This window comes from Myxine glutinosa, chromosome 1 (genome assembly GCF_964187855.1).
Source record: "Myxine glutinosa chromosome 1, kmMyxGlut1.1, whole genome shotgun sequence".
Classification (NCBI taxonomy): domain Eukaryota; kingdom Metazoa; phylum Chordata; class Myxini; order Myxiniformes; family Myxinidae; genus Myxine; species Myxine glutinosa.
In genome coordinates this window covers 160,229,528-160,373,706 of record NC_136261.1, presented here as the reverse complement: position 1 = coordinate 160,373,706, position 144,179 = coordinate 160,229,528, and the positions used below count along the sequence as shown (strand labels likewise).

Genomic DNA, 144,179 nt, shown 5'->3' with positions numbered 1-144,179 from the left:
GTATTTGGCGAGTCGACCTCTTTGATGCACCGTGGGTGCTATATTAAAGTTTATCTGTGGGTGGACACTGATACTGACACACACGACTCGTTACAATAGCCTCTCCATTCCGGGCGAAGCTAATTATATACGTCAAAGGGTTGGAGAGTTAATGGAACAAAAAACGGCCTCACGGCCGATATTTGCAATGTTTCCCCTTGATTGCAAATGCGTAAAATACCAAGCTGCTTCCGTGGTGTAAACCTATTCCCGTAAAACTTCCTCGACACAGGAAGGATGAAGAGAAAAGAAGGTGGCTGGCTGTGCAGCAACCCATTATGTCATAATGTGTAAAACAAATGGAAAAGAAAAATGAAAATAAAAAGACAACTAAAAGTAGCATCAATGTTGAAGGTAAGAGCAAGAAATGAAATTGCAAGATGTAAAAGAGCAGCAAGTTGGAAATTAAACGATAGAGTTACAAATAACACGGTTATTTACAAAGTTATGAAATGCAAACTAAGAAGATCAAAATTTGTAAAATTGACGTCAGAGAATGAGGGTGGCAGAATAAGCACGCACATAGTTAAGAGACATGGAAGCCTGGTGTTGGCTTAACGGTTAGGGTGAGTCTTGCATTCAAGCCCCTGTCTTACTTACCGTTGAATAAACACCAGGTGATTCAGTCTGTCATACTTCTGAGGTCGGCAAAATGAGTTTGCTGGTAATGGGGGCATTGAATCAGCAGCACAGCCGTGCCCCCCACAAGATGATCCAGCCAAGCAGCCACAGGTTGCATACAAATAAATAAATAAGGGATGTGGCACAGGTGGGTGATGTTTGAGGAAGCTGCTTTGCAAAAAAGGCAACAGCGAAGAGATAATAACCACGAGCAAGCAACACGTAGCTGGTGAAAGGCAGTGTCGGCAATTTTGAACCATGGCTGACATCCACCACCACCAGATGAGATGAGATTTACAGGGAGGGCCTCAGATGGCTGCCATGGTGAAGGGCAAAAGGGCAAAAGCAGTGAAGGGCAAAAGCATCCTTTTGCCCTTCACTCCAATGCTTGGGAGTGGTTCACGAAGCAAACCCGGTTTTTGCAAACTAGAGGCATCAGGCCTGCAGAAAGTTCCAGATTAAGCTGGTAATCAAGCGTTCCACAGTGCTGTTTATTCACCTTTTCAAATCAGCAGTCATCACATGGAGATTTCTCTTCTCAACATAGACCATGGCCTTGTGATGCTGGTCAGGTAGTGATAGTGTAATGACTCTTCGTGGAAACAAGTCCACATTATTTCGCCTCTGATTTCATGGTCTTTTGCCATTGGCTTGGCAAATAGTGAAAACACTTTGGTGTTTGTGTTTGTGGTTATCTTCATATGCAGGTTTCAGAAGATGTAACGGGGCTCGAAGTATCCACCACCGTTTTGGTAAGGGGTCACAATTCATCAACCAAACTGTGAAGTTTTTCTGTTTTCAGTTTTGTTCTGAGGGATCTTTTCAGGATTGTCACCAATCTTATATTGTCACCTTGTCACCTTGTCACCTCGGGTGACACCGTCACAATTTCGGTCTTCGAGGCCGGCCGATAGGCAAAGTGTGACCGGAAGGGACGAGGTTCTCCTGACCACGTGGCCCTTGACTTGGTTTGTCCGCACAATGTGGGCGCTTTCAGGATGAACTTTAGCCGGGGAGCGTTTGGGCGCCCCGGTCTGATACTGCCGCCCACGCGCAGAACAACTTGTGAGTGCACGTGGGTCCCGGCGGTCCCACTGGCCTAGCGCTACCATGTTTAGACAGCGAACTCCGTCCCCGGGCACCACGTCTGACTCTCTTATTCAGGGAGCATGGCGACGTGGGCATGGTAGGACACCCGCAGAGCCCCGGCGGACCAGGGACGCGCGAGCCTACGCGTTAGCGTGCTACGGCGGAATCGACGGCTTCGGCCACGGCCGAGCCGATACTCGGCCCGGTCACCCGGAAATGAACTGGTTCGACGCCCGCGCTAGAGAGGTCGCGGGCGACTGAGATGTATTAACAAATTAGTTAATTCATTTGAGACGTCCGATTTCTAGTGTTTGGAAATTTGGAAGAGCTTGACCCTAGCCTTTCCCTTGCGAGGGCAAGGAGGAACTTAACACTTGACACTTAAGCTTAGTTTGAAGTACACCCTGCCAGCGCTCCCGGTGGGACGGCAGGGCAACCAGAAGGGACGAGGTTCTCCTGACCACGTGGCCCTCGATCTGGGAAGCGAGAGGCGTTCCATTAGTGGACGCGCCCCTCACGCCCGACTTTTGGGCAGCCCCGGCAGGCCGTTTGTTTTGACGTTCCGTGACAGGCCCCGCACCCCCACCTCCGGGCCGACCGGGCGACCGGAATGAATCCCGGTGTCCCGATCCGAACCTTCAGAGCGGGCCGGCTGGGGAGTGCCAAGCACCCCGTACCTGCACTTTCCGTCCCTGCGGTCCCAAATACCGGAACCACCCGAATACCACTTTATTTGACAAAATGAGGTGCGGCCTACAGCCTTAGAAAACCAACCCTATATAAGCTTGGTGACAAGTGACAAGGTGACAGCTTGGACAGCTTGGACAGCTTCTAACTGTAATTAGTTTGTAGTAATATTCCCAGGGATGGTTTGTAGGATCTTTTTAAAGGTTCTTCTATGTCATTCCTGTTGCTCCAATTATCACTGGTACAATGTTTGTGCTCTTCTGCTTCCAGGATCTTTTCACTCATTTTTGAGATCATGTACATGCTGGATGGGATCACCAGGTCGTACATGAGTGTTACATCCTTGTTCTCAACGATTGCTTTTGGTTCATGTTTCCATGAGTTTTCTGGAACTGGGATATCAAATTATTTTCTGATGTACCAGTGGATTACTCCACAAACTCTGTTGTGCCTTTGTGTTTACAGCTGTTCTGACATGAGTTTTTTTACATTCCGATAGGAGGTGACTCGTGTTTTCTGTTTCCATCTTGCATAACCTACACCTGTTGAATTGACTCAGTCGTGGCATTTTCTTAAAGCCATTGGGTTAGTGTCCTTGGTCTTGGGCATTTATTATGACTTAACACTCGACTCTTTTCTTACACCTTCCTGCTCTTTTATCGTTTTCCCAGTTGTCAGTGTATAAACTGTTGATATTTCGCTTTATATTTGTCTTTTTTGTAATAGTTGGGGCTGTATTCATGGCTGTTCGGTTTAATGTGTGGCATCTTCTATTCACACCTCTATTTAGAATCTTTTTTGCTAGGTAAGTTAAGGATACCTTCTCTGGCTTGTTGTCTTTGTGTTTGCATACAAATTTGATTTGGTAGTTTGTTGCACTTTTCACTTGCCCAGCTTAAATCCTAGTTTTTTTTGTTGTTTTTTTTTTTTTTTTTTTTTTTTGTATACTGAATCGAGGCTCGTGAAAGAGCTGACATTTACTTCACAAACAAATCGACCAGACAAACAAAATATATAAAAAGAGGGGGCAGAAGACAAGAGAATGGGAAGCACACAAACACTTGAGAGCACACAACATTTAAGAGCAGGGAGATGTGTGGGAGGGAGAGGGCTTGGGGGGAGGAGGCATGGGAAGGGGGGGGGGGGGGGGGAGGGAGAAGTATAAAAGCACAAGGACACCAAGGACTTCCAGGACAGAAGTTGGTATTTCAAAAAAGTGGAATTGGGGTGAAATTAGCGGGGGTAGAAAAGATCAAGGTTTTGGTTGGGGGAAGATAAGAGATGGTGGTGAACAGCTGTTTTAAAGACTTGGAGGGTCGAGTGGGATTGAAGAGAGTGAGGGAGTTTGTTCCAGAGGTGGGAGAAAAGAGGAATGAAGGAGTGAAGGTGAGCAGAGAGTTGATTTTGGCAGTTTAACCATAAGAGGGTTGCAGGCAGATCTTGTGCGACCTGTCGGAATATTTGCGGGACAGAGCCCAGAGAGAGCTGGGGGGGGGGGGGGGGCAAGGCCAGAGAGCCTTGTTTCCTTGTTTTGATATCTCGTTTGTTGGTTTCCGATTGTAGCCATTTTTTTCCCCGCAGCCATATTGGAACACTGCTTTTGCAAGTTGATTTATGGTTTTGATTTTGTTTCTTGGGGAGAGGTATGTTTTCAGGATCATCTTCATTCTGGTAATTGTTTGTGCATTTGTTTGTGACATTATTTGGTAGCCCTCTGCTACTCCAAGGTATTTGTATGATGCTTCTTATCAAGTTATTGTGTGGTATCTGGGTCTATTTTTTTTAACTCAACTGGACTACCGTCCAGTTGAGTTCATCACATACTGAACCCTCCGTCGTCGTCGTCTGTCGTCCGTTAACTTTTCGACGTTAACACTCCAGCAACCACAAATATCAACCGATTCTGATCAAACTTGACATGCAGCATCCTTACCCCAAGGACTAGGTTGGTATTACATTTCAGCCCGATCCGTTGAAAAATGGCGGACTTAAGCGACCATTTTGTTTTTGGTCATGAAAACGACGTGAACACTCTAGCGTCCACAAATATTAACAGATTTTGATCAAACTTAGAATGTTTAACCCTTACCACACAAGGTAGGTTGCTATTGCATTCCAACCCGATCCGTCACAAAATGGCCGCCATAAGTCGCCATATTGTTTTCAGCTCCGAAACGACGTTAAGACTTTAACGTCCACAAATATTTATGGATTTTGATCAAACTTGGTGTGTGAGACTCTTACCACACAAGGTAGGTTGCTATCTTAAGTCAAATCTAGTACAAACAACTGACCTACTTTAAAGTTGTCCAGTCAGTTCAGTTGAGTTCTGCTTCCCTGGAAGCTGTAGTTTTGTTGTTGTTTGTCTACGAATGTGCACTTGGCACACTTATCTCGGCCAAATTCCATTTGAATATCGTTGGCGTATCATTTTACTAATTTCATTTGTTCGGCCAATCTTTCGTCCAGTGTTAAGAGCTTTAAACCATGCATGTTCAGTAGATGTTTCACCTTTCTTGTCACTTTGGATGGATGCTCTTTTTGTTGGATGTTCGGGTGTATCCGTGTCCTTGCTCATTAATGAGGTTGCTTAGTGGGTCTAGGGCCAGGCAAAACAGGAAAGGAGAAAGGCTGTCTCCCTGGAAGATTGTGTGTCATATTTTCACTCCTGGTATTTCGATCTTTAATTCCATGTGCTGTAATATCAGTGTTTGTTATTCCAGTGTTCCATTGTTTTCTCGATCAGTTTGATCAGTTTTTCTCGATCAGTTTTGAGGATTGATCTTGTATAGCAGCATGCCTTTTATCATCCATGAGAGTCGAACACTATAAAAAAAGCTTTTTTTGTATTCTATCTAGGCTGTGGACAATTTTGTTTTTCTTCTCATTTTACAGTTTTTGAGTATGGCCTTGTTTAGTAGTAGGTGGTATATTGTTCCATAGTGTCTTCTTTTCCATCCCTCTGCTCTGTCTCTAGGCCTCCTCGTCATGGTCGGTGATTGTACGTAATTTCTGTAATTATTCCCATTATAAGTTTGTTTGTTATTGATAGACATGTTATTGGTCTATAATTGAGGTAGTTGGGTTTTTTTCAGATTTTGGGATTAGGAAGGTGTTACCCACTGTGAGCCACTCATCCATTACCTTTTTCCTCTTGGATGAGTTTGTTGAATGCTCGAGCGTAGTGATTTTGGAGAGAATCTCATTGCTTTAGCCAGAAGTCCAGGCCTAGGCATTTTAAATTTGGCATTTTTGCATATTGTTCCTATTTTTTTTCCTTCATCAAATCTCAGTGGAGCATTTCCTCTAGGTGTTGCTTTTTCTTTTCAAAATATTGGATTCAATCTGCCTCCTTGTGCTTTTGGGTCTTCATAAATACATTTTCAGAAGTTTTCAAGTTCATCTTTCTGGGTGGGATTTGATACATTTCATTTTATTTCTCTAATTCACGGTAGAATGTTTATCCCCACACTTTTTGAAAAATAAATGGGGGAGGGGGGGGGGGGCAAGGGGATATTGTAGTCTGCTCTGTCATTATCTCCTTAATGTTTGGGCAGAAATTCACCAAACTTGGTAGTTATGATCACCATTGTTTTTTTTATTTGACCTGAGGTCCCCAATAGGTGTCAAAACAGATTTTATTTAACCCAAAATTTTATATTGGGTAAGTCCTGGTGGAACGTTTTGCCATCTTTGTTTTGGCCAATTTTGCTTCAGGTAGGAAGTTCCTTGGTGGACAGGTTGCATTCTCAGCTTCCGGTGGGAAAACTGTTTTGTCCTTCCAATAAACTCCAATTTGAATGACACCTGACATGTTGGTTGGACGTTGTTCGATCAAAGAACCTTGGGTTTTGTGACATATGGTGCGGACAAAACCGGATAAGCTCAGTATGGACAAAACTCTTGAGGATAGCTAGACGTGGATATAACCCTGAATATTGTTTGGAACAGGCAGATCTCCAGTCTCTTTGCATTGTTCAAAGCGGATAATATCCGTTTCTCATGTTTCAGCCATTTTGATTTTGAGCCAGACTAATGTTCCGCATGTTCATGTTTGTGGCTCTGCATTCGCCTGTAGTTATGTACAGTTGATTTCTTTTTTTTCTTTTTTTTTGTGCAACCCACCCTGCTTATCTGTCCCCTACCCGGAGGGGACTATAGGTTTGCTCTCCATCTGTCTGTCTGTTCGTCCCACATGTGGTTTTCTGCACTTTTTCCCCATACACTGTAGTTTAACATATTCAACTGAAACTTGGTACATGGCTTTATTATGACAAGTTACAGAACAAATTATAGTTTCGGTGTGTTTCGCCAATTTATAACAAAAATTGTGCCCTTTTGGAAAGAAGAAAATATATTGTGCATAGGTCAGTTTTCAGCTGCCCTGACTCCACCCCACTGCTTTACGCCCATTGGCTGGACAGCTGGCCTGACTCCACCCCAATTAAAATCATGCGCCGCCATTTCATGAAGTAGCACAAATCGGCAAGCCTCAGGCCTTCAGCCAGGGTGTTAGTCCATGGCCCAGTGCAATTGCAATGATCCCAGTTATATAACTACGATGTATTATATGCACATAAGTCGGACGCATGTTTTGCTGCATTGTATGTACATTGGGTTATTTTTTATTATTTTCAGCACCGAACACTGCATTATACACCGCTCAAATAAAGGGATGTGGTTACTGATATTGAACTGAAACTTTGTAGGGGACATGTATTGCGAAGCAATTTTCATCTCTTGTTTTACTTTGTTTGTCTTGTTTTGCTCTGCTTACCATTTGCGGGTTGGTTTGACCTCACCATGTGATTATACACAATTATATGGATGGAATAGTCGTGGAGGGAGAGTATACAATTGTAGCTCTCTTGCTGTACTTTTTCCACTTTGCCTAACTGCCCTGTTCCTTGGTATCCTGCCCTGGCCATCTACAGCATTCGATGACAAAGCATCCTGCCCTGGAGCTGGACAAAGCTCTGATGGGCACTATCTCTGGCTGGCAGGTCAGATTCGCCATCCCAATGTCTGCTGTCTTTCTCAACACCTTCTCACCCGGCCCTTCCTGTCTTTAATTTATTTTTTCTTCAAACCACATCTCGTTATCACCTGCCACTGCTCACCAACTTCCAAGGGTATTTAATTAATGATCAGCTGTTGCCAACACGGCTATACCTTTTACTTACTTGTGCTTCAGTGACGGGGCTGTTAACATACTTATTGGCGTGTTGCTCACAGCAAGTGTCTCTACCTGGAGCAGCCTGCTGCTTGTTGCTGCATTGGTGCTGTGCCTTTATTTTGATAGTTGTCCATAATTGAATTCAACAAGGTTTTGTTTGTGTGTTTTTGAAGGACTCCGCACTATTGGTAGGATGGTGTTGATCCTTGCTCTGCAATTGGGGGGGGGGGGGGGGGGGGGGAAGCAGTGGCCAGCATGAGGAAGGGCAGAGACCTTCTCCACAGGCCCCCTGCCTCGCTTAGAAGTGCAGGGCACAGCATCCACTCGCTGTCCTGCTCACCGCTTTCTTTTTGGTGCATGTTCACCTCAGCAAACGCATTGCCACTGTTTTTGTCCTGATCCCCCCCACTCCCCACATACTGAACTGCGACGGACTAATTGGCATGTCGGGCAGAGCTTCACCACAATGCTTGTTGGAATGTTCCTCCTTTGTGTCCACTGTGCTTTACCATGGTCGTCGTGCTGTAAATAACTTGTTAATGCATCTCCCGGGTAAAATCTCACATATTAACCTCATGCCGTGTGATTTCCCTGCGATTAATATTAATGAAGTTTTCCTTGTACCTTTTTATAAACGGATTTAAGAATTGTTGTTTATTATTATTATTGTTGTGTATTATTGGGTTGTTTTTTTTACAATGGGTTGATTTGAAGGAACCAGACATGGTAGTGCTACATTTCTGTCCAGCAATTGGTGCTGTGAAGGCCTACAAACGTCCAAACATTGTCTCAACTTCACCGATCTCACTGCATTCTCAAGGATGTTCTTTAAAATTGTATGCTGGGTAAGGAATGTAATGTAATGGTGTTTGAAATTAGGATGCCTCAAAATTGACGTCACTTCCTGTGTAACTTCCTTTGAGTAGACAATATCGTTGCACAAAGCTTCAGCACTGAACTATTTTTGTTTTTAAAGTTCTGCAATAAAAGGCCAACGTTGACTTTGAACTGCTGCCCCATGGTAGCTCTCTGCATGACTTGCCAGTGCATCCCGAGCACGTGGCTTCAGAGAAGCAATTGTGGTGTTGTGAAGGAATCGATTTTGAGGTGGTGCCGTGTTGTGACTTGTGTTCATTGGTTTGTGCCGCAGAGGTCCGTCGTGCATAGTGCACCGGTGACCAACGATGGGCAGGGTCGCAGCGGGGCTCGATTTCTCACCACGTATGATCAGCGGTTCGTCATCAAGACCATCGTGAGTGAGGATGTGGCCGAGATGCACAGCATCCTGACAAAATATCACCAGGTGTGCAATGCAGGAATACCTTCTTTTTTGTATATTGTCGAGACTCGAGGAGCTAGACCTTCAGAGGTAACATACAATTTCGAATCCCTGGTGATGATGAGGCCTAAACTAGCATGTTTCTGTGAGTTGGAAACTTCCTCTGCAGTTTGAGGGGTCAGTGGGAATGATGCAGCTGTTAAAACTTGGAGCCTGAGAAAATGTACTTTCTTGTTCACCCACAGTATGTCGTAGAGTGTCATGGAAATACGTTGCTGCCCCAGTTCTTGGGAATGTATCGGCTTACAGTGGATGGAGTCGAGACATACATGGTGGTCACACACAATGTGTTCAGTCGGCGCTTGCCTGTTCACCAGAAGTATGACCTCAAGGTACAGGCTTCTGCTCCTTTTTCATTCTCTTTTTCAATTACCCGTCATTGACATGTCAAGAGTGGGGCATACTCACGGTTGTTACATGTATGCTATCCCTTATGAATGATGCTGTGTCCAGGGTTCCACAGTTGATCGAATGGCCAGTGACAAGGAAAAGGCAAGTTGACCTGATTTTTGTTTATCTTGACTCAAACTCAAAGGTCAAGACCGACATTAACATTGCATCGTGTCTTACTAAACATTACATTGGAAGTTTGAATGTCATCATGCTTCAAGGGCATGTTTTGTATGAATTGGTGAAATTTAAAATTGAAATGCTGGCAAATAAGTACATGAAACCACCCACAGTAGAGGTTTTTTGTTTTTTTTTTCTCCCCCAAATTATTAGAGTAGCTTGTGCACATTATGTTTTCTTGATCACATTTACCAGATGACCAGCCTCTCGGCCACAGCACAGCATCAGCTGAATGTATATATTGCAATTTTAAGTCAACTAGTCGATACCCACTCCCTTTGGGAGTGAGAGGATTTGTTTTCAGAATTGACATCGTTTCCCCACCCGCAATAGCCCCTCCTCCCGGCAGCAATCGGTGGTTCAACCACTTGCACCATTCCACGTATACAGGCAAAAAAAAAATCGCGTCATCTCCCCACACTCACAGGAACCAGGAAGGGAAGGGGAGGAGATATTTATTTGATGCCCAAGACCTGACCCCGGGTACCCCAAGCACAATGCAAAATTTGGTGGTCGGCCAAGCTGTTTTTGATTCCGTAAGGAACAGACATACAGACCCACAGACATTACTTTATTTTAATTCACTAAAGCTTGAATTGGCAAACAGGAAAAAAAATACATGCGGGAACTTGTTGCTTCAGTTTTGAATGTGCAGTTAGTGCAACACTTTCGAGTGTTGAAAGGCCAGAAACTGGTCTGCTTGAGCCTTCACCAAAATGCTTTCGGTGTCCTCAAAGAATCCTTCACCTTGGATTGCATCAATTGCTTTTTATTCCTGGCAATGCACTGCAGTGCATATGTTCAGACACGTCCTGCTCACTACAGGCTTGTCATGGTATGCACCTTGTGAGAGCCTCGGCAAAGGTAGAACGAGCCATCTATTGTAGGGACAGCCATACCAATGTCCATTAATTTTAACAGGTGTTGGTATTGTAGTGGTGAAGACACTGGATTGACTTCCTTGAGGTTGTTTGTTCAAATCTGGCTGAAAGCGGTGAAAAGGAGTTGTATTCTTATACCAGTCGTATTACACGACACTCGCCTCTAAGCTATGTAGCCTACCTGGGTTTGAGTCCTGACACAGCTACAAACTGTCATCCTGGTGTTTCACAGGTGTGTGTGCGGTCCCTCAGATGGATGCTCAACTGGAATTCCGTGTGCCGGCCTCAGTTAGTGGATGTTAAAGTTCTGTGTCCTTTGTGAAGAGTAGGCGAGCTATTTAAATGAACAAATTGTAAATTTCTGCCCTAACTACTTTGAGCGTCAAGCCTGGCCAGTCAGTTCATGAGAGACTTGGGCCAAAAACTTTTCCCTGCCAACTCCACAAGAATGTGGAAATAATTGTGGCTGTGAAAGAAGAAGAAGACCGTTTGTATTACACGCTCTTCATGATCTGTAGTGGCATTGCTGATCTGTAATGTGTGTGCCGAACTGCCAGCATGGGTGAACCTTTCTATCTCGGATATGTGATTAAGGCCCTTGGTGATAACCATTCAATAACTTGTGACAATCCTGAATGTCAGAGTTGTTAGGGTTAGCCTCAAATGCATTCAATTTTCAGAGTTTTTGGCAAAATGTGTGCCACACCTTCAGAGAGAAGCAAATGCTGAACCAGCTTACTCTGTCAGAGGTATGCTCTACTGGCTTGCCCAGGTTCTCAGATCCTGTTCTGCTACTCTTCTTTCTCCTCAATCCACTCTCTTCAGTCTGTCCTCCTTTAATTGCATACAATTGGTGTGGAAGTCTGCTCCCTACACTCCCATTTACAGATGCCAGTGCAGGCTTTGATGGGCCGAATGAGCTCCTCTCACATTAAATTTCCTTGTAAGGGAACTTGTATTATACACAAGGGTGAAAAAACAAACCCAACCGACTACTGGCCAGTGGCACTGACTGCCAAGTACAAGCAAAATCAAGGATTCCATAATTGCTGCCGATGTAGGCTTTCCTCTTTTCAAACAGCCTGATCAATGTCAATAAGTTTAGATTCCCTGGCGGTCATTCAACTATGGACATGCTGCTGCTAGTCTTGCATGAATAGTTGGAAGCCTTAAGTCTCAGAGGTCGGACCTCTCGTTTGAAATCCTTACCTCAAACGAGGTCTATCTCAGATACATCTCCATGGGCCTATCTCAAACATTCAACGCTGTGGCACCCTGCTCCGTTTGCCAAGCTCACTGCTTGTGGCATGCAATGCCACCTTCACACTTGCCTTTGATTTCTTCAACTGGTGTAGTTGTTGCTGCAATGGCATCCTTTCCGCTCCCCTCATTGTAAAGGCTGGAGTGCCCCAACACGGGGATCCTCCTTTGGTGGTGCCCTTGGCACAGATGACATGGTTGTTGACCTCTTCAGTGTATACAAAACCTCTCCAGCTCTTTTGAGCATAACTTGTATAGAGGGTCAGGAGGTGAACTTTTACTCAATTGTCAGTGATAAAATTCTCTTGTGCTTGTGCATTTTGCCTTAGCAGCTGTTAATCCATCCTGTACAACATGCCAACCATGCACAAAAGATGATCATCATAAGACTCTGTGAAAGATTTCCGCTTTTGCCACCTATAGTGGTTAAATTAGATGCGAATGGTTACATGAGAACTAGAACAGCACGCGGTAGAGTGCATACCTCTGCCAAGCTGAACTTACTTTTACACACACCTCCACCGACGAAATTTCCAGATGCATTATGTTTTTTGGTTGCCCTTGGCAACCCTTTCCATCCTTTCATGATGGGTTTTCATTACTGCGATAACTTGAGAATGGCTGAAGGAATCCAAGTCGAACTTGGTGCAGCTATGTATAATGAGGTAAAGATGAACTGGTTAGATTTTGGGGGTCAAGGTCAAAGGTCAGACATTCGGTAAAAATTCTGTTACTGAGCTAAGTTGTGAATCAGTGATGAGATTTTGACCAAATATGGTATACGTATATCAAAATGGAGAAAGTTGTCATGGGGACCGCAAGGCTAACCCCCGCTCTTGCAGGGAAAATAGCCTTAAAATGCCTGTTGTTGTTATGGTATACGTATATATTATGATGCAAAGATGAGCCAATTAGATCTCTGCATCAATAGGGCAAAGGTCAGTTTCTGAAATAGGTTTTTGTTAATGCGATAATCGAACAGCTGAAGGGAACAAAGTCAAACTTGGTACAAGTATGTATAATGATGAAAAGATATATGGATTACATTATGGGGTCAAGAGGTCGAAGGTCAGAGGTCCTGTTAGGTAAAAATTCTGTTACTGCGCTAACTTGTGACCCGGTGGTGGGATTTTGACTACTCTTGGTCGAAGTATATATATAGCTAGATATATATTATGATACATATATATATATATATATATATATATATATATATTATATATTATTTATATAGGATAATAAGCTTGTTACATACACGTGAGGTGGGTCGACGACAACCGTTGACTATCTGCTGGTGCGTAGGCGAAATAGGGGGCACCTCTGGGACACAAAGGTGATCCCGGGGGAGGAGGCTGTTTCACAGCACCACTTGGTTGTCTGCGACATAAGGGTAAAAGGTGCGAGGAGAGCTCGGCGGGTGAAGTACCAACCGAGAATGAAGGTGTGGAGGTTGAAAGAGGTGACAGTGAGGGAGGCATTAAAAAAGAGGCTGAGTATGGTAGAGGATGATGTGGTTGAGCTTGAAAGTGGTTGGATGTCAATGAAAGATAGTCTGTTGGGAGCCGTTGGTGAGGTATGTGGATGGACAAAAGGACCACCGAGGCACTCGGAAACATGGTGGATTGGTGGTGGGATGATGAAGTTGGAAAGAAGATCGACGAGAAGAGGAAGAAGTTCAAGGAGTGGCAGAAGGCAAAGGGTATGGGGGCAGAAAAGGCAGAGCATGAAAGTTATAAGGCAGCCAAGAAGGCTGCAAAGAAAGAGGTAGCAAAGGCGCAGGAGGCATGGAGGAAAATGTTCGGAGAACGCTTGGATTCGGAAGAGGGTCAGAGCGTTATTCAGGATTGCAAAGCAGATAGCGAAAGAGGTGTGATGTGATGGGGGTGAGTTGCATGAAGTTGAAGGATGAAGTGGGACAAATCGTTGTGGACACAGATGGAATTAAAGGAAGATGGAAGAGATATATGGAAATACTGTTGAATGCAGAGAATGAATGGGATGGCAACATTGAGAGTAACCCAGTTTTAGGACCGGCAGAGAAGATAACTGAGAAGGAAGTTGAGGAAGCGATAAAAGCAATGAAGAGTAGAAAAGCGGGAGGGAGATATGTTGAAGTTGTGGGAGATATGTTGAAGGCAGCGGGAAATTGGGGTGTGAAGAGAATGACAGAGATCTGCAATCTGGTGATGAAAGAAGGCCACATTCCAGTGGATTGGGAACAATGTGCGCTGAACTGAGTACCCTCGCCCCTCTATACAAGGGGAAAGTTGACCTTCTGGACTGTGGCTCGTATTGAGCGATAAAGTTATTGGAGCATGGAATGAAGGTATTGGAAAGGGTGTTGGAGAGGAGGATAAGGAAGAAAGTGAAGATTGACGAAATGCAGTTTGGATTTATGCCAGGAAGAGGAACGACAGACGCGCTTTTTATTGTGAGGCAGTTGCAGGAGAAGTACATGGAGAATAGGAAGAAGTTGTTTCTTGGGTTTGTTGATCTGGAGAAAGCATTCGATGGGGTTCCACGTGAAGTAGTGACATGGGCATTGAGGAAGTTAGGAGTGGAGGAATGGTTGATCAGAGTAGTGATGGCAATGTACAAAAGAGCACGCACAGCTGTAAGGACGAAGGACGGGAACAGTGGTGAGTTTGAGGTGAAGGTGGAAGTGCATCAGGGGTCGGTACTAAGTCCACTACTATTTGTAGCTGTGATGGAGGTGCTGGCTCGGAACGTAAAGGAGGGTTTACTGTGGGACTTGTTGTATGCAGATGATCTGGTGTTGATTGCAGAAAGTATGGATGGCCTGAAGGAGAAGATGAACAAGTGGAAGGAATGTATGGAGACAAAAGGTCTGAAGGTGAATATCGGAAAGACGAAGGTGATGGCAAGTGGGAAAGCATGTGGTGAGGTGGAAAGAACTGGGAAGTGGCCGTGTGCTGTGTGCAGGAAGGGTGTCGGAGTGAATTCCATTCAATGTACAATGTGCGCTGAGTGGGTTCATCAAAAATGTAGTGGTCTGAGAGGGTCATTAACCAGTGTGGCAGCTACATTCAAGTGTAAGGTGTGCACAGAGGGAGCTGCAGATGGAGGAAATGTTGAGTTGGATCTTGGAGACGGCGTGAAGCTGGAAGGTGTGAAAACATTTTGTTACCTAGGAGACATGCTGAATGGAGAAGGTGGATCAGACTCGGCAACGGTTGCTTGAGTGAGATGTGCATGAAAGAAGTTTCGGGAACTGAGTGGCGTGCTGACGAGGAGGGGAGTGTCGTTGAAGCTGAAGGGAAAGGTGTATGCTGCATGTGTGAGAAGTGTTATGATTTATGGAAGCGAGACATGGGTAATGAACGTAGAGCAGCAACGAAGGCTGGAAAGGGTGGAAATGCGAATGGTTCGGTGGATGTGTGAAGTATCGTTGAGAGAGAGGAAGAAAAATGATGAATTGCGAAAGATGATGGCAATAGAGCCTGTGATGGATGCTGTGAAGAGAAACAGTTTGAGATGGTTTGGTCATGTGTTGAGGAAGGATGAAAGTGACTGGTTGAGAAGAGTGATGGAAATGAATGTAGAAGGAAGAAGAGGACGGGGAAGACCGAGAAAGATTTGGCTTAAGATGGTCGAAGAAGAAATGCGGGCAAGGGGGTTAACAAGGGGAGATGCAGAAAATAGGGCAAAATGGAGAAGATTGTCATGGGGGACCGCAAGGCTCACCCCCGCTCTTGCAGGGAAAATGGCCTTAAAATGCCTGTTGTTGTATATATTTATATATATTATATATTTATATTGTTGAGGTTTTGAGAATTGTACATATAACATCATTAAAGGTTAAAGGTTTGCCCCGCATAGTTAGTCCACAAGCAACACTTAGGCCCATTAGAATTAGTTATGTCATAGTATGTGTAAGAGTAGGCCACTGTCCCTAGTAATATCTGCGTTGTGTAAAGAAATAATAAGCTTAGGTCCTTTTCATTTTGCGGCCACCCTCCAATCTCCATCATGGGCATAAATCGATCCTGCGCCCCATTTGGCATCCCTCAATTTGTTACACTTTGGGCTACCCGCGGAAGTTTGTTACGCTTTGGCCGCCAGCAGCGTTCGCTGCCCTTGGTTTCGCTCGAACGAAATGACACGAGTCCAATGACACGAGGTAGGCCTGGAAAGAGGGAGGAGCGCGCGGACGAGGTGTGGCCGCATCAAGCAGCGTGTCAGAAGGCGGTGACGGTAAGGGCAATAACCAACCAGAGCTCGGTGGGCATGGCTTGAGAGGGCGTGGCAAGAAACGTCTGGTGAGTTCCAGAGGGTTCCAAGGGCGTGATAATAAAACCCTTGGCGCGAGGCCCCCACCTCAGATGGGCTGGGAGATGAGAAGGGAGAGGCACTCGTCGAGTTGAGCTATGAGAAGGGATGCGCAGTTCTAAGTTGAGCTGAGGAGAGGAGAGGAGATGAGACGAGATGGTACGAGGAGTTGAGATCAGATGAGAACGGAGTCATGCATCGCGAGCGCATTGAGCTACGCAGTGAGATACTGAAGAGTGCATTGTTTGCGGTTATTGGAACTGTTCGTTTATTACGTATGCGGCTGAGCCACGAGTGTAACCGCCAAAGCCAGCCTACCGTTGCCCTGTGATAATCCCGCACGCGCCAAACGGCACGCGGAGAGCTCCTGCCGTCTGGTTCATCTGCTTCGCGGTGCGAGTTGGGGAACGGATAACGAGCTGCCTGGACGCCATCCCTGGACCATCGACCTGTTCGTCTGCAACCCCGTGTGAGTGTGTCTGAGTGCGACGGGCCCGTTTGTCCAGGGATAAGTTAAGACTGTATAAGGCTGCACTGTGTATTCTTCTTCTTCTTCCTGTACAAAGTGTAAATAAATTCTGTTATTCCTTTCTTCCCAAATTCGACCGTTTCAGTCATTTCCATCATTGGGTAAGCGTGGCACGATTAAGAACCGCTCGGATCGGGTTAGTCATTGCTAATGGCTTGGGTCACGGGTCGCTACCGCTCGGCGTTTTCACTAACACCCGTGATTCGGGCGGGGCTTATTTCCTCGTTTCCGGCTAGCGTTAGTACTTCGGTAATAGCGAATCCCTAGTCCTAAAACCCTACCTAACGCTGTCCGGGAAGGGCGACATAGGTCCCGGGTCCCGTCGGCTAGTAAAAGACAAGGGGACTAATCCCCCCTTGTTAAGGGGAAAGGCCGACGCTGAGATCCGCAACTATATATATATATATATATATATATATATATATATATATATATATATATATATATGTATATATATATATATATATGTATGTATGTATGTATGTATGTATGTATGTATATATATATATGTATGTATATATATGTATGTATATATATGTATGTATATATATGTATGTATATATATGTATGTATATATATGTATGTATATATATGTATGTATATATATGTATGTATATATATGTATGTATATATATGTATGTATATATATGTATGTATATATATGTATGTATATATATGTATGTATATATATGTATGTATGTATATATATGTATGTATATATATGTATGTATATATATATGTATGTATATATATGTATGTATATATATATATGTATGTATATATATGTATATGTATGTATATATATGTATATATATGTATGTATATATATATATGTATGTATATATATGTATGTATATATATGTATATATGTATGTATATATATGTATATATGTATGTATATATATATATGTATATGTATGTATATATATATATGTATATATATGTATGTATATATATGTATATATGTATGTATATATATGTATGTATATATATATGTATATATGTATATATATATATATATGTATGTATATATATTAGGATGGGCTTAAAAAAATCAAAATGCAGATTTTCTCCGGAACATGGTCTATTGTTGTTCCTTTTGGTGTCAAAGGAAACCACACCAAATTTGAATGGAATCCAATAATATTTAGGGGTGCCACATCAGTGATGAATTTTCCCCCATGCAAAAATAGGAATTCCCATTTTTTGGGCTGTATATACACAAAATAAATACATAATTATATATATACATAATTATATATTATATAAATATAATATAAAAAATAAATATATAGTAAATATACATTAAATAATAAATATACATAAATACACATTATACATTATATATATACAATATATTATACATACAGTTTTGAGACTTCCTATGATCACTATCTGGGCAATTTTCATGCATGTTTTGTACAGGTTCCCGGGGTCAGGGGTACGCTTTTTTAGTGTGTAATATGTAGGCCTAACTTATTGACTGTGGCTCTTTTGTAGAGAGTGACCCTGTGGAGTAAGAATTAACAGGATTTTACCCACATTCTTGCTTATTTTGCAGATATGGCATGTGCTAGTACCAGTGTTTCATTGAAAACTCGGGTTCAGGATAATGTGTATCTCATTGGGTCCACTTCTGGAGATGCCATCAAAGGTGCCAAGCTCCCGACTGTGCATCAATCTCTTGTCCTGTTTTTCCATCACCTGAAGAAGGAGAATCGCACTGCCCGGGAGAGTGCAACCCTCACCATTGAAGAGGTTGTGAAGTTCTGGGAAAAAGCTCACCTACCTACAACGACGAAGCAGCACTGCATCCATCGTTTGGAGAGGCTATATGAAGAATGGAGGAGCCTCCAAAAAGGTGCAAAGCGGGGTGGTGCGACCCAAGAGAAAAAGGAAGCATCCTTCAAGGCCTCCTTGGAGAAGACGTTTGATCTTAGGCATGCAGATTCGGAGGCCATAATCACCAACCCCAAGGACAGGAAGTTTCTTCACGATCAATTCTCAGAGAGGAAGGCTTCAATGGGATCTGTAGACACTGTGTTGGAAGCAAAAACGTTCTTGTGTGTTTGAAAGATCAGCAGCCACGAGATGATTATCGTGAACTCCTAGAACTGACTGTCATCTACATGGGAGGAATCCCACCTCGTGGAATCCGGATCATGGCTCCAGGAGCAATGCACAGAGCCAGATGGATGGCAAAAGCACGATATTCACTACAGGTGTTCATGTTTCGGTCAGAGTTCCACTTGACACTTCGAGAGGCGAGAGAACTCCGAGCCTTCAACATTTTTGTCTGCCTTGTGTATGTACAGGCTTGGTTTCGGGCTCCACAAGCTATTGAGGCTCCCCTGAATGACATTAACCTCTTCAAGAAGTTGGAAAAGTTTGAACAAATCAATCAGAAGATGGCTCAGGCAGCCTTGAAGGCACTTGGCCGCCACACGTGGTACATGAGCCCAGTACTAGTGGCATTTGCATTCTTTGACACCAGAATTGACAAAGAAAGCAAGATCAATATGATTGAAGCATTGAAAAATGACGGTGAAAACCCCTCTCCAAAGAGACCAGCTATCAAACGAGGAACCGCCCTGTCAATCGCTGGCCTCATAACAAAACACACCAAGCATTTCTTCAGCATCCTAGGGACCCCAACTGATTGGATGGATAAGGATCCTGGTTCATGGGAGCAAGAAACCAGCTTTCAGGAAGCAAAGAAAGCCGCCAGTGGCTTAGTCGTGGTGAACGACAGGGCAGAAAGGGGTGTCGCATTGATACAAGACTACAATAAGCTCTTTACAAAGGATGAAGAGCAAAAGCAAGCTCTGCTCCAAGTTGTTGCTGCTCACAGGAAGATGTACCCCGATGCCAAGAAGGCAACAGTGGTGAAACAGGCCCAGAAATAAGAGTTACATTTCTCATTATATTTGGGTTTTTAAATATTATGTGATATGGTGTCTCTTCATTTTATGAACTGAATATTTGGATTGTTATCATTGAATTTGAGTTTTCATAGCAATATAGTGCTATTTGTGCAGCTATTGTAACTTGTGTTTGCTAGAATACAAAGAAAGTGAGTGGAGGGTGGATTTTCATAAAACAAACTTCTGGTTTTGCTTTCGATCCATATATAGAAAAGTTTTGTAGACACCTTTAGTTTGAAGGCTGATGTGGCACCCCTAAATAAAATCAGATTGCTTTCATATTTGGTGTCTTTTCATTTTGGAACAAAAGGAACAACATAAAGCCATGTCCCAGTAAAAAAAATTTTTAAATTATTTTGAGCACCACCCTAATATATATGTATGTATATATATGTATGTATGTATGTATATATATATATATATATATATATATATATATATATATATATATATATATATATATATATATTATGATGAGGTGAACCGATTAGATTTCAGCTTCAAAGGCCAGAGGTCATGTCAGGTAAAAATGTGATACTTGCGGAGAGTTGAAGAGATCAAACAAAATCAAACTTGGTGCAGGTATGTATAATGATGTAATGTGGGCGTAGCCATATCGGCCGACATTGCGATGTCGAATAGTGCCATTCCAGTTTCTTTTGTAAACATAGTCGAGGCTCGTGGAAGAGCTTGTCCTCTTCAGGAACACTAGTATACTGAATGGATCAGGACACAACATGAGAAATGAACAGTTGAGAGAGGGGGGAGACACCAACAGCAGAGTTTGAAGGCCAAGGCCAAGGTAGAGGGAGACTTTACACACATTGGGTTTGGGAAGGAATTGGGGACCAGAGAGGATGCATGGGGTGGATAAGATTGATATAAATGGAAACTCTTCGGAGGGAAAATTGGAAATTTGGATAGAGGGGGGATTGGGTTGGGTTGGTGATCAACGAGTGTAGAAAATTTCATGGTTTTGGATGGGGAACGATACGAGATTGTGGTGAAAAGATATGAGATCTTGAAGACCTGGGGGGAAGAATGATATTGAAGAGGATGTGGAAGTCGGTTCCACAGGTGAGAAAAAAAGAGGAACGAATGAGTGGAGCTGAGCAGTGATTGTGGACCGTGTGAGCCCTGCAGAAAGCTTGGGGCAGTGGGGGAACAAAGCTTGGAAAGAGCAGAGGGTGTAAGACCAGAAAGGAGGAGGAACAAGACAGAGACCAATAACCTGTCTGCGATGGCAAAGTGATAGGCCCTGGGACTCAGCTTCATCGCAGGAGATTCCAATGATCATGAAAGCCTTGTTTTCCACGGTGTCAAGCTGAGCAAGATATCAACCAGGTGAGCCAGCCCAGAAGTGAGAGCAGTACTCCAAGCTGCAGACGAATGCCTTGTTTGTGGATAGGAGTTCAGGTGTGCCAAGGAAGGAAGACTTTGTATGACAGAGGATTCCCTGTCAGCGGCTGGCTTTTGAGGCCTAACTTTAAAATGGGATTTGCCCAAGAAAGATCATTTACTTTACGTTTTGTATCCCACTGATAGGCCAGATATGCATCCGGACCTTAATCAAAATCTAATCGGCATGTTCTTGTCACCTACCCAACTCGTTCACTAAGTTTTGTCACAACTTGTTTGGTATATCAAAAACGACAACTGTGCAACATGTCGTTTTTCTCACTATCTTTCAATGGTGAAGAATCGCTTAAGGGGGCATTATACCATTGAAGGCAAAAAAAAAAACATTTTTTTACAAATATACAAATGCATCAATTAAAATGTTTGTTTCCTAGTATTGTATATATGTACCAAGTTTGAACGTAAATGGACTTGTCATAGAGAAGATATAAGCTCCCCATTACACTGAACACAGTAAAAACAACACTGAATCACAGTAATGCACTTTTTGATAAAATGTCTTGATTGAAAATATGCAAAACTATATATGTACATGTTGCTTGATATATGAACATTACATTGGTATACATTACATAGCATTATATTATGCATGGTTACCATGGTAACCAGATGCATACAAATGATGAATTACCACTTTACAGCTTATATCTTCTCTATGACAAGTCCATTTACGTTCAAACTTGGTACATATATACAATACTAGGAAACAAACATTTTAATTGATGCATTTGTATATTTGTAAAAAAATGTTTTTTTTTTGCCTTCAATGGTATAATGCCCCCTTAAATTATCATATCGGGATCTGGATCTTGACCAAAATCTATTCAATTTGTCTTTATCACACACCCAACCTGTCCACCAAGGTTCGTCTGAATCTGTCAATACCTTTGAGATATGCTGCTCACAGACATAAACAAACAGGGGTATAAACATAACATAACCTTCAGTGGCAGAGGTAACTAACTAACTGTGCTCGAGGTCAATTGACGGCCCAATATTAAAGTAGGCCGCTCGTGGGTGTTATGTTAAAGTTGGTCTGCATGCGGACTCATTGACACACACCAATTCCTATCCCCTCTTCCGTCCCATCAGGACCAGGCAATGTGGAAAATGTATTTGCTGATAACCTCAACTAAGCATATATATATATATATATATATATATATATATATATATATATATATATATATATATATATATATATATATATATACACAAAGAATTAAGTTAAGCACCCCCCCCGTTTTTTTACAACCTCGCACATTACAAGTTTGTTGTCGTCAAAACAGTGTAATATACCCATGATATTGCTATATTTTCTGGAGAAGTGATATTATGGTCACATAAAAACATAACAATCATGCCGTTTTCAATATTTTATTCTGAATAATTTAAGGTGAAATTTTTTGGGAATTTTAGGCATATTTGCACCTCAATTTAAGTATGGAGCTATAGGTCCATCACGGACAGTGTGGATGACGTTTATGTTTTCTAACGTACAGTCATTGTTCTGAGAAGACCTCTAGCGATCTTTGCGTCAATAACGTGTGTAGGACCCACGTGATCGGATCACTGACTCAACCCTACGTCTCATAGACCCTGTGTATCTGCATTTCATCAATGGATAATTGCTAATGTCATACCAATCATTATTTGATCTCACATACCTTAGAATATATGCCAATGTATACATATACACAAAGAATATATATTAGGGGGTGCTTACCTTAATTCGTTGTGTAGGGGTGCTTAACTTAATTCTTTGTGTATATATATATATATATATATATATATATATATATATATATATATATATATATATATATATATATATATATATATATATATCGGTTCTGTTTTGCATGCACAGCACAGTCGTTGCAGAGGTCGGACCTACAAAAAAAAATTCTTTTTATCGCCGCCTTGTTTTTTGAAGACGTTTTCTCAAACACGTATTGGTGCTGTTTCATGTTTATAGTTACGTATTGGTGGCTGCTTCATTAGCCATTGCTATTACGTTAGTTTGACTTGAATCAAAAATTCATGCCTTTCAAATAGAGACTGAAGGAAATATGAAATAAACAGTTGGCCAGTGTGCAGATCGAGCAAGATAAGCACTGTATTATAATAATAATAAGAGCAATCAGAGATGGCAGACCCTTTTCCGGATGTGTTTTTTGTGGTTTTTATGGCTTTTGTGTTAAAACAAAACAAATATGGTGGCCGAACCACGTGACAAATGACTTTTTTTCCCCCCCCCACCAATTTATCCCTAGATAATGCTCAAGAAATTTCATCTTGATCGGATGAAGTTTTGTACTTGTCGAATTATGAAGTCATAATGGAGGCACCTATGACATCATCATTAACATACGTAGTGTGTTCAAAAAGTATCCGACCTTTATTTTTCGTGCGTAAAAAAAAAAGAAGCTAGGGAGGCGTTGATTGGTGCACGTATGTAGGCGATCCTAATGCACACGCGTGAATTTTTTCACACCTGCAGAAGCTGTCATTCGATGGCAGACCACCGATGAGTGAGGAAATGTAAGTGAGCGCTGTCGGATTTTCGTTTTTGACAAAATGACGGAAAAACTTGAACAATGCTACTGCATAAAATTTTGTGTAAAGCTTGGCGATTCCCAAGTGGAAACGATCCGCAAGATTCAACACCGTTCATTCCATTATGAAGGAGGATTTGGGCTTCAGGAGAATCTCAGCGAAGTTTGTACCAAAGCTGCTAACAATTGAGCTGAAGCAACTCCGTTTGGAGATCGCACAGGACATGCTGGAGACTGTGAACAGCAATCCCAGCTTCCTCAACACAGTGATCACTGGCGATGAGTCCTGGGTTTATGGGTACGACCCAGAAACCAAGTTGCAGTTTTGATGCAAGTTTGATGAAACACAAAATTTGATGCAGTAGCGTTGTTCGTTTTTCCGTCATTTTGTCAAAAACGAAAATCCGACGGCGCTCACTTACATTTCCTCACTCATCGGCGGCCGTCGAATGACAGCTTCTGCAGGTGTGAAAAAATTCACGCGTGTGCATTAGGATCACCTACATACGTGCACCAATCAACGCCTCCCTAGCTTCTTTTTTTTTTACGCACGAAAAATAAAGGTCGGATACTTTTTGAACACAGTAGTACACTACATGACAAAGTATGTGGACACCTGAACATCGAACATCTCATTCCAAAATCGTGGGCATTAATATGGAGTTGGTTCCTCCCTTTGCTGCTAAAACAGCCTCAACTCTTCTGGGAAGGCTTTCCACTCGATTTGGAACATTGCTGTGGGGATTTGCTTCCATTTAGCCACAAGAGCATTAGTGAGGTCAGGCACTAATGTTGAGCGATTAGGCCTGGCTCGCAGTCGGCGTTCCAATTCATCCCAAAGGTGTTTGATGGGGTTGAGGCCAGGGCTCGGTGCAGGCCAATCAAGTTCTTCCACACTGATCTCAAAGAACCATTTCTGTATGGACCTCGCTTTTTGCACTTGATTACATGATTATATTATCTTGACTTGATTATCTGTCCTCATTGTCATGCTGAAACAGGAAAGGGCCTTCCCCAAACTGTTGCCACAAAGTTGAAAGCACACAATCGTCGAGAATGTCATTGTATGCTGTAGCGTGAAGATTTCCCTTCACTGGAACTAAGGGGCCGAGCCCAAACCATGAAAAACAGCTCCAGACCATTATTCCTCCTCAACCAAACTTTACAGTTGGCACTACGCATTCGGGCAGGTCGCGTTCTCCTGGCATCTGCCAAACCCAGATTCGTCCGTCGGACTGCCAGATAGTGAAGCTCTGCTTCAGATAGTGAAGCTCTGAACCCAGAAACTCTGCTCCAGAGTCAAATGGCGGCGATCTTTACACCACTCCAGCAGACGCTTGGCATTGCGCATGGTGATCGTAGGCTTATGTGTGGCTGCTCGGCCATGTAACCCCATTTCATGAAGCTCCCGACGAACAGTTGTGCTGACGTTGCTTCCAGGGGCGGTTTGGAACTCGGTAATGAGTGTTGCAACCAAGGACAGACTATTTTTTACGCGCTTCAGCACTCGGCGGTCCTGTTCTGAGAGCTTGTATGGCCTACCACTTCGTGGCTGAGCTGTTGTTGCTCCTAGACATTTCCACTTCACAATAACACCTGTTTACCGGGGCAGCTCTAGCAGGGCAGAAATTTGATGAACTGACTTGTTGGAAAGGTGGCATCCTATGACGGTGTGACATTGAAAGTTACTGACCTCTTCAGTGCGGCCCATTCTACTGCCAATATTTTTCTATGGAGATTGCATGGCTGTGTGATTGATTATATGTACCTGTCAGCAATGGGTGTGGCTGAAACAGCCGAATCTACTAATTATAAGGGGTTGTCCGCATACTTTTGGTCATGTAGTGTACGTTATTCCCCATGGAGAGTTCTTTGCAATGAGCCATGTCTGTTTTTTTTTCTTCTATGCAGCGCTTTCAGAGATAGAGGTGCAAAGTTTGTTCCCCCCCCCCCCCCCCCCCCCCAATATGGTGCACATACCACGTGACCTATGACGTCAGTTATCATTAAAATATTCTTCAGGAGTTGCACTAATGGTGAAAATTTCCTGTCGATCAGACCGACGGTTGCAGAGAAAATCATATTTGTTCTGTGCGTTCAAACAGACAGACAAATGGACTCAAATGCAAGACCCTCTTCTCTGGCGAGGGTAATAATCTATATAATAATAGCGTAAGGACTCGACTTTGTTATCCCTTTTACGCCGCACCCAGTGACCCGATGCCCACGGCACTAATGGATTTACGATCTACGAACCGCGCTCTTTGTTTATCACGTACAGACATACACGAAAAATCTGAATTAGCCGACGTTGGGGCCCAAAAGCATCCGATTAACTGCCGATACGACGCCATCATACGACGCCATCGTATTGGCGTCTGCTGGGCGAAGGCAAAGCAAGCTGTCCACTGATTGGACAGGCGAAGGCGAAAGCAAGCCGTCCACTGAGTGGACAATCCAGAGCATGCATTTGTGCCGGTGTCGGCGATCGTTGTTCATATACGCACTCTTCATTCTCATCTTTCTTCCTAACTCTTACTCGGACAAGCAAATCCCCTATGCCATCCATAATGGTACACTCTATCCATACACCACATCCTCCCTTCCGTGGATGTTCCACGGGTTTCGGCTAGTACAATAATAATAGGCACACATTTCCTATAATGCTTCTTTAAAAAATGTTATTTCAATTTTTTTTTAATGTATACATCTTTACTCTTTCTCAGTAAGTTATTCTTTATTCTCTAATGGATTAATTCGTCAATCAAAGCTTCAAAACAAATGGAACGTAATTACTACATTTACCTATTGTTTTTTTGTCTTAATGTAATGTAATTACTCTTGGATAAATATTTAACTTGTGTTTGTCTAAATGTGTTTTGTCGTGACTATTTTTAACATTTTACGTTGGATTTCAACGTTTACACAATCAACGAATGAAACATATAACGTTTAGCAAAATACATGGTTATGCACAGGCCTGAAATACATCATAACCTTGAATAAAGAGCACAATTCTCAGATTGTGGTAATTATGACAAAATATTTTCTTCTTTTTCCAGGCTTTCCTGTCAAATTTTGTATATATTTCAGAGACCACTACACCGACAAACTTGAAAGATGAGATATTTTGAGATAACTAAAATGGGAAGCAAACATCATGGGTGAAGACAATGGCAGCGGTCTATATTTTGAAAAACGGGATGGAGAAGAAACCGCTTGATTAACGAGGTGTTTGGTCTTTAGAAAAAGTTTCTCTTTGGATCCTTCAGTTAGGCACAGGTTTTTAAAACAAAGTTTTGCTTTACATCTCGACTGATGAGGGATGAGCCTGGGGAGGTTTTTGCAGGAGATCGTGCACGTTAATGAGTCGTATTGTTTTGCAAGCACACCCACACAGAGGTGACATTAATGATGGCTGAAACATTTGGATCACACAAACTCTCCACAGTGGGCAAAAAATGTTTGCTCTATCTATATATGCTTGTAATTTCAGACAAAGGAGCTTCCTACGTTGAAGGACAACGACTTCCTCAACGATGGACGGAAGATAGCAATTGGGGATGTGAGCAAGAAGCTCTTTCTGGACAAGCTCGCTCGGGATGTAGAGGTTGGTCTTGACATTTTGCTGTTGTGCTTTCTGGAATGTTTGCAAGAGATGCTCGTATGGGCACATTTTCTTGGTTTTCTGGCCTACCTTATTGAAATGCCTCTAAATGCCATTGTTTAATGATTGATCTTAATGCTCAAAACAATTTTGCCACACATCTTCTTTATGCACCCAAAATCCAACTTTTACTGGATGCAACATGGGAAGCGACTTCAGAATCTATAATGTAGTAATTCAGAGTAGGCCTGGAGTTGGAAACTGGGCAAAGGTTGCCCATCAGTTGTCAAGTTTTGTGGGAAGTTTTTAATTTATTGCCTTTCTGTACACCTTACTCAATCTTAAATTACAGCTCTGTCATCCTAAACTTATTCAACAGTTGACTTAGCGAGGCAAAGTATATTATAGTTTTGCATATCTTCTATGCTCATGAACAGAGCTGATTATCCCTCCAAGAGAATCTTATCCTTTTCCTGAGGCTGACAAGATAGCCTAGAGGTACGCACATTCCCCTAAGCTGTCTCGGGGGGGGGGGGGGGGGGGGGGAGGGAGAAGTATAAAACACAAGGACACCAAGGACTTCCTGGACAGAAGTTGGTATTTCAAAAAAGTAGAATTGGGGTGAAATTAGCTTTGGTAGAAAAGATCAAGGTTTTGGATGGGGGAAGATAAGAGATGGTGGTGAACAGCTGTTTTAAAGACTTGGAGGGTGGAGTGGGATTGAAGAGAGTGAGGGAGTTTGTTCCAGAGGCGGGAGAAAAGAGGAATGAAGGAGTGAAGGTAAGCAGAGTCTTGATTTTGGCAGTTTAACCATAAGAGGGTTGCAGGCAGATCTTGTGCGACCTGTAGGAATATTTGCGGGACAGAGCCCAGAGAGAGCTGGGGGGGGCAAGGCCAGAGAGGAGTCGGTAGAAGACGGAAAGACCACCAACCTGCCTGCGGTGAGTGAGTGAGAGGCCCTTGGAGTTAGCTTCATCGCGGGAGATTCCAATGATTCTGAATGCTTTGGTTTCAACAGCGTGAAGGCGAGCTAGGTGTGAGGCAGGAGCACCAGCCCAGAGGGGAGAGCAGTATTCCATTGAGCTGCGGATGAAAGCCTTGTATGTGGTGAGGAGCTCAAATGTGCCAAGGAAGGACTTCGGACGACGGAGGATGCCCAGTCGGCGACTGGCTTTGGAGGCCAGATTTGAAATGTGGTTTTCCCAGGAAAGATCATGGCAGATAGTGAGACCCAAAAGCTTGAGTGACATAACTTCTTGGAGAGGATTATTCAGAAAGTGGATGGGAGGGTTGTCCAGTCGGTCTTTTCGGAGAGGCATCCTAAGAGTGTGAGATTTGTCAGGATTGAAAGACATGTTCCACTTGTTTGCCCAGTCTGTGATTTTGTCAAGGTCTGCAGAGAGTGAGGAGGCTGCAGACTGCCGATCTGAGGGATGAAGAATGGAGCGACAGAGAGTAGAGTCGTCAGCAAAGAGATAGAGAGGATTTTCAAGAGAGTCAGAGAGATCATTGATGAAGACCAGAAAAAGCACAGGGCCCAGAACACTGCCTTGGGGAACTCCAGCCTGAACAGGAAGAGGAGATGAGAGAAACCCATTCAGGGCCACACGTTGACTACGACTAGAGAGGAAGTCCGCCAGCCATGCGTGGAGATTTCCATGGATACCAAAAGAGGAGAGTTTGGTGAGCAGAGCGGGGTGCCAGACCGTATCGAAGGCACGTGATATGTCAAGGGAGACTGCTCTAATTTCCTGTTTGGCATTGAGGACCTCCATCCATTGTTGAGAAAGCAGATGCAGCATGTCCAGAGTGGAGTGTCCAGGTCTGAAACCAAATTGATGATCAGAGATCAAGCCATTGGAGAAGAGGAAAGATTTCATATCTGAAGCAATGATGGATTCCATGACTTTGCTGATAATTGGGAGAAGGCTGATTGGTCTGTAGTTGCTGGGATCTGTTTTTGCACCTTTTTTGTCAAAGCGGTGATGTTGGCAGATTTCCAAGCAGATGGAAGATGACCTTTAGCAAAAGAGAGGGTGAAGAGAACAGAGAGAGAGGGAGTGAAAGAGCAGAAGAACATGATTTTAGGACCCATGGGCTGATGCCGTCAGGTCCAGTTGCAGAATCAGAGTCGAGAGTTGACAGAAACTTTTCCACCTTGTCAGGAGGAAAGGACACAGAGTCCAGGAGCAGCTGGGTACGGTGGGTACAGAGAGGGATGGGTTTGGGACACAAGATTTAGAGGCAAACGCAGAGTTGAGGCATTCAGCTTTTTCACGTGCGGAGTCAGCCGTGTGGCCATTTGAGGTGAGGGAGGGGATGGAGGGGGAACAAACACCAGAAACAGATTTGACCAGACGCCACCAGCATTTGGAAGAGGGAGACAGATAAGAGAGTTCGGTCCTGAGAACGGAGAGATATTGTTTCCTGGCTCTCCTGAGGGTGGACACACACTTGTTTCGGGCTTTGTGAAAGGAAATGAGATTTCCTTCCGTTGGATTTGCTTTCCAGGAGACGAAAGCAAGTTGTTTCTGGGCAATAGCCTCACCACAAGATTCCGTGTACCATGGACGGGAGGAAGGGTATGACAACTGAAGACGAGATGGGATAAATCTGTGCATGAGATAGAGCAATTTACTTTGGAAGAATTCCCAGGATGAGTTGATGTCAGAGGCGGAAGAGATGGGAGACCAGTCCAGATGATTGATGGCTGCTTGAAGACTATGCCAGTTGGCCTGAGTGAAATGCCAGACTCATCGACGCTGAGGAGGCTCTCTGAGAATGGTCAGAGAGATGTCCACTTTAACAAGCACATGATCAGAAGAGCCGATTGGAGCAGAAGAAGAGCAGCAGACATTTTCAGGGAAGTTAGTCATAACCAAGTCCAGAAGAGAAGATGCTCCGTTGACTGAGATCCGGGTTGGGACATTGACAGATTGTGTCAGTCCCAGTGAGTCACAGAATTCCTTTGCTGAAGAGCCATGGCTGGTGAGAGAGGTACCCACCCCCAGCCAACTGGCATGGTGACAGTTGAAATCACCACATATGAAGAGAGAGTTGGGATGGGTAGATAGAAGTTGGTCCATATTATCAGACTGCGAGATGTCGATGGAGTCATCACTGTTTGGTGGATGGTACAACACACATATGAACAAAAGGTGGGAGCAAAGGGGAAGCCGTAGCCAAAGGTATTCCTGGGGGTGAGGTGGAGAGAGGGCAGTGCAGGGCGAGTGAGGAAGAGAGTTTTTTAATAAAGATAGCAACCCCACCTCCAGGACGAGGCTCAGGTCTATCATACCGGAGGAGGGAGTAACCTGGGCAAGATACCAAGGAATCAGAGACATCATGAAGGAGGAAAGTTTCTGTTAAGCAGATCACGTCTGGTTTGTCAGAAGCAACCTATATGGAGAGATTAGTTAAGTTTGAGCGAAGGCCCCGGATGTTTGAGGTCCATACTGTTAAGGAAGAGGAAGGGGGAGCATCGGATACAGAACGGGGGGGTGGGGGGGGGGGAGCGGTAGGGTAAGATGTGGAAGAGGAGGAAGAGGTAGGGAGAGCTGTTGAAGGTGTGTCAGAGATTACAGAATAGCTTGGAGAAAGGGAAGAATGGGGTGGACAAGAGGTTTGATGGTGATTGGGTGAGGCACAGTGAGGTGTTATTTGAGGAGGGGGAAGAGTGAGGCAGAAGGTTGAGGGAGAAGAAGGTGAAAGTTGGAAGGGGGAAGAAGCGGGGAGGACGCTTTGAGGAGGAGGGGTGAGAGGGGAGTCTAGGAGGGGAGGAGTGAGGGAGAGTCTCGGAGGGGAGGGGTGTGGGGGGAGTTTAGGAGGGAAGGGGCAGGGGGGGAGATTTGAAAGGGATGGGTGATGGGGAAGATTTTGGGGGGAGGGGCAAGGGGGAAGATTTGAAAGAGATGGGTGATGGGGAAGATTTGGAGGGAAGGGGTGAGATTGGATTTTGAAAAGTACGATTAATGGGAAACGAACATTTATTGCAAAATGAGTTTCTTGAGACATTCGAGTCAAAAATACATTTGAGGACGCTGAAGGATGGGCGGAGTTCTGGAGAGTTTAGGGAATGAATGAAAGATGCACTGTAAGAGATGGAATTTTTTTTTTGGAATGAATAGATTTGGTGAGCAAGTCGAAAGCATTCTTTTATAGAAGAAGAAGAAAAAGGTGTTATAGAATATGACAAAATAAAGTTCTTCAGGGGACAGATGAAACATTTTTTGATCACGTGATCACGAACAACGTGGTCGAAGAACGAACGAACAAATAAGAACGAACAAACGGATAAGAACAGAGAAGGAAAAAAATTTTTTTTTTTTTTTTTGAGATTTTAAAACAAGGAAGTATGGGTGAAAGGACCGTGAAAAACAGAGACCGAAAGTAATTGCAGTGCGATCGAAGAACCGCTGAGACAAAAACAAAAGCCTCAAGCCAAGGGCTGACACGGTAGCCTACTCGTACTACACTAGGCCTCAGAATACACGATACGAAAAAACCGACGATTCTGTACACAGGTATGAAAAACCAACACCGAGAAACCTATTAAAGTCACCCCAATAGGAACATACACCGAAAGAAAGATACAGATTCGACAAAAACACAATTGTGAAAAATTACTTAACTTCGAAAGCGTGCGCGCGGGGACAGCTTTGAAGAGACGTGACGACCAATCTTGCGCATGCGCAGAGACCAAGGTGTTTTTGTGTGAGGATAATAGAAGATAATAAGCATGTGTGAATAGAAGGGCATATGAAAAAGAAGCACACATGGGCATTCCTATTTTATTTCTCCATTAAAAATAAGCGCATATAAAAACGTCATAGTAAGGCTTTGAAAACTGAAAATATTATCAACTCAAACACTATAGTATTTCGTGTTTTATTGGCACATAAACTTTAAGTCCGAATTTTTTTAACATCGGTTACTGGTACTTACAAGAGTTGTACATTCAAAAGGTTTTTTTTTCTTAATAAAAGCGTCATAAACGGGTGTTTTACAAGCCTTTATGATAAAGGGTTGTGAAACAACGTTTTTCATCATGATCAAAATGGACATGCCAGTGAGGTGTCGTTCATACACCCGTGAAAAAATTGAGATTATTGCGTTTTACAACTATTGTAAGAACCAGTACCAGATATGTAAGAAATTCGGACTTGGCACAAGGTCTTTGCGAATAGTGAAGAATGAGGAAATAATTGTTCAGAGTGCGAAAGGTTCGAACATATGGAGCTGAAGACGGGCCTTTTACCCGGACATGGAAAATGAACTTGTTGCGGAGTTTAAACAGACGTGTGCTCGAGGACTGAAAGTGAAGCATTGGTGGTTCAAAGACATGAGCCAACCAACTGTGTAGTTAGAAGTACCCCAACGTTGACTCTGAAGATACATAGGATGGAGAAATTGGACAGTTTCGTTATGGTGACATTATCAATATTGACAGTTACCACTGCTGTTTGTCTTCATTACTGGGAAAACGTATGCCAATAAGGGAGATGAGGTTGTGTGGGTGAAAGGGGCAGGTTCCGGACTGGATACGTGACAGTGTTATCCCGCATCAAGCCGTTGATAGTGTTTCGAGGGAAGGGAGTCCGGATACCTCAGAAAGTGAGGGATGCCATACCTATGACCGTCGAGTCATCGTTCATTTCCAGAAAAACACATGGATGGATGAGACAGAAACTCTGTTTTGGATTAACCACCTGTACAAGCCAAAATGCCACGATGATCGCCACAAGCTGCTTGCTGCCGACGTTCATCGTGCTCAGAAGACTGACATGAGAAGGCCTTCAAGGCAGTGAACATCACTAAGGCTTTGATCTCCCCCCCCCCCCCCCCCCACCCTCCCTCCCTGGATGTACCTCACTGCTGCAGCCTCTGGATATGCGCATATGTGCTTCACTAAATCTAAAAATAAGCGGATATGCTTATTCAGATTCTCCTGTATGATTTAACCTACTTTTTTTGGATTGTGACCCAATTAACAAAAACACCTTTTTATCATAACTTGAATAATTTTCCTCCGATGTTCATGATACTGAGTTTTATGGATAGATTGTACATGGGGCCACATTTTCTTAATTTACACTATATCTCTAAATACGAATGGTCAAGGTCAAATGTTGGTCAGAACAAAATATGCCAACATTAGATTGTGGGCCAAAGTTAAGTTGCGGGCGATTTCCAACGGTGAGCCAGGGGAAGTTTACCTTGGTGATTGCAGATATCTGGTTGTACATGGCAGGATAATGTTTGTGTTTCCTTTGCTCCAATCCTTCCCTTGCAATCTCAAAATTTCAGTTCCTTACAAACCTCAAGATCATGGACTACAGTTTGCTGGTTGGAATCCATGATGTGGACCATGCTGCAGAAAAGGAGGAAGAGAAAGGGGCAAGGGCGGATGTGGACAAGGAAGAAACAGACGACAGGATGGGAGACTTGACCGACGACCTGAAACAGCCAAAGGAGGACGAGGAAGAATACAGGGAGTTTAATGCTGTGAGAATTTCCACGGATGAAACACCGGATGAGGATGGCTCCGATGGAGAGTTTGTCATTGGTTCTCTTGGCACGTCCCCTGACACGACAGCCTTTTCGCTCTTCCACATGAAGCCGATGGAGCCTGGTGAATTTGATCCAAATTACGACGTTTACGCCATCAAATCACACCCAGGTAAGTCGCCCTTTCAGTGGCTTTTCATATTTAGCCACTCCATATGAAGAACAGCTTGGACAGCATGGCCAACACTATTGATTGCTCATAATACTATCCCCATCATCTGTACATCACTCCCCCTTCCCCTTCCTCTCAGGTGCCCAGTGTCGGGAAGTGTATTTCATGGCAATTATAGACATCCTCACTCACTATGACACAAGGAAGAAAGCTGCTCATGCTGCAAAAACCGTCAAACATGGGGTAAGTTTACAAGTGAGGTACGCACAGTGAGAGCACGTGGTCGTGAAGTTGATAGCACTAATTTTCGCACGAGCTCACTTTTTCTTTTGATCAGTTGTCTTGCCTCGTCTCGTGTCACCGATATTTGCCACTCCCACAAATATACCAAGGATTGGTGACAAGAATATAATATAATAATACAACCAGTATTAATGTACGGGGTATTTCAAAAGTCCTGAATGGTAGAAAATGTTTGTAATTATTGTACACCGCTCCTTTCCTATTCCATCTCCAGGCGCTGCATGACGTCATTGCCGGGCCCGGCAATGATACGCGCTGAAAGGGAGTACTCAGTTTTCACTTCGGTTGTTTGTTTTATTGTTTGTCCGGGTGATATCTCAGCCATCCTTTGAGCTAGGCAGCTGAAATGTCGGCGCAATAGTGAGTAAGTGCTTTGACAAAAACGATCTTTTTTGTTTTTTGATGAATCGATTAATTGATGAGTTAATTATTATCGATTAAAAAAGTACCGTTTTTTTTTTTTTCTCATCTGGGAAATATCCCAGGTACCTTTTGAGCTAGGAAGCTGATATTTGGACATGACAATAACTAAGTGATTTGGCTGTAAAGGCTATTTTTGATTTGTTGATAAATCAATTAATCGATTATTTAATTATTCGATTAATGGCAAAAAAAATTTTTAAATTTAAGGCACAGATTCGGATGAAATGGTGGTGGTTTAGGTATTCTATTAGCCAATTGATTATTTATGATTATTATTTATTTATTTTCATTAATCATTTATTTATTTTCTCTCTCATCTGGGACCTTTTCTCAGTATCTCAGGCACCTTTTGAGTGAGGAAGCTAATATTTTGACATGACAGTGACCGAGTGATGCGGCTATAAAGGATACTTTTGATTTATTGATTAATCAATTAATTATTTAATTTTAGATTAATTGATTTAATTAATTTTCAAAAAGTTATGGCTTCGGATGAAACTGGTGGGTTAGGTACCATACCCCAATTGGCCAATTAAGAAATTATTTTACGATTACTATTTATCGATTTTAATTACGCAATGAATCAATTATTGTCCACCTCTCCTTCCCAATACCGTCTCTCTGTGCTGCACAGCGGTATCGCCGGGCGCCCCGGCAATACCTCGCTGGAGGATATTTATTTATTTGGTATGGGAGTGGTGTACTTTGAATGTATGTACTTGTTTTTACTTTTTTTATGCCTCCGCTGACAAAGTCGCCGGAGCCATTATTAGGTCAGTGCCCTTACAATGTGCTAACTTGTCAATCGGTGATGGGATTTTCACCAAACTTAAATTTCACAATTACACAAATAAATTTCACAAATTTATTTATTTTTTGAGACAATGGATTTGCTGTGGCGACGACATCATGGACCGATTATAATGACCCTCACGCAGTTCAGATTTAACGCCAGTTGACACTTTTCTTTGAAACCTGAAATCAGTGGTTTATACCATGAGACCACATTCATTTGTCCAATAAGAAAGGAATCAAACTAATATGTTAAGTGAGAATGCAATTGGTACTCAATAAGTGAAGTATGCAATAAAAACTGAAAGGAATCAAACTAATATGTTAAAATCGATGCCAATGTTAACAAATGTTCAAAGAAACCTAAATTGAAGAATTGATAAAAGTATGCATGTCAGTAGTTCACAATGAGCAATTATTATAATAAAATTAATATCCCTATGAATCCGGACTTTTGCAACGTCCTGTACTGTATTATGACATCTCGCAATCCATTTTGATTATTATCCCCCAAAATAAAATACACAAGGGGCTAACATGGTGAAACACTGCAGTCTGATATTTCAAACAGTTTGTTTAAAACTATTGTCTTCATTTATATGAAGCATTTTAATTGATTATATACTGAAAACCATTATTATCCATGATTAACCATCCTCATTGTAATCTTTCCTGTGAATTGATGACTGTGCAGTCTAAGATGCAATTTAAAAACAAGTTCCAATGTGGTTTATAGTTATCAAAAACAACCATTTCCCTCCCTTCCTCCATCTTCAGGCTGGTGCTGAGATCTCAACAGTGAATCCTGAGCAGTATGGGAAACGGTTTCTGGACTTTGTAAATGAAATTGTGATGTAAGCAGGCCTCTCCCATGCAATGCAAGGATGTTTGGGCCTTTAACTAAGGATGTTTGGGTGAGGGGAGCAAGGTGTGGGGGTTGATGTTTGTGAAGGGAGGAAAAGAAAATCCATGTATGTCTACCCTGCAAGGCATGGCATTTCACCGGTTTGTGGCTGTTTTTATTTTTTTTATTTTGGCATTATATATATATATATTGAAAATGGTACCTACGTTTTGGAAGAAACAATTTCTTTTTTTTAATGGCCAAGTTTCTTCGTTTGGTTTACAATGTGGCACTGCTGCAACACCAGTGTTTGTTTATGCCATGCATGTAAAGTCTGTTGTTATAGGCATGTTAGTGAATGGGATGAAGGCCTTGACAGTTAAATCCCAAAGCAGTACAGTTTTTGGCCTTGTAGTTCAAGCGCAAGTATGAAATTATCCATATTGTCATTTTGTCTCCGTTCAAATTACTGTATTCCATGCATATGCAGCAGTGCTGGTGTCATGTATTTAACTTGTACTTCATTGTTAAAAAAGAAAAAGAAAAAAAAGTTTGTCTTGTCAACTTGCTGGGTTTTGATTTCTTCTTCTTCTTCTTCCCACCATCCTATGGTTACATTTGATATTTTGAAGCTCCATTAAATTGTATATAGATTAAATACTTGACTGCTTAAAAGTTGATTATTTTTATGGTAGAACATGCATAAATTTCGGCACAGTTATCATGTACCCCACCCGATCCCTCCTCCCGACAGGCAAACCTGCATTATTATGACAAACATCATGTGGATAAATGCCTTTTATTCTCCAACCGCTACCCTCGTAACTTGGTAACAAATGTTGAGTTATCGCAAAAGGCTTGAACATCACCCCAGGTATGGTGAATTAATAAAAGCCACACCCCCCCCCCCCCCCCCCCATGTTACCACTCGCTTTATCTCACCACGATGAAGCATTGAGACAGTTCTGTACAAAAAAAAGAGGTTTAACCATTGAGTGGAGCTTGCAGAGATCTTCACCATTTTTCATACTGCCTAAGGACAAAAACGACTTGTAAGAAAATAAAAATGCTCCACATTTTATCAATATGCAAAACATTCATTTTGTGTGCAGCCTATTATGGCTGCATCATTGCTGGGAATGCGGCTGTGCTGCTGATGCAGTGCCCCCCTTAGTAGGTTAGGGCAGGACTTTAATTTGGAAATGGTGCCGGCGATGGCTCGCCTTCTCTTCACGAAGGACACCATGGTATCCTTAACGTCCACCAACTAATGCCATCAGACGGGTCGCCTGTTTAACATCCATCCGAGGAAGAACCCCCAGGATGACGGTTTATAGCTAGGTCAGGAATCGGACCCAGGCTGGACAGCGTGGAGGCGAGAGTGCGTACCTCGAGGCCATCCTGCCAGCCCACAAACAAAAGGGTTCATTCAGCCGGTGGCTTTTGAAACGGCTCTGAAAGCAGCCTTTTGTATGTGCTCGATTTTCAAATACGAACATGCAAACAAAATCGATATGAAATGCACGTGAGATTGTACCACACGTTTACACTCACCTTTTGGTTGTGAAATGCATGCTAATCCAGTCTGGTTTTCAAGACTCTGGTGGTGACCTTGTCCTTCTCTCTGTAACGAGATATTTCAAAAAGTGGTTAAAACAATGCAATCTGTTGCTATAGTGCACAGACATGTCTGTGAGCAGTATGGTTAAATAGCAGGCAAGAGCCATTGCCCTCTCAAACTCCCACGTGGTTGCATCATTGCTGTGAGCAGGACTGTGCTGCTGATGCAGTGCCCCCTACAGGTTCGAAATTTGGATTTTTTTTCTTTCCTGTGTCCTGGCTCTTTACGAAGGACACAGATCCAACATCAACCAAATAATGCCAGCAGATGGGGACACCCATTTTGATGTCCATTTGAGGGATGGCACACTCAATGTGGAACATGCCTTCGGAACACCAGGATGACTGTATATAGATGGGTGAGATTCAAACCCAGGCTCGACAGTCGAGACGTGTGCACGTACTATCCTCGCCGAGATCGTGTAATAATGCAGCAACACCATCCAATCCACACATTTCACATCAATAATGCTTGCATGGGAAAATGTGTCGTAGAATCGGCCAAACCCACCACGAGGAAGTGCTCGGTGTTGGCCTTACCATAGTGTTCAAGGGGGGGGTTTCACATCAATTGTTGTACCACACTCATCTTACAAACAAACACTTACATAATGTGAATCACAGCTCCACTTCCAGATAGGGCATCCCTGTTTACAGAACTCAGCAGGGCCTGTGAGATGGCTTCAAACAGATCTTCTGGTTCCTGGATGAAAGGACAAATTATTTTTGTGCACTTAAAGTTTACTCAAGTAATGATAGCAATATTAACAGCAAAGTTTTGATTTGTTTCACATTCATTGCAAAAATGAAATTCACTGAATAATGATATTAAACAGCGAAACAAACGAAGCCCAAAACTGCACACGTATTGGACATCAGGAAAAGCAAGGAGTTTCACAAACGTCTCATGGTATGGATAAAGCCCCGTTAACTCTATTAGCCCCGTTAACCTTTCCTAATCCTACCATCTCACTTCCTAGTTTCAGTGTTTCCTTCTAACCCTCTCTCCTCTCTTCTGTTCCCATTCATTCATTCCCTTGATGTTTGTCCCACTGTCAATTCTACCTTGCTCTCCCATGAGCCTCAATTTTGCAAAGACGAAGAAGACATATCCCTTAAATTAGTATGCATTACACAACCACGCTCACCAGATCAGGTTCCCACAGCGTTTCACACATTCCAAACATCTGCTCCGCACATGTCCCAGAAACCACAAAGTCTTCCGTCACCATTGGGCAGCCAATGAGGTCCAAGGAGCAGATGAAAGGTTTAAAGGTTATCGGGTCCAGCCCCGCTATAACAGGATCAATGTAATATGGTCCGAACCTGTTGAAGACACTTATTATAACTTGATACAAGGAGACAGGAAGAGGGTTGTATTCATATTGGAGGAGACACGCATGTTTCACCACAAAAAAGTCCAATATGCAAACGTAATATCGTGACAAAATTGGCTCAAAAACATTCACCCTCCATAATTATCACAGGACTTTTATACAAGACACAGCACAACATACTTTGTACTTAGCAGCACAACAAAATGATATGTTTACATCTAGTTGTGTCCTACATCTGGTGACATTTAGGATCAGATTTCTTAAAATGTACAATACCACATCTTGAGTAAATAACGATGTAATTCGACGTCACGACGTTGACCAATATGCTTCTGCCCACATTAAATCTTCGCTTATTCCAAGTTTCACCTAAAACCTGAAGACCATTTGACCTCAATATCTAATCTGTACATATGTATCATGACCAGTGCATGTTCTTGTTTAAGTTCAAATCCTTACCTCGATAATATCATTTTTACCTGACATTACCTCTGACCTTTGTCTTGCTGCTAAAATCTTATCAGTTCATCTTTGCATCAGAATATATATGTATCAATTTTTGTCAAAATCCCATCAGATTCACAAATTAGCGCAGTAACAGTTTCTACCCAACGGGACCTTTGGCCTCTTGACCACATAATCTAATCAGTTTAGCTTTTACATCATGATACATAGTTGTACCAAGTTTGACATCAATCCCTTCAGCCATTTTAACGTTATCGCGATAACGAAAATCTATCACAGAAGGACAGCCAGACAACCCGAAAACACGAGTCAGGTGACTTGGTCAGCGTAGGCATAAAAAAAAAAGAACATTAAAAAAATATATCGCACCCATGTCCGAAGGAAGTGGTTCAGGTTGGCCTTTTTAATACAAAATAGGCAAAGCCTAGAAACGAACAAAAATGAATGAATGATCGTTTTAAGGCCATTTTCCCCGCTAGAGTGGGGGTTAGCCTTGCGGGCCCCATGACAATCATGGTTCCCTGTTTGAGGCAATGTTTTTATGGCCGGATGCCCTTCCTGACGCCAACCCTTGGACGCCTCTTCGATGCGCAGGGATACGGTGTACCTATTCTAAATCGGGGTACACACCGTGATCATTCATCCCAGCAAGCTGGTACTCAATTTGCCGACCTCGGAAAGATGACAGGCTGAGTCAACCTCCCTGGCGTTAATTCAGCGATCGACCGAGATTCGAACCCAGGATCCTAGGATCCCAAGCCGGCACCCTAACCGCTAAGCCAACACCAGGCTAAGCCAAAGCCTAGAAACGAACGAAACCCAATATAATTACCCTTTGGAACCCATCAGAATTAAACACTGTGCTAAAGAAAGGTTCTACATTTTTTGACGGATGGAAGAAAGGACATAGCCAAATGATAAAGCGGCTTTTCTGCTGAAGAAGAGCAGAGCAGACTGATGCTAATTAACAACAAATAATCCAGAATAATTCCCATGTTTTAAACGCATGCCATGTTAAGGTGTATATAACAGCTTAATAGGTCCTTCCACCACATGGCATTCCATTTACAAAAGAAATAACAAAAAGAATAACATTGTAACAAATCATATATTAATAACAACAATCATAGCATTGTTGGGCACTAATAATAACGAACGTTTAATCCCCACCCTGGCCCAAGCACAACTGGGTTTGGTGAAAGGTGGAAACTAATGCTCACGCAGTAAATACAGCTGGAAGGTATGCGACAAGGCCATGAAGATCAATGAAAATTTGGTCCAGTGGACCAACAGGCCCACTAGTTACACAAATACATGATTACCTTCGCTCATACAGCAAGTTCGACACCATACTCATGAAGGTGTTGGGTTTTATGGAGCGTCCCTCCCGGAGTTCGTACAGGTTCAGTCGGAATTTCAATCGTTCGTAGCTGGTGGAGAAAACGAAGGGGTGCCGTGAAAAAAACATCTAAATAATATACTGCCCCTTTTATATCCAGAACTTCTTTATAATTTGTTCAAAACCACCACCTCACAACTTCACCAAAACCATATAACGGAAGCTCACACAGTCTGCACGTCAGAGGCAAGGCCTGCCATGCCTATGTAGAGGTGGTCACCCATAGGAAAGACCTTCTCGAAAGAGGACGAGACCATCTGAGCCTGGATCCCAAAGCGTAGATCACCACCGATGGCAACACAGTTTTTCCCCCGCATTGCGAGAACTGCGCCGCCATTGTATGACATAATAGACTGCGGGGACAGTGAAAAATAATTTCAGCAGGTTAATTGCATTAATGCTTGTAAAGACGAGACTTTTAGCCTGCAAAGTGAAACCATAAAAAGAACCAAAAGTATCTATCATACAAGCTCAAGCAGGCAATATGAATCAAAGGTGTCAATGGATGCCATGTTATTTATTACCTCCACCACCAAAGTTGGATGGAGGTTATGCTTTCACCCCTGTCTGTCTGTGAACAGGATATCTCAAAAAGTTGTGGAAGTCTCAATTCTACAATTCACAGGCCGGTGTGCGATTGTCGTGCTACTCCTCTTACAGTTTAGGGACGATTACATCCAGACTTGCCACATAGTCTCAGCATGACCCCAATTGGTGTATAGGAGTGTTTTTATCTTTGCCGACAGTCTTGCGGGTGGAGGGAGAGGAGGGAACGCAAATTCTCTATGTAAATGTGTGTCGTCGAGCGCTGCATCCAGGTGGGAAGAGGTATTACTAAAAGTCCCCACTTTACAGTACGTACTGCATTCCTGTCCTGCCGTTTTTCAGTGCAGTGTCGTGTTTTGAATTACAAGCAGAGGGGCATGTTTTTGCTTCCTGCACGTAACCCGGGTTATTTTTTGGGGGAGCAATTGAGGCAGCTGTCAGTGTCTTATACACCATCAAAATAAAAATATGCGTCAGAAGAACATGTTGCAAGCTTGGAACTAGAACGGCACTCAGTGGAGAGCATACCTCCGCCTGGTTGGCAAAATCACAATGGTGAAGAATCACTTTAAAAAAAAATCTACTAGCCGGATCCAGATCTTCACCAAAATTGAATCAATTCTTCCTTGTCACATATACAACCTGTCGAACAAGTTTCATCCAAATCCATCCATAACTTTTTGAGATATCCTGCTATGTATTGTTTTTAGACATCTCCCAATGGTGAAGGATCACTTCAAATTAAATAATTCACATATCCGAATCCATATTCAGATCTTCATCAAAATCGAATCAATTTGTCCTAGTCAGATACCCAATCGGTCCACAAAGTTTCGTCCAAATCTGTCCACAACTTTTTGAGATTTTTTAATTTTTACTCTCGCCAGTGGAAAGGGTATTGCATTTGAGCCCGTTTGTTTGTTTGTTTGTCTGTCCACACAGGATAAATATGATTTTGTCTGCAACCATTGGTCTGATTGACAGGAAATTTTCACCATAGGTGCAACTCCACCTGTATAATTTTTTAATGATAATTATGACGTCATAGGTCACGTGGTTTGGCCGCAATCTTGGAAAAACCGAAAAACTTTGCACCTCTATATCTCCGAAAGTGCTGAATAGAAAAAAATTGAGACATGGCTCATTGTGAAGAACTCTCCATGGGGAATAAAAGATGTTAATGATGATGTCATATGTGCCTCCATTATGACGTCATAATTCGACAAGTACAAAACTTCATCCGATCAAGATGAAATTTCTTGAGCATAATCTAGGAATAAATTAGTTTAGAAAAAAAATAATGATGAGGTCATCGGTCACGTGGTTCGGCCGCCATATTTGGTTTAACACAAAAGCCTTAAAAACCACTGAAAATACATCCTGGTGAGGGTTTGTAATCTCCGATTGCTCTTTTTCTTGTTATTTTTGTATTCAAGATCGAGGCTCGTGTAAGAGCTAACATTGATCACAAAAAGACAAAGATAAAGGGACCGGGAGACAAGATGGTGAGAGAGAGGGAAGCACACAAGTACAACATTTGAGAGCAGGGAGATCTGTGGGAGGGAGAGGGTTTCGGGGGAGGAGGCATGGGAAGGGGTTGGGGGGGGGTGGGATAGGTATAAAACACATGGACACTGCTAGGACTTCCAGGAAAGAAGTCGGTATTTCAAAAAAGTGGATCTGGGGTGAATTAACGGGAGTAGAAAAGATCAAGGTTTTGGATGGGGGAAGATAAGAGATGGTGGTGAACAGTTGTTTTAAACTTAAAGACTTGGAGGGAGGAGTGGGATTGAAGAGAGTGAGGGAGTTTGTTCCAGAGGCGGGAGAAAAGGGGAATGAAAGAGTGAAGGCGAATAGAGTCTTGATTTTGGCAGTCCATAAGAGGGTTGCAGGCAGATCTTGTGCGACCTGTAGGAATATTTGGGGGACAGAGCACAGACAGAGGGGGGGGGAGAAATTTTAAAGAAATTAACTTTTTAAGTTTTTACTTTGATAATTAACTTTTTGAGATATCCTGCTGTATGTCGTTTTTGGCCCTGTCTCCCAATGGTGAAGAATCACTTTAAAAATTTAACTAGCCGGATCCGAATCCAGATCTTCACCAAAATCGAATTATTTCGTCCTTGTCACATACGCTACATCTCTGCCAAATTTCGTCCAAATCCGTCCACAACTTTTTGAGATATTGACAGACATTTCCGATTTTACAAACGGACAGACAGGGGTGAAAACATAACCTCCACCCACCTTTGGTGATGGAGGTGACAAGATCGCACGAAGGGGAAGGTACTCTGCTAGCCTCAAAAAAATATGGACGGACTTGGACAATATATGGGTGTCTGCCAAGTACCTAATGATTATATTTAATTTTTAAAGTGATTCTTCACCATTGAGAGATAGAGCCAAAAACTATATACACACTACCGGTCAAAAGTTTTACAACACCTCAATTTTTCTAGTTTTTATTGAAATTTACGCAGTTTAATGTCTCAATGTACTCTGAAATTAAGTATAGAACAAATAAACAATTGGAGATAAAAATAAATCAGAGAATCATGTTTGACGAAATTTAATTTAAATTTTTGACTCAGCAAAGTAGCCACCTTTTGCAGATATAACCGCCGAACACACTCGTGCCATTCTTTCTACAATGGAAATCAAATATTGTTCGGGAAGTTCTTCCCAACACTGTTGCAGAAGTTCCCACAAATGTGATGCACTTGTATGTTGCTTTGCTTTCACCCTTCTGTCCAGTTCATCCCAAACCAGCTCGATGGGGTTTAAGTCTGGAGACAGTGCTGGCCATTCCATGATTTGAAGCCTAACGTATTATTCTTTTCCTCGAAGGTAGTTTTGACAAAGCTTGGAGGTGTGTTTAGGGTCATTATCTTGCTGTAGGATGAACCCCTGACCAGGGAGGTGTAAATCAGAGGGTATTGCATGGCGCTGCAAAATGCTGTGGTTGCCCTTTTGGTTCAGGGTGCCAGTCACTCTGTGCAAGTCGCCAACTCTGGATCCAGCAAAAGAGCCCCAATCTATCACGCTTCCTCCTCCAGCTTTGACAGTTGGTGTCACACACTGAGGAACCATCGTTTCGCCAACTCGACGGTGTACAAAACCCTGCGTGATGAACCAAAGATTTCAAATTTTGATTCATCGGTCCATAAGACCTTCTTCCAGTCTTCAGTAGTCCACTGGCGGTGCTTCATGGCCCAGGCAAGCCTCTTTCTTATTTTGCCATCTTAGCAATGGCTTTCTTACTGCCACTCGACCTGTCAAACCTGCAGATCAAAGTCGTCTCTTCACAGTTGAAACTGAGACTTGCTTACTTCGACCAGTGTTAAGATGTGCTTGAAGCTGTTGTCCTGTGAGCCGCCTTACACGCAAGCTGTTGTCTCTCAGAAACTTGTCTTCTGATTCTGTTGTGGCTTTGGGTCTGCCAGACCTCTTCCTTTCAGAGTTTCCTCCAGTTTCCAATGTACTACTTCCTGCAGTGCAATATTGTCCAAATAATGCTTCAGAGGGTGTAATAACAGTCTGTTCCAATACTGCTTTTATACAGATAGGGGGTTTGTAATCAAGTAATCAGCAGAGGTTGGGACACCTGTAGGAATTGTTTGCATCAACCTTCAAGGCTTAATTTACTTGCATTGCTGCAGAAGAACTGTAAGTAGTTAACCCATTACTTGTTCCCTGAAGAAGGCCTTTTTTACAATATAACTGCAATTTGCATCATTTTCCCGTTTTTGTTAACCTAAACTTTTTTTAAACCTCGAGCAGTTTACTGTTTACCTTTGTACCATTTCAGGTTATTCACTGGACATTAAACTGCGTAAATTTCAATAAAAACTGGAAAAATTGAGGCGTTCTAAAACTTCTGACCGGTAGTGTGTGTGTATGTATATAACAGGATTTCTTAAAAAGTTATGGATGGATTCGGACGAAACTTGATGGATACTGGACAGGGGCATACAACTACAAGACGTACACTGTTCATCCTGGTGGAGGTTTACGGTCTACCTAGTGCCGTTTTAGTCACGTGTGCAAATTTACTTTGACGTCCTCAGATTATATCTCCCTGTGCCATCCCTAAATGAGCCTACACCCTATCTTAACCTACTCTTTACACCTCAACACAAAGGAAAAGGCCGAATTCATAATGGAAACCCCCACCATCACAAATTGTGCTCTCAAATATTTCCTTGTGGGGCAAGAAAGAACCGATCGAAACAAGACAGATACAAACATAGGAATCGCCGACAAAATGCTCCATGATACTCACCATGGCGGCGGTTTGAGGTTGAACGACGGCTCCCTACGATGAACGAGTGCAAATGGGAAGCGAGGAATGCAAAATGAAATGAACGACAAAGCTTGAAAATGTGACAAAGAATTACAAAGACGTTGACTGGACACGTGAAGGCCTAAACCCGCTGCGTCATTCACTCCTACTGACTTCCTTCTATTTCTAATTCATTCCTTGCTGCCGACTCGTATTTTCGCCATTGAATGTGAATTGGATGTTAGCGTAATGCTAACATCATCATAATTTGAAGTAATATTACCCTCTATGTGCCGATACATTGTTTTGAAGCCGAAGTTTCACAATTTGCGTTGCGCGATTATTCAATCTTTACTCATTCTATAATTTAAAAAAAAATCGTTTCTCTCCTCTCCTCTTATTGGACAGTATGTAAGTCGTATTGACTAATAATTACTGATATTAACACATTTATTAGAACTGAATCATTAGTCCTGTCAATATTCCCACTTCCGTTAAAAATGATTGCCTTGCGCGTACTTGCCGACATGGCGTGTGTGTGTGTGTGTGTGTGTGTGTGTGTGTGTGTGTGTGTGTGTGTGTGTGTGTGTGTGTGTGTGTGTGTGTGTGTGCGTGCGTGCGTGCGTGCGTGTGTGTGTCAGTCACTGATCTCTATACTAACTGGATTGGGTGCTGTGCACTATTTGTACAATCTGGAGTGAAGCCGCCGATGCGAAGCGGCGGCCATCTTGGGACCCTCAAAAAGCTAATAAAACGCAACGGCAGTATAATGTGTATCACGATGTAATTACGAATTTTACTTCATTTGTTCAGCTGAAGTGAAGGTATCTTCATTCCAGCTTTTTTGTACTATTTTGATTTGCCAGGATAATGGCCGCCGCTGCGTAGCATGTGGCTGCATGAATCGGGATGAGAGAAAACTTCGGAGAACAGGTGTAACATGCCACAGGTGAGTGTCTGTGTCAAAAAGTGTTTGGTTGTTCTTGGTCCCACATGTGTTTTTCTATGTTGCGTCAAGTTTACTATAGTATAGATATCGAACTCAATAGCCGATATAGGTTGCCACTACACTCATGTCATGGAAGTGGCAACTAAAATAGAGACTCAGACTAACGCTAACTTACTACTTACCTTTACTTAGTTTAACTTACTTAGTTTAACTCATAAATGGAGCTACAAAATACAGTCAGACTAATTAATTGCAGAAAGGACTGGGCTGCCGCTGCGACTGGGCCTCATGCTTTTCGTTACTAATGAAATGACTACTAATGACTACTAACTAACTACTAATGACTACTAACGAACTACAAATGACTATTAATGACTTCTAATGAAATGACTACTGACTAACTACTAACTACAAATGACTTCTAATGAAAGTAAACTTGGCAGCACAGGTATTTAGCTCCAATGTTGCAGATGCTATTGAGTTTTGCACCGATCACCCACAACTACCACAGTTTCAGGGTTCTGCACCTAATGTCAAGTTTCTTCGCACTGTTGTTTCGATCTTTGATGTTCTCAACAGCCGAAATCCTTGCACTAAAGGTTTGAAGGCACCTATGCGGCGTTCAAACAAAGATAGGAATTTGAAAATCCTGGAAGAAGGGTGTTCATACCTCCTGAAAATAAAGGATGGATCAGGTACACGAATGCATGCTGGTCCTAGAAAAACTGGCTTCATTGGGCTCGCAGCAAGCATGACCAGTGTATTAAACGTCTTCCAGGAACTTGTTGACGTGGAAAATCCACCGATGAACTACTTGCTCACAGATAAGTTCAGTCAGGATCACATCGAGCTCTTCTTAGCTGTCAGATGCGAAGGAGGATTTGATAACAATCCGACATGTCAGCAATTGAAGCGTTTGCTCATCAGACGTAACATCAAGTGTGGCACTGGAATCTGCATAATACGCTGAAACTGAGAAATGTTTCATGAGACTGCTCAAGTCATTAGGGGATAGACGACCACAAGGTGGTGGTATTTCATCTGCCATTGCATTAGCTGTACTTGAAAACACAGCACGCGAGCGACTGTTCTCTGAGTTACCTGGTCACATGTTTGACACCTCAGCGGAAGAAAATCATCTTCACATGCTCGTAAAGACTACGTCCCAGTGCTTCACCATGTTGGGAAATGCTACACGCAAAAACTTGTAGGCACTAACATCAGAAAAGACGTCCAAATTAGTTCCCTTCAGACATCAATAATTCAAAGCATGAGGTGCAGTAAGCGTTTGTGCCCCTCGCGCATGGAACAATCTATCGATCTCAATATGAGATCTTCTGCCTCTGTCACCATTTTTAAAAAGTCTCTGAAAACTCATCTCTTTGTATAATTGTTATCATTGTTCTATTACTATGGTGGTTGCGTGCTTTCATTCAATCACATTTGTCATATAGTTTTGTACGCGCTTTGAGCCTCCTGGGCTCAAAGCCTCCGAGCACATTATGAATGCGAATGTAATGTAAAAAATATGTACACTCGATATTCCATTGCAATCAAAATGGTGAAGGTAGTGCCAATAATTGCAAAGACTTGCATGTGGAGGTTACATTCATTTATCTCAAATATTTATTTACTTTATGAGGTACAGGAACTTATAATGATGTAGTTTTGGATGGATGATGTGTCACAAGTCAGCTTTTCTTATTAAATGATTCTGCCAATGAATATAATGTTGAAATCTTTTTCAATATGTGTCACAAATTTTTTTTTAGCTGCAATGACAAACTTAGAGGGGAGAGAGAGAGTGGAGAAACAAAAAGGCAAAATAAGAGTGTACGGATCATAAGAAGAAGTACGGAAGTTGAAGATAGGTAACAGTACTGAACAAAAGTAGATAAAAGTAAACTGGAAAGCAAGGTCAAATCTCCAAAGAAGAAATTACTAATAACAAATAGTTCATATTTCAATTTAAATGCATTTAAAGAATGAGACTGTTACGTTTTCAGGTATAGAATTCTGAATTCTGGTATTAAATTACGTGGTTCTGTGAGTTAGTGAGGAGTAATCATAATCTTGGTGAGGAAAGATCAACTGAGGAGGCTCATTTAGAACTTAAAGTGTGGAATGAGTACAACATAACAACCATTCAGAATGACGTCAAGGATGTGTGATGGATCGAGAATGAGCAGCACAGCTTTTCTTTTTTTTTTTTTTTTTTGTATACAAGATCGAGGCTCGTGAAAGAGCGAACATTAATCACACAGAAAGACAAACCGATACATAAAACAAATAACATCGGGAGCAGTAGACAAGATGGGGAGAGAGGGGGAAGGACACAAACACAACATTTGAGAGCAGGGACCGAGAGACATGGAGACATCGAGAGATCTGAGAGAGGGCGAGGGCTTTGGGGGGGGGGCATGGGAAGGGGGCGGTGGGAGAGGTATAAAACATATGGACACTGCCAGGACTTCCAGGAAAGAAGTTGGAATTTCAAACAAGGTGGATCTGGGGTGAATTAGCAGGGGTAGAAAAGATCAAGGTTTTGGATGGGGGAAGATAAGAGATGGTGGTGAACAGCTGTTTTAAAGACCTGGAGGGAGGAATGGGATTGAAGGGAGTGAGGGAGTTTGTTCCAGAGGCGGGAGAAAAGAGGAATGAAAGAGTGAAGGTGAGCAGAGAGCCGAGATTTCGGCAGTTTAACCATCAGAGGGTTGCAGGCAGATCTTGTGCGACCTGTAGGAATATTTGGGGGACAGAGCACAGAGAGAGCTGGGGGTGCAAGGCCGGAGAGGAGTCGGTAGAAGACAGAAAGACCACCTACCTGCCTGCGGTGAGTGAGTGAAAGGCCCTCAGAGATAGCTTCATCGCGGGAGATTCCAATGATTCTGAAAGCTTTGGTTTCAACAGCGTGAAGCCGAGCTAGGTGTGAGGCAGGAGCACCGGCCCATAGGGGAGAACAGTATTCCATTGAGCTGCGGATGAAAGCCTTGTATGTGGTGAGGAGCTCAGGTGTGCCGAGGAAGGACTTCGCACGACGGAGGATGCCCAGTCGGTGACTGGCTTTGGAGGCCAGCTTGGAAATGTGGTTTTCCCAAGAAAGATCATGGCAGATAGTGAGACCCAAAATCTTGAGCGACAGAACTTCTTGGAGAGGATTGTTGAGAAAGTAGATGGGAGGGTTGTCCAGTCGATCTTTTCGGAGAGACATAGTAAGAGTGTGAGATTTGTCAGGATTGAAAGACATGTTCCACTTGTTTGACCAGTCTGTGATTTTGTCCAGGTCTTCAGAGAGTGAGGAGGCAGCAGACTGCCGATCTGAGGGAAGAGGAATGGAGCGGCAGAGAGTGGAGTCATCAGCAAAGAGATAGAGAGGATTTTCGAGAGAGTCAGAGAGATCATTGATGAAGACCAGAAAAAGCACGGGGCCCAGAACACTGCCTTGGGGAACTCCAGCCTGAACAGGAAGAGGAGATGAGAGAAACCCATTCAGGGCCACACGTTGACGACGACTAGAGAGGAAGTCCACCAGCCATGCGTGGAGATTTCCATGGATACCAAAGGAGGAGAGTTTGGTGAGCAGAGCGGGGTGCCAGACCGTGTCGAAGGCACGTGATATGTCGAGGGAGACAGCTCTAATTTCCTGTTTGGCATTGAGGACCTCCATCCATTGTTGAGACAGCAGAAGCAGCATGTCCAGAGTAGAGTGACCTGGTCTGAAACCAAATTGATGATCAGAGATCAAGCCATTGGAGAAGAGGAAAGATTTCATATCCGAAGCAATGATGGATTCCATGACTTTGCTGATAATTGGGAGAAGGCTGATTGGTCTGTAGTTGCTAGGATCTGTTTTTGCACCTTTTTTGTGCAAAGCGGTGATGTTGGCTGATTTCCAAGCAGATGGCAGTTGACCTTGAGCAAAAGAGAGGGTGAAGAGAACAGAGAGAGGGTGAGATAGAGCAGCAGAGCAGGATTTTAGGACCCGTGGGCTGATGCCGTCGGGTCCAGTTGCAGAATCAGAGTCGAGGGTTGACAGAAACTTTTCCACCTTGTCAGGAGGAAAGGACACGGAGTCCAGGAGCAGCAGGGTACGACTGGGTATGGTGGGTCCAGAGAGGGATGGGTTTGGGACACAAGATTTAGAGGCAAACACAGAGTTGAGGCATTCAGCTTTTTCACGTGCGGAGTCAGCTGTGTAGCCGTTTGAGGTAAGGGAGGGGATGGAGGGGGAACAAACACCAGAAACGGATTTGACCAGACGCCACCAGGATTTGGAAGAGGGAGACAGATAAGAGAGTTCGGTCTTGAGAACGGAGAGATATTGTTTCCTGGCTCTCCTGAGGGTGGACACACACTTGTTTCGGGCTTTGTGAAAGGAAATGAGATTTCCTTCCGTTGGATTTGCTTTCCAGGAGACGAAGGCAAGTTGTTTCTGGGCAACAGCCTCACCACAAGATTCCGTGTACCATGGACGGGAGGAAGGGTATGACAACTGAAGACGAGATGGGATAAATCTGTGCATGAGAGAGAGCAATTTACTTTGGAAGAATTCCCAGGATGAGTTGATGTCAGAGGTGGTAGAGATGGGAGACCAGTCCAGATGATTGATGGCTGCTTGAAGACCGTGCCAGTTGGCCTGAGTGAAATGCCAGACTCGTCGACGCTGAGCAGGCTCCCTGAGGATGGTCAGAGAGATGTCCACTTTAACAAGGACATGATCAGATGATCCGATCGGAGCAGAAGAAGAGCAGCAGATATTTTCAGGGAAGTTAGTCATAACCAAGTCCAGAAGAGAAGATGTTCCGTTGACTGAGATCCAGGTCGGGAAATTGTCAGATTGTGTCAGTCCCAGTGAGTCGCAGAAGTCCTTTGCTGAAGAGCCATGGCTGGTGAGAGAGGTACCCACACCCAGCCAACTGGCATGGTGACAATTGAAATCACCACATATGAGGAAGAGAGAGTTGGGATGAGTAGATAGAAGTTGGTCCATATCATCAGACAGCGAGATGTAGATGGAGTCATCACTGTTTGGTGGACTTTACAACACACATATGAACAAGAGGTGGGAGCGAAGGGGAAGCCGTAGCCAGAGGTATTCCTGGGGGTGAGGTGGAGAGAGTGCAGTGCAGGGCGAGTGAGGAAGAGAGTTTTTGATAAAGATAGCAACCCCGCCTCCAGGACGAGGCTCAGGTCTATCATACCGGAGGAGGGAATAGCCCGGGAGAGATACTATGGAATCAGAGACATCATAAAGGAGGAAAGTTTCTGTTGAGCAGATCACGTCTGATTTGACAGAAGCAACCTGTATGGAGAGATCAGTTAAGTTTGAACGAAGGCCCCGGATGTTTGAGGTCCATACCGTTAATGAAGAGGAAGGGGAAGCATCAGATACAGAACAGGGGGGAGGAGGGGTAGGGTAAGATGTGGAAGAGGTGGAAGAGATAGGGAGAGCTGTTGAAGGTGTGTCAGAGATTTCAGAATAGCTCGGAGAAAGGGAAGGATGGGGCGGACAAAAGGTTTGATGGTGATTGGGTGAGCCACAATGAGGTGTTATTTGAGGTGGGGGAAGAGCGAGGCAGAAGGTTGGGGGAGATGGAGGTGAAAGTTTGAAGGGGGAAGAAGCGGGGAGGATGCTTTGAGGAGGGGGAGTGAGAGGGGGGAAATTGAGAAGCAATGAGGGTGGGGAGATTTGAAGGGGAGGGGGGAGTTTGGGAGGGAAGGGACAAGGGGAGGGATTTGAAAGGGATGGGATATGGGGGAGATTTGGAGGGGAGGGGTGAGGCAGGAGTCTAGGAGGGGAGGGGCGAGGGGGCGTCTTGGCGGGGAGGGGTGAGGAGGTAGTTTAGGAGGGAGGGAGCTGTTGAATATTTACACTTAAACACCACGTGAGTTGATCTACATGTGAAAATAGGATAAATATGTCTTGTTGAGAAAGAAAAAGTAGAAAAACTGAAGATTTAACTTAACAAAAACAATCAATACTCTGATTATAACACAGCACACACGACAAAGTGATGTTTTGTTGATGGTCCCAAGATGGCGGCTCATTGACTTCGTTTACTGTTGCATGACCCCCAATCCAGTTAGTTTCGAGATCAGTGCTTCCGTTAAAAATGATTGCCTTGCGTGTACTTGCCGACATGGCTTATATATACGTGTGTGTGTGTGTGTGTGTGTGTGTGTGTGCCTGTGTGTGTGTGCCTGTGTGTGCCTGTGCATGTGTGTGTGTGTGTGTGTGTGTGTGTGTGTGTGTGTGTGTGTGTGTGTGTGTGTGTGTGTGTGTGTGTGTGTGTGTGTGTGCAGTGAGTGTCCGTGTGTGTTCACGACTCTTTGGAATGAAATTATTTTAATTCATTCAGTCTACTGTATCTTTACTATATTAAATTCACGAACCGGTGTTTGTGTGTTCGTGTGTTTGTCGTGCTACGCCTCCAGTTCTGGCCCGATTACATCCAGATTTGCTACATAGGATCAGCATGACCTCAATGAGTGTATAGGAGTGTTTTTATCTTTGCTGGTGGTCTTGGGAGTGGAAAGGGGCGATCACAATTCTCTATGTGAATGCATAACGTATAGCGCCGCCTACAGGTGGGAGCGCATACTACAAGTCCTCCCTTTGCAGTGCAGCAAGCATTCCTGTCCGCACGTTTTCCAGTGCAATGAGATGTTTTGTAATACTAGGGCATTGCCCGTACGTGGGTGCTCGTTCCTTGCCAAAAAAAAAAAAACGCTACCCGTACGCTCTACCCCGCCCGTACGCCCGTACGCCCGTAAACAAAAAAAACAACGCTCTTCGCTTCCGCCCTTCGCTCTGACTGAATTGGGAGAAATAATGCGCATAAGAAATCGAGAAATTATTATTTTCTCCGGAAGAAATCGAATTACGAACCGTAATGGCGCACGCGCTCAGCTCCGCTCGCTCTCACATCGGCCACGCCTACGCAACAAAGCGTTCTGTGATTGGCTGCCGGAAGTGAAGTCTTCACTGTCCGGAAGGTCGCAAATCGCAGTTACGAAGAATCGCAAATTAGTTTTAATTAGTTTTAAAACATAGTTTAACGGCAACATAGTTTTCCAACGTGAAATAAATGAATACGCTCTCAAATGTGCCGTCCGAGGCAGAGTCTGTTCGCCACGTTCGGCACACGTGATAGCTTGCTGCTCTCTGATTGGTTGAAGCGTTTTTTGGACATAGCTCGGTAAGTACTTCTCCGATTAATATGAAACCTTGAAAAGGCACATCCTCGGGTCCCCAGCAATATACCTGGCAAGTTTCAAGTATATCGGACCGGTAGTTGTCGAGAAACAGCGGTCACAAACACACAGACATACACACATACACACATACACACATACACACACACACACACACACACACACACACACACACACAGAGATTGCTGGAATTATAGATAGATTATAAGCAGTAGGCATTTTTTTGCTTCATGCATGTAACACGAGTTATTTTTTATTTATTTCGGCAGCGTTATAAAGCCTATACAGTACATACATTTTCGGGAGCCTATACACCGCCCAAGTAAAGGTACCGGTCAGAAGAACGTGTTGCATGCTTAGAACAAAGTCGCAATAACTCTGCTGATGTATATAATTGGAGAAGTGTTTGTCTGACTTCCGTGTACTTTTGAACCACTCGACAGAAAGTGAAAACCGATACTTGATAGTTGTACTGGGGGTATGCACGGGAAGCTTTTCGTTTCAGGCGGTAATTATTATTATTATTTTTTACTCTCGAACGCCAATCGTGTTTTTGTATTCACATCATAAAACAACACAAAACAAAGGAGACATTCTGAGGTTGACATTCCGAAAGTGGACGTGTGGTGTTGGCAGTTGTTAACACTGAACTCGACACAACACAAACCGGATGAGAAGCTCCACATTGATTGGTCGAGCTATTATGAAGCTCCACGCTGATTGGTCGATCGATTATGAAGTCGAGCGGCGGCCATCTTGTGACCCTCAGATAGCGACGGCGCTCCCTTGAAACGAGTGTCGAGAAAGCCGTGCGACTTTTTACCTGCACTTTACACTTCAGCTTGTGATTTATGTAGTATCGTGAATATAACTGTGACGAGTCAAATGCCTGCTTGCGTAGCATACGGATGTATAAATCGTGACGATGGCGATCGACGCAAAAACGGTGTGACGTTTCACAGGTGAGTGAAAATTAAACGTCGCGTGGTGTTCAATCCCTGCACCCAGGTGAATGACGTAGGGGACAGATGGTCTGTGTTTCATAGATTGAGTATGGTATTCATCACACTAAAAAAAATACGGACTCTAACCATTACATTGAACTAATACTGTGATCTCATGATATAAAACAAGATAAATAGAATACCAAGATGTGAAAACAAATTTGTGAAAATAAACCAACAAAAAAGACCAGACGAGAGCACTGTATCCTTTATTAAGGCTATGGCGGTTGTTATGCTCGAGACGGAGGCAAGAGTGATTACCTCAACATTATTACCTCAACATCATTACCTCAACAACCGGTGTAGGTGACATCTGAAGTGCATAAATAATTATTGTTTGTGTTTAGTACATCGAGCTTAAAGTTGCTTTTCTTTGCCACATGCATCTAGATTTCCACACAGCGACCCTGAGAGACTTCGCCGGTGGGTGACCAACGTGAGGAGAGATACGTGGACCCCAGTGGCCAGGTCACGTTTGTGCTCCGAACACTTCAAGGCAGAGTGCTTCGATAGGACAGGACAGACCGTCCGCCTGAAAGCAGATGCTGTTCCAACAATCTTCGCCTTCCCCGATCATCTCAAGAAAGTATGCAAAAACCAGGCTCTATTCTAATTCTTGAATCGTAATCTAGAAAATCTGTATTGCATATAATACAATGAATGATTATATTTAAAGATTCAGGGCAAGTCAAAGGTCCAGCAAGGATAGTCTGGCTTAGCATCACAAATATGCGATATCATCTACGTCACCTCTTTATATTTATAATAATATACACGTTTCTTCTTTGTGACAAACATTAAAATTGAGGTTTGATTATTTAAAAACAACAACACATCCCACTTTTGTTTACATTTGGATGGAAATATTTTGATGTACCATACTCATCAGTCATCACATAACTAACCCTGGTGTTGGCTTAGCGGTTAGGGTGCCGGCTTGGGATCCTTGGATCCTGGGTTCAAATCCCGGTCGATCGCTGAATTAACGCCAGGGGGGTTGCCTGCCATCCTTCCGAGGTCCGCAAATTGAGTTGCTCACTGGTAATTCCCTGTGTGTTGCAAGAAGAGCATCCGGCCATAAAACATTGCTTCAAAAAGGGGACACGGTGCCCAAATAAGGCCAACCCCTGCCCTGCGGGGAAAAATGGCCACTGAATGTGGTTCAATACTCTTCACAGAACGTTGGCGCCACCTAAGCAGCTACCTGAGCAAGCGGGACACTGGGTGTTTTGCCATTGCCCTCCCAGCAGTAGTTATGGCAGGAATTTGGAAATTTGTTCAGGGTGCTGGCGATACTACACTTCGTGAAGGACGCTGTGGGATCTTAAACGTCCACCAACTAATGCCGGTAGTCAGGACGCCCTTTTAACGTCCATCCGAGGGACGGCAGACACATTGATGATTCACCTACCTGTGAAACACCGGGATGACAGTTTATAGCTGGTTCGGGATTCAAACCCAGGTTCACCAACTTAAACGTGAGTGTGCGTACCTCCAGGCCATTTTCCAGCCCTGTATGTGAATAAGGCAACTAAAATTAATCAGTCTGATACTCTGTTCTTCTGGGACAATCAAAAATTGAAAGTGAATACATTTACTCTGAATATGGAAATCTACTATAATTACCCTGCGGTGCTGAAGCACAAAGCGGGGTTAAGCGATTGATTCACTCTGTCTGTCTATGTCTACAGACGTCAGTCTATGATGAGGACATACTTGATTTCAATTTAATGTTATATTTTGAACACTGTGGAACATGAATTGGAACATGAATCTGCAGTGTAGCAGTACGTTGCCTCCAAATTTGGTAAATTGTACGGACTCTCGTCCGTAGCATGCATGCACACAGATGAAGGACACAAACAAAAGAGTAAGGTAATTGATTTACTCTGTTTGTCTGGAGTTATTCCAAACAGGACACCTGCTGTTTTTAGGGATGTAATAAAGGACACAAACAAAAGACATGAATAACTAATTTATCATACAGTTAAATAATGTGGTGTAAAAGGTGTTGCATCAACGGCAGTAAACTTCTGGAAAAAAAATAAAAAATAGAACTGTCACTTTATAACTGCTGGCAATGATGACCGGTTGCCTCCGCCTTTACACAACCCCACTTTTATACACCCCACTTTGATACAACACCGCTTTCGTACAACTTCGCTTTGATACAACCCTGCTTTCGTACAACTTTGCTTTGACACAACTCCGCTTTCATTGGACACGCTTCGATACAACCCCGCTTTCATCGGACAGACTGATACAACCCCGCTTTGATGCAACCCCACTTTCATTGGACATGCTTTGATACAACCCCGCTTGAATGCACCCCACCTGGTTGCAACCCCACTTTGATACAACCCTGCTTTCATACAACCCTGCTTTCACACAACCCCGCTTTGATACAACCCCACTTTCATTGGACACGCTTTGATACAACCCCGCTTGGATTCACCCCACTTGGATGCAACCCCACTTTGATGCAACCCCACTTTCATACAACCCTGCTTTCATACAACCCCGCTTTGATTGGACACGCTTTGATACAACCCTGCTTTGCTGCAACCCCCTTTCATCGAACACACATTGATAAAACCTTGCTTTGATACAACCCCGCTTTCATCGGACAAGATTTGATACGCCTCTTTGATACACACACACACACACACACACACACACACACACACACACACACACACACACACACACACACACACACACACACACACAATAACTTTATAACAACCCCGCTTTCACATTTTTTTTTTCTCCATCAATTTACCCCCAGATGATGCTCAAAAAATTTCATCCTGATCGGATGAAGTTTTGTACTTGTCGAATTCTGATGTCATAATGGAGGCACCTATGAGTCATCATTCACATGGGTTATTCTCCATGGATGGTTCTTCACGATGAGCCATGTCAATCTCTTATACGCAGCGCTTTTGGAGATATAGAGGTGCAATTTTTTTCGGTTTTTCCGAGATAGCGCTAGTAGCACGTGACCTACGACGTCATAGTTATCATTAAAAGATTCTGCAGGCCGAGGCACTCCTTTGTTGAAAAATTTCTGACATGGGGAACATAACTGTAATTTCCATTCGATATGATCAAAAATGAGGGAGGAGCTAGGTTTTAAAGGTTTATGCTTCAAAACATCATAGCTCCTAAACCATGTGACTTGTGACGTCATGCTCGCTGAACTTTGTTTGTCATGGGTATTTCATTCTGCCTGCAAAGTTTGGCCTCGATCTGTTCATTTGTTTCGGAGAAAATGGGTTTTTAGTGGTTTTTCAGACTTTCCACTTAAAACAATATGGCGGCCGAACCACGTGACCTACACGTCATTAAAAAAAAATTCTCCATCACTTTATGATGTGAGATGATGCTCAAGAAATTTCATCCTGATCAGATGAAGTTTGTTACTTGTCGAATTATGATGTCATAATGAAGGCACCTATGACATCATCATTGGCATATGTTATTCTGCATGGAGAGTTCTTTTCGATGAGACATATCTCAATTTTTTCTGTGTGCCACTTTTGGAGATATAGAGGTGCAAAGTTTTTCCGTTTTTCCAAGATGTCGCCCGTACCATGTCACCTGTAACGTCATAATTACCATTCAAATATTACACAGACCGAGGTGCTCCGATGGTGAAAATTTCCTGTCAATCGGTCCTACTATTGCAGAAAAAAATGATTTTTAAAGGAAATAAATCCGAAAAATGGCAGTGCCACAATCCATTACAAGGCCTGAGAAGGAAAAGTGTTGTTTCTTCTTCTTCCAGAAATAACGACTTCTAGCTTCCAGACCTTACAACCAATCATGTTGAAATTTTAAAAACTTGTTCCCCTTGATGGGAACTACATTACTTTAAAGTTTCAAGTCGATCAATGCAGCGGTTCAAGAGGTAGAAGCTTTTTAAGATTTTCATTCAATTATTTATTGTGGCCAAACCATGTGACTTATCAAAACTTCTCAAGTAACGTTTTAACTTCCCCACATGGGGAACTTTTGTGTAAAGTTTCCACTCAATATCATCAAAAATTAGGGAGGAGATAGGATTTAAAGTTTATGCATAAAAACGTCATAACTCCTAAACGATGCGACGTACGCGTCGTCATGCAGGAACTTTTTGTTCGTCACGGGTATGCGATTCTGCATGCAAAGTTTGGGCTCGATCTGTTCACCTGTTGAGAAAAAGGGGGTTTTCAGTGTTTTTCACGAAAAACAATATGACATATGACATCGAAATTTTTTTCAACTATGGTCATGTAAAAAAAACATTTGTGGGAGCAAGGGATCCATTTGTCGAATTCTAACCTCGTAATGTTAGCACTTTTAATATCCTAAATAAACACATTTTTTGCATTTCATGCAGAAGAAACCTAATTAAAAACTTTCTACACCCTTTAGCCATATCTGTGCTGGGATATTTTGATCAGGGATATATCAGCAGCAGATGAACTGGGAATGGTGAATCAGCGGTGGTTTGGAAGTTTTCGCAAGCACTTTTCCCCAACCTCCCCCCCCCCCCCTCGTTCCCCCCGCCCCCACCACCCTTAGCCCAGATAGGGTTAAAACCTTCATTTTATTTAAATTGCATTATATACCTGAACATTGCAGAACACAAATCGCCTTGTTGGCATTTCATAAACCTCCCATTTAGCAGTACAGGGAGCCCCTGGTTTACGATCACTCGGTTTCCGAACATGATGCTTTATAACCATGTTTCAGTCTTTAGAATGTTCGATCCATTCACACGAACACGGCTTTTTTGAATAAACTTTGCACCAAGCGCTAAATGCAGGAAATCCAACTTTGTGTTAATTACCCATTCACACCTCAATCACATGGGCCTCACTCCATCGCTCTTCCACCATTTCACACATCATTCTCTCCACGGGGTTCTTTACCAGCACGAGAGAAAGCTGCCTGCTCACTTTGCCCTGCCCCCTCTATCTAGCTGTTATCCCTCCCTTTCCCTCTTGTATCACACAAGTTTGATGCACTCTAATTTATTTATTCTTGATTTTCAAAGTACATTTAATAACATTTTATGTAAAAATAAATAAATAGAGTTGAACAAGCTTTTTGAACATGGAAATCGTATGCTCAAATGTGGGAATACGATTATTGTGTGGCCAATGTGGCGCAGGGATTCATTCATGTTCCCATGATGCATGTGGCCTTTTTGGTGGCACCATACTGTACTGTATTTGTACACATTGACCTCCCCCAACTAGTGTCTGTCGATTGCCCAAGAATGATTTGTACGTACATGTTGTGTTCAGTGTTCTGCTTCGGCAGGCATGTTCAGGCACTTGGTGAGAATTTGACTTTTTTGGCCGTGATAACGATTAACAATGGCTGATAAGCGTGAAACATGTAGTACCAGTGACCATAGTGAAAATAGAGTGCTTTTTAGGCTTTATTATTGCTGTAATAGTAATATGTAATTGTAATAATAATATGTAATATAATATGTAATATGTAATGTCGTATGTAGTAGTAGTATGTAATAATATGTAATATGTAATAATAATAATAATATGTAATATTCTTACTGTAATATTACTGTATTGTTATGTATTTACAGCACCAATTCAATCATTAAAATTTTTTAAAATACATTTAATACCGTTTTTATGTAAAGTAAATAGGGTTTAATTTGTGTTCGGGAATCTATTAATCACTTATTACGTGTATTTAAAGGGGATTTAATGATCCGGTTTACAACCATCGAGCTTACGAACACATTATGTTCGTAAACCAGGGATTCCCTTTACTTTTTTTTTTTTTTTTTGTATACAAGATCGAGGCTCGTGTAAGAGCTAACATCAATCACAAAAAACAACAATGTACAGACACACAAAACGTACAATAAAGGGAGCGGGAGATAAGATAGGAAGAGAGAGAAGCACACAAGTACAACAGCAGAGAACAGGGACAACGGAAGATCTGTGGGATGGAGAGGGCTTGGGGGAGAGGAGGCATGGGAAGATGGGGGGCAGGGGGAACGTATAAAACACATGGACACTGCTAGAACTTCCAGGAAAGAAAAAAGTCGGTATTTAAAAAAAAAGAAGTGGATTTGGGGTGAATTAACGGGGGTAGAAGCGATCAGGGTTTTGGATGGGGGAAGATGAGAGATGGTGGTGAACAGCTGTTTAAAAGACCTGGAGGGAGGAGTGGGATTGAAGAGAGTGAGGGAGTTTGTTCCAGAGGTGGGAGTAAAGAGGAATGAAGGAGTGAAGGTGAGCAGAGAGTCTTGAGAGAGAGATTCGGGCCGCCTGTGCTGCCGACGTCATTCGGCGAACTCGCTGGAGACCCCTTTGGAGACAGATAAGGCCGGCCGGCTTTAAAAAAATATTTGTTTTTCTTTATCATTCCCCTGCTTGTATTTGTGTCAGCATGGAGGGTCCCTCAAAGTAGCGGATATTTATTTTATCTCACCTTTCATTTTTATCGTATTACATTTACTTTCATTAAATAATTGTCGTGGTTTTCATTTGTTGTATTGTTGATTTTCTTTGTCTTGTTTCTGTGTTTGTGGGTTCGAGGAATAAGTCCCGTGGTTCCGTCTGAGGTAAGCACCCTAGTTTCCTTCGCCCGCGCACGACGGACTGACCGCAAATTTTTGGCTTGACCGCCTGTACTTACATCCCTGTACTGTACTTACAGCTGTACTTACATCGTGAGTAAGACCGACCGACTATCTGTTCAAGGCTGGTTTTCATCGGCTGCGGACTTGACAAAATTGTGGCTTGTAGGAAATATCGATTGTGCTTGGAAATGCAAAGCAAGAGTTTAAGAGGCCCTTCCTTTGTCCTTTTTCTCAACACTGTAAGGTATTCTCTGAACTCTCGTTTTTTATTTAATGTATATTTTTTGACGTTTTTTTTTCAGGTGCGTCCATTTCATTTTTTACATACTGACGTGAAAAAAAAATCAATGCACAGGAAGGAATTTTGCAAAAACGTTTTTAAAATGGATAAGTTACTATTTTGCATACTTCTCGATGTGACTGGTAAACCGTCGTTTCATTTTCAGTACATTACTTTTGAGATTTTTTTTTTTCTTTCTCCCCCCTCCTTTTCCCCCCAGAAACCATGGTCCCGTAAACCACCAACTGCTAGGAGTATGCCGGATGACAACGAAAACGAACCACCCGAAGACGTGAGCAATGAGTCGTCTTATCGGCATTTACCAAGTGATGGACATCCCCTGCCTGATGCCTCTTCTGTGCAACGGGATCACCCCTATACCACAATGGAATCTTCAAAGAAACTAAAGCGAAGGCGAGATGAAACAACCGAGAGCCAGGAGAAATGCAAGAAAAAACTAAAGGTACAGCAGCAGGAATCTAGGCACCTGAAAGAAAAACTGAACAGTCTTACTGGAATTATCCATTCTTTGCAAGGCCAGAACCTCATTTCTGATAGTTGTGCAGAAATGTTAGAATCAACTTTCAGTGGTGTATCAAAAGAACTAATGAAGCAACTTGTGAACAAGCAAAATAACAAGGGAAGTGGAGCCTATCAAGAAGAACTGAGATCTTTCGCCGTGATTCTGCAATTGTACTCAGCAAAGGCATATGACTACGTCAGAAAGACCTTTGACCTGGCCCTGCCTCACACTGAACTAATTAGAGCATGGTATGCTGTCAACGATGGTGATCCTGGATTTACCAAGCCAACGTTTTTAGCACTAAAAGCCCGCGCTGAGGATGACAGGAAAAAGGGGAAAGAAACAATCTGTGCCGTAATTCTCGGTGAAATGCCAATCAGAAAACATGTGGAGTTTGTCAACAAGATGTTGCAAGGGTATGTTGACATTGGAAATGGCACCATCAACGATTCTGCTCCTTTAGCAAAAGATGCACTCGTGTTGATGGCTGTATCTGTCAACGACTCGTGGAAGATTCCCCTTGGGTATTTCTTGATTGATACTATGACAGGGCAGGAGCGAGCAAACCTTGTTTCAGAGTGTTTTCACAGGTTGCATGCAGTTGGAGTGAAAGCTGTCTCTCTCACATGTAATGGGCCATCGTGTCACTTTGCAATGATGAGAACACTTGGTGCCGATATGACAGTGGAGAACATGAGACCATCATTTCCACATCCAGCAGACTCTTCCCAGCAAGTGCATGTTATCTTAGATGTGTGTCACATGTTGAAACTGATCAGGAACTCTTTTTCTGACAGAGGAATCTTGAAAGACAAGGATGGCAACACTATACGATGGGAGCACATTGAAAAACTTAACTCTCTGCAGGAATCTGAAGGACTCAGACTAGGAAACAGATTAAGGCATGCTCACATTGAATGGAGGAAACAAAAAATGAACATAAATCTGGCAGCACAGGTGTTTAGTGCAAGTGTTGCTGACATGTTGGACTATTGCAGTGATCATCTGAAATTGCCACAGTTCCAAGGTTGCGCGGCAACAGTCACGTTTCTTCGGACGGTTGATGCTGTTTTTGATCTTCTAAACAGCAGGCATCCCCTGGGAAAGGGTTGCAATGCACCGATGAGATCAACAAACAAGGACAGAACCATGAAGATCATTGATGAAGGAGATCACTACATCTTGGGGTTGAAAGATGCAGCAGGTAAACGAATGCATGCTGGGCCAAGGCGGACAGGATTCATTGGCTTGGTAGCAAGCATGAGGAGCGTAACGAGCATTTTCCGTGAGCTTGTTGACTGTGAGAGTCCTGCAATGAAGTACCTGCTGACATACAAGTTCAGTCAGGATCACCTCGAGCTCTTCTTCTCAGCTGTAAGATGGAAAGGAGGTTTCGACAATAACCCGACGACGCAGCAGTTCAAGGCAGCATACAAGCACCTATTCATAAGGCACAACATCAATTCTGGCACAGTGGACTGCAATGCATGTGATAACACTGAAATCCTCAATGTTCTTGAAGAAGCTGCAAATGCATATCGCAATCCAGCTGGCATCTCATCCATCAGCACAGCACGAAAATATGACATGCTAGATAGAGTACCACTCCAGGATGACAAGGAATACAATGATGTGCCAAATGTCATGGAAGTACCACTGTACAAGGAAGCTGCAATTAATTACATCACTGGCTTTGTCGTAAGAATGCTGAAAAAACGCCTGAACTGCTGGAAGTGTACTGAGGCCCTAACTGATATGCATGGGAAGGGTCATCCATTTTTTGCACTGAAAGACAGAGGCCTTGAAAAACCATCTTCCAGCCTTGTAACTGTGTGCATCGAAACGGAGAAATGTTTCAAGTCACTGCTAAAAGCATCAGGAGGCAAACTTCAACAGGGTACAAGTATTCAATCTGCAGTTTCAACAGCTGTACTTCAAAATACCGCAGACAAGAAACTGTTTGCCGACCTGGAAAGTCACATGTTTGACACATCCATAGAAGAGAATCATCTGCACATCCTGGTAAAGATGGCATCCAGATGTTTTACAGAGATACGGCTCCATCATTTGGAAAGCGCTTCAAAGAATCGCTGATAGGCACTCGCATCAGGAAGCAGCGGATGTCTAAGTTGATACATTTCAAACATTAAAAATCTATCATGTGGGAGCAAGAACATGTGACTTTAGTTCATTCCTATGAAATGTAAAATTTAGTTGTGAAATTGGAATTCAACTTTAATACCTCCACCTGTCTGTCATGTTATGTTTTCACCTCTGTTTGTGTGTCTGTCTGTTTGTCGGTGACGTGAGCAGGACATGTCAAAAATCTATGGACAGATTTGGAAGAAACTTCAGGGACTGGTTGGGTGCGTGACAAGGACCAAATGATTCGATTTTGGTGAAGAGCCGGAATCAGATCCAAAATTTTAAAAGTGATTCTTAACCATTGAAAGATGCGGCCAAAAACGAGATATAGCAGGATATATCCTTCTCTCCTGACGAGGTGGAGAAGTTTTTGTCAAACCTCGACTCTGATTCTGCAACTGGACCAGACGGCATCAGCCCACGGGTCCTAAAATCATGCTCTGCCGCTCTATCTCACCCTCTCTCTGTTCTTTTCACCCTCTCTTTTGCTCAAGGTCATCTGCCAGCATCTTGGAAATCAGCAAACATTACCGCTTTACACAAAAAATGTGCAAAAAGAGATCCTTGCAACTACAGACCAATCAGCCTGCTTCCAATTATCAGCAAAGTCATGGAATCCATTATTGCTTCGGATATCAAATCCTTCCTCTTCTCCAATGGCTTGATCTCTGATCATCAATTTGGTTTCAGACCAGGTCATTCTACTCTGGACATGTTGCTTCTGCTGTCTTAATAATGGATGGAGGTCCTCAATGCCAAACAGGAAATCAGAGCTGTCTCACTTGACATATCACGTGCCTTCGATAGGGTCTGGCACCCAGCTCTGCTCACCAAACTCTCCTCCTATTGTATCCATGGAAATCTCCACTCATGGCTTGCGGACTTCCTCTCTGGTCGTAGGCAACGTGTGGCCCTGAATGGATTTCTCTCATCTCCCCTTCCTGCTCTGGCTGGAGTTCCCCAAGGTAGTGTTCTGGGCCCTGTGCTATTTCTGGTCTTCATCAATGATCTCTCCGACTCTCTGGAAAATCCTCTCTATCTCTTTGCTGATGACTCCACTATCTGCCGCTCCATCCCTCAGATCAGCAGTCTGCAGCCTCCTCACTCTCTGCAGACCTGGACAAAATCACAGACTGGTCAAACAAGTGGAACATGTCTTTCAATCCTGACAAATCTCACACTCTTACAATGTCTCTTTGAGAGGACCGACTGGAAAACCCTCCCATCTACTTTCTTAACAATCCTCACCAAGAAGTTCTGTCGCTTAAGCTTTTGGGTCTCACTATCTGCCATGATCTTTCTTGGGAAAACCACATTTCCAAGCTGGCCTCCAAAGCCAGTCGCCGACTGGGCATCCTCCGTCGTGCGAAGTCCTTCCTTGGCACACCTGAGCTCCTCACCACATACAAGGCTTTCATCCGCAGCTCAATGGAATACTGTTCCCCCCTCTGGGCTGGTGCTCCTGCCTCACACCTAGCTCAGCTTCACGCTGTTGAAACCAAAGCTTTCAGAATCATTGGAATCTCCTGCGATGAAGTTAACTCCGAGGGCCTTTCACTCACTCACCGCTGGCAGGTTGGTGGTCTTTCTGTCTTCTACCGACTCCTCTCCGGCCTTGCTCCCCCAGCTCTCTCTGTGCTCTGTCCCCCTAATATTCCTTCAGGTCACACAAGATCTGCCTGCAACCCTCTTATGGTTAAACTGCCAAAATCTAGGCTCTGCTCACCTTCACTCTTTCATTCCCCTTTTCTCCTGCCTCTGGAACAAACTCCCCCACTCCTTTCAATCCCACTCCTCCTTCCAGGTCTTTAAAACAGCTGTTCACCACCATGTCTTATCTTCCCCCATCCAAAACCTTGATCTTTTCTACCCCTGCTAATTCACCCCAGATACACTTATTATTATTATTTTTTTAAATTCCAACTTCTTTCCTGGAAGTCCTTGGTGTTCATTTGTTTTATTCCTCTCCCACCTCCCCCAAGCCCTTCCCCTCCCACATTTCTCCCGACGTCCCTGCTCTCAAATGTTGTGTTTGTGTCCTTCCCCCTCTCTCCCCATCTTGTCTACCGCTCCCCTTATTTTTTGTGTTTTTTGTGTCGGTTTGACTTTTTTTGTGATTAATGTTAGCTCTTTCACGAGCCTCGATCTTGTATACAAAAAAAATAAAATCTCAAATATGAAGGGGCGCCTGACATATATCGGTTAAAATACATTTACTTCTTCATGCAGCTGTATGAATCAAATTGGCACCCCTTAAAATGAACATTTCTAGAGCATTACTTGGTTCCTCCTAAGAACACAAGGGTAATCCAGCATGCCCACAAGATTTTTTGAATGTCCCTTATTTTCTATTGTTTGGCATTTTCTACAAGTAATGGAATGTCCTTTCTTTTCTATACATTTTTCCATACCATATAAAGGGGCCTTTTCTATGCCCCTGGCATTTTTCACAAGATACATTTTAAATACAAACAAAATGTATTTGTTCATCGTGCAAGGCTTTATTCAAGGCAACATAAAAGACTTGAAAAAGTAAGGGGAAAAATATTCAACCCAGATGGGACTCGAACCCACAATGCCCAGCTTGGGAATCTGATGCCTTATCAATTTGGCCATTGGACCGGTAGGTCAGATTTTTTGTAATAATATATTAGAGGTATAAAGTGTGTGTATATATTGTTACAGATCGCGGTTTAGATGTTATGATGACCGAGCGGTGGTGTATTACCGCGACCTAACAGGATCCCCGACTCACCCGATTCACCCAGACGTTGGCCGAATCGCGCTACAGCTAGTCAATAGGGAAAAGACAAAGGCGACACGGATGTGAAGAAGAAGAAGAAGACAAAAAGGTTGGAAATACTACTGAATTTATTTACTATTTACACACATAAGCAAAAAGGAGCAATCAAGTTTATTTACAACACATAAGACGCAGGTGACACAGTGCAAATACTAGCTTATCTACAGACTTAACTTATTCCCAGGACAGAACAAACAGAACAAACTCACGTCCACAAGAAGGGTGGAAAGGCAGGAGGTGGATGGCTGGAGGGAGAGGGAGGTCCAAGGGGGTCCTGCAGCACAACCGGCGCGTTTAGCAGCCGCCGTTCAGGCCAGGCCCCACGCTGCTGTTTTGGCTGCTGTGTACGTCGCGTGCTTTGCCAGGCCTTGTCCGACTCGTCTGGTCCAAACCCTCAACTCTTTCTTGGTTCACTCACTCCTCACCACCGACTCCTCACCGCAACCACTGACCGCCACCACCGACTCCTCACCGCAACCAACTGACCACCGACTCCACTGACTGACTCTTCACGACTCTCTCTTGACGACCAACTCCCTCTGGCAACCGACTCAGACCAACTCTTTGTGACCAACTCTTTGTGACCAACTCTTCACGGACCCTCTGCTGGCAACCGACTCAGACCAACTCACCACTCACTTCCGTTCGCGCCTTTTATAGCGCCTCCAGCGATTACGCCGCCGGCGTTTTGGACACGCCCATCGGGGTGCTCACCTCGGCCCTGGTTGGTCGCGCGACCCTCGGGCTCCCCCCTCGATGACGACGGGCGGGTACGCCCCTCCTCCCCTCTATGACGAGGTGGAGACATGCCTTTCTTCTCCGACCCTGCCTCGTGGTCAATGGCGGTTATTGGAGGGGAGGTGATTGAGAATCGAGGGCTCAGCAATGACGAGAGGGGATGTAATTGGCAATCGAGGGTTGGCAATCACGAGAGGGGATGTAAAAGGGAATGGAGATTTTGGGGATGGGAAGGAAAGGGAGATTTTGGGGATGGGAAGGAAAGGGAGATTTTGGGGATGGGAAGGAAAGGGGATCTATTCTCTTTCACTGGTGCAATGGAGTACTTCAATTAATGGGAGACACAGCCTTACCCTAAAACACAGAATAAGAGATAACTATCAACAGGGGTATTCTATTATTTGGCTGATGTGTATGCTTGTGGACTAATTATGGGATGCCCTTTCACCTTTACACAGCTCCGGAGGTAGGGGGGCGCAGAATAAACAATAATAATAATAGTACAGCACACAATCAAAAAATATACAGTCCTCATCTCCGCAACAATATATATATATATATATATATATATATATAATTTTTAAGCAAAAACTATAGCACTTAGGTGGAATTTGTTTTGAAAGCCATTAATTAGATGTATTGGCCGATGTATATTCCAAGTTTCAGCTAGTTTCAATGTATAGCCTTTGAGATATGAGCGCCAACACATTTTGGGCCTACAGACGGACTGACAGACACCAATGTGAATCCGAGGGTTTTCCAACTCAAGAATGCAGAAAAGGACGTTGCTGAAATTTGGAACATATTACCTCGATGTATTTGCAGCAAATGTTGTCAAGTAGAAGTCAAGAAACGAATTTTCAGTCCCCATGTTAAAGTTGCATAAAGAGAAACGATCCCATATAAAGGGAAGGTTTCCCTCTCCAAAAAGGTTCGCTTTGTGCCTCCCTCGGTACAAAAAACCACCATCAATTGTATTTTCATCCAAGGAGAGAATCACAAACTTTAATCAAAAATATAAGGATGTAGGATGGCCCCAATCGATAGTTTTTAGTGTTTGTACTGTATATTGCATGTGAGAAGTATATTAGAAGACAATGCTTAAGGACCGGGATTAAGACCATCCCAAGTACTGTATAACTAATTTACATTGGGTTGGTGAAAAAAACCAAAATAAAGAAACAAGCACGGTGCAATATAAAACCTCCGCTCCTACAAAACAATTACATCATGGGAGAACTTTTTTTCCACCTATCCCACAACGTTCAAGCCAGAGGGGAAAGAATACATTTTGTGCTATTGTGAGGATGTTTGCCATTACAAAGTATGAATCCCAACGATGTAAAATCAAGCTCTCTCCCCCAAAGGGTGCAATGCTGGATGCCACCACTTGACACCCCTATGTGGCCATTTTATGCTTACACAGTTGGCACTGGATGTAATGTGTGGAGGTTTCAAGTAAATTTTAGTCTGTGTGTCAAAAATCAACATTCAATACTCAAAGGTAAATCAGAGCTATGGGGAAGCTTAAACACGCCACGACATTCTTTTGATCTAACCCCAAATCATCGGATAACTTTTGGAGAGGGGAAAAAAAAAAGATCTTCAGTAATTGACAGACTGCAGTGCAGATCACAAGTGTTGCAAGCTACACATGGAGCATTTGCATCACCATACATTATTCACAATAAGTTAGGGATATTGGCAGGTTCTTTGGTGTGGTTGATTTTGTGTATTAATTATGTTGAAAAAAGTTGTTGGTCCTAATTCTCTGGTAGTGGGGCGGCTTAGCCCAAATATTCAAAAGAATTGTGCATTTTGTGATACAAGCACCAAATTTGGCACAAATGTACATTAATATGTTGCGAACATTTTCAGATATTGGGCCACTTGAAATTCCGTAATTTTTTTTTTCAAATTTCGTAATTTCAAATTTTTCGGGTGACACCGTCACAATTTCGGTCTTCGAGGCCGGCCGATAGGCAAAGTGTGACCGGAAGGGACGAGGTTCTCCTGACCACGTGGCCCTCGATCTGGGAAGCGAGAGGCGTTCCATTAGTGGACGCGCCCCTCACGCCCGACTTTTGGGCGGCCCCGGCAGGCCGTTTGTTTTGACGTTCCGTGACAGGCCCCGCACCCCCACCTCCGGGCCGACCGGAAGCTTGTGCTGAGTACATCATACCTGAACAACTCAGTGAGGCAGAACACAGCAGTGCACACCAGGGTGACCCCTTCAGTGCATAAACCAATTAACCTGTCCACTGCAGGGCATATAGAAATGAAGTTATTTTCTGCATATAATAATAATATAAGTTCAGTTCTATATAACAATTTCTGTTATCACCACTACCACTACAACTACCACTACTACAAGCTTTGTCTGGAATTTTGTGGACAAACAGACATACAGACAAGCTGGGATCAAAACATTACCTCCTTCCACCATTGAGTGTAGAGGTAAACATCATGGAAATTATATCATGCCCTAGATTTAATTCATGCTTACCCGTGTATTTGCTTCACTGGTTCACAAGGTCTTTTGCATACATGTAATTCAGACTCTCGTCTTCATTGCTGACCACACAATGTTCGCAACATATTAATGTACATTTGTGCCAAATTTGGTGCTTGTATCACAAAATGCACAATTCTTTTGAATATTTGGGCTAAGCCGCCCCACTATATCGGCCGGCCTCGAAGACCGAAATTGTGACGGTGTCACCCGAAAAATTTGAAATTACGAAATTTGAAAAAAAAAATTACGGAATTTCAAGTGGCCCAATATCTGAAAATGTTCGCAACATATTAATGTACATTTGTGCCAAATTTGGTGCTTGTATCACAAAATGCACAACAGGTTTGCTATGCTGCTACACTATGGTTATTAATGAGTGTGAAAAAACACAGCATTCTTGATTTCAATACCATAACCCTAACCCCTATAAAAAAAAAAAAAAACTCACTCCCACAATATCCCTAACTTATTGTGAGTAGTGTAGATTTGGAGGACTGTGCAATGCACTCTGCATTGAATGCAATGACTTTTGTCCGTTTCAGATTTAAAAGTGAAATGAGTTACAAGTCAATTTTACAGGAGCCAAGGTAGTTAGTAAGACAAGTCAAGTCAAATAATTCTGCAAGATACATACAACTTCCAGATGTATTCTCATACACTCACGTTCAATTTTGAATCGATTCAGTTCAATCTGAATTAAAACAGACAAATGGGACTTGAGTGACTGCAGCACCAGGAAAGCTCAGCTCAAAGGGACCACAAGGAAGACTTGGTGTCTTCCTTGCTGCACGCGAGTTTGGGTGCACCATCAAGCTTGGGTAGTTCTAGTGGCTTCTGGGGGGTGCAGGTTGCTGGATGCCACAGCGGGCCCAAAAGGTGAGCTACAGGTGGAGAAACGGGCCTTCAGATGGATGGAAAAGTTAAATACTTAGCTAGGACAGGAATGTACCACTGACATGTGAAGGTACAGGGTACACACCGTCAGGGAGGTCCCCAGATGCCAAAATAACTCAGCTTTGCCAGTTGAAGGAGTGCTGTGGCCCTCATCACAAGGCCTCATCTCCAGGTAAGAGGTTGCCCCTTGAGACCCGATTGGAATGGGTAGTCTGAATGCGGGATCCTTCATTATACTCAATGCACATCTTCTTGGTGCGTATCGACTGACTTGAGTTTCACCTCTAAACTTGTACCATTTGGAGCAGCCATGTAGTCATGGTCAACAGGCTGGGGGGTGTGAACTTTAGGCAGCAGGCAGTCGGTGATGTTAACGTCAGTAGTCGCTATGTTGCTGTTTGATTTCATCTCCAACTGATGGTGCATTTTGGGGGTTAAACTCTCACGAAAAGGATCATCTTCCTCGGCCATCGGTGTCTTCCTTGTGGGACGATTGGTTTTGAATGAAAATAGTGTTGGGCAATACGATTCCGATGCTGGATCTTTGCTTGGCTTGTCTGGAAAACAAATAGGAAATCCTAAAGTACATTATAATTTAAGATGACATGTGGTGGCAGCAGCTGCAGCGCTCCTGTCACTCACGACACAGCGAAGGCAACCATTTTATTAAAACGTAAAGTATACAAGACAAAATCGAAAACTCTTGAATACCTCTCGGGATGTTAATGTCAAACATTTTGGTTTGGTGTTTGTCAAAAATGAAGCAATTCAAAATGATACAAATACGATAGCTTTCTCAACGAACAACAAAGGAGGCTTCAGCTAAAATGCACAATACTGTACGGTTAATAAATAAATATTTAAAGGTTTGTTCATATGTCAAGAAATTCTCATCAGTTCATGATGTTTGTGTTGTGTTATGAATAACACGAATCGAATATGTAATTATACGATATCTACATTGGAATACATTTCAAAGTGACTTTAAAAAATACATGCGGATAATAACGTGCACACGCGCGCACACACACACACACACACACACACACACACACACACACACACACACACACACACACACACACACACACACACACACACACACACACACACACACACACACACACACACACACACACACACACACACACACACGCCACTAATCGTGTAATATATAGATAGCATTAGGTTAACGCTATTCAGACCATCCATTGTTCGAAAAAATGCAAAGTCAACCAACAATCTGCACTAACATCGACTCCAATGATTAAGAAACCTCACAAGCTTGAAGCTATTACTTCCTTGAGGTATGGAGGCGGTTGATGAAACTTATTGCTTGAGGCTTGAGAAGGGTGGGGATGGGTTGTGGGAGGAAGATGAGGAAGAGGTAAGCGTGTCAACGTGCAGGGAGGAGGGTGGGGATGGGGGTGTGGGAGGACGAGTGAGTGTGTCAATGTGTAGGGGCTGAGAGAGGGGAGGAGGCAGGGGATGGGAGAGGGGAGGAGGCAGGGGATGGGAGAGGGGAGGAGGTTGGGGATAGGGGAGAGGAGGATGTGGGTGTGATGGGGTAGAGAAGGAGGATGATGGGAATGGGGGGGGGAGGAGAGGATTGTGGGGAAGGGAAGGAGAGGATGGCCAGGAAGGGGAGGGAAGGAGAGGGTGGCCGAGAGAGGGAAGGAGAGGCTGGCCAGGGGAGGAGGGAAGGAGAGGGTGGCAGGGGGGGAGGGAAGGAGAGGGTGGCAGGGGGGGAGGAAAGGAGAGGGTGGCCGAGAGAGGGAAGGAGAGGCTGGCCAGGGGAGGAGGGAAGGAGAGTGTGGGGGGGGGGGGGGGGGAAGGAGAGGAGGAGGATGGTGGCCGGTGGGGAAGGGGAAATGAAAGAGAGGATGGTGGGGGAGAGGAGGAGGAGGAGAAGTAGTCGGGGTGAAGAAGGAGGGGTGGAGGAGGAGCAGGACGAGTAGTGTAAGAGGACTTGGTGTTCGGGTAAATGTTCTCGTTGCAATAGGTCTACAGTGCAGCTTGTCTGGGTCTGGGTAAGTACCCAGGACTATAGTTATAAATCTTGCAAATACTCTTAGTACTTGGATCACTGATATCTATGTAGTACATGCCCAATTTACTAAAATTCAAGGTCGAGCTTTATTCCTCGCATGACAATGAAAACGAATGACTGCAGCAGCTATCAACTCACTGTCAACAAAGTGTACACTGCAAACACGTTCCCACCGGCGTGGCACCCACCCATGTCCCCTCCTGACAGCCCCAACCCAGAGCAGGCGTCTCTCCAGACCGCGTCCCTCATCTGGGATTGGGAACCGGTGGTATGACACATGAGTCTCCGCGCTCCGAGTCTCGCTTCGCTGGTTTGCACATCCGGGGACACAACAGAAATCACCGCTTCTCTTCTTCCTTCGAAAGATTTTTGGAGACTGATCCATATTACATCGGAAGTTTAAATACAACTGCGATAAACGATCTGTGCAACCGGAACTCTGCCAAAACGCACTGCATGCTGGGATGCCAAATTATTTTCCTCGAAAGGTTCAACCCACTCCTGCAGTTTTAACCAATCAAATGCGTTGTTCACCTGGGCGGAGGTTTGCGCTCTCCCGAGTGCAGCTGTAGTTGTGAACTGCGGCCAAATATCGTTCAATGATCTGGGGATTAGTAGTACTAGTAGTACCGATGCGACACATCGTCATGAGGTGAAATCGTATGTGATTATAAGCATCTAGTCAAGTGACCTCATGAGCATCTTGAAGATTAGTCTAGTAGGAAGACTAGGTCCCCCTGCACCCCCCGGAGATATACTTCTAATCAGTGTTTCTAGATTGGAAAAAATGTGTAGAAAATGACTAGCTATGGCCCCAAGCTGAAAAAATGTCCCACATACCATTTTTATGCAAATTACTGCTGCCATTATCAAAAAAACGATTTTTGACATATCTCAGCCAATATTGCAGATAATTGAAAAATGAAGGTGTCTAGACCCATGTTTTGAAGGGCATAGATCATGATAGAACTATTCATAACATGATTACATGTGTCTATGGTATACTAGTATGCTAATTAGTGCTTTATTTACAAAATAATCACAGTTTTACGAAATAATAGACTCATATTAAGGTCCGTCTACACAGACGTTAACACAAAGTTTTATTTTTCTAAATATTACAACTGTCAAAATAGTCCTAGCACTCAATGTGACCACTCTTCTCTTGCTTGTTTTAGATAAACATCATTAGCATTAGTGATTCTACACTGAGTCAGTCATCATCATTTTCATCGAAATCGTCAGAGTCAAACTCTTCTTCTCCTTCCTCTTCCTCCTCCTCTTCGTGCTCTCCTGTGTTCAGAAGATCCACCAGTGAGGTTGGTAGGATGGGACCACTGGACCACATTGGTTTCAACAGTCCTTCATCAGTCCTTATCCATCCTTGCTCCTCATAAGGTTTTGGCTTTTCGATGATAGGTTGATCGGCTCTTTTGTACAATGCTACGCGGTGGTTCACACGCTGGATGTGCGGCTTCAGGGCAGACTGGCATGGAGGAAGGCGAGCCAGATCAACCTTGGACTTGGATGTGAGGGTCTTGTCCTCTCCCACCATTTTTCGTAGCAGCTTGGCACGGACAATGTCCACTGATGACTCGCGACTCTGGCCGTACATCACACAGGTGAATTTTTCTAACTGCCTCTCCACCTCAGGGTTGGCATCCCAGTTGTCACCCAGTTCACCGAATGCCCTGTGAAACCTGGGATTCTTCTCCAGCTTTTTCAAGGGCCCGACTTTTCCCTTCCCTTTGAAGGCACTGGTGCAGTCTTCTCCGCTGAACACATAGTACCCCAGGAGAGTGGCACAGTAGTCCTCTCCCAGGGATTCTGCCAGCTCAGAGACGTTGACAAGTTGGCGATGCTTCCCTGACCCTGTATCCAGGTACACCATCAGCTTGATGTTGTGGGCATGGTGGAGCAGGATCAGGAGGATGTCTGTGTCCGGTGTTCTGACTACAGCGTTCTTGTATCCGATGGTAGCAGCATGATGGAGGTACAGAACCACCCTGGTATCAGTCTCTTCCTGGTTGCTGTAGATCGTGGGGAGTTCACGTACCTCGACCTGAAACACAAAAAGGCACCGCATTTCAATCACCAGTCACTGCCAGTTTCAGATCTAGACAAACATCACAGGTAATCACCTTTTTTTCAGGAAAAATTACAAATTGAATCGCCATTCACGAAGGGCTTTCAATTTTACCTTGCCATTCGTTGAGGCAAGTTGGTGGGCCTTCCCCTCCACGATCAGCACAGCCATCTCTGTTCTCTCCAGCCTGGTAGCTGCCTCTTGTCCACTCCACACTTTCAGAAGAAGCTGGCACATCACAATTTGTGGTGTACGATTAGTTGAGACTTCATCCAGGACCTTGGCGAGAGCAGTTTCCAACTCCAAGGCGAAATCGTAGCTCTCAGAGTGTCCAAGCCTGTGTAGTATTGTGGTGAGCTGTTTGCTTCGGAACAGGTGCCTTACAGTCACACAGAGGAGAATGTGCTTTGGTAACTTCCATTTTGCATCTGACACTGCACGGCACAGATCTTGTCCAATGGAGAAGACCAGACGCTTCACCTTTTCTGTCTCGATGCCCTCCTTGCCAGTCATTAGCACGCTGAGAAAGCGGACAAGGTCTGGAGGTAGGATGTCTTCAGGATTGAGCTCCATGTCTTCAGCTGTTGGTGGCCATGGTTGGTCTTTACACTCTCTGAAAGCCTGTAGAATACCCTGGCGAAGTTGGAGGGCAACATTTTGGTTCTTGTTTGTGCTTCCGAGTGTGAATGCTCGTGCGAGAGCATTGGAAACTGTTATGTTTGAGCTGTGCACAAGCCAGAAAGAAATGACATCACATTTGTCATGATCAACCTTCGTGAAGTGGATATGCTCCTTGATTGGGTCATTCTGTAGGCGTTTCAGTAGTTTCTCTGACCGATAATTTGAGTTCTCATATCCATTCAGTTTCAGTTCCTCGACATAGAGCAAGCGCAAGGAAGAAAGCTGTAGAACTTTATTCTGCTGGATGACCTGGGTTTGAATGTGTTCCAGTACTGAGTTGAATGCCTTTTCATGGGCGGCTGACATGCAAGCCTGCTCCTTTGGTGCTTCGGCTCTGTGAATCGCACGCTCATAGTTGTAGAATGCTGTGCGGAAAGCTTTAAAACATGACGGATGGTGTTTGGCCTCACATGCAAAGAGGTCTTTGTTTTTCACCTTTCGATGGAGTCGATAGAGACCCATTTTCTCAGCCCGTGTTTCGATTTGCTCCCATGCATTTTCTTTGTTTTTAAAGGATGGGAAGGTTGTAGGCCTCTCAGTATTGCGATGAGCATCTTTGGTCTCAACTTTCTCACAAAATATACACTCTGGCGGGAAGATGGGTTCAGCAGAACCTCCTGGTTTACGAGGAGAGTGATGCCATGATGAGGTTGATGGCCCTGGTTCTGTATCATCTCCCAGACGATGAAAGTGGCGGACAAAGTGCTTATAACACTTGCTGTGATATCCTACTCTTTCTAGGTCATCAGGAAGAGTTGCCGGGATCTGATCACATACTGATTGCATACGACATGGGGAGTCATGCGGTTGGTTGAGACGTCTATCCCGGATCTTTTGAAGCAGTTGCAGTTTTTCTGAAGCAGATCCTTTAATTTTACGGAGGGGCGTGAAATCCCCATGATCAGACATGGATGGTACATGAAGGATGCATGTAGGAGGAGAGCTTTGGGCTGCAGGTTCTACACTCCGTTTTCTTTTGGGCATGCTTGCTGTCGATGTCTACCATCACTGTTAAATGACAAATAAGAAATCACGAATGATGTTAAAAGTGCCTGTGAAAGGAGGCTCTGAGTTTTCAGTGAGGTAACAGAGGTTCTGAGTCATGTTCTACACTAGGGTACTTTTTAGCTGACTAAACCATGTTTAGTGGCATCAAAAGTGCTAATAGCTAAAACATCTAAATTCTTCCACACTAACGTTAGCTATCTAGGCCAATGAAACATTGTGCTTAGTTACTGTAGCTAGCTCAGCTGTCGTGCCTCTTTCTGGTTCAATTCATATACAGAAGTCAACAGATATGTCTCATGTTTGGCATTAACAAAAGTTTAAGTTACACCGACATTAGGAACATACTGTACATAGATGAGGCTAGCTTTAACGTTAGCTAACATGGTGCTAGCTGGCTCAGCTGTTATTCTGCCTGTTTATGATTTCATGCAGAAACTGAAGTCAAGAGTGTGAGTAACATTATAGTTAGCATCTTACCTGGCTAGATTGGAGGATGAATACCAAGAACAACACACAGATGGAATGGAAGACTGAACTTTCAACTGAGGTATTCAATAACATCAACGTTACCAATTGATACGAGCGCGCGACATTACCAATTGATACGAGCGCGCGAGCGCGCATGTTACATGGATGGAAATGTAAAATGGCAGCTATAGCAGCACTAATTTGGATCTCTAGTCTGTCATTTCTGCACTGTGATTGGATAACATAAAAAAATATGTTTGGGAGTTAACAGCAGGAGTTGGTAGATTTTACGTGGGCTGGGTGAGAAACCTTTAAATAAGCAAGTGAAAATCTCTCGCAATACAAAGTCAATGGTGGGAAGAAAAGTTGAGTGGTACCAATGTTACTGCCAATGTCCCGCCCCTATGCAAGACTCAGGAGCATCTTGTTGACATTTAACCTTGAAAATACCTGGGTTTAGACCCCTTATGTACCATGTTAAGTTATCTGCAGTATTAACGTATCCTTATCATTTGTAAAACTGATTATTTTGTAATTACAGCATTAATATGCATACTAGTATACCATAGACACATGTAATCATGTTATGAATAGTTCTATCATGATCTATGCCCTTCAAAACATGGGTCTAGACACCTTCATTTTTCAATTATCTGCAATATTGGCTGAGATATGTCAAAAATCGTTTTTTTGATAATGGCAGCAGTAATTTGCATAAAAATGGTATGTGGGACATTTTTTCAGCTTGGGGCCATAGCTAGTCATTTTCTACACATTTTTTCCAATCTAGAAACACTGATTAGAAGTATATCTCCGGGGGGTGCAGGGGGACCTAGTCTTCCTACTAGACTAGATGTTTGGATCGACGATCCCAAGTCATGGCCACACAATCACTATGCCAATGTGTATCGATACTTAGTGGAAAACCACGATGAGTAGTTGTGTTAGTAATATCAGAATTCCTGGAATAATTCCCTTCCGTTATATTATAGAATATCAGTAGTACCATAATTGTAGTTGTTTGTTTATATTTAATATAATACTGACATATGACGTATGAGCGATATAGGACCAATTAATTGGGCATCGATTAGTACTACACGTGCAGATGTTATTGGGGAGTTATACAAGAAAAACCAACTTCGTCATGCGGTAACTGAAACACACAGCGAATACTGTAGGCTACTGTACTATGTATATATATATATTCCTGCGTCAACACTGCTCCATGGAATCGTAACCAATTCAAAATTAAATGATTTTCATGCACGCAGTAAATAAAACTTTGATTATAAATTGAAACCTTTCAAAATAGTGGCTTTGTATCTACTATAAATGGATGCATGTATGTGTGTGTGTATATGTGTGTGCGTGTGTGTGTATATGTGTGTGCGTGTGTGTATGTCTGTGTGGGTGTGGATGTATGTGTATGAATGTATGTGCGTGTGTATGTGTGTATGTATGTTTATTGGCATATGTGTGTGCGTATGTTTCGTGTGTGTGTGTGTGTGTGTGTGTGTGTGTGTGTGTGTGTGTGTATATGTGTGTGTGTGTGTGTGTGTGTGTGTGTGTGTGTGTGTGTGTGTGTGTGTGTGTGTGTGTGTGTGTGTGTGTGTGTGTGTGTGTGTGTGTGTGTGTGTGTGTGGTTGACCTCCCCAAATGCAGGTTTCAGAAGGTGGAACGGAGCCCTCCAGGGTCTCGATGTATCCATCTTTGTGTGTGTGTTTATGGTGTGTGTGTATATGTGTGCACGTGCATGCATGTGTGTGCGTATATGCGTCGTGTGTGTGCGCATGCGCACAAAATATGTACAATATGCCACACACAAGATGTGTGTATACAACATACCACTGTACAACATGTGTATATAAAATACAACATGTGCACATAAAAATAATGTGTGTGTATACAATACAGAGCATATGATGTCACGCAAAAACAAAACAAAACATGCCAAAGCAAAAACCAAAGCCAAACGTGTATAAACTATTTAATCGTGCATATGTACATTCAAATCATGACCATGCACGTGTGTGTTTGTTTGATACAAACAAAATAGAAGATTTTTCAAGAATATTGGTCGGTCGAGTTTGTTATTCTGTCTGTCTGTTTATCTGTCACTCGCCTACAGATCACAATTCTAAACCGATCGTTATGAAACTTCACCAGATGGTAGAGTTAGTAATAAGGAAAAAGTCTATTGATTTTGAGGTCAAAGGTCATCTTGAGGTCAAATTTCTAAAATTGTCATTTTTCATCTGAAAAATAATAAATTTCAATCCGATTGACCCGAGCTTTGATTAAGATCGTCAATTTTAATCTTAAATAAATGGACAATTTGATGTACCCATGGCACCTTTTTGGGGGTGGAGGGGTGGATTTTGCAAGTATCGTGCTCTACATGACATCTTCTTGTGTGTGTGTGTGTATGTGTGTGTATGTGTGTGTGTGTGTGTGTGTGTGTGTGTGTGTGTGTGTGTGTGTGTGTGTGTGTGTGTGTGTGTGTGTGTGTACACCCACTGGTCCTCATCTTTCACAGGCCTCCATTCCACTCTGGTCCGCCAAATCTCAGGCCTCCCTTCCATTCGGGACCGCCAAATCTCAGGCCTCCCTTCCATTCGGGACCGCCAAATCTCAGGCCTCCCTCCCACTCGGGTCCATCAAATCACAGGCTCTCCATGCCACTTGGATCCCCCAAATCTCAGCCCCCCCCCCCCCTCTCTGTGTGAGCATGCATGTCCTCCTTGACAGGTTAGAGTCGGCAAAACCCATCAAGCCACGGACACCTCCCCCGACCCCCACCAAAGCCCCCCATGAAGCCGTTGTATTCAGCATGCTACTGGATCTCACGGAGCTCAGCTCCCTAAAGGTAGAACATGGCTTAAATGGAGTCGCCATATCCCGGGCACTCGCTTGCAGCATGATGAGGTCGGAGAACCCAGCAAGCCGCTCGGCTTGGCACGTCCCAGACAATCCACGCGACCCCGGGCGCCACTTGCACGGCCCTCCGCACCCCCAAAGCCGCCATCCACGGCACAAATCCTTGATCTCACCTCACTGTCCCACATCCTCAACAGGGGGAGGCCCGTCAAAGCCTGGGTCTTCCTACCCAGAAGCACGGGGCCCACAAGTCCCACCAACCTCCGAACCCAGCCTACATACATTCAGAACTCCATTTTCCAATACATTCAGAACTCCGCTGCCCGTCTACTCACCCATTCCCGGACCCGTGACCACATCACCCCTGTCCTTTACAAGCTTCACTGGCTCCCCATCCCCCAGAGAATCCAGTACAAAATCCTCCTCTTGACATACAAAGCCCTCCATAACCTGGCCCCATCCTACCTGGCTGACCTCCTCTCCAGACACACTCCCACCCGCAACCTTCACTCTGCTGGTACCAACCTCCTGATCCCCTCCATCCGGACCAAATTCCGATCCTGGGGGGACAGGGCCTTCTCCATCGCTGCTCCCACCCTTTGGAACTCACTACCTCACACCATCAGAGACTCCTCCTCACTCACCACAATCAAAACATCACTAAAGACCCACCTGTTCAACACTGCATTCAACATTCAACCCACAGCATTTAACCCCTGACTATCTCTTCTCCTTCTCCCTCCTTTTGCTTTAAATATTTCCCTATTGATTCTTGTCTTTTTGCAATTGTTGTTTTCATGTATTGTTATGCATTATGTTTTCCACTCTGTCAAAGCGCCTTTGGGCTTCTTGAAAAGCGCTATACAAAATAAATGAATTATTATTATTATTACATAAACGCACGTCCAACGGCGTGACACCAACTACCATCTTGTCCCATCAAAGCTGCCGTTCTCAGCTCAGTATTTACTGACTTGAAACGGAATTAGTGTGTGTGTGTGTGGGCGTGTGTGTGTGTGTGTGTGTGTGTATATATATATATGTGTGTCATGTTCTTAATGGAGTTCTACTGTAACTTCTTGATGTGGCGTGCGATGTACCAAAATGATCGTCATGATCACCTGAGTTGATAAAATTACCTACAAATAATCTGGAATAATTCCCATGTTTCTAAACACATGCCATGTTAAGGTGTATAGAGCAGTTCAATAGGTCCTTCCATGGCACGGCATTCTAATTACAAAATAAATAACAAAAATAATGATGACATTGTAAGAAAGCATACATTAATTAATTCTAACAATAACAACAATAATAATAGTGGAATAATTTAGCAATAATAATAATAACGAACGTTTAACGTGTACAGCTGGAAGGTATGCTACAAGGCCGTGAAGACCAATCGAAAGTTGATCCAATGGGCCCACTAGTTCAATGGACCCACACCTCAATAATGCAACAACAAAAACAAGAAGACGTCATGCAGAGCACGACACTTGCAAAATCCACCCCTCTCCAAAATGTAAATGTTGCCATGGATACATCAAGTTGTCCATTTCATCATGATTAAAATTGACGATCTTAATCAAAGCTCGGGTCAATCGGATTGAAATTGACGATTCTTCAAATGAAATTTGATGATATTATTAGTTTGACGTTGAGTTCACCTTTGACCTTTTGACCTCAAAAATAGTTGGTTTACCAATTCAGTTGATGCACTATGTAATTGCTGGTTAATATCCAAGTTAATCGGATGAAAAGTGATGATTTTTCAGATGGGAATTTATGATTTTAGAAGTTTGACCTTGAGTTGACATTTGACCTTTTAACCTCAAAAATAGTTGGTTCCCCAATTTAGTGACTTAATATGCAAAAGCTGTTCAATTTTCAAGTCAATCGGATGAAAAATGGCAATTCTATAAATTTGACCTCAAAATCAACGAGAATGGCACTCGGAAGAGAGCATACCTCCGCCTGGTTGGCCATATCACTCAATGGTGAAGAATGAACCACCTTTAGAGGCCATTTTTTCCCTGCAGAGTGGGGGTTGGCCTTTTTTGGGCACCATGGTGCCCTTTTTGAGGCAATGTTTTATGGCCGGATGCTCTTCCTGCCGCCAACCCTGTTGATCACCTCTTGCGACACACAGGGAATTACCAGTGAGCTGGTACTCAATTTGCCGACCTCGGAAGGATGACAGGCTGAATCAACCCCCTGGCGTTAATTCAGCGATCGACCGGGATTCGAACCCAGGATCCTGGGATCCCAAGCCGGCACCTCCAACCGTTAAGCCAACACCAGGCTCAATGGTGAAGAATAATTTAAAAAATTCTACTAGCCGAATCCGAATCCGGATATTCACCAAAATCGAATCTGCTCTTCCTTGTCACACACACAACCTGTCCACCAGGTTTCGTCCAAATCCGTCCATAGCTTTTTGAGATATCCTGCTATATGTTGGTGTTAGCCCCGCCTCCCAATGGTGAAGAATCACTTTTAAAATTTGATACTCATATCTGAATCCATGTTCACATCTTCACCAAAATCGAATGGATTCTTCCTTGTCACACACACAACCTGGTTTCGTCTGAATCCGTCCACAACTTTTTGAGATATCTTGTGCACAATCAAACAAACTGATAAACGGACAGACAGGGGTGAAAACATAACCTCCATCCACCTTTGGTAGCTGAGTTGATGCTTCAAGCTTCATGATGTAATAAGCTTCTTCATTATGTCCAAATATAGCCAGGTGTTGGCTTAGCAGTTTGGGTGCCGGCTTGGGATCCTAGGATCCTGGGTTCAAATCCCGGTCGATCGCTGAAATAACACCAGGGTGGTTGACTCAGCCTGTCATCCTTCCGAGGTCGGCAAATTGAGTAACAGTTCACTGGTAATTCCCTGTGTTGCAAGAGGCGACCAACAGGGTTGGTGGCAGGAAGGGCATCCGGCCATAAAACATTGCTTCAAAAAGGGGACCACGGTGCCCGAAAAAGGCCAACCCCTGCTCTGCTGGGAAAAATGGCCTCTAAAGGTGGTTCTTATGTCCAAATATACCATTTGGTGAAGTTTCGTGAAGATCGGTTTAAAATTGTGACCTGTCGGCGATAGACAGACAGACAAACCAACAGACAGAATGAAAAATCACTCATAGAGTGACACTTGGCAAAACAGAACAAAGTAGCATGGCACTCAGTGGAGCATCCTTTGACCTCAAAAATAATTAGTGGTTGAATTCAGTGACCTGATATGCAAATCTTCTTCAAAGTTTAAGTTAATCGGACGAAAATTGACAATTTTAGAAATTCGGCCTATCAGTACCTTTTGGCCTATGTTGACTTCAAAAATAGTTGGTGGTTGGTTCCAGTAAGCCGATATGAAAATCCTTTTCAAATTTCAAGCCAATCGGATGAAAATTGAGGATTTTAGGAATTAGAAAAAAGTGGTTGACCTTTGGCCTATGTTGACCTTGTGACCTATGTTGACCTCAAAAATAGTTGTTGGTTGAATTCAGTTCACAGATATGTAAAGCCAATTCCAATTTCAAGTGAATGGGATGAAAATTGAGGATTTTGGAAATTTGAAATTGTTGTTGACCTTTCGCTTATGTTGACCTTTTGGCCTATGCTGATCTCAAACATAGTTGGTGGTTAAATTCAGTTAGCTGCTATGAAAGAATTACATTCGGAAAAAGTTTTTGACCTTTGGCCTTTGTTGACCTCTTGGCCTATGTCGATCTCAAAAATAGTTTGTGGTTGAATTCAGTTAGCCGATTTGTAAATCTTTTTCAAATTTCAAGTGAATGGGATGAAAATTGAGGATTTTAGAAATTTGAAATTGCTGTTGACCTTTGGCCTATGTTGATCTCAAAAATAGTTTATGGTTGAATTCAGTTAGGCGATATGTAAATCCTTTTCAAATTTCAAGTGAATGGGATGAAAATTGAGGATTTTGGAAATTTGAAATTGTTGACCTTTCACCTATGTTGACCTTTTGGCCTATGCTGATCTCAAAAATAGTTGGTGGTTAAATTCAGTTAGCTGCTATGAAAGTCCTATTCAAATTTCAAGTCAATTCTGTTACGTGGTCCCCTCGGTGACTACCTGGTCTCGGTGACCCCCGGACCGTGAGAGGAACTTCGCCAGAAAGTGGTATTATATATGCGCTTTCGCAACGCAATCCCTATGAATTCCACCCAAGAGAAAACTGATTTTCAATGATATATTTCAAGGGTAATGATACCATACAATTTCAATGATACAATCAAGGATATATTCCCCGAGCACTCCACCATCCACAATTCACACTCAACAATCAATCCCCTAGATGATTAAGATGGCCATCTTACATACGTGTGTCCCCTTTTGTACTCACGACCCCCTTTGGTCTCTGTCCCTCACAATGTCTCTGGGCCCCTCCTGACCAAGATGCTGGTCGGCTTCGCCGCACTCGGGCGGTTGAACGAACCCCGGGTGGACGTTTTTCCACCGGGCAGGTATCGTACCGGGCACCACGGCTGCAGCCCCCTCCTGGCCACGCGACGCGGGTACTGTAAAGCAGGCAAAAGCCACACGCCGCTTGCAACGCGTGTTAGGCCCCAACGTGCGACCCGTACGCGTCTTTGTAGACGGTGCCGCGAACGGTGCCAAACGCTGGGTCGGTGCACGGCCCCACGGCAGCTTGACGTGTCCACCGGGTAGGTATCGTACCCGGTAACTCCTCTCGCCAGACGGGCTTGGGAACGCCGCTTTTCCACACGGCTCAATATCGATCCCACCTCTCGTCGGAGCGGGGCGAGGAAGAAGAATCCTCGTCGCTTCTCTCGACCTCGTGTCTTTCTTCTCCCGTTTCCGGTCTCTTTTTCCAGAAGGGCTCCTGACCCTCCAACCACAACAACCCTTAATCGACTACACATTGATAAGCAAAGACCTGAATAGTAATTCACATACATTCCCATAAATATGTAACAATTGGATGAAAATTGAGGATTTTAGAAATTCTAAAAAAGTGGTTGACCTTGGCCTATGTTGACCTTTTGGCCGACGCTGATCTCAAAAATAGTTTGTGGTAGAATTCAGTTTGCCGATATGTAAATCCCATTCAAATTTCAAGTCAATCGGATGAAAATTGAGGATTTTAGAAATTCGGAAAAAGTGTTTGACCTTTGGCCTTTGTTGACCTTTTGGCCGACGCTGATCTCAAAAATAGTTTGTGGTAGAATTCAGTTTGCCGATATGTAAATCCCATTCAAATTTCAAGTCAATCGGATGAAAATTGAGGATTTCAGAAATTCGAAAAAAGTGGTTGACCTTTGGCCTAAGCAGATCGCAAAAATATTTGTTGGTTAAGTTCAGTAAGCTGATATGTATATCCTATTAAAATTTCAAGTCAATTGGATGAAAATTGAGGATTTTAGAAAGTTGAAAAAAAGTGGTTGACCTTTGGCCTAAGCAGATCGCAAAAATATTTGTTGGTTAAGTTCAGTAAGCTGATATGTATATCCTATTAAAATTTCAAGTCAATTGGATGAAAATTGAGGATTTCAGAAATTCGAAAAAAGTGGTTGACCTTTGGCCTAAGCAGATCGCAAAAATATTTGTTGGTTAAGTTCAGTAAGCTGATATGTATATCCTATTAAAATTTCAAGTCAATTGGATGAAAATTGAGGATTTTAGAAAGTTGAAAAAAAGTGGTTGACCTTTGGCCTATGTTGACCTTTTGACCTTGTAACCTCAAAAATATAGGATTTTGTCGGACCACGAACTCTACTATTTGGTGAAGTTTCGTGAAGATTGGTTAAAAATTATGACCTGTAGGCAAGTTTCAGTGAGCGGACAGACAAACACACAAACAAACAAACACACAAACCGGAGTGATCAAAATACTTGCAAAAAAAAAAAAAAAAAAAATGGCCAAGTAATAACGCACAAGACCAACCAATATACATACTTGAAAAATCTTGGATTTTGCAAGTAATGAAACAACCATGTGCATGTTGCCCGACCCCGCAGAGCAAAGTTAAACGCAGTCTTCTGACGTCACACATACAAATGCATTACAATGCAAAGCATGCAGATGTTAGTCTGAAGTCAAATGATAAATAATTAATTAATTGTACTCGTGGCTACATCAATCACGTCACTCACCAGTGACGAAGTGTTTGCAGCAGAGCACGGCATGTCGCCCCGGACTCCAGCGAGTCCCAGATTTGGTCACCTTCCGCACGGCATTCAACCACTTGTCGCGTCTTTCAGGGGATTTCTTTCTGGAAGGAAACTTGAAGAACGATAACTTTTCCCCCCTTTTGAGGTTGTGGTTGGTACAAAACACGGCTTCACAGCTTTTGGGCATGACGCAGCTTACCTCAAAAGGCTGAAGCATCGGTACGTACGAACAAATCGAACATGTGAAAGTGAAAACGAACGATCGAGCTACTTATATTGGCGGCCTGCACGTGCAGCTGACGTACCGGTAGCGATACGACAACGTGCGGAAGTGAGCGCTACGAAGCTTCTCCTTTCACCTCGCCTCGAGTCTCGGGCACCAAGTTCCCGGATGCGAAGGCGAAATCCCAGCACGATCTCAGCCGGCAGTGGCGAGCGATCCGTTGCTGTGTGTTGTTTTCACCGCGCTAAAATGGCGGCGGCCGTCGCTAACCGGAAGTAAACGAAATATTTTATGCATTCACCTCCTTTTGAAGCCGTTTATATCCGAGGATGCAATGAGCTGTCGCTTCGCCTCATCACAGGGCGAGCACACCTGGCTGCATGAATTCGTTTGGTAATTTGTTCAGGATGGATGCCGGCGATAATTCGCCTCCTATTCGTGAGACACGTCGTGGTATCTCTTTGGTGTACCAACTGCACGTGGTAGTAACTGGTCCACCCGGCTGAACGTCGATCCTGGGGATGCCTTGCCTGCAAAACACCAATCTGACAGCTATGAGAAGGGTAGGGAATCGAACCCGGGCTATCACCTCCAGTCTAAGGTAAGTGCACTCACCATTCCGTGGGAGATCAGTTTATTTATAATCATACATTATATAACTCCAGAAATGGATGTTTGTGTGTTTGTTTGAATCACTCCTGAACCGCTGGTCAACCAAACTTGACAAAAAGACTAAGCTGGGTCACATGATGCAGGTTCTCGCGACTTCATTTCCCCCCTCCCCAAAGGGGTTTTCTGCCTTGCGTGAAATCCGGGTTAAGGTGTATTTCTGTGTTAAGATAGCTAATCGTGGAATTTTCCCAAGGCCTCTTCTAATACGTAATAGGAAAAGTCATTAAAACTGCGAGCAGTGGAGGTTTTTTCATGAAATCCAATATGGCCGCCGTGTCACATGGCCTATGACGTCATCCTTAGGACATACATCACCATTTTAGAGACAAACCACTTCACCGATGATGTCTTATTCAACAAACATTGTGTACCATGGGTAGATGATCATAACCTGACAAGTATTCGATAGCATTTGCGGTTTCAGAGAAAAAGCTTTTTTATAGTTTTCGTTTAAATCCAAGCTGTTTGCAATGGTAAATGCAAAATCAAAATTTGGTTAAAAAAAAAAAAAAAAAAAAAAATAGCAATAACTCCCCTTAACGCCAACATTGCGTTGGGGTTTCTATTTAATCGGAGAAGCAGTTCCAGAGAAATTGCTTTTTTTAGGTTATATGAACATGGAAAAGTACTCCAAGATGATGTCACCTATGACGTACATGTCACCTATGAGGTACTCCAAGATGATGTCACCTATGACGTCATCAATGTAATATTTCCCGTTGCCAAACCATGTGACCGATCAAAACAAAATTCAAGGTCTTATTGATGCATAGATGGCACAAAAAAAAAGTTTCGTGTTAATCGGATAAAAAAGTTTTTTTTTACCTCGGCGTAGCTGCCAAACCGCTTCACCGATGATGTCATCTTGAACAACGTTTTTGCACCATGGGTAGTCGATCATAACCTGACAAGAATCAAATCGATAACATTTGTGGTGTCGGAGAAAGAGCTTTTCTAAGTTCTGGCTTAAATCCAAGCTAGTTGCCATGATGATTGCAAAAATCAAAATTCCGAAGAAAGGTGGCATCAACTCCCATTGGCCCCAATATTTCTGGAAAGTTTCAACTTGATTGGAACAACGGTGCCGACACTACAGCTTCCACAAAATTCAGCGGAAAGAATAGTCATTATCTAATAAAGATAGGAGACCCTGTCCTTTTCAACTAAAAAAACAACAAAAAAACAATCAGCTTTTAGCTTTTGATTGGTGAACCAATTCAGTGACTCAATATGCAAATTCTTAAAATCCCAGGTTAATTGGATGAAAATTGACGATTTTATGTGACGCTGACCTTTGACCTTTTGACCAGATTATTAATTTGTCCTCTCCATAGTCTCAAAATACAGCGTTGTTGAAAATTTGATGATTAAGCTCAAATGGTAAAAATATTCCAGCCTGGACAGACAGAGACAGACGTACATAATTGCTTGCAAAACCCTGTCTCCCATGAAGAGTTCATGGACCACGATACCCCACTCAGTGTTACTTCAATTTTACTTTTTTTTTTTACATTTCTTTTTAAATCAGAAATTATTTCACCAATTTTAAAGTTTAGTGCTATTGAAGTAGTCCAGAAGCAGGCCCGAGCACCATCTTTACATATCACACCACCAACGTTCCCATACCTCCTCCCCCCAAGCCCTCTCCCTCCCACAGATCTCCCAATGTCCCTGCTCTCCATATTGTCTCCCGCTCCCTTTATCATATGTTTTATGTTTTATGTGTTAGTTTGTCTTTGTGTGATCAATGTTTCATGTGTCTTTCACTGAGGAGAGACTTCCGTCTGGCCACTCTACCATAAAGCCCAGATCGGTGGAGTGTTGCAGTGATGGTTGTCCTTCTGGAAGTTTCTCCCATCTCCACACAGGATCTCTGGAGCTCAGCCAGAGTGACCATCGGGTTCTTGGTCACCTCTCTTACCAAGGCCCTTCTCCCCCGATTGCTCAGTTTGGCCGGGCGGCCATCTCTAGGAAGAGTCCTAGTTGTTCCAAACTTCTTCCATTTAAGAATCATGGAGGTCACTGTGCTCTTGGGAACCTTCAATGCAGCAGAGATTTGTTTGTAGGCTTCCCCAGATCTGTGCCTCGACACAATCCTGTCTCTGAGCTCTGCAGGCAGTTCCTTCGGCCTCATGGCTTGGTTTTTGCTCTGATGTGCATTGTCAGCTGTGAGACCTTATATAGACAGGTGTGTGCCTTTCCAAATCATGTCCAATCAATTGAATTTACCACAGGTGGACTCCAATCAAGGTGTAGAAACATCTCAAAGATGATCAAGAGAAATGGGAGGCACCTGAGCTAAATTTCAAGTGTCATAGCAAAGGGTCTGAATACTTATGTAAATGTGATATTTCAGTTTTTTCTTTCAAATAAATTTGCAAAACTTTCTAAAATCCTGTTTTCTCTTTGTCATTATGGGGTATTGTGTGTAGATTGATGAGGGAAAAAATGAATTTAAACCATTTCAGGATAAGGCTGCAACATAACAAAATGTGAAAAAAGTGAAGGGGTCTGAATACTTTCTGAATGCACTGTCTATTGCTTTTTGCCCGATCTCTCAATGGTGAAGAAACACTTAAGAATTAAATAATTCTCATATCCGAATCCATATTCAGATCTTCACCAAAATTGAATCGATTCTTCCTTCGTCACACACCGAACCTGTCCACCAAGTGTCGCCCAAATCCGTCTACAACTTTTTGACATATCCTGCTATGTATCGTTTTTGTCCCTATCTCCCAATGGTGAAGAATCACTTTAAAATTCTACTAGCCGGATCCGAATCCGGATCTTCACCAAAATCTAATCATTTCGACCTTGTCACATGCACTACCTCTCTACCGAATTTCGTTCGAATCAGTCCACAACGTTTTTGAGATATCTTGTTCGGTCACAGACAAATGGACAGACAGGGGTGAAAACATAACCTCCATCCACCTTCGGTGGCGGATGTAACAATGACCTTTTTATCAAAGCCTATTAGGAAGGTCAGGTATGGTAAGGGAATAGTAACGATAGAGGAGTAGGTAGGTGTTGTTGTTGTTGTTGTTGTTGTTGTTGTTGTTGTTGTTGTATAGCCGCGGACAGTTCTCTCGAACAAGCCCGCGGCACAGAGACAGCTGATCAATCTCACAGGAGCGACCCAGAGATGCCTGATATCCAGGATAGTGTACCTCCGTCTTCATGAAGTCAGAGCCACGACAGAGATGGTGAGAGGGAGGGAGGGAAAATGAGAGAGAGAGAGAGAAAGAGAAAAAGAAAAAGACAAAGAGAAAGACAAAGAGAAAGTCAAAGAGAAAGACAAAGACAAAGAGAAAGTCAAAGAGAAAGACAAAGACAAAGAGAAAGACAAAGAGAAAGTCAAAGAGAAAGACAAAGACAAAGAGAAAGACAAAGAGAAAGACAAAGAGAAAGACAAAGACAAAGAGAAAGACAAAGAGAAAGTCAAAGAGAAAGTCAAAGAGAAAGACAAAGAGAAAGACAAAGAGAAAGACAAAGAGAAAGTCAAAGAGAAAGACAAAGAAAAAGTCAAAGAGAAAGACAAAGAGAAAGACAAAGAGAAAGACAAAGAGAAAGAGAAAGACAAAGAGAAAGACAAAGAGAAAGTCAAAGAGAAAGACAAAGAGAAAGTCAAAGAGAAAGAGGAAGACAAAGACAAAGACAAAGACAAAGACAAAGTCAAAGAGAAAGACAAAGAGAAAGTCAAAGAGAAAGACAAAGAGAAAGTCAAAGAAAAAGACAAAGAGAAAGACAAAGAGAAAGAGGAAGACAAAGACAAAGACAAAGAGAAAGACAAAGAGAAAGAGGAAGACAAAGAGTAAGACAAAGAGAAAGACAAAGACAAAGAGTAAGACAAATAGAAAGACAAAGACAAAGAGAAAGACAAAGAGAAAGACAAAGACAAAGAGAAAGTCAAAGAGAAAGACAAAGACAAAGAGAAAGACAAAGAGAAAGTCAAAGAGAAAGACAAAGAGAAAGTCAAAGAGAAAGAGAAAGTCAAAGAGAAAGTCAAAGAGAAAGACAAAGAGAAAGTCAAAGAGAAAGACAAAGAGAAAGACAAAGAGAAAGTCAAAGAGAAAGTCAAAGAGAAAGACAAAGAGAAAGACAAAGAGAAAGACAAAGAGAAAGTCAAAGAGAAAGAGGAAGAGAAAGACAAAGAGAAAGACAAAGAGAAAGTCAAAGAGAAAGTCAAAGAGAAAGACAAAGAGAAAGTCAAAGAGAAAGACAAAGAGAAAGACAAAGAGAAAGTCAAAGAGAAAGTCAAAGAGAAAGTCAAAGAGAAAGTCAAAGAGAAAGACAAAGAGAAAGAGGAAGAGAAAGTCAAAGAGAAAGACAAAGAGAAAGTCAAAGAGAAAGACAAAGAGAAAGTCAAAGAGAAAGACAAAGAGAAAGTCAAAGACAAAGACAAAGAGAAAGACAAAGAGAAAGTCAAAGAGAAAGACAAAGAGAAAGTCAAAGAGAAAGTCAAAGAGAAAGTCAAAGAGAAAGTCAAAGAGAAAGACAAAGAGAAAGTCAAAGAGAAAGACAAAGAGAAAGACAAAGAGAAAGACAAAGAGAAAGTCAAAGAGAAAGACAAAGAGAAAGTCAAAGAGAAAGACAAAGAGAAAGTCAAAGACAAAGACAAAGAGAAAGACAAAGAGAAAGACAAAGAGAAAGACAAAGAGAAAGTCAAAGAGAAAGTCAAAGAGAAAGACAAAGAGAAAGTCAAAGAGAAAGACAAAGAGAAAGAGGAAGAGAAAGACAAAGACAAAGACAAAGAGAAAGACAAAGAGAAAGACAAAGAGAAAGACAAAGAGAAAGAGGAAGACAAAGAGAAAGACAAAGAGAAAGACAAAGAGAAAGACAAAGAGAAAGAGAAAGAGGAAGAGAAAGACAAAGACAAAGAGAAAGAGAAAGACAAAGAGAAAGACAAAGAGAAAGACAAAGAGAAAGTCAAAGAGAAAGACAAAGACAAAGACGAAGAGAAAGACAAGAGGGAAAGGGCCGGTCCATGTGGACTGATCGACACTGACCGTGACTGCGCTGCCCTGACGAATCCGGACAGCAGGGAAGAATGGGGAGGATTTGGCCCCCGACTTGTGTTGGGGGTACAACCACCGCAAAGAGGCGTCCCCTATAGTTGTAGAAGGTGGGTGTTGATGTTGAAGGTGTAAGGATATTGAGAAGTGTTAGTGGAGGTGCGATGTATGTTTAAAAGGGGTGCTCCATTTTATAGATGTTCATGAGGTAGCTCTAAACACAACCCTTTAGACTCGTTACTTCTGGTGTACAACCCTTTAGACTCGTTACTTCTGGTGTACAACCCTTTAGACTCGTTACTTCTGGTGTACAACCCTTTAGACTCGTTACTTCTGGTGTACAAAGTCATAGGCCTTTTCACACTGCTTGGTTTGTTTCCATGACGAGCACGTGTTGCACAATCTCAGTTAGGAAATCGAGTTTGTTTAACAAGTTCAGGCTCCACCGCTATGGACTGCAGGTGTGCTATTGTCGTGATGAGCTGTCTCACCATAATCGCAATGTCACTCTCTGACTCATTGTGTGGAGAAAGGAGGAAAATCCCATTTTCAGACATGACGGGAACATACGACTGCAACGTATTTGATGCCAACAGTGCTGAGCCTGTTTTAAAATGTGAACGAGACTTTTTTTTTTGTCATTCCTCGACCTTTTTTCCTCGATGTGAAACATTTTTCCATTTAATATTTTTTCCATTACACCTTTGTTGTTGTAATTCTACAGGTATCGTTGTAAATGCCATATTGTTACAAAATCGATGACCGCAACAACCAGGAATGAGATGTGATGTGTCCCATGGTGTGTTCTGAAAAGGGTAGTCCATTGTGTTCTTGAGCGCTGATCCAATTCCAGAAAATTTCCTGACGACTGCTGAGAAGTGGACAATGGAGGAAACATATTCCTTCTGTAATCAAACATCGACTCGACTACGCATAGACAAGCACATTGCCACAGTTGTCCTGCTTCTTCGGTCTCTGGAAATCTGTAGTTATTTGTAATACAGTTTCTAAGACTCAGGATGAGCTTGCACCTATTACCTGCGCAAAAGAGACATGAAAAGACATAGTCACAGTTCTACGTGAATTTACAATAATTGGACTTCAGGAGGAAATGGACAAATCTAGACAGTATATGCAATTTGACCTTGGTATCATGGGATCATGAGTGATCTGCTCAGATGGGAATGCCATTCATCACATCCGCCACCTCAGGTGGACGGAGGTTAAGTATTCACCCCCTGTTTGTCTGTTTGTTGGTGAGCCGGATATCTCGATAAGTTATGGACGGATTCCGACAAAACTTTGTGGACAGGGTGGGTGTGTGACATGGACGACTTAATTCTATTTTGGTGAGGATCCGGATCTGGATACTAGAATTTTGAAGTAACTTTTCACCATTGAGAGATAAGGCCAAAAACGATACATAACGCAATATCTCAAAAAGTTGTTGACGGATTATGATAAAACTGAGTGGATGAGTTGGTAAGCGACAAAAACAAACCGATTCGATTTTGGTTTATGTCCGGATCGAGATCTGGTCTATAATTGGGATACAAAACGTAAACCGTTCAGCCTGGCGGAGGTATGCGCTCTATCTAGTGCCATTCTAGTGTGTTGCGTATTTTTTTCACTTGTTTAACGATAAATGTGCTTCAAAGTACCTATGCTTGCATAAGCACATACCCCAACAAACAACAACAACAACAGGCATTTTAAGGCCATTTTCCCTACTAGAGCGGGGGTTAGCCTTGCGGTCCCCATGACAATCTTCTCCATTTTGTCCTATTTTCTGCATCTCCCCTTGTTAACCCCCTTGCCCGCATTTCTTCTTCCACCATCTTTAGCCAAGTCTTTCTCGGTCTTCCCCGTCCCCTACTTCCTTCTACATTCATTTCCATCACTCTTCTCAACCAGTCACTTTCATCCTTCCTCAACACATGACCAAACCATCTCAACCTGTTCCTCTTCACAGCATCCATCACAGGCTCTATTCCTGTCATCTTTCGCAATTCATCATTTGTCTTCCTCTCTCTCAACGATACTCCGCACATCCGTCGAACCATTCGCATTTCCACCCTTTCCAGCCTTCGTTGCTGCTCTTCGTTCATTATCATGTCTCGCTCCCATAAATCATAACACTTCTCACACATGCAGCATACACCTTTCCCTTCAGCTTCAACGACACTTCCCTCCTAGTCATAAGCACGTACCCCAAAACACTCAAATATGCTTGTCTAAAAGTTAAATGTAAATAAGAGGTTAGGTAAATATATATTACTGATTTAGTTGAGATACCTTAGGTTGTGGCATTCTCCTGTCTTTGCTGTATGGCTCTGAGTTCAACCCTCAGCTAAACAAACAGACTATAACCGCTAGTCAGACGCTGGCAGAGAGCATTGTATCATTGATTCCTGTCGTCCTCACACCTTTGGTGTTGTGTCCTGGCCTAATCTCAAAATCCACAATGTGGTGAGTGGCAATGAACAAGAAATCAATTAAGCACTACATCGATAACGTGATGTGGATGATGATGTGATGTGCCAATCATCCGCTTTATTTCATATATTCCTCCGAGACCATTGTATTGTTAGACCACAATAAGTGTCAATACATGAGACAAAAGAGACACAGGAACTGAAATAGAGGTAAAAGACCACGGTGAGATGAAACAAACAGAAGGAGATACCTGGAAATGGAAAGAAGTTGTTAGGGTTAAACACATGATGAATAGCTCGTAGAGCTGGCATCCAGTGACATCAGAAGAAGCCAAAGAAGAAATGTTTTAAAATAATAATTTTGCTAAATTATCTTTGCATGAAAACCTTTTTCTCCAAATATCATCAATTCAAACATAATCTTACTGAATGTGTTCTGGGAGCTTCTTTCTTCAATGCAATTGTCACCAACTGACTGGATTCCGGCCAACGTTCATAAAGGGTGTGGTCCGTGTTTTTCCCTGCGTTCTTTGCTACCATACCGCTGTTGGGAGGTGTCAGACAATTCAGGTCAGGCGAGGCTTTTTTATTACAGTGATCTAAGGCTTATGGAGGAGTCCTCCCCCCCGACCCGGAAAAGTATTCCAACTTTTACATGGATTACAAGGACAGCAGTACACAATGAACAAAAACACATGGTATGTGGGATTTGAACCTGGGATCTGCTGCATCTTGAGCTTCAGGTTCAGATGGCAACGCGAAGAAGCTAATCTTATAAGATATTGCTTAATAAAATCTAATAAAATATTATTTGCAGCCAAATGGTGATAAATCGTTAGAGGAATTTCAACCTATTCCAAAGGTAATGCTAGGTTGGGTGAGCAGGAAGACTTAATTGTCGACCTGATCTCTGTCGACTTGGCTGTTTTGTTCACATCATTCATGTCGACTCCATTTTTTGTTGTTGTTGCGCTTTATAATGTCCACAATGAGTAGAACACCACTGAATGTTTGGAGGATTTCCATTCCCCATTAATGTATGTTTTTTTTTTTGTTTTTTTTTTGTCCTCAAAAACACGACCTCAAATTCTTAACAACTGTCAAGTTGATGTAGTAATAAAGTATTCAATCTTGATCTTGAATCTTGAATTGAGCTATACCAAAAACGCCAAACATGAATTGCCAAACCAACTTGAACTCATAGACTCATCGAGCGCATACCTCCGCCAGGCTGAACAGTCGATGTTTTGTATCCCACTGATGGATCTGGATTCGGAAATCGAATCGGACCAAAATCGAATCGGACCAAAATCGAATCGGACCAAAATCGAATCGGCTCGTTCTTGTCTCCTCACCAACTCATCCACCAAGTTTTGTCATAATCCGTCCATAACTTTTTGAAATATCTTGCTATATATCATTTTGGCCCGATCACGCAATGGTGTGGAATCACTTAAAAAATTAAAAACTTCTTGTATCCGGATTCAGATTAGGATCTTCACCAAAATTAGATCAATTCTTCCTTATCACACACCCAACCTGTCCACTAAGTTTTGTCCGAATCCATTCACAATGTTTTGAGATATCGTGTTATATATCATTTTTTGCCTGATCTCTCAATGGTGATGAATCACTTAAGAAATTTCTGATCCGAATCCAGATTCGAATCTTCACCAAAATCTAATCAATTCTTCCTTGTCACATACCCAACCTCTCCACCAAATTACTTCCGAATACGTCCACAACTTTTTGAGATGTCCTGTTCAAAGACAGAGAAACAGACAGACAGACAAACATACAGCGGTGAACACATAACCTTTGCCCACGTTCGGTGGCGGAGGTAAAAAGTTAACTTCCTTCAAGGATCCACATGATCATGGTCTGCTTCTCACCCACCCCAGAAAAGGTATGCGGCCTCGCATCATAACTAACCTTTGTCCCACCCGAGCCTCACTAGTTGACCATACACGTACATCCAGAAACCCATTCTTTGTTTCCTTTCACAAGTCCAAACTCCATGCTAAATACACTTGTTTGCACTATGCACACATTACAACAAAATTCGTTCTCCAGTCCCTTCTCTTGTGCACAATAAATTGTTGGAATTTTGTCTCTGTCATTTATTAACACCATGTCAGAGCATTCCCAGCAAGGCCAAACATATATATTTTTCCAATAAGAGAGCTTCAGGTATGAGCAAGGTTGGTAATTGATAAATTAAATAAAATGTATCTTTCATGGAAAAAAATATAGTGTAAATAAAGAACCAAAATCTTTCATTGATGAATATATAAGCACCTCGCAAGTATTCAGAGCAGATTAGTTGTGGAGTGTTAGTCTTTGTTGTCCTTGTCCTCACTGGTTTTTTTTTTAATTAAAAAAAAAAATTTGTATACAAGATCGAGGCTCATGTAAGAGCTAACATTAATCACAAAAACATAAATAGACACATACACCATATGATCAAGGGAGCGGGAGACAAGATGGGGGGAGAGAGAGGGAAGCACACAAGTACAACAGCAAAGAACAGGGACATCGGGAGATCTGTGGGAGGGAGAGGGCTTGGGGGGAGGGGGCAGGGGAAGGGGGGGGGGGGAGGGTGGGAGAGGTATAAAATACATGGACACTGCTCGGACTTCCAGAAAAGAAGTCGGTATTTCAAAAAGGTGGATTTGGGGTGAATTAACGGGGGTAGAAAAGATCAAGGTTTTGGATTGGGGAAGATAAGAGATGGTGGTGAACAGCTGTTTTAAAGACCTGGAGGGAGGAGTGGGATTGAAGAGAGTGAGGGAGTTTGTTCCAGAGGCGGGAGAAAAGAGGAATGAAAGAGCGAAGGTGAGCAGAGAGTCTTGATTTTGGCAGTTTCACCAAAAGAGGGTTGCTGGCAGATCTTGTACGTACTGCAGGAATATTTGGGGGACAGAGTACAGACAGAGCTGGGGGAGCTAGGCCGGAGAGCAGTCGGTAGAAGACAGAAAGACCACCAACCTGTGTGCAGTGAGCGAGTGAAAGGCCCTCAAAATCAGCTTCATCGCGGGAGATTCCTGCTCCTGGACTCCGTGGACTCCCTGCTGCTCCTGGACTCCCTGTCCTTTCCTCCTGACAAGGTGGAAAGGTTTCTCTCAACCCTCGACTCTGATTCTGCAACTGGACCTGACGACATCAGCCCACGGGTCCTAAAATCCTATTCTTCCGCTCTTTCACTCCCTCTCTCTGTTCTCTTCACCCTCTCTTTTGCTCAAGGTCAACTGCCATCTGCTTAGAAATCAGCCAACATCACCGCTTTGCACAAAAAGGTGCAAAAACAGATCCTAGCAACTACAGACCAATCAGCCTTCTCCCAATTATCAGCAAAGTCATGGAATTCCATCATTGCTTCGGATATGAAATCTTTCCTCTTCTCCAATGGCTTGATCTCTGATCATCAATTTGGTTTCAGACCAGGTCACTCTACTCTGGACATGCTGCTTCTGCTGTCTCAACAATGGATGGAGGTCCTCAATGCCAAACAGGAAATTAGAGCTGTCTCCCTCGACATATCACGTGCCTTCGATACGGTCTGGCACCCCGCTCTGCTCACCAAACTCTCCTCCTTTGGTATCCATGGAAATCTCCACGCATGGCTGGCGGACTTCCTCTATCGTCGTAGTCAACGTGTGGCCCTGAATGGGTTTCTCTCATCTCCTCTTCCTGTTCAGGCTGGAGTTCCCCAAGGCAGTGTTCTGGGCCCTGTGCTTTTTCTGGTCTTCATCAATGATCTCTCTGACTCTCTTGAAAATCCTCTCTATCTCTTTGCTGATGACTCCACTCTCTGCCGCTCCATTCCTCATCCCTCAGATCGGCAGTCTGCAGCCTCCTCACTCTCTGCAGACCTGGACAAAATCACAGACTGGGCAAACAAGTGGAACATGTCTTTCAATCCTGACAAATCTCACACTCTTACGATGTCTCTCCGAAAAGACCGACTGGACAACCCTCCCATCTACTTTCTGAATAATCCTCTCCAAGAAGTTCTGTCACTCAAGCTTTTGGGTCTCACTATCTGCCATGATCTTTCCTGGGAAAACCACATTTCCAAGCTGGCCTCCAAAGATAGTCGCCGACTGGGCATCCTCCGTCGTGCGAAGTCCTTCCTTGGCACACCTGAGCTCCTCACCACATACAAGGCTTTCATCCACAGCTCAATGGAATACTGTTCTCCTCTATGGGCCGGTGCTCCTGCCTCACACCTAGTTCGTCTTCACGCTGTTGAAACCAAAGCGTTCAGAATCATTGGAATCTCCCGCGATGACGCTCTCTCCGAGGGCCTTTCACTTACTCACCGCAGGCAGGTTGGTGGTCTTTCCGTCTTCTACCGACTCCTCTCCGGCCTTGCTCCCACAGCTCTCTCTGGGCTCTGTCCCCCAAATATTCCTACAGGTCGCACAAGATCTGCCTGCAACCCTCTTATGGTTAAACTGCCAAAATCAAGACTCTCTGCTCACCTTCGCTCCTTCATTCCTCTTTTCTCCCGCCTCTGGAACAAACTCCCTCACTCTCTTCAATCCCACTCCTCCCTCCAGGTCTTCAAAACGGCTGTTCACCACCATCTCTTATCTTCCCCAATCCAAAACCTTGATCTTTTCTACCCCCGCTAATTTCACCCCAAATCCACTTTTTTGAGGTGACTTTTGACTTCTTTCCTGGAAGTGCTTGGTGTCCTTGCGATTTATACCTATCCTGCCTCCCCCCAGGCCCTCTCCCTCCCACACATCTCCCGATGTCCCTGCTCTCAAATGTTGTGTTTGTGTGCTTCCTCCCCTTCTCTCCCCATCTTGTCGACCACTCCCCTTTTTATATACTTTGTTTGCTTGTTTATTTGATTTGTTTCTTTGATAAATGTTAGCTCTTTCACGAGCCTCGACTCTGTATTTAAAAAAAATATATATATATCCTGATGTAGGTTTTATTCCAATGGCTGCAGAGTAGAAATCTGAGCAACTTGGGATGGAGTGGAAACCTGTCCAGGATAGAAACATTCATGACTCTTCATGAGTGCCCCGTTATCTGTCATGGGTATGAACCTTCATCTCATGTTAGAACTTCCAAATAGCAATGGACATTTTATATACGTGGAGTCTTAACTAGGCAGGAACCACAAACGTATCACAAGTCATAAATGTCCCCCCTCCCACATCTTTCCCACACCATCTCCACATTTAAAAAAAGATTTTTCTTTAAAAAATCCACATTATGCTCTGAAATTATTTTTGCTTTCTAAATTAAAAGTCCACATATAAATGTGAATTTGTTTGAAAGCTTTGGTCACCAGCCAATCAGTTCCACCCATGATACCTTTCACCCTCCCTCACCCGCAGAGATGCCTATCAGTGGGTGTGGCAATGATAGCGGAAAAAGAAGAAGAGATAACGATTCACTGATATTGTTGCAGTGCCGCTGAATGATCCAATGCTTAGGTTGCCACCAGTCATATCGGCATACTCTTTGTCCACACACACAATTGCCTGGCACAAAATACGTATCGTTCGATGAAACAAAAATCAACAAAGCATTTTCTCTACAAAATGTACAATCATGGAAGAACGAAATGAGAGATAGTAAAAGGGCAACCAACTGACAATGGAGGGCTGGAGCCATTGCCTGAGGACATAACAAGCAAGCGTTCACCTGTGGCTCCACTACCCCCAAAACGAATAAGAAAAGAGATATAGAGGAGGGAAGGAAACGACAGTATAGCCTGTGAGTCAGGGATTAGTTAGTTGATCTAGGTTATGGAGTTTAGTGATTATTTCAATACTAGTAAACAGTCCGTCAAAATGACGGGTTGGAACAGTTTATTCGAGGGTGCAGCCTCGTGAGCGTGCCAAAGTCTGAAGCCTCGGCCTAGTGTCAGGTGTGCTTATATCTTCTTTATTTATGAGACATCTTACGGATGTAAAAGAACACTCGTTTTACTCTGTGCGTTGCACATCACGTGCAGTGAATTTCACCTCCCTGCGCCTTGTATTTATTATTATATATTTAAAAAACGCTTCTGTACACCGCCCTTGAGGATCGGTTTGCAAGCCACCGTCCGCAATTCCAATAGAAGAGACATCATTACTCTTTTATGGAAAATGTCTTTCGAGTTTGTTTTATCCTCAAAAATAGACTGGAGTGAACACACCTTTGTGTTAATAGATTGGTCTTTAGAACCTAAACTTATGAAGGGGGACAGACATCTGTACAAACGCACATTATATTTTATACGGTAGACATGTGATTTAGAATTTGTGATTGGTCTCATAGTTCACAAACTTGATTCTGTAATATAGCCTACTCGCAGAAGTCACCTGGCACTGCCCGGGAGTGGTGGGAGAATAGGGCGAGGGGCAGTGGGATACACGCTGCTGTCCGGCTAGGTGAGCTTTTCTTGGCGATGGTTTTGGGACGTGTTGGTCCTCATGGTGTTTACTTTTTGCCTGCGAGCCGGTGGCAGTAATGCCTGACCCCACATCCAAATATACACTTTGTAGTGGCCTTTGGTGGCCTCCAAACGGCCTACAAGGTCAACAGGTATAACTTAAAACCTTGCCCAAAATCTGAAGTTACGACACCAACAATTTGGGGCCTCTAGATGCCACGGTTCAGCCTTGAAAGAATAACAAACAAACTCCACGCTCCAAATTTCGCAGGTCTCCACGCTCTCCATCGAAATCGAAGTTAAGTCATTGTTCCAATTTGTATTTTCGTTATAACTGTATTTCTTTTATGGTGTATGTACGTTTATTGTCCCGTCAAAGATTTTCGGTGCAAATCTTTCATACCTGTATTGAAAATCGCGTTAATTCGTGTCGTCTCGAGGTCTTGTACAGTGTACACTGTACAACCTTGAGGCTTTGTTTTTCTCTCAGCGCCTGTCGTTTGTGATCCAATAACTTTCGTTCTCTGTTTTCGCAGTCTTTCCACCCCAAAGCCTACTTCCTTATGTAAATCTCAACTAAAAAAAAACAAAAAAAAAAGACTACCTTCTCTGTGCTCATTCGTTTATTCATTCTTATTCGTTCGTTCGTTCTTCGACCACGTGTTTCTCCCCCATTTCCCCAGATAGATTGTCAAATTTCAATTCGTTATTTTATCGTCCATGTGATATTGTTTGATTATTGTTAGTTTTGGTTTGAATTTCCTGTAACTCGTAATTAATTAATCGTTTTCTGCCCTTGTGTGTGGCCTTGTAGTTGTACCCCCGTCGGTGTTTTGTTAACTTAAGTGTGTTTTGCTTGGCTCTTGGTTTTTTCCCTTCTACCCCGAACATAATACTGTCTAACGTTCTAATTCCCCACCCCCCCCCCCCCCCCCCAAAAAAAAAAAAAAAAAAAACCAAAAACATTTATTTTATTTTCTCCACGTGTACTGTTGTCTCATCCTGTATTTTCTGTCCAGGTGTGCTGTTCGCCCCACCCCCATTATCTCCTTGCCATCCACCGTTTGCCCTGTTCACGTGACTCGTGGTGGTCCCTCTCGGCTCTCCCCCCGTTGGTATTTTTGTGCATATAAGATTGTTCATAGTTCTGTTTAAATATTTTTAAATATGTTTAACCTTTCCCCTTCTGTTTTTTATTCAGTGGTATATTACAACACGCTGTTTTTCTTCCTATTTAAAAGGCTTTTCTCAATTTCCTCTCCAACTCATTCCACTTCAAAAAAAAGAAATTCAATATCTTATACGTCTCCCTCACTACATGGTCTAAATTCACATTCATTCCATCCCTCCTCCATCATCCTGAACCGGATTGCTAACTTGAAAATCACAACAAACCCAATTTGTTATCAATGTTCGTCTTTCATTAATCATCCACTTTCTAAACTCCCCTCTTGCCCCTCCCATCCAAATCCCCCCCCTTGCACCTACACTCCGAAACTTCCCCCTTGCCCCTCCACTCTTAAACTCCCCCCTTGCCCCTCCACTCCTGAACTCCCCCCTTGCCCTTCCCCTCCTAAACTTCCCCTTTGCCCCTCCCCTCCTAATCCCCCCCCTTGCCCCTCCACTCCTGATCTCCCCCCTTTCCCCTTCCCTCCAAAACTCCCCCCTTGCCCCTCCCCTCCTAAACTCCCCCCTCACTCCTCCCCTTCAAAACTCCCCCCCAATCCCTCCCATTCAATTCTCCCCCCATACCATTCCTCTCCAATTCTCTCTCCTCCCCCCTCCTCCTCCAAGCTGCCTCCTCCCCACTTCGTCTCCCTTCTATCTCATACCTCCACCCCCCCAAACCTTCTACTTTCCTCTGCCCCCCCTCAAACAACCCCTCACTGTGCCGCATCCCTTCACCAGCAAACCTTTCATCCTCCTCATCCTTCCCTTTCTTGGAACTCTTCTGCAACATCTGAAACACTATCAACTGCTCTCCCTACCTCCCCCTCTCATCCTTCATCTTACCCTACTCCTCCCCTCCCCTGTCCTGTACCCGATGCTCCCCCTCTCTCTTCATTAACGGTATGGACCTCAAACATCCGGGGCCTTCGCTCAAACCTGACTGATCTCTCCATACAGGTTGCTTCTGACAATCCAGACTTGATCTGCTTAACAGAGACTTTCCTCCTTCAAGATGTCTCTGATTCCTTAATATCTCTTCCTGGTTACTCCCTCCTCCGGTATGATAGACCTGAGCCTCGGCCTGGTGGTGGGGTGGCTATCTTTGTCAAAAACTCTCTTCCTCACTCTCCTTGCACTGCTCTCTTTCCTCCTCACCCGCAGGAGTACCTCTGGTTACGGCTTCCTCTCCGCTCCCACCTTTTGTTCATATGTGTTCTGTACCGTCCCCCAAACAGTGATGACTCCATCTACATTTCAATGTCTGACAACATGGACCAACTTCTATCCACTCATCCCAACTCCCTCTTCCTCATATGTGGTGACTTCAACTGTCATCATGCCACCTGGTTGGGTGTGGGTTCCTCTCTCACTAGTCATGGCACCTCAGCAAAGGACTTCTGTGACTCACTGGGATTGACACAATCTGTCAATTTCCCGACCCGGATCTCAGCCAATGGAGTATCTTCTCTTCTAGACTTGGTTATGACAAACTTCCCTGCTAATGTCTGCTGCTCTTCTTCTGCTCCAATCGGTTCTTCTGATCATGTGCTTGTCAAAGTGGACATCTCTCTGGCCATTCTCAGAGAGCCTCCTCAGCGTCGACGAGTCTGGCATTTCACTCAGGCCGACTGGGACGGTCTTCAAGCAGCCATCAATCGTCTGGATTGGTCTCCCATCTCCACTGCCTCTGACATCAATTCTTCCTGGGAATTCTTCCAAAGCAAACTGATCTCTCTCATGCACAGATTTATCCCATCTCGCCTTCAATTGTTTTACCCTTCCTCCCGTCCATGGTACACTGAATCTTGTGGTGAGGCAGTTGCCCTGAAACAACTTGCCTTTGCCTCTTGGAAGGCTAATCCAACTGAAGGAAATCTCAGTTCCTTCCACCAAGCTCGGAACAAGTGTGTGTCGACCCTCAGGAGTGCCAGGAAGCACTATCTCTCCTCACTCAAGAATGAACTCTCAAACCTGTCTCCTTCCTCCAAATCCTGGTGGCGTCTGGTCAAATCCGTTTCTGGTGTTTGTTCCCCCTCCATCCCCTCCCTTACCTCAAATGGCCACACAGTTGACATCGCACGTGACAAAGCCGAATGCCTCAACTCTGTGTTCGCCTCGAAATCCTTAGTCCCAAACCCATCTCTCTCTGTTCCCACCTTTCCCAGTCGAACCCAAATGCTCCTGGACTCTGTGTCCTTCTCTCCTGACAAGGTGGAGGAGTTTTTGTCAAACCTCGACTCTGATTCTGCAACTGGACCAGACGGCATCAGCCCATGGGTCCTAAAATCCTGCTCTGCCGCTCTATCTCACCCTCTCTCTGTTCTTTTCACCCTATCTTTTGCTCAAGGTCATCTGCCAGCATCCTGGAAATCAGCTAACATTACCGCTTTACACAAAAAAGGTGCAAAAACAGATCCTTGCAACTACAGACCAATCAGCCTGCTCCCAATTATCAGCAAAGTCATGGAATCCATCATTGCTTCGGATATGAAATCTTTCCTCTTCTCCAATGGCTTGATCTCTGATCATCAATTTGGTTTCAGACCAGGTCACTCTACTCTGGACATGCTGCTTCTGCTGTCTCAACAATGGATGGAGGTCCTCAATGCCAAACAGGAAATCAGAGCTGTCTCCCTTGACATATCAAGGGCCTTTGATACGGTCTGGCACCCAGCTCTGCTCACCAAACTCTCCTCCTATGGTATCCATGGAAATCTCCATGCATGGCTTGCGGACTTCCTCTCTGGTCGTAGTCAACGTGTGGCCCTGAATGGATTTCTCTCATCTCCCCTTCCTGTTCAGGCTGGAGTTCCCCAAGGAAGTGTGCTGGGCCCTGTGCTTTTTCTGGTCTTTATCAATGATCTCTCTGACTCTCTGGAAAATCCTCTCTATCTCTTTGCTGATGACTCCACTCTCTGCCGCTCCATTCCTCTTCCCTCAGATAGGCAGTCTGCAGCCTCCTCACTCTCTGAAGACCTGGACAAAATCACAGACTGGTCAAACAAGTGGAACATGTCTTTCAATCCTGCCAAATCTCACTCTCTTACTATGTCTCTCCGAAAAGATCGACTGGACAACCCTCCCATCTACTTTCTCAACAATCCTCTCCAAGAAGTTCTGTCACTCAAGCTTTTGGGTCTCACTATCTGCCATGATCTTTCTTGGGAAAACCACATTTCCAAGCTGGCCTCCAAAGCCAGTCGCCGACTGGGCATCCTCCGTCGTGCGAAGTCCTTCCTCGGCACACCTGAGCTCCTCACCACATACAAGGCTTTCATCCGCAGCTCAATGGAATACTGTTCTCCCCTATGGGCTGGTGCTCCTGCCTCACACCTGGCTCGGCTTCACGCTGTTGAATCCAAAGCTTTCAAAATCATTGGAATCTCCCGCGATGAAGCTATCTCTGAGGGCCTTTCACTCACTCACCGCAGGCAGGTAGGTGGTCTTTCTGTCTTCTACCGACTCCTCTCCGGCCTTGCTCCCCCAGCTCTCTCCGTGCTCTGTCCCCCAAATATTCCTACAGGTCGCACCAGATCTGCCAGCAACCCTCTGATGGTTAAACTGCCGAAATCTCGGCTCTCTGCTCACCTTCACTCTTTCATTCCTCTTTTCTCCCGCCTGTGGAACAAACTCCCACACTCCCTTCAATCCCTCTCCTCCCTCCAGGTCTTTAAAACAGCTGTTCACCACCATCTCTTATCTTCCCCCATCCATAACCTTGATCTTTTCTACCCCCACTAATTCACCCCAGATCCACCTTGTTTGAAATTCCAACTTATTTCCTGGAAATCCTGGCAGTGTCCATATGTTTATACCTCTCCCACCCCCCCCCCCTTCACATGCCTCCCCCCCTTCACATGCCTCCCCCCTTCACATGCCTCCCCCCAAAGCCCTCTCCCTCCCACAGATCTCTCGATGTCTCCATGTCTCTCGGTCCCTGCTCTCAAATGTTGTGTTTGTGTCCTTCCCCCTCTCTCCCCATCTTGTCTACCGCTCCCGATGTTATTTGTTTTATGTGTCTGTTTGTCTTTCTGTGTGATTAATTTTCGCTCTTTCACGAGCCTCGATCTTGTATACAAAAAAAAAAAAAAAAAAAAAAAAAAAAAAAAAAAAAAAAAAAAAAAAAAAAAAAAAAAAAAAAAAAAAAAAAAAAAAAAAAAAAAAACACTTGACATTATTTACAAGATTATAGGAACTGAAAGAACAAGGTAGATGTGGGGAAGGTGATGTAGTGTTAAAATTTCAGTCGTATATCTTAATTTTGAGTGGGAAGAGGAACTAGACCTTACAAGGGCAAATATACAGGGAAACAAGAGTCAGTTGGAGAATTTCTGAAGGGCAGCAATGGATTGATACGGGCATTGCCATGGAAGGTTTGCCTCCACGAACTCCATGCCAGCTGTATTTGTAACTGTGCATTTTGCAAATTCAAGACCAATATTAAACATGTCGAAAAAAACATTCTCAACCTTTCTTGCATAATCTGGAGCTTATTGTGAATCATAGCATTGCACAGGTAATAGAGGGCAGAATTCTATTTAGGAACAGATTTGAATTTAAACCAAAAGTATGCTGGCAACATGAAAGCTTAAAAAGATCAATATAACTTGTGTAGGCCTTTAACTCCTGAGATGTTTGTAAGTTGAAGTCTACTTTTTTTTTTCGAATGCTTTTGTCAACTGTGTTGATCATTTTCTGAAGAGGTGTCACTCCTTGATTATTTAGGGCAATCGCATTAAAGCGATTGGGCAAGAACTATCTCTTGAATTTAGAATGAACTAGTTTTGTTGGTGAGGGCTAGTTCTGATCTGTGTCGGCACGGACAAGTATAACAATTGAAGACATTAACAGGATGTGGATTGTGGTACGCAAACCACCGAGGAGGCAAGGAGAAGTTGACGGTTCGAGTGTTAACCCTTTGTCAGAGGAAAAGAAGGTATGAATCCTTCATTGGAGCTCCTTGCTTCCCACGGCAGCCAGTTAGTGCACCCCAATCAATCTCCTATTGATTGAATCCTTTGTTCTATCTTATTAATTTTCCATTTTCTTGTCATTTTGTTTCTTTAAGCTTGCGCACACACAAGAGCATGATCAGCTGCCAGTATCCCCCAGTGACCACCTTTAGAGGCCATTTTCCCCCGCAGAGCAGGGGTTGGCCTTTTTCGGGCACCATAGTCCCATTTTTGAGGCAATGTTTTATGGCCGGATGCTCTTCCTGCCACCAACCCTGTTAGTCGCCTCTTGCAACACACAGGGAATTACCAGTGAACTGGTACTCAATTTGCCGACCTCGGAAGGATGACAGGCTGAGTCAACCCCCCTGGTGCTAATTCAGCGATCGACCGGGATTCAGAACCCAAGATCCTAGGATCCCAAGCCGGCACCCTAACCGCTAAGCCAACACCAAGCTCCCAGTATCCCATCCCAAGCCGGCACCCGAACCGCTCAGCCAACACCAAGCTCCCAGTATCCCATCCCAAGCCGGCACCCTAACCGCTCAGCCAACACCAAGCTCCCAGTATCCCATCCCAAGCCGGCACCCTAACCGCTAAGCCAACACCAAGCTTGCAGTATCCCATCCCAAGCCGGCACCCTAACCGCTAAGCCAACACCAAGCTCGCAGTATCCCATTCCAAGCCGGCACCCGAACCGCTCAGCCAACACCAAGCTCCCAGTATCCCATCCCAAGCCGGCACCCTAACCGCTAAGCCAACACCAAGCTTGCAGTATCCCATCCCAAGCCGGCACCCTAACCGCTAAGCCAACACCAAGCTCGCAGTATCCCATTCCAAGCCGGCACCCTAACCGCTAAGCCAACACCAAGCTCCCAGTATCCCATTCCAAGCCGGCACCCTAACCGCTAAGCCAACACCAAGCTCCCAGTATCCCATCCCAAGCCGGCACCCTAACCGCTCAGCCAACACCAAGCTCCCAGTATCCCATCCCAAGCCGGCACCCTAACCGCTCAGCCAACACCAAGCTCCCAGTATCCCATCCCAAGCCGGCACCCTAACCGCTAAGCCAACACCAAGCTTGCAGTATCCCATCCCAAGCCGGCACCCTAACCGCTAAGCCAACACCAAGCTCGCAGTATCTCATTCCAAGCCGGCACCCTAACCGCTAAGCCAACACCAAGCTCCCAGTATCCCATTCGAAGCCGCACCCTAACCGCTAAGCCAACACCAAGCTCCCAGTATCCCATCCCAAGCCGGCACCCTAACCGCTAAGCCAACACCAAGCTTGCAGTATCCCATCCCAAGCCGGCACCCTAACCGCTAAGCCAACACCAAGCTCGCAGTATCCCATTCCAAGCCGGCACCCTAACCGCTAAGCCAACACCAAGCTCCCAGTATCCCATCCCAAGCCGGCACCCTAACCGCTCAGCCAACACCAAGCTCCCAGTATCCCATCCCAAGCCGGCACCCTAACCGCTCAGCCAACACCAAGCTCCCAGTATCCCATCCCAAGCCGGCACCCTAACCGCTCAGCCAACACCAAGCTCCCAGTATCCCTCAGTAGTTTACGATAACTTTTCCTTTTATTCCCGTGAACTCGTGATTTACGTTGTTTTGCTTAAGTATTTCAAATTGCCTCCATGATCACAGACATCAGACTTCATCATTCATGTTTTATTACTTTCTTACATTTCCTTTCTATATTATCACATGACATTTCTTTCATTTATAGCACCTGACTTTCTGCTTATCGTTCTCTCGTTCTCTTTATATTTTCCCCAGTCCATCATGTGCATATTACACTATTACAGTGTCTACTCTTTGTTCATTCTCTATTTCTTCCTTTCAACTTTAATCTTGGGAAACATCATGACCTCCTGATGAATTGAAGTTTTTTATTTAGAGTTCAATTAAGTTCATTTCCATTCAAGAGAGGTTGGGGAGGGAAGAAAAATACTTGTGAGTCAACTCAGCCACGTGCAATCGATCGCCAAAGGGGGCTGTGCAAATAGGAAAATAAAGCTGAACAAAGAAAAAAATGAAAGTGTAAGGTGTCGAGGGTCCTACAAAGGAACTCATCATGATCTGTTGCTTTATTTTTCAAAATTGTAAATCTGCAATTATGAGTGAAAGGCAATAATTGGCTTGGTGTGTCGTGTTGCCCCTCGTTGTAGCTCTTCAAACTGGGTGATCGTCAACCCTTATCTCCCGCGAGCAGGAGTACCCGGCGTTCCTCGGTGATATTCTAATCCTGTTGGCATTTTGTTGTGCGTGCCTAAAACACTTCCCTTCACCCACTAAGGAATTTTCTTATTTAATATTATAAATACAAAGGATAGCCTGGTGTTGGCTTAGCGGTTAGGGTGCTGGCTTGGGATCCTAGGATCCTGGGTTCGAATCGCGGTCGATCGCTGAATTTTTGACTGAGTCACTGAGTCAATTTCCTGGTATTGACTCAGCCTGTCATCCCTCCGAGGTCGGCAAATTGAGCACTGGCTCACTGGTAAATCCGTGTTTGTCGCAAGAAGTGACTAACAGGGCTGGCGGCAGGAAGGGCATCCGGCCATAAAACATTGCTTCAAAAAGGGGACCACGGTGCCCGGAAAAGGCCGACCCTTGCTCTGCGGGGAAAAATGGCCTCTAAAGGAGGTTCATATATAGCTACAAAGATAGTGATTGGAAAAAAAATCTCCCCCCCCCCCCGAAAAAAAAATCTCCCCCCCCCCCCAAAAAAAATCTTAACATTTGAAATATTTTTTTTAACCCAAAACACTCCCTGGCACTCACTGATGAACTTATTAAAGTTTAATGAAGGTCCATTCAGTCATCTTTGAGAAAAATGGCAATTCAGACAGACAGACAGACAGACAGACAAACGGCTCTCTTATAGTATAGATTAAGTAAGTTAATTATGAAGCTTTTCAATAACTTTTATTGATCCATTGAAGGAACATAAGTCTGTACCTGTAGTTTCTAAAATGGCAAAAAGAAAGAGTATATCTGGTGTAAATAATACGCCTACCTTCCTGGAATTGCTGATCGGGAAAAGATGTATCGACGAGCAATTATTCCTTCCACCAGCTTTTAATCTTCGCACCTGCTCGGCCTAACCTTGATGAATAATTTCTGCAAAAGCCCAATTCTATTTCACGTGTGAAAGCTTTTGAACACTCATGTCTTGTCAAATTTTATTTACATTTATCACAAATTCAACTCTGCACTTTATCGTCCGCAATCGATAAAGCCTGTCCTCGGTCGGGTCACCAGACGAGGTGCGTGATTCGGGAGTAATAAAAAATGCTATTAATTGGCGAGATCCCTCTTATTTAGTGTTTGGATCTGACCACTGCTGAACCAATCAATGCACTGAGCACGAGGGCACACATGCCATGTGACACCAGGTCACATGGTCACATTTTTGTGACTTGGTGTGGAAGTCAGAGATTGAGGTTAAGTGTTAGGTTTGGCAAAAATAGGGAAAAGCCATGGTTGTGGCATTATTTCTCTTTTATCCATTTGTATTGCATGCATTTCTTTTAGCATAACTTTAAGTTAACATATGAAATAAATATATATGTGTGTGTGTGTGTGTGTGTGTGTGTGTGTGTGTGTATATATTTATATACGTGTGTGTGTGTGTGTGTGTGTGTGTGTGTGTGTATATGTATATACGTGTGTGTGTGTGTGTGTGTGTATTTATATGTATATACGTGTGTGTGTGTATATTTATATGTATATACGTGTGTGTGTGTGTGTATATTTATATGTATATACGTGTGTGTGTGTATATTTATATGTATATACGTGTGTGTGTGTGTATATTTATATGTATATACGTGTGTGTGTGTGTATATTTATATGTATATACGTGTGTGTGTGTGTATATTTATATGTATATACGTGTGTGTGTGTATATTTATATGTATATACGTGTGTGTGTGTGTATATTTATATGTATATACGTGTGTGTGTGTGTGTATATATTTATGTATATACGTGTGTGTGTGTGTGTGTGTGTGTGTATATTTATATGTATATACGTGTGTGTGTGTGTGTGTGTGTATTTATATGTATATACGTGTGTGTGTATGTGTATATTTATATGTATAAACAGTCACGTGAAAAAGTAAGTACACCCCATGTAAAGTTTTGACTTTTTCAACATATTTCAACATACAGCGATTTGATCTTCATTTCAACAATATTGATCGATAAAGGTGATATAATTCAACAAATATCATGAAACATTTACATTTTGTAGTCCATTGTATAATTTAAATAAACATAACTGCAAATTTCACATGTGGAAAAAGTAAGTACACCCTTGGCTCTAAAAGGTGGTATTGCCCCCTTTGGCAGAAACAACCTCAAGTAGGCGTTTCTTATAACTGTCTACCTGTCTCTGACATTGACAGGGAGAAATTTTTGCCCACTCCTCCATGCAGAATTCTTTCAGCTGTGCGATGTTTGAGGGGTTTCTTGCATGCACAGCTCGTTTCAAATCCCCCCACAACATCTCGATGGGATTTAGATCCGGGCTTTGACTTGGCCATTCCAGAACCTCCATTTCTTTCTTTTCAGCCATTCCTTGGTGGATTTACTGGTACTAGGACGTGCCCGTACGTGGGTGCCCGTTCCTTGCCAAAAAAAAAAAAAAAAAAAATTTGTGTAGGGGTGTGTGTGTGTAAACATCCTAGGGCGTGCCCGTACGTGGGTGCAAAAAAACATGCGTGCAAACAACAACAGCAAAAAAAAACTTTGAAACCACGTGGCAGTAACGACCACAGAACCCCCCCCCTCTATTTACATGAATGGTTTGGTCCATTCGCAACGACCACAGAACCCCCCCCTCTATTTACATGCAATGGTTTGGTCCATTCGCAACGCCAAAGCGAACGGCGAACGGCTAAATCGCCATAGCTCGGTAAGTACTTGTCCGATTAATTTAAAACCTTGAAAAGGCACATCCTCGGGTCCCCAGCAATATACCTGGCAAGTTTCAAGTATATCGGACCCGTGGTTGTCGAGAAACAGCGGTCACAGACAAACAAACAAACGTACAAACGTACAGACAGAGATTACTGGAATTATAGATAGATGCTTAGGGTCATTGTCATGTTGCAAGGTCCACCTTCGGTTGAGCTTCAACTTTCCGACAGATGGCCTCACATTATCCTCAAGCACCCTCTGGTACAATGAAGAATTCATAGTGGATTCTATGATGGTGAGCTGCCCAGGCCCTGATGCAGCAAAGCTGCCCCAAACCATAATATTTCCACCACCATGCTTTCCAGTTGGTATCAGGTTCTTGTGGTCAAATGCTGTCTTTGGTTTTCGCCAAACATGTCTTCTGGTAGTGTGGCCAAATAGCTCTACCTTTGACTCATCTGTCCAGAGCACATTGTTGCAGAATTGCTGGTCTTTGCCTTGGTGTTCATTGGCAAACTTTAGTCTTGCCCTGATGTTCTTTCTGGAAAGCAAAGGTTTCCTCTACCTCCCATGTAGATCAAATTTGTGCAGCCTCTTTCTAATAGTAGACTCGTGCACTTTGACATCAACAGTGGCAAGAGCTACCTGTAGGTCCCGTGATGACATTCTGGGGTTCTTAGAGACTTCTTTCAGCATCTAGCGGTCTGCTCTTGGGCTGAACTTGCTGGGGCGGCCTGGCCTGAACAAGTTGGCAGTTGTTTGGAATCTTCTCCACTTGTAGATGATCTTCCGGACAGTCGAATGATTGATTTCAAATTGTTTGGAGATCTTTTTAAATCCCTTCCCAGACTCGTAGGCATCAATAACCTTCTTTCTAAAGGCCTCAGAGAGCTCTTTTGATCTAGGCATGGTGACGCTGCACACTTCAACAACAAAGAGCAAACCAAACTAAATGTCTGAGGTTTAAATAAGACAGGTTCCTCCAAGATCCTCTCTAACGATGTTCTAATCATTTGCACCTGAGCTGGTGCACCTGATTCTAATTTTAGGTATTTGAAGTAGTGATAAATGTAGGGGTGTACTTACTTTTTCCACATGCAAAATTTGCATTTATGTTTATTTAAATTATACAATGGACTACAAAATGTAAATGTTTCATGATATTTGTTGTATTATATCACCTTTATCGATCAATATTGTTGAAATGAAGATCAAATCGCTGTATGTTGAAATATGTTGAAAAGGTCAAAACTTTACATGGGGTGTACTTACTTTTTCACGTGACTGTACGTGTGTTTTTGTGTGTATATTTATATGTATATCCGTGTGTGTGTGTGTATTTATATGTATATACGTGTGTGTGTGTATGTGTATTTATATGTATATACATGTGTGTGTGTGTGTGTGTGTGTGTGTGTGTGTGTGTGTGTGTGTGTGTGTGTGTGTGAATGTAGTGCCGTATTTATAGGACTGGCAGTCTGTCTTCCAGCATTCATACTTATACCTGTGGTTTGTAGAGAGGGTTTTTTGTCCCCCGTCGCACCGCGGAGCGAAAGGGGGACTATGGTTTTCCCCTCCCTCCATCCGTGTGTGTGTGTGTGTGCGTCCGTGCGTGCGTCCGTGCGGGCGTGCGTGCGAGCGAACGTGCGTGCGTGCGTCCGTGCGTAAGCGAAGGACCGAATTCTAATTTGGTGTGTGGGTGCAACCTCGTCAAAATCCATGATGGCCGCCGCCATGTATGTCTGACGCCATGTATGTCTGAACCTTGTGAGCTGAATATCTTGAAAAATAAGCGAAGTACCAACTTCTAATCTGGTGTGTGGGTGTGTCTAGGCATAAGGAAGAACGCAATTGAAAATTGGGTCGCCACGTCAAAATCCAAGATGGCCGCCACCATATATATGTCTGAACCTTGTGAGCGAAATATCTTGAAAAATAAACGAACTACTAACTTCTAATCTGGTGTGTGGGTGTATCTACGCATAAGGGAGAACGCTATTGAAAATTTGGTCGCCACGTCCACATCCAAGATGGCTGCCTTGCGTCTTCCACTTTGTCAACTCACATCACTTCAACGACGGGGGACCGAGGCGTAACGCTTGTTTTTTGTTTTTTTTAATTTGTTTTTTTTTGTATACGGAATCGAGGCTCGTGAAAGAGCTAACATTTATCACAAAAAAAAAAAATCAAACAGGCAAACAAAATATATAAAAAGAGGGAGCAGTGGACAAGGTGGGGAGAGAAGGGGAAGCACACAAACACAACATTTGAGAGCAGGGACATCGGGAGATGTGTGGGAGGGAGAGGGCTTGGGGGGAGGAGGCGTGGGAAGGGGGAGGGGGGGGTGGGAGAAGCATAAAACACAAGGACACTGCAAGGACTTCCAGGAAAGAAGTTGGTATTTCAAAAAAGTGGATTTGGGGTGAAATTAGCGGGGGTAGAAAAGATCAAGGTTTTGGATGGGGGAAGATAAGAGATGGTGGTGAACAGCTGTTTTAAAGACCTGGAGGGAGGAGTGGGATTGAAGTGAGTGAGGGAGTTTGTTCCAGAGGCGGGAGAAAAGAGGAATGAAGGAGTGATGGTGAGCAAAGAGTCTTGATTTTGGCAGTTTAACCATAAGAGGGTTGCTGGCAGATCTTGTGCGACCTGTAGGAATATTTGGGGGACAGAGCACAGAGAGAGCTGGGGGAGCAAGGCCGGAGAGGAGTCGGTAGAATACAGAAAGACCACCAACCTGCCTGCGGTGATTGAGTGAAAGGCCCTCGGAGATAGCTTCATCGCGGGAGATTCCAATGATTCTGAACGCTTTGGTTTCAACAGCGTGAAGCCGAGCTAGGTGTGAGGCAGGAGCACCAACACAGAGGGGAGAGCAGTACTCCATTGAGCTGCGGATGAAAGCCTTGTATGTGGTGAGGAGCTCAGGTGTGCCAAGGAAGGACTTCGCACGACGGAGGATGCCCAGTCGGCGACTGGCTTTGGAGGCCAGCTTGGAAATGTGGTTTTCCCAGAAAAGATCATGGCAGATAGTGAGACCCAAAAGCTTGAGCGACAGAAATTCTTGGAGAGGATTATTCAGAAAGTGGATGGGAGGGTTGTCCAGTCGGTCTTTTCGGAGAGACATCGTAAGAGTGTGAGATTTGTCAGGATTGAAAGACATGTTCCACTTGTTTGCCCAGTCTGTGATTTTGTCCAGGTCTGCAGAGAGTGAGGAGGCTGCAGACTGCGGATCTGAGGGAAGAGGAATGGAGCGGCAGAGAGTGGAGTCATCAGCAAAGAGATAGAGAGGATTTTCAAGAGAGTCAGAGAGATCATTGATGAAGAAATGGTGTTGTATGTTGTATCACATAATCTACAGAGTTCTGCAAGCCAGAGATCTTATACCTCCTGGTATTTACATTGCATATTAACGTTTCAATGATACTTATTTTTGAAAATAATAGACTGCAATGCATTGGTATCCTGGCCAAATTATAAATTAAAAGACAATCAGCAAACCACACACACTCACGCACACAGACGCACACAGACACACACAAAACATACATACACACAAAACATACATGCACACAAAACATACATACACACAAAACATACATACATACATACAGTCATACATACATACATAGTGCTACGGTTTTGAGTTGTGTGAAGTGAGCTTAATAAAGGTTAAAGGTTTGCCCCCCATAGATAGTCACACGTGCATCATGTAGCCTCATTTGTAGTATCGTTATGTCTTAGTATATGTGAGAGTAGGCCCCTTCCAGTGTTAATCCTGCGTTGTGTAAAGACAGGAGAATAGGTCCTACTCCGGCAAACCATCCTACCTCGGTAGGTGCAATCCATTTTGCTGCCCTTTGCTCGCTCACTAGTCGAGTTAACACGAGGTAGGCCTAAGAGGGTGGGGCCGGCGTTGAGGTCGGGGCGGAGTCGAGGCAGAGCGGCGAGGCGATGACGGTAAGCATGAGCCACCAATCAGGGCTCACAGCGTGTGGCTGCAGCACTGCGTCACAGGGCGTGGTTGGAACATTCGATCGGGCTAAGAGGGCTGGCAATAAAATCGATTGCGCGAAGCCCCCCACCTCAGTTATGAGAAGGGAGAGGCGCTTGAACAGTTATGAGAAGGGAGAGGCGCTTGAACAGTTATGAGAAGGGAGAGGCGCTTGAACAGTTATGAGAAGGGAGAGGCGCTTGAACAGTTATGATAAGGGAGAGGCGCTTGAACATTTATGAGAAGGGAGAGGCGCTTGAACAGTTATGAGAAGGGAGAGGCGCTTGAACAGTTATGAGAAGGAAGAGGGGCTTGAACAGTTATGAGAATGGAGAGGCACTTGAACAAGTTATCAGCCCATAAGAGCAATTGAGCCACCAAGGACTCGCGTGCACACGGCAGTTGCAGAGGACTCGCATAGGGGGACGTGCGGCAAAGAGGGCTTGAAGAGGATCTGCATCACTCGCACCGTATGAACTTGACTATCGCTGGAGATACGTGGGCGCAGCCAGGGCGTTTATAACCAACTTGCGCGGTTCAGCCAAGTGAGTGAACGAAGCTGCGTAACCGCCTTTTGCCACAAAAGCCGTCCCTGCCATTTGCCCCGATATATCGCCCTTGCTTGAGAGACGCGCGGCGTGGCCTTGTCTTCGCCAATCACCATCATCGTGTGACGTGCTGTGACCGAGGAAAGCCGGATGGGGGCCGTTCCTGGACGACCAAGCCGGCGCGTTTGGCCTGAACATCCTCCTGCCCATCTGCAATCCCCGTGTGAGTGTGTCAGACGGGCCCGTTGTCTTTGGGTATTAAGAATAAGACTGTATAAGGATTTCCCTGTGTCTCTTCGTCCTGAACTGTAAATACGTGCAATACTCATTAAATCTATTTGTTCTTCCTTTTCTTCTAAATCCGATCGTTCCCGTGATTTCTCCATTGAATAAGCGTGGCACGAATAACATCGCTTAAATCGGGTCCATTAATTATAACGGCGCGGATCATGTGAACGCAAACCACTCGGCGTATTCCAATCACACGTGGTTCGTGCGAGGCTTGTGTCCTCGCTTCCAGGGCAGCGTGAGTACTTAGGTACGAGAGAGAATTTGGTCCCGAAACCCTATTTTGCGCTGTCCGGAAGGGACGTAATAGGTCTCGGTTGGCGCCAGGCCAGTTAAGACAAGGGGATTAATCCCCCCTTGATAAGAGGAGAAGGCCGGTGACAGATCCGCAACAATACATACATACACACAAAAACACACATACATACACACACACACAAAACGTACATACATACATACATACATACACACATACACACAAAAACATACATACGTACACACACACAAAACGTACATACATACATACAAACACACATACACACAAAAACATACATACATACACACACAACATGCATACACACACACACACACACAAACAAAACATAAATACATACACACACACACATACACAAAACATACATACACACACACACACACAAACACACATACATACACACACACACTCACAAAACATAAATACATACACACACACACACACACACATACACAAAACATACATACACATAAACACACATACATACACACACATACACACAAACCATACCTACATACATGCATACATACATGCATACACACATAAACACACATACACATAAACACACACACACACAAAACATACATACATACATACACACAAAACATACATACACACACACACACAAAAAAAAAAACACTTCAAATTGTCTCCATGATCACAAACGTCAGAATCCATCATTCATGTTTTATTACTTCCTCACAACGTTCTATACTACACCTGACATTTCTTTCATTTATAGCATGTGACTTTCTGCCTCACATTCTCTTGTCCTCATTATATTTTCCCCAGTCCATCATTGTTTTGTTGCTTTGTTGATTCTTTATTTCTTCCTCTCAACTTTCATCTCGGGAAACCTAATGACCTCCCGATGAATTGAAGTTCTTCATTTGTTTGCAGTATAATTAAGTTCATTTCCATTTAAGGTCCAGGAAATTTCCAAAGACAGGTGCGAGTAGAAGACGTCATATATGAAACCGAAACAACAAAAAATACAACCCCAACGATTACAAATAAAAGACAAATCCGCCAACATCACTGCATTACACAAAGAGGTGGAAAAACCGATCCCCTCAACTATAGACAGATCAGCTTACTTCCAATCATCAGCAAGGTCATGGAATCAATCATCAGCAAGGTCATGGAATCAATCAGCAAGGTCATGGAACCAGTGATCAGCAAGGTCATGGAATCAATCATCAGCAAGATCATGGAACCAATCATCAGCAAGGTCATGGAATCAATCATCAGCAAGGTCATGGAATCAATCATCAGCAAGGTCATGGAATCAGTCATCAGCAAGGTCATGGAATCAATCATCAGCAAGGTCATGGAATCAATCATCATCAAGGTCATGGAATCAAACATCAGCTAGGTCATGGAATCAATCATCAGCAAGGTCATGGAATCAATCAGCAAGGTCATGGAATCAATCATCAGCAAGGTCATGGAATCAATCATCAGCAAGGTCATGGAATCAATCATCATCAAGGTCATGGAATCAATCATCAGGAAGGTCATGGAATCAAACATCAGGAAGGTCATGGAATCAAACATCAGGAAGGTCATGGAATCAATCATCAGGAAGGTGATTGAATCAATCATCATCAAGGTCATGGAATCAATCATCAGCAAGGTCATGGAATCAATCATCAGCAAGGTCATGGAATCAATCATCAGCAAGGTCATGGAATCAATCATCAGCAAGGTCATGGAATCAATCATCAGCAAGGTCATGGAACCAATCATCAGCAAGGTCATGGAATCAATCATCAGCAAGGTCATGGAACCAATCATCAGCAAGGTCATGGAATCAATCATCAGCAAGGTCATGGAACCAATCATCAGCAAGGTCATGGAATCAATCATCAGCAAGGTCATGGAACCAATCATCAGCAAGGTCATGGAATCAATCATCTGCAAGATCATGGAACCAATCAGCAAGGTCATGGAACCAATCATCAGCAAGGTCATGGAATCAATCATCAGCAAGGTCATGGAATCAGTCATCAGCAAGGTCATGGAATCAATCATCAGCAAGGTCATGGAATCAATCATCACACTTCATATGAATCCTTCCTTTTCTGCAACAACTTTATCTCAGATGACCAATTTGGTTTCAGACTCGGTCACTCCACCTTAGACATGCTGTGCTTCTACTCTTCTAACATTGGATGGAGGCCCTCAATGTCAGACATGAGATCAGGGTCGTCTCTAAGGCCATACAGTGCATTCAGAAAGTATTCAGACCCCTTCACTTTTTTCACATTTTGTTATGTTGCAGCCTTATGCTGAAATCGTTTAAATTCATTTTTTCCCTCATCAATCTACACTCAATACCCCATAATGACAAAGAGAAAACAGGATTTTATAAAGTTTTGCAAATTTATTAAAAAGAAAAAACTGAAATTTCACATTGACATAAGTATTCAGACCCTTTGTTATGACATTTGAAATTTAGCTCAGGTGCCTCCCATTTCTCTTGATCATCTTTGAGATGTTTCTCCACCTTGAATGGAGTCCACCTGTGGTAAATTCAATTGATTGGACATGATTTGGAGAGGCACACACCTGTCTATAAAAGGTCTCACAGCTGACAATGCATATCAGAGCAAAAACCAAGCCATGAGGTCGAAGGAACTGCCTGCAGAGCTCAGAGACAGGATTGTGTCGAGGCACAGATCTGGGGAAGCCTACAAAAAATTTCTGCTGCATTGAAGGTTCCCAAGAGCACAGTGGCCTCCATAATTCTTAAATGGAAGAAGTTTGGAACAACCAGGACTCTTCCTCGAGCTGGCCGCCCGGCCAAACTGAGCAATCGGGGGAGAAGGGCCTTGGTAAGAGAGGTGACCAAGAACCCGATGGTCACTCTGGCTGAGCTCCAGAGATCCTGTGTGGAGATGGGAGAAACTTCCAGAAGGACAACCATCACTGCAACACTCCACCGATCTGGGCTTCATGGCAGAGTGGCCAGACGGAAGCCAAACAGTTCAATCTTGGTTTCATCAGACCACAGAATCTTGTTTCTCACAGTCTGAGAGTCGTTTAGGTGCTTTTTTGCAAACTCCAAGCGGGCTTTCATGTTTCAATTTTTCTATTCAGCACTTTCAGAAATATAGAGGTGCAAAATCTTTCGTTTTTTCCAAGATGGCACCAGTAGCACGTGACCTATGACATCATAATTATCATTTAAAAATCCTACAGGAGGAGGTGAAATATGGTGAAAATTTCCTGTCGATCGGACCAACGGTTGCAGAGAAAATTATCTTTTTTCTGTGTGGCCAAACAGACAAACAGACAGACAAACAAACAGACAGACAAGGGTGAAGACATATCCTACATTCACCTTTGGTGGCGGAAGTAACAACATCCAATTCACAATCTCGTGGAGATATGTGGAAATGTGCTTGTCGCAACATGAAGAAAGCCTACATTTCAGTTTGTAACATAAACTGCTGACGTCAAATGCGTACAGCTAGGCCTATGGTATAAAACCAGGGCAGACTGCCGCAGAGGCAGAGCAGGTATTAATAACAAGCGGAATCCTCCAGTGGCAGCAAGGACCTCATTAAAGGATGTCATCTTTTGCAGGAGGATGGCACATGACCTCCATTCGAAAATTGGTGAAACAGAGGCCGTTGTCACCGATTCACCATCCTGGCAAACTTGCATCATGCTCACTCTTTCGAATGTGTTGTTGCTGGGAGGGAGCATGATGGTTCATTGTGTCCCAAAAGTCCTGCTTACTTGAAGTCCTCTTTCTTGTATGAAATTCTGATTATATGACGAGGATGCTTCTGCAGTATGTTTTTCTCTGTCCTGTGGTGTTAAAGCGTATTTTTATTTGCATCATTCATGATAATTCTTTCCCATCTTCTCATATACAACAGTACGAACGAATAAGATATCTTATTAATGTATTATTAGTAACTAGCAAGGACACACTGAACATTCGCACAATGTAAAATGTGACTTCAAGGCCTCAACCACTCCCCTTCCAAACCCCAACTCATCAACACTCCCCCCCCCCCCTCCACTCCTGCCCAAACCCCAATCCTCAACCCCCCCATTCCCAACCTTGAGGCTTCAATCCCTTCCCTTACCCCACCACAACCCCACAACCCTCCACAAAGCCGAGACCTCCCTTTCCCAACTCTGTCTCATATTTGCTCTAACCCCCTCCCAACCTCAACTCTCTGCCCCCCACTACCACCTTGGCATTCACTAATTGACCACTGCTTCCACCACCGAAAATGGACGGACGTTATGTTTTCACCCCTGTCTGTTTGTATGTGTGTATGTCTGTTTACTTATCTGTGAGCAGGATATCTCTAAAAGTTATGGACAAATTCAGATGAAACTTGGTGGACAGGGTACCAACACATTTCGAGTTGTGTGACAAGAACAAGCTGATGAGATTTTGGTGAAGATCCGAATCCAGATACGAGCATTTTAAAGTGATTCTTCACCATTGAGACATAGATAGGGCCATACACGATGTGCAGTAAACCCTTAAACATCACTGGGGTTTCATTCCTGGAAAATGCCTCGATATTGAAAACCGCGAGAGTTAAAACCAGTTCCTATGGGAAAAGGGGAGTTATGCTCCTGGGCTTCAAGAAAATATCGAAGTAGGCGGGTGCAGCCAAATATAAAGACATCACAATTGAAACTAGAACGGTACTTGGTAGAGCACACATACCTCCGCCAGGCTACATTACAGTTTATATTTTGTATCCGATTGATCGGGTGGATCTGGATCCAGATGTGAACCAAAATCTAATCAGCTTGTTTTTGTCACCTAACTAACCCATCTACCTAGTTTTGTCATAACCCATACACACATTTTTGAAATATCATGCTATATCATTTTTGGCCCTACCCTGGTGTTGGCTTAGCGGTTAGGGTGCCGGCTTGGGATCCTAGGATCCTGGGTTCGAATCCCGGTCGATCGCTGAATTAACGCCAGGGGGGTTGACTCAGCCTGTCATCCTTCCGAGGTCGGCAAATTGAGTACCAGCTTGCTGGGATGAATGATCACGGTGTGTACCCCGATTTAGAATAGGTACACCGCATCCCTGTGCATCGTAAGAGCGTGACCAAGGGTTGGCGTCAGGAAGGGCATCCAGCCATAAAAACACTGCCTCAAACAGGGAACCATGATTGTCATGGGGCCCGCAAGGCTAACCCCCACTCTAGCGGGGAAAATGGCCTTAAAACGATCATTCATTCATTCATTTTGTATCATTTTTGGCCCTATCACTCAATGGTGAAAAATCACCTAAAAAATTATTAGATCCGGATCTTCACCAAAGTTTAATCAATTCTTCCTTGTCACACACACAACCTGTCCACCAAATTCCATCTGAATCTGTCCATAACCTTTGAATATTTGTATTGATTTGCCAGATCTGCATCCGGACCTGAAACTTTTTTTGAGGGCTGACCCCAAGGCATGGTAATTTGGAGCTAATAACCCTTTGTAGAAATACTTATTCTTTGCAAATAGCTGTGGGAAAAACACAGGCCATTAAACAGGTATCAGCTTGTGGAGCTGCAGTGAAACTGAAATTTGATGAACTAGCAACGTATCCGCCCTATGAGCGGTGCTTCAATTGCGAGGCCCAAATGAAAAGGCAAAATATCAGAAATTGAAGGCTTTTTTTTTTAATTTTAAACGATTCATGTGAGCATCCGTTGAATCATATCACATGCAAATCATCAAAATCCAAACAGTACATGGCGCCCATTTTGAAAAAAGATTGAAATCTGCAAAACGGAAGCGGCCGCTGCACGTCTTTCTCAGTCGCACGTTTGTGTGAAGAGTGCGCGCCGAATCTGTAACACAGAAGCGGCCGCTACACCCGTTTCTCAGTCGCTTTGCACACGCTGCCGTCTTACTTCGGAGCCGCAAGTTTAAAAAAAGGAAGACTTCGTCAGGAGTCGATCTACTCTCTCCTGGTACGTATAATAAACAGTATTTGTAGAATTTAAACAAAAGTCACAGCACTGTTCATATCGGTAAATATTATTCCATCGTGTTTGGAAAAACTGGAAAATTTGGAAAAATTGGAAAAACAATAGAGCCTATTTTACTCCGAGGGGTCCGAGGAATACCCACCCAAAATATCGTTGTGATCGGTTCAGCCGTTTTTGCGGTACCTTTGAACGGACAGACAGACAGACGGACATTTGGTGAATTATAGTAAGATAAGAACTTTATTTAATAACTCTGAATATATAACACACACACACACACACACACATGAAGGATCCTTTGAGAGGGCTTTCACCTTCTGAAACCCGCATATGGAGAAATCAACCAACGACACACACACACACACACACACACACACACACACACACACACACACACACACACACACACACACAACAGAGTTATGTGCATGGCAATGGAGGGGGGCACCCATGGGTGCATAAGTGTTATTAGAATTGGTGCTGTTTACCAGGTGGAGCTTTTAGCAATGTGTGTTAGGTCACATGAGAGTCATTTTAGGGCCACAAGCTGTCCTGTAACACTATGACGGTCTGATCTGTATTCCACCCTCTCCTTTTTACATGACATGACGTTCAGAGAGATCGTTGATGAAGATTAGGAATAGGACTGGGCCTACCTAAAACACAGCCTTGGAGCACTCCAGCCTTGACATGGAGAGGATATGATAATATTCCATTGAGATCCACACTTTGGGTGTAGAGGAGTCAGTAAGCCATGTGTGGAGTTGCCATCGGATGCCATAGGCAGGAAGAGGGTATTTTATAAGAGTAAATTAAAGTATTTTCGTGTGTCACTCTGCATGCTGGAGGTTGAGTTTGTGACATTGTTGGAGAGTTACTGGGAGAACAGTAAAGCACAGAGAGGGTCATCAGAACGATGTGGGTTTCCCGCACTTAAATCTGCACTAACCTGCCTGTACCTGTACCGGACACGCTGGCAATGCTGCCATTCTCACTACATCTACATCCCCCCATAAATTTTTACTGTCCCTGGTTTGAGATTTTTCTTTGTTAATATGCAAATCCCACCATCCCTACCAATCTCTTTCCACCATGCGTGGGTAGTTGAGATCTGTTTTCAGTGTTCGTCTTTTTGGGACTCCATGCCAAATTTTTGCCCCTCCTTCCTCCAAATATAGTTGTGTTAAGCCATGCATATATATTTTCCTGTGCCCTGTTTGTTTTATTGTCATTATTATTATTGAATAAGGAGGTAATTGTAAAAGTGGAGGCGTCTTCTATTTTATCATCTGGCTAATTTAAAACGATTGCCAGCCATTAGAAAAGTGTGGCTTTTCATTTAATTTGATTTCCTGGTGCAGTTATCTAAATGTGCGGAATAAGTCACGATTGAGAAAGGTATCAAACTGGCATTTAAAATGGGTGGGCCTTCAACCAGTATCGAGTGTCTATACTTGCGAGCATTGGAAAGGAAGGCGGTGCAAGCGTGTACCGATGAAAGTCACTTCTTGAACGGAATTTTTGAAAAACTTCCATCAGGGAGACACTTTCGTGTTAGGAGGATGAAGAATAACATTTTCACAAAGTCATTTGTACCATGTGCAATTCAAATGCTAAATTCAAATTCCTAGCCATTTTGCTGTTTCGTCCATCTTCCATATTTTATATCTTTTTATTTTGTTTTCTTATTCCCTTTGTGTTTTATGTTTTTATGATGGTTAACTTACGGTGTCACCAAAGAATAATTTCCCTGAATATGGGACAATAAAGATTTATTTCCTTTCCTGTGCTCACTCGGCTTTTGAAATTGCGAAATCACCACTCGCTAATCTTGAGCCACAGCCCATGCATAAGCTAGGGGTCTCAAAACCACATACAATTAGTGAATGTGCTTTCATACACTCTCTCTGCATGTGACAGTACAAGAAACATGCATGGAAAAAAAAAGAAGGGGAGTCCCCGGGTTTCTTCTACTGATGACATCCACTTGCCATGGTGACATGATGAGATTTTTCCAGTGTTCTTGATTGGATATGGTGTTGACTCAATCAGTGCCACTAAATGGGTGTCCTCCACCTTTAATGCATGTGTCTATGAGTCTATGTATCTCTGTCTGGTTTACGTGCACCTTTAGCAATGTCTACATTTGTGCAAACCCTTGTATCTCCACACATTGAATCAATTTAAAGGACAAGTTTAGAAAGCCGCAAGTTAAAATCTGGATCATCGTTAGACCAAGAAAAAAACCCAAAATGGAAGAAACGAACAAGAATATGACCTCTTAGAAGTTGTCAAGATGGAATCAAAAGGTTCGCTGAGACTTGCCAGAGAAAGTTGTTTGTGGATGGGTCTTTTTGAAGCCTTCATCTAGGAGAGCCAGTTTGTTCAACCAAATTATAATGAGATAGCCATGAGTTGTTGGTTATATTGTCAAGTCAGGGGGTGTGCTGCCACCCTCATAAGTTGCGATAGACCACGACTCATTGCAAGATGGTCTCGAGGACTTTCAAGGTGGTTCTTCTTCCATAATGACGCCAATCAGCAGAATAAACTTGAAAGTGCTGTAAACATCCAAGTTGATCAGCATTGACATGTGTCAAGACTGGGTCAAGACAGTTGTAAGAGAGACATAAAACTCTAAATTATTGTTCTAATAATCTATACAAAATATTAGATGAAGTCTTCATAGTAGATGAAGCAATGGACACTTAAGACAGAATTTGGGTCTGACATTGAAGGCAACTTGGGCAGAAGTGAATGCACAACAAGGAGTCACCTAAACTGAGACTGCACAAAACCACAAATGATCAGATGCAAACGGATTTGCTGCTATAACATATAAGCTGTAAGAATAGCTGTAAATTGTTGAAGCAGGGTGCTAATTTAGTTGTCACACACCAACTACACAGAAAGCCATCATTTATTCAGCATCAAAGTAATTAATGAACATTTAAAATTGAGGAATCTGCACTGTAAACATTTTCCTGAAGCCCATTTGATACTAGAACAGCACTCGGTAGAGTGCATACCTCCGCCAGGCTGAACAGTTTACGTTTTGTGTTCCACTGATAGGCTAGATCTGGATCCGGACCTGAACCAAAATCGAATTGGCTTGTTCTCGTCACCCAACCAACCCGTCCACCTTGTTTCATCCGAATCCGTCCACAAGTTTTTGAAGAATCATGCAATACATCATTTTTAACCCCATCTCTCAATGGTGAAGAATCACTTTTTTAAAAATCTCGCATCCGGATCTGCGTCGACACCAAAACAGAATTACTTCTTCCTTGTCACATGCCCAACCAGCACACCAAATTTCAGCGGAATCCGTCCACAACTTTTTGAGATATTCTGTTCACAGACAAAAAAACAGACAGACAAACAAGAAGGCGTCAGGCTCGATAGCCTGACAGGTATGACGAAAATGAGGGTACCAAATATTGGTTGATTAATTGATTGTGTAATTGCAAAAGCATGTGCTCACTGTTGTGCTCAAAGGATGGCTGAGATATCGCTCGGACAAGCAAGAAACCCTTGACCCTTGACCTATATAGTCAAAAAACATTGATAGTCTCACCTTTGCCCTTCGGAAGCTTTTGGTAAAGTTTGACAAAGATAGCTGAAAGTGTTTGTGAGTTATCGCACTCACCAACAAAAAATGAAATATCACTCATGGAGCGACACTTAGCAAAACAGAACAAAGTAGCATGGCACCGATATTAGTGGTTGAGTGACCGATATGTAAATTGAATTCAATTAAATTGCATAAATTGAATACAATTATTCAATTAGCCGATATGTAAATCCTTTTCAAATTTCAAGTCAATCGGAATCGGATTCAGTGACCTGATATGCAAATCGTCTTCAAATTTTAAGTTAATCAGATGAAAATTGACGATTTTAGAAATTTGACCTATGTTGACCTTTTGGCCTATGTTAACCTCAAAAATAGTTGGTGGTTGAATTCAGTTTGCCGATATGTAAATCCCATTCAAATTTCAAGTCAAATCGGATGAAAATTGAGGATTTTAGAGATTTGGAAAAAGTGTTTGACCTTTGGCCACTGTTGACCTTATGACCTATGTTTATCTAAAAAAAAAACAGTTGGTGGTTGAATTCAGTTCACTGATATGAAAATCCTCTTCAAATTTCAAGTCAATCGGATGTACATTGAGGATTTTAGAAATCTGAAGAAAAGTGGTTGACCTTGGTTCGCCTTATCTAATTTGACCTTTTGACCTCAAAATATATAAGATTTTGTCGGACCATGAACTCTACCATTTGGTGCAGTTTCGTGAAGATCGGTTTAAAATTGTGACCTGCAGGCGAGTATAAGTGAGCGGACAGACAAACACACACACAAACCGGAGTGATCAACATACCTGTCAAAAATAATTTTTTTGACAAGTAATGAGACAAAAGACCGACATGTGACGAAAATATTCAATTATCTTCATTACAAACAGGTGAAGACATAACCTCCGCCCACCTTCAGTGGTGGAGGTAATTACACACATAACCATTCAACACATAGACAGACAGAAAAATGGAATTGGTGAAAAAGTTTAAACCGATTTATGCCGGTTTGATGAGTTTCTTTCATTGCGCCACGACGGACTGAAATGTTTACCGACGTAACCCGAATGTCAAGGATAAGTGAGGATTTGGATTTTTTGTGTCAAGATTTGTGCAAAGTCCAGACGGAAGTTAAGAGTTGCTAAACACAGTTGCCAGCAGGTGAGTTCATCAGTAGTTCAGCACAGTGCCAGTCCGGAGGGGCAACATGAACCTGTGGAACCCCACAAGATTAGCGTCCATCATGGGAAGGTGGCCAGGCGAGGATGCATGTTCAGTGGTAAGATATACACTTTAAACGGCATCCTCAAACCAGAACACTGCAGCATTCAGCCCGAGAAAAGCTTGGGGGATCAGGATTCATTATCCAGCAGCTGCTGCTCACCAGAAATGCCACGTCTGCCACAAGCAGCTTAATATTTCACCACCTGTCCAAACATACTCATAAACATAGAACTCTCCATGATGATTCCTTCAGGAGTCTCGTACCTTTCCAGCATCCTCTCATGCCTCCTCTCCGCTGCTTCAATGCTGAGCTATGGCACCTTGGTGGCAGCCAAGAAGCTTTAAATAATCACCCCCCCCCCCTCCTCTTTCATTTATTGGGCGACACTTAACGCACATCTAACCGGTGCCCAGAACATTCATTGTGGTCTGTTTAGCCAGCCTCATTCATGAGCTTGGAATTTAGGACATTTTTTGATATCCTAAATAATTTATAAAAAAATTTTTGTATACTTAGTCTAGGCTCATATAAAAGCTAACACATAGAACATATAATAAAGGGAGCAGGAGACAAGAGGGGGAGAGAGAAGGAAGTACAACAACAGTAGGGCACAGGGACATCAGGAGATTTGTAGAAGGGAGAGGGCTGGGGCAGGGTACATGGGATTAAACATGGAATTTTAAGCAGGTGGATTAATGGGGGTAAAAAAGATCAAGGTTTTGGATGGGGGAAGATATAAGATGGTGGTGAACAGCTGTTTTGAAGACCTGGAGGGAGGAGTGGGATTGAAGAGAGTGAGGGAGTTTGTTCCAGAGGTGGGAGAAAAGGGGAATGAAGGAGTGAAGGTGAGCAGAGAGTCTTGATTTTGGCAGTTTCACCAGAAAAAAGTTGTTGGCAGATCTGGTGCATCCTGCAGGAATATTTGGGGGACAGAGCAGGGGTTGCAAAGCCGGAGAGGAGTTGGTAGAAGACAGAAAGACCACCAACATCTCTGTGGTGAGAGAGTGAAAGGGCCTCAGAATCAGCTTCGTCGCAGGAGATTCCAATGATTCTGAAAGCTTTGATTTCAACAGCGTGAAGCCGAGCTAGGTGTGAGGCAGGAGCACCGGCCCATAGGGGAGAGCAGTATTCCATTGAGCTGCGGATGAAAGCCTTGTATGTGGTGAGGAGCTCAGATGTGCCAAGGAAGGACTTCGCACGACGGAGGATGCCCAGTCGGCGACTGGCTTTGTAGGCTAGTTTGGAAATATGCCTTTCCCAGGAAAGATCATTGCAGATAGTGAGACCCAAAAGCTTGAGCAACAATATTTCAGAAAGTCAAAGTTTTCAGAAGTCAGAAGAATTCAGAATTCACAATAATTCAGAAGTGTTCAGAAATTTGTTACCATGTTACATCGAACATTCCTGCACAAATAAACTCTCAAAGAGTGGTTGACCTTGGCTTTTTCGCCAAATATGGCTGTTCCAACCGACAAGTTGACAAAGACACTATTGGCTTCAACACTAAAATAACATATCAGGACTATAATACTGTCATGTAAATAAAACAATATGAAATTCAAACATGGTTACCCAGGCAATGTTACCCAGGACAAACCCAGGTAAAAACCCAAGTTACCCAGGTAAAACAACACTTGAGAATGGACGACAAGTTAGGGGAAGTTAAGGTGGGGGAGAAGGGGGTGGAAGAAGGAAAGATTTCTTGTCAAAGCTTTAAGCTGTGTTGTTTATTCAGGTTGATAGGTTGGTTCACTCAGCAAGCAAAACGTCTACCCAAAATACAAGGCAAACAAAGCTAGTAAACTAGAATTCATGACCTTTGAGTCTTGACCCACATTTACTCTTCTGAAGCAACAAAAGTCTTTCGTAAAACTAAAGTCATTGCGTCTAAGGATAAGACTTCCTATATAAAGGTATACACATAAATTCCAATTTGGGAATGTCAATTCCTCAGTGTCAGAAGAGGCTGATATTTAAAAATAGTTGTTGTTTAAATAGCAATTGAGTGCACAATTGTTTATTTCATCATGGATTGAGCTCAGAGTAATATAATGCAGATATGGTCCTTTTGTTTGGGGGTCTTTTTTTTTTTTGCATACAAGATAGAGGCTCGTGTAAGAGCTAACATTAATCGCAAAAAGACAAACTGACACATAAAACATATGATAAAGGGAGCGGGAGACGAGATGGGGAGAGAGAGGGAAGCACAAGTACAACATTTAAGAGCAGGGACATCGGGAAATCTGTGGGAGGGAGAGGGCTTGGGGGGAGGAGGCGTGGGAAGATTTGAAGATTTGAAGATTTGAAGATAAATAAACTCAAACGAACCTCACTGCTCGTCTTTTCACTCCGGGCCTCACGTGCGTATGACATATGACCTTTAAAAATGTACACTCTGCATATGTATGGGTAGGGGATCACATTTGTGAGATTTTGTGTTGATCGGATAATGTTCGTTGTTCTATCCAAGATGGTTGCCAAACCACGTGACCTATGACATCATCATTTTCAAACTATATGCAACAATGGTGTTAGATGATATTTGTAAAATTTCGCATCAATAGAGTAAGTGGTTTCAGAGATATAATTATTTAATATTTTCCTTCAATCCAATATGGCTGCCACACCATGTGACGTGACAAAATGATGTTTTTGTGATCATCTTTTAATCACCATGTCTAGTCAATGAAACACGTAAAGTTTCGAGTCAATGGATTTGGTGGTTTGGGCGAAGATGTTTTTTTAAGGTTTTACGTTAAATCCAAATATGGCTGCCAAACCATGTGACCAATGATGTCATAAATTTAATATTTCAATACAACTGGGTCATTGATCATGTGCATGCAATTTCATATTTTTCGATAAGGAATTCGATTAAAACATTTTTGGCTGGTATGCCACTTCACCGATGATATCATTATTATGCTTTTGTTCCCCATTGGGAGAACATGACAATATGCCATGTTTCAAATTTTTCCATTCAGCGGTTTCCGAGAAATAATTATTGAATTATTTGCGTTTAATCCAAGACAGCTGCCATACTACATGACCGATGACATCACAATTATCATTCCAACATTCTGCATAGGTGACACTCCTATCCTAAAAGTTTCGTCTCAATCGACATGTGGTTGCTGAGAAAAACAAGGTTTAGCCCGCACGGACGGACGGACGGACGGACGGACAACCTGAAAACATATTGCCTGAAGAAGTGGTTTCAGAGAAAAGATTTTTTTTTAATATCGGCTTTCAAGCCAATATGGCTGCCACACAATGTGACATATGACCTTAAAAAATGTACACTCTGCATATGTGGGTAGGGGATCACGTTTGTGGAGTTTTGTTTTGATCGGATAATGTTTGTTGTTCTATCCAAGATGGCTGCCAAACCACGTGACCAATGACATCATCATTTTAAAACGATATGCAACAATGGTGCTTGATGATATTTGTAAAATTTCGCATCAATAGGGTCAGTGGTTTCAGAGATATCATTATTTAATATTTACCTTTAATCCAATATGGCTGCCACACCATGTGACATGACCAATGATGTTTTCGTCATCAACTTTTAATCACCATGCCTAGTCAATGACACATGTAAAGTTTCGAGTCCATTGATTTAGTGGTTTAGGAGAAGATGTATTTCCAAGGGTTTTAGGTTAAATCCAATATGGCTGCCAAACCATGTGACCTATCATGTCATAAATTATTTCAATACAAATCGGTCATCGATCATGCGCATGCAATTTTAGATTTTTAGGACAAGGAATTCGATTAAAACATTTTTGGCTGGTATACCACTTCAGTTATGATGTCATCATTATCATGCTTTTGTGCCCCATTGGGAGTACTTCACAATGTGCCAAGTTTCAAATTTTTCCATTCAGCGGTTTCCGAGAATTTTTTAAAATTATTTGCGTTTAATCCAAGACAGCTGCCATACTACATGACCGATGACATCACAATTATCATTCCAACATTCTGCATAGGTGACACTCCTATCCTAAAAGTTTTGTCTCAATCGACATGTGGTTGCTGAGAAAAACAAGGTTTAGCCCGCACGGACGGACGGACGGACGGACGGACAACCTGAAAACATATTACCTGAAGAAGTGGTTTCAGAGAAAAGATTTTTTTTAAATATCAGCTTTCAAGCCAATATGGCTGCCACACAATGTGACCTATCATGTCATACATTATTTCAATACAAATCGGTCATAGATCATGCGCATGCAATTTTAGATTTTTAGGACAAGGAATTCGATTAAAACATTTTTGGCTGGTATACCACTTCAGTTATGATGTCATCATTATCATGCTTTTGTTCCCCATTGTAGTCAGGGCCCTGAGGGATATTTTGGTTCAAATTCTTACAAAAGCATCAAATTTGGCGCAGATGTTGCCCATGCCATACATACTCTTTCGATTTTTGACGGGCGCCAAGGGCGGTATGATCCGGGGACCATACCGGTCCATCCCGCCATGTCACCTGACCTATGACGTCATAATTAGGATATGCATCCAATCACATGGCGTACTATAAGTGGTCAAAGTTCAAAATGAATCGATCGAAAAATGAAGGCAGGGATCCATTTTTAAGGTTTTCATAAAATCCAATATGGCCGCCAGGTCACATGACCTATGACGTCATATTTATGACATGTATACAATCATGTATACATGAACCCGGATCATGATCGCACAAAAATTAAACACAAGGATATGGCATACAGTTCATAAAACATCAAAATCCGTACCTTGGTAATTAGACTGATGAACTGCATATGCCTGAAAATTAGGAAATAGACATGTAAATATTTCCTCTAATTGTCAAAAATAAGGTCAGAGTTCGATTACCCAACCCAGAAACATAAAATGGTGAACCTCGCGTAAATCTTGACAAAAAACTCAAAAACCGACATATTTGACTCAGAAATAACCTTTAAGATGACCTTGAGGGTTGACCTTGACCTCGAATCATCAAAATAACATCATAATTGGATTCCTCGACCTCGAAAACCCCTGAAAAGTGGTATCATACATGATTCCAACCCTTTTGGTTATTTAACTGATTTTCCTCTAATCCGGGTGGCGGCCATTTAGTATTTCGCCAATATGGGCCTCCCGGGGGGGGGGGGGGGGCGCCCGTCTTGGCACCCGTCAAAAATCGAAAGAGTATGGCATGGGAAACATCTGGGCCAAATTTGGTGCTTTTGGAAGAATTTGAACCAAACGGCCCCAAAATATCCCTAAGGGCCTTGACTATTGGGAGTACTTCACAATGTGCCAAGTTTCAAATTTTCCATTCAGCGGTTTCCGGGAATTTTTTTAAATTATTTGCGTTTCAATATGACTATCCTAAAAAATGGCCATCCCCTACCCAATATACCACGTGACCTATACGGTTTATAATGATCATAAAAACATTCTGCATGGTGTCACTCCTATCCTGAAAGTTTTGTCTCAATCGGACATGTGGTTGCTGAGAAAAACGAGGTTTAGCCTGTACGGACGTATGAACGGACGGACAACCCGAAAACATAATGCCTCCGGCCTACTTCGGGGGACGGGCTAACCCCTGCTCTAGCGGGGAAAATGGCCTTAAAACGATCATTCATATTCATTCATTCATTCTACTTCGGAGGACGGAGGCATAAAAACTCATGGAAACATGAACCAAAAACAATCACTGAAAACAAGGAAGTAATGCTCACGTACTGACCAAATTAGCCCATCCAGCGTGAACAAAGAAAACAAAGCATTGCCGCAGGATATATAGCACTTTGATACAAAACAAGTCAGGAGACGACGATGGTTCACGAGCGAGCGGTATTCAATGACAAAGGTCAAAACCGACATTGAAAATATATAAAGAGGAATGTATTATCTGTTATGAGACTGGTTAGCTACACAATACCGAAAATTCGGTTCGATTCCGACAACTTTGAAAATTTGACCTTTGTGACCTTGAAATGTCAAAACGAAGGTTACTGACCTTAAAATGAGATAGAAAATAATGTATAATGAGTTATGAGGTTAGTTAGCTACACAATACCGAAAACTCGGTTCGATTCCGACAACTTTGAAAATTTGACCTTTGTGACCTTGAAATGTCAAAACGAAGGTTACTGACCTTGAAATGAGATAGAAAATAATGTATAATCAGTTATGAGGTTAGTTACCTACACAATACCGAAAATTTGGTTCGATTCCGACAACTTTGAAAATTTGACCTTTGTGACCTTCAAACCAGGTCGAAGATTCTTGAAATTTGTTGGGAAACTTGTATTTCATGATGTATGTGATAATATAAGATCATGTACGACATTTCACCCTATCAGGAAGCGAACAATGTAATAAAACCATCAAAAATCGACTTTTCTAAATTTCGTGACCTTGTGACCTTGACCTTGGGGCGAAAATGAAAAAAATCGAGCTCCGCGGAGCTAGACACGTGACATTGGCCAAACCAAATATCGAAACCCCTGTCAGATTCCACCAAACCCCTCGGAGAAGATGTAGCTTGAACTCGATTACCCCCTAAAAATACATCTTTTTCGGGCGTGGCTCCGCCCACAATGGGCGCAATACGCCCACTCTCGGCAGGACACAACTAGATCATGATATCAACCTCCCCCCCCCCAAGTTTCATCAAGATCGGATGATATCTTCGGGTAGTTATGCTGCGGACAGACAGACACACACACAGACAGACGCACACACATGACGAATATAGTGGTCACTTCTCACTTGATAACTCGTGAACCAAAAAGAAAAGAAGGCATTGCTAATTGAGGTGTCAGTCCCCAGCGATTTTGGCCTAAACAAGGAGAAATCAAGAAAATGACCAAATATCTAAATCTCAAGAATGAAGTGAAAAAATCTTGGAACCTGAAGAGCGCCCAAGTGGTACCAGTGATAATTGGGGCAACGGGAATGATAAAGAAGAACGTCACAAAGATCCTACAAACCATCCTTGGGAACATTACCACAAACAAACTACAGTTGGCAGCTGTGCAGGGCTCACTGACGATCCTGAAAAGAGCCCTCGGAACAAAACTCTGAAAACATCACAACTTAGCCCATGAATCATGATCCCTCACCGAAACGGAGGCGGACACCTGGAGCCCTGGGGGGCTCCTTTTCACCTTCTGAAACCCGCATGTGGTGATAACAACCAACGACACTCGCACTTCAGGGACGTGGGTGGTGTGACTTATCGGCAGCATTTAGTGTCCATCTCAAGTTGCCCTAAAAGTATGGTGGTGGGCCTTCTCTTTTAACCACCACAGTCTCTATGGGGATGGTTCACCTGTCATGGAGATTTTATTAGTGCTTGTTGGGCTTTTATCCGGCTACGATGAAGGATATGATTTTGTGTGATTTGAAGTGAAATCTCAAGTGATGACAATGGGATGTAGTTCCCAGCATGATGGTTCTCTTGTAGATCTTAATGACACCGTTTTTGAGGTTGGAGGTCATTGTTGAAGCAGAGCAGCTAAATCACTGCAATGCATGTACCTTATGTAGCCATAGGTCACCTGTGCAACATGGGGTGGATGCTGGTCTAAGATTCCTAGTGAGCTGATCCAGGGAGCAGCTCTGTCCTGGATGGAGCTGAAGACCACCCTCCGAGCGAACAATAAGTATTCCATCAGCCGTGTAGACCTTGAAGACGTTTTGAGGAATCAGGAGGTGATCTACTTCATTTGGAGCGTGCAGCCTCTCTCCTGCTTTTGCCATCATGGTGTTGGTGTGGTGGTTAGTGGTGAAGGCGAGGATGTGGTTATGGGTGATGGCGAGGATGTGGTTAGTGGTGATGGCGAGGATGTGGTTATGGGTAATGGTGAGGATGTGGTTATGGGTGATGGCGAGGATGTGGTTATGTGTGATGGTGAGGATGTGGTTATGAGTGATGGTGAGGATGTGGTTATGGGTGATGGCGAGGATGTGGTTAGTGGTGATCCCGAGGATGTGGTTATGGGTGATGGTGAGGCTGTAGTTATGGGTGATGGTGAGGATGTGGTTATGGGTGATGGTGAGGATGTGGTTAATGGTGATCCCGAGGATGTGGTTAGTCGTGATCCCGAGGATGTGGTTTTGGGTGATGGTGAGGATGTGGTTCGTGGTGATCCCGAGGATGTGGTTATGGGTGATGGTGTGGCTATGGTTATGGGTGATGGTGAGGATGTGGTTATGGGTGATGGCGAGGATGTGGTTATGGGTGAAGGCGAGGATGTGGTTATGGGTGATGGCGAGGATGTGGTTATGGGTGATGGTGAGGATGTGGTTATGGGTGATGGTGAGGATATGGTTATGGGTGATGGTGAGGATGTGGTTATGGGTGATGGCAAGGATGTGGTTATGGGTGATGGCAAGGATGTGGTTATGGGTGATGGCAAGGATGTGGTTATGGGTGATGGCAAGGATGTGGTTATGGGTGATGGTGAGGATGTGGTTATGGGTGATGGCAAGGATGTGGTTATGGGTGATGGCAAGGATGTGGTTATGGGTGATGGCGAGGATGTGGTTAGTGGTGATCCCGAGGATGTGGTTATGGGTGATGGCGAGGATGTGGTTAGTGGTGATCCCGAGGATGTGGTTAGTGGTGATCCCGAGGATGTGGTTAGTGGTGATCCCGAGGATGTTAACACAGGTAGAACTCTGGGAGGATGGTGCAAATTAAATTCCAGTTGGGATTTCTCTTGTTTGAGATCATCAGCACGTGACACATTTCACGTGTGAAACTTCCCATTTGTCAAGGTCTTGCTGAAGTCAGGTATGTGTTGCTTCATTATCAGAGGTGTTTTGAATGCTGCTTATTACACTGTGAGATAATCAAAGAACAGCCCCCGTCCTCGTCTTATGAAGGAGGGAAGGTCACTGATGAAGAAGCTCAAGCCTGTTGGGTCAAGGACAATACTTAGTCCGAGAGGAACTGCTGCAGACATTACCGAGAGGAACTCCAACTCCTGCAGCCATGTCCTGAGGCTGATTATATATTGTCCTGACCAATCAGAAGATTCTTACATATCATAACAATTGTTTTCTTTCTTTTTGTTTAACTGATTGTTCATTCAGCTTTTGCAAAGTAACGGAAGGCAAGATATCCCCGTTAGGGAGGAGTATGGCAAGATCCTGATCCTGATGGAATGTTCCTGATCCTGTCGTATCCTCAGAAGTTAAGCAAGGTCGATCCCACAATAGTACTTGGGTGGGAGTCTTCGATGGAACACTGGGTATGTCGGTTGGAGACGGCCATGTTGGTATAGCATGATCACCTTCGGGCTATCCGGTTACGAACTTTTCTCCAGTAGATTCAAACCCGAGACTGAACCTGCCATGGGTGATTGCAGGTGCGTGCTCCATCTTGCACTCTGCCATACTTTGGATGTGGACAGTAAAGCTGGGAATTGTGTCCATTTACATTTAAGTTGCGATCGTCAAAGACCAAGTTGTATCTCTGAAAACGATTAGGATATTGTTTGCCAGTACCTCAGCTAAATTTCTTGTCTAGTGTCTAAATGGGATAGGTAAAGAGTTGTGGATGTTAATATAGATACATTAAAAGGATAAAAATGGGGTTCATACACAAAAGCTAACTAAACGAGTCGATTAATTTAATGTGTGTCTAAGAAAAAAGGGATTCCATGTTTTGATGGGTCAAATGGCCTTCCATCCATATTTTGATGGGTCCAAGGGCCTTCCATGTTTTGATGGGTCAAATGGCCTTCCATCCATATTTTGATGGGTCCAAGGGCCTTCCATCCATATTTTGATGGGGCAAAGGGCCTTCCATCGATATTTTGATGGGTCAAAGGGCCTTCCATCCATATTTTGATGGGTCCAAGGGCCTTCCATCGATATTTTGATGGGTCAAAGGGCCTTCCATCCATATTTTGATGGGTCCAAGGGCCTTCCATCCATATTTTGATGGGGCAAAGGGCCTTCCATCCATATTTTGATGGGTCCAAGGGCCTTCCATCGATATTTTGATGGATCAAATGGCCTTCCATCCATATTTTGATGGGTCAAATGGCCTTCCATCCATATTTTGATCGGTCAAAGGGCCTTCCATCCATATTTTGATGGGTCCAAGGGCCTTCCATCCATATTTTGATGGGTCCAAGGGCCTTCCATCGATATTTTGATGGATCAAATGGCCTTCCATGTATTTCGTTTGTTCCATTCCCAGAATGTTTGCTCAAGCACCAGTGCACCACAAAATGTCGTTTTTTTTAGAGAGTTCTGGACATAAAGCTGCCGACTTCCCATCCAGTGCTTTTCAATTATTCTCAACAATACCAGTTTCCCAGGTCAACAGCGCCAACTTGCCAGCAACCACCATCGACTAACCACAACGATGCCACTTTTCCAGCCACAAGGATGCCGGTGTATCTTGTATCGATTTTGAGAGACCCTGACGAGCTGAAACTCAAAGGGTGGTGTTCGTAGTCTGTATGTCGGCAATGGAGTAATGGTCGAATGGGTAGTTGCAGTGGTTGACTAGAACGGCACTCAGTAGAGAAAATACCTCCGCCTGGTTGGCCATATCACTCAATGGTGAAGAATCACTTAAAAATTTTACTAGTTGGATCCGGATCCGGATCTTCACCAAAAATGAATCGATTCTTCCTCGTCACACACACAACCTGGTTTCGTCCAGATCCGTCCACAACGTTTTGAGATATCCTGCTATGTATCGTTTTGGCCCTATCTCCCAATGGTGAAGAATCACTTAAAATGTTCTAGTAGCCGGATCCGAATCCAGATCTTCACCAAAATCTAATCATTTTGTCTGTCTCACATATGCTACATCTCTGCCAAATTTCGTCCGAATCCGTCCACAACTTTTTGAGATATTTTGTTCACAAACGGCAGACAGACAAACGGACAGACAGGGGTGAAAACATAACCTCCATCCACCTTTGGTGACGGAGGTAATAAAGCATGCCGGGAGCATTAGATGATAAGTCTATGTGAAATGTATCCATGGGAACCTGGACACTCCACAGCTTGTCCATCGTCTGGTTTAATTACATTGTACAAGCAAACAAACAGGTAACAGAAGCCAGGTGGACCTTGAGCCACAAAGGCTCAACATAGGACTGCAGAGTTGCAATCTGAGAATCCCTTCATCAGATATGGTAACGTGATATTCATGTCATCGATGGATACAGTATTTCACCGAAACCCCCTTCCACACGGACTTCAGGCCTACAAGAAGTCTTCTCTAGGTTGCAATGTGACATTAGAGATCTTAATATGTATGAATTGTTTAGAGGTTGACTGTACCTAGCGTTTCGGAGGAGTGGAGAGGTCATTGAAATCATGGTTCATCAATATTCATTGCACCAGCGTGGATCGGCTTTCTACTCTCGCATCACCACACGTCACTGCAGAGGCACGGGCTTGTATTAACTGAGGATAATGAATGTACATGAATTGCTGTGTTCTCATGATTTACACCAATCATAATACAAACATTTCTTTTGTACAAATTTATTTGTAATATTGGTGATATTATTCATTTGTAATTTATTTGTAATCTAAAAAGGTCCAAATGGTGTAAAGCTCTAAGTAGTGAAGGGTCCAAACTGGTCTAATGGGTCTAAAGGGTCTTACAGGTCTTTCGGCTCTTAAGGGTCTCATGGTCTTTAATGGTCTTTCGGATCTTTTGGGTCCTCTGGGTCTTTAGGGTATTTTGGGTCATCTTGGTATTTAAGGGTCTTTGGGGTATTTTGGGTCCTCAAGGTATTTTCGGTCATCCGGGTCTTTGGGTTATTTTGGGTCTTTAAGAGTATTCAGGATATTTAAGGGTCTTAAGGATCTTGTGGGACTTCAAAGGTCTCAGCAGTCTAAAGGGTCGAAAGTTATATTCCAATAGTACATAGTTAATAGACGTACGTAATTAATAGAAATGATGCAACCGACGTTCAAAGAGTACGTAATTAATAGATATATAGTCACACAGCTTCACTCACCGCCTCATGGCTCCACGAACCGTGTTTTTCGGTTTTATATATATTGGAAGAAGACGACGTTGTGGTCACAAATATACATGGTTCATCTATTCAGTCACAAATATACATACATACACAACCATACACGTTTGCTCCATTATAATAAGATATGAACAGAGTGTGTCAGGTTGTGCATGGGGGTGGGGAGGGGGAGGGGAGTGGGAGAAGGGATTGTGGTGGGAGTTGGGGAGTAAAACGAGAAACTTAAAAAGAAAAATTGAGAAAGAGGTAGGCCTATGAGTTGTGGAGAAAGAAAATGAAGGAGGTTGGTTGTAGATAAGGAGCCAGAGGAGGAGGAGGACGAGGAGGAGGAGGAGGAGGAATTGCCATGTATGTGACACATTCGTTGGGAGGCGGTGGTCAAAAACTCCACTTTTTGCTGATGTAAAATTATCGGGCTCCTGGGATTAAAGAGGAAGACATTGGAGAAAAGCAGTTGAAAAACAGATGTGACGATAAGATAGTGAAGGTGGGGTGGCAGTGGAGCTTGGAGTGGAAAACAAAAAGGTGAAGAGGTGAACGCATTCGGAGAGGATGAATGTCGTAAAAAAATAGGAGAATAAATTGTCAGGGATCGAGGTATGTTTGCAAGTACAATGTGTGTACCTTTTGTGCGCATCCACAATTCGCCAGCCGACTAGTAAATGAAGGCGACTCGTGACAATGACCTCATCTCCACACTTTGATTGCAGCCAGGTGCCCAAAATGATCAGGAAAGATGTCCAGACAAACATAGAGCTCGAGTTATTGAACCCTGTACCTTTGGAATCAATATGAAATCCCTCCGAAGGTGTTCCAACCACCTGCATGGTTCTTCAGGCTGCAAGTTTTACTTTTATGAGAAGGTAAATTGATAAGACAAGGAAGAGCACGGGGAAGGAAAGATAAAGGTATTTCAAGATCAAGATCAATGATCTACGTAGCATTATGGGCGGCAACCGGTATACTCTGGTTTACTTCTGCACTAACCGGTTTTACAAGCACTCGGAAGCAGCTATTGACAATTGCTCAAGGACTTATATGGCGGCTTTGTCAGGCACTGCCAAAAACAGCCCTGTGTGTACACAATCTATCCTTGTACAGTGCGCTGTGTACACAGTGTATGCAGTGTCATTGTGTAAGGTACAATTAATGTGCCCTGTGAGTTGATGCGTACTCTGTACTCTCCACCTGATGTTACCTTTTCTGATCGGTATGTGTCTTGCTTCCCATCAATGGTCAATTTGTGTGATGCATGGTAGATACAGTGCATTCAGAAAGTATTCAGACCCCTACACTTTTTTCACATTTTGTTATGTTGCAGCTTTATGCTGAAATCGTTTAAATTCATTTTTTCCCTCATCAATCTACACACAATACCCCATAATGACAAAGGGAAAACAGGATTTTAGAAAGTTTTGCAAATTTATTAAAAAGAAAAAACTGAAATATCACATTTACATAAGTATTCAGACCCTTTGCTATGACAATTGAAATTTAGCTCAGGTGCCTCCCATTTCTCTTGATCATCTTTGAGATGTTTCTACACCTTGATTGGAGTATACCTGTGGTAAATTCAATTGATTGGACATGATTTGGAAAGGCACACACCTGTCTATATAAGGTCTCACAGCTGACAATGCATATCAGAGCAAAAACCAAGCCATGAGGTCGAAGGAACTGCCTGCAGAGCTCAGAGACAGGATTGTGTCGAGGCACAGATCTGGGGAAGCCTACAAAAAACTTTTCTGCTGCATTGAAGGTTCCCAAGACCACAGTGGCCTCCATAATTCTTAAATGGAAGAAGTTTGGAACAACCAGGACTCTTCTTCGAGCTGGCCGCCCGGCCAAACTGAGCAATCGAGGGAGAAGGGCCTTGGTAGTAGATGTGACCAAGAACCCGATGGTCACTGGCTGAGCTCCAGAGATCCTGTGTGGAGATGGGAGAAACTTCCAGAAGGACAACCATCACTGCAACACTCCACCGATCTGGGCTTTATGGCAGAGTGGCCTGACGGAAGCCTCTCCTCAGTGAAAGACACATGAAAGCCCACAGAATCTTGTTTCTCACAGTCTGAGAGTCCTTTAGGTGCTTTTTTGCAAACTCCAAGCAGCTTTCATGTGTCTTTCACTGAGGAGAGGCTTCCGTCAGGCCACTCTGCCATAAAGCCCAGATCGGTGGAGTGTTGCAGTGATGGTTGTCCTTCTGGAAGTTTCTCCCACAGCCACACAGGATCTCTGGAGCTCAGCCAGTGACCATCGGGTTCTTGGTCACCTCTCTTACCAAGGCCCTTCTCCCCCGATTGCTCAGTTTGGCCGGACGGCCAGCTCTAGGAAGAGTCCTGGTTGTTCCAAACTTCTTCCATTTAAGAATCATGGAGGCCACTGTGCTCTGGGAACCTTCAATGCAGCAGAGATTTTTTTTTGTAGGCTTCCCCAGATCTGTGCCTCGACACAATCCTGTCTCTGAGCTCTGCAGGCAGTTCCTTCGACCTCATGGCTTGGTTTTTGCTCTGATATGCATTGTCAGCTGTGAGACCTTATATAGACAGGTGTGTGCCTTTCCAAATCATGTCCAATCAATTGAATTTACCACAGGTGGACTCCAATCAAGGTGTAGAAACATCTCAAAGATGATCAAGAGAAATGGGAGGCACTTGAGCTAAATTTCAAGTGTCCTAACAAAGGGTCTGAATACTTATGTCAATGTGATATTTCAGTTTTTTCTTTTTAATAAATTTGCAAAACTTTCTAAAATCCTGTTTTCTCTTTGCCATTATGGGGTATTGAGTGTAGATTGATGAGGGAAAAATGAATTTAAACGATTTCAGCATAAGGCTGCAACATAACAAAATGTGAAAAAAGTGAAGGGGTCTGAATACTTTCTGAATGCGCTGTGTATGATAGACTGGACGGATTTCTGAGAAATGTGAATGTTTGGTGCAATTTTGGGTAAAATTTGGGAACCTCACTTTTTAACATAATTAGGGTATGCTGAATTCGATTACCCCGGTTCCCAAGCCGAATTTTGAGTGTTTGACCTTCTAATTAGCATAAACAAAATGGCCGCCAAATTGCCATTTTGGACAATTTATTTGAACAAGCCAGAAACTCAAACAAACGGACTTATATATCATGTATATACATGCAGCTCTTTTACTTTAACTTTACAACTTTTACCCCAAAATGCACGTAGAAGCTTATACATGGCCTTTTCCCATAAACCCGTCTTGTCTATGAATGCCTTCTCGTCCCAAAAGTTTCTTACACCGAGTAATTACTTCATTCGAAAGAAATTGAGGCTCCATGTGACGGTGAATTTTGGGATTAGGAGTTGAAAGTTTGTGTTTGACTCAGACTAAAGAGAAAGAAATTGAGTGTTCTCGTGCCAACCATACATTAGAGGGTGTGTACCAATTTGCTCCAAGCTATAGGCTTTGAATTGGTTGTGTCTGCAATAGCTCACATATGACAAACCATAATCTTTCTTTATCGCTTCTTGTTTTGAAACAATGTGCCTTATGAAAAGTCCTTTACAAAAGCTGCAGTCAATCTGTCAAGACCGACGGTCAAATCAAAAGGCAAACTTCAAACTGTTTGAGAAGGAATTTCAACCTCGCCGACGCTTCGCGAAGGACTCAGTGGACTCTTTAACGTCAAGGAAATAATGGCAGCAGATGGGACGCCCAGTTTAATATCCATCCAAGGGATGGCACAGCCATTGATGAATCACCTTGCCTGTGAAGCACTGGTATGACAGTTTATAGATGGGCCGAGATTTGTAGGCTAGACTAGACGA

At 43.3% G+C, this 144,179-nt stretch overlaps 4 protein-coding genes across 9 annotated transcripts in view; 1 reads left to right on the top strand and 3 right to left on the bottom strand.

The window, feature by feature from the left end:
* LOC137430589 (phosphatidylinositol 5-phosphate 4-kinase type-2 alpha) overlaps positions 1 to 36,688 on the top strand; it is a 90,201-nt gene extending 53,513 nt beyond the window's left edge. The window contains exons 4-11 of one of the 2 annotated variants that reach the window (XM_068121409.2): positions 7,371 to 7,439; positions 8,763 to 8,915; positions 9,137 to 9,283; positions 9,405 to 9,443; positions 26,879 to 26,992; positions 33,296 to 33,668; positions 33,808 to 33,911; positions 35,964 to 36,688. In XM_068121409.2, the coding sequence (XP_067977510.2) occupies positions 7,371 to 7,439; positions 8,763 to 8,915; positions 9,137 to 9,283; positions 9,405 to 9,443; positions 26,879 to 26,992; positions 33,296 to 33,668; positions 33,808 to 33,911; positions 35,964 to 36,044 (1,080 nt within the window). In that variant the 3' untranslated portion in view covers positions 36,045 to 36,688. The remainder of the gene's footprint in view (positions 1 to 7,370; positions 7,440 to 8,762; positions 8,916 to 9,136; positions 9,284 to 9,404; positions 9,444 to 26,878; positions 26,993 to 33,295; positions 33,669 to 33,807; positions 33,912 to 35,963) is intronic. The other variant, XM_068121415.2, reaches the window with a different exon arrangement.
* Positions 35,246 to 46,041, bottom strand: PSMB3 (proteasome 20S subunit beta 3). 2 transcript variants are annotated; one of them, XM_068121438.2, is made up of 7 exons: positions 45,680 to 46,041; positions 41,020 to 41,204; positions 40,775 to 40,882; positions 38,799 to 38,976; positions 38,259 to 38,353; positions 37,585 to 37,654; positions 35,246 to 37,063 (listed from the first exon to the last, which is right to left on the bottom strand). In XM_068121438.2, the coding sequence occupies exons 1-6, from the start codon at positions 45,680 to 45,682 to the stop codon at positions 37,606 to 37,608; spliced, it is 618 nt and encodes a 205-aa protein (XP_067977539.1). In that variant the 5' UTR covers positions 45,683 to 46,041; the 3' UTR covers positions 35,246 to 37,063; positions 37,585 to 37,605. The 2 variants fall into 2 exon arrangements, with proteins under 2 accessions (XP_067977539.1, XP_067977544.1); XM_068121443.2 differs by having other exon boundaries at positions 36,816 to 37,059; positions 45,680 to 45,863.
* Positions 46,042 to 58,774: 12,733 nt separating this feature from the next.
* LOC144892430 (uncharacterized) lies at positions 58,775 to 141,325 on the bottom strand. Of its 4 annotated transcripts, XM_078779184.1 has the most exons (5): positions 141,008 to 141,310; positions 139,674 to 139,774; positions 95,467 to 95,584; positions 86,675 to 87,445; positions 67,264 to 71,912 (listed from the first exon to the last, which is right to left on the bottom strand). In XM_078779184.1, exons 4-5 carry the CDS (start codon positions 86,907 to 86,909, stop codon positions 71,593 to 71,595), a joined length of 555 nt encoding a protein of 184 aa, XP_078635310.1. In that variant the 5' UTR covers positions 86,910 to 87,445; positions 95,467 to 95,584; positions 139,674 to 139,774; positions 141,008 to 141,310; the 3' UTR covers positions 67,264 to 71,592. The 4 variants fall into 4 exon arrangements, 3 of the variants coding, with proteins under 3 accessions (XP_078635306.1, XP_078635310.1, XP_078635316.1); XM_078779180.1 differs by lacking the exons at positions 86,675 to 87,445; positions 95,467 to 95,584; positions 139,674 to 139,774; positions 141,008 to 141,310 and adding exons at positions 58,775 to 59,040; positions 73,544 to 74,110 and having other exon boundaries at positions 71,125 to 71,912; XR_013623639.1 differs by lacking the exons at positions 67,264 to 71,912; positions 86,675 to 87,445; positions 139,674 to 139,774; positions 141,008 to 141,310 and adding exons at positions 95,117 to 95,291; positions 96,867 to 96,885.
* Positions 74,496 to 80,266, bottom strand: LOC144889814 (uncharacterized). Its single transcript, XM_078771014.1, has 4 exons — positions 80,169 to 80,266; positions 79,405 to 79,498; positions 75,606 to 75,770; positions 74,496 to 75,467 (listed from the first exon to the last, which is right to left on the bottom strand). Exons 1-4 carry the CDS (start codon positions 80,264 to 80,266, stop codon positions 74,619 to 74,621), a joined length of 1,206 nt encoding a protein of 401 aa, XP_078627140.1. The 3' UTR covers positions 74,496 to 74,618.
* Positions 141,326 to 144,179: the final 2,854 nt, after the last annotated feature.

Excerpts from the sequence above, each read along its gene's own strand:
- LOC144889814 (XM_078771014.1), bottom strand. The coding sequence starts at position 80,266 with ATGGAAGGGAGGCCTGAGATTTGGCGGTCCCGAATGGAAGGGAGGCCT. Across the intron at positions 79,499-80,168 it reads CCTGTGAAAGATGAGGACCA|TGGTATGTTGTATACACACA; the intron begins GTGGGTGTACAC and ends CATGTTGTACAG. Across the intron at positions 75,771-79,404 it reads ATATACGCACACACATGCAT|GTCCTGGATGAAGTCTCAAC; the intron begins GCACGTGCACAC and ends GCTCTCGCCAAG.
- LOC144892430 (XM_078779180.1), bottom strand. The coding sequence starts at position 73,790 with ATGGATCAGTCTCCAAAAATCTTTCGAAGGAAGAAGAGAAGCGGTGAT. Across the intron at positions 71,913-73,543 it reads CAGTGTACACTTTGTTGACA|ACAAGCCAAGCAAAGATCCA; the intron begins GTGAGTTGATAG and ends TTTGTTTTCCAG.
- PSMB3 (XM_068121438.2), bottom strand. Across the intron at positions 40,883-41,019 it reads GCCTCTGACGTGCAGACTGT|CTACGAACGATTGAAATTCC; the intron begins GTGAGCTTCCGT and ends TTTCTCCACCAG. Across the intron at positions 38,354-38,798 it reads CGCTGTGGGAACCTGATCTG|GAACCAGAAGATCTGTTTGA; the intron begins GTGAGCGTGGTT and ends CCTTTCATCCAG.